General features: G+C 46.1%; 4 protein-coding genes across 7 annotated transcripts; all 4 read left to right on the plus strand.

Moving 5' to 3' along the window:
* Positions 1-7427: 7427 nt before the first annotated feature.
* LOC147217417 (integrin beta-3-like) lies at positions 7428-20828 on the plus strand. Its single transcript, XM_086175387.1, has 15 exons — positions 7428-7578; positions 8282-8367; positions 8810-9014; positions 9873-10125; positions 10230-10392; positions 10493-10654; positions 10844-10939; positions 11025-11114; positions 11195-11329; positions 11412-11841; positions 16587-16809; positions 17875-17975; positions 18128-18247; positions 18583-18749; positions 18917-20828. The coding sequence occupies exons 1-15, from the start codon at positions 7521-7523 to the stop codon at positions 18980-18982; spliced, it is 2355 nt and encodes a 784-aa protein (XP_086031513.1). The 5' UTR covers positions 7428-7520; the 3' UTR covers positions 18983-20828.
* A 1732-nt stretch (positions 20829-22560) lies between these two features.
* On the plus strand, positions 22561-26389 carry mettl2a (methyltransferase 2A, methylcytidine). The gene is made up of 9 exons (XM_086175745.1): positions 22561-22737; positions 22939-23027; positions 23663-23886; positions 24122-24171; positions 24260-24320; positions 24419-24558; positions 24661-24767; positions 25800-25865; positions 25939-26389. The coding sequence occupies exons 1-9, from the start codon at positions 22583-22585 to the stop codon at positions 26100-26102; spliced, it is 1056 nt and encodes a 351-aa protein (XP_086031871.1). The 5' UTR covers positions 22561-22582; the 3' UTR covers positions 26103-26389.
* Positions 26390-26954: 565 nt separating this feature from the next.
* Positions 26955-41545, plus strand: tlk2 (tousled-like kinase 2). Of its 4 annotated transcripts, XM_086175885.1 has the most exons (21): positions 26955-27269; positions 28334-28416; positions 29798-29875; positions 29962-30031; positions 30114-30157; positions 30317-30415; positions 32404-32502; positions 32680-32772; positions 32990-33100; positions 33244-33380; positions 34008-34160; positions 34256-34322; positions 34437-34534; positions 34624-34705; positions 35628-35719; positions 35853-35942; positions 36027-36196; positions 36589-36727; positions 38641-38752; positions 39939-40046; positions 40152-41545. In XM_086175885.1, exons 1-21 carry the CDS (start codon positions 27167-27169, stop codon positions 40323-40325), a joined length of 2202 nt encoding a protein of 733 aa, XP_086032011.1. In that variant the 5' UTR covers positions 26955-27166; the 3' UTR covers positions 40326-41545. The 4 variants fall into 4 exon arrangements, with proteins under 4 accessions (XP_086032011.1, XP_086032013.1, XP_086032014.1 ...); XM_086175887.1 differs by lacking the exon at positions 32680-32772; XM_086175888.1 differs by lacking the exon at positions 30317-30415.
* Positions 41546-48791: 7246 nt separating this feature from the next.
* On the plus strand, positions 48792-73854 carry mrc2 (mannose receptor, C-type 2). The gene is made up of 29 exons (XM_086175622.1): positions 48792-48989; positions 56041-56439; positions 58254-58427; positions 58552-58716; positions 59455-59568; positions 59809-59952; positions 60031-60222; positions 60721-60875; positions 61001-61105; positions 64233-64348; positions 64443-64591; positions 65748-65965; positions 66378-66520; positions 66598-66694; positions 66781-66910; positions 67005-67037; positions 67138-67304; positions 68057-68225; positions 68346-68488; positions 68655-68763; positions 68982-69148; positions 69259-69367; positions 69473-69711; positions 69791-69953; positions 70107-70256; positions 70445-70558; positions 70668-70847; positions 71146-71169; positions 71245-73854. The coding sequence occupies exons 1-29, from the start codon at positions 48863-48865 to the stop codon at positions 71463-71465; spliced, it is 4416 nt and encodes a 1471-aa protein (XP_086031748.1). The 5' UTR covers positions 48792-48862; the 3' UTR covers positions 71466-73854.
* The last annotated feature ends 28183 nt before the right edge of the window (positions 73855-102037 follow it).

The following is a 102037-nucleotide window of genomic DNA, read 5'->3' on the forward strand; positions in this document are numbered from 1 at the left end:
TTCTATTTTTTTTTTCCAATTTCAAAGTTTCTGAAAATATCTGAAAACTGTTCCCCGGGAAACGGTATTGTGTGTGCGTGTTTGTGTGCCATGTGGATTAGGGGGATTAGGGGCCAGTCACCTCTCTAGTTCCTAATTGCACCTCAGTAATACTTCAACTGCGTACGCATTTTCATGCACTGACACAATATTTATACGACAGAAGCACTTTAACACACTCTCAGCTACAGTTTTGAGACTGAGCCCCGCCAGGTGGATGGGTTTGCAGATGAACCTGCAGAGCGTCTCAAAATAAAAGGCCCAAAATTCAATTTGGGGACCCCCGGATATCTGAGTAAGCCGCTTTCATCCGCTGCTGAATACGCATGTGTACAAACAAAGATAATGCAGCGTCTTCCTTAAACCCGACGGCAGTTTACGTTCACATCATTCACTCACGGCCAACGTTGAAATGAAAGAGACGCTTCGACGTCCGAAAAACACAAAATCCCCTCATTAATCCCCGGATTTGGCCGCCGCAAATTAATTAGAGCAACATGAGTCGGCGCCGTGCAATATGTTATATTATTCATTATTGAGAGATGATGGGATGGAGTGTTTGCTTGCACGCCGTTTCTCCGCGGTGCATTAATCCTGCCAGCGGGGTTGACTTTGAACGAATTCACTTCATAATATTCCACAAGTTGAGAGGGGAGCGCGGGCAGAGGCGAGGAGGGAAACGTGAAAGGACCGAGGTGCGTTTTCAAATCTTCATTGTCGTCTTTCTAGATGTTTTTCAGAAACCTATTGCAGATGTTTCAACCGACGGGCCGGAGCTTCGCGGAGAGGATCGGCTGCAAGGAGATAGAGTTCCATCGCCGCTCTGGTCAGTGAGGAAAGTCTAATGAGTGGATATTGTGAGCTGGACTGTATATATGAAGATCTATTCATATACGGATGAGTATGGATGTGGATGTGAGTGTCTGACTTGTTTCTAAGCAACAGTGGACCTGTGAGCCCAGTGACAGATGGTTGGTGAAGTTATTTTGGTTTTCGAGAAGAGGGGGAGGGAGGGAGGGAGGGAGCAATGAGGTGCCTGAATGGTGGTGGTGGTGGTGGTGGTGGTGGGGGCATTTCCACATAACATGAGGGAATTGGCAGCCTAGCAACACAAACTAAGTGAAGACATCCTTAGCAACAAGAAGAAGGTGTTTGACCCCACCCACCTCCCTCTTGCTACTCGCCCCGGCACCAGCCTCCGAGCGCAGGTGCCACCGTCGGACTTGATGCGAAACCCTGGGCTCAAAGAGGAGGCAGCCCTGTGACCCCGGAGGGAGCAGATGCTCCTCGCAACCCCCCCACCGTCGCACCACCTCCCCCCGATTCAATTAACAGATTCCTCCTAAGATGCCCCTTTATTAGCTGATCAAAGCAGACGTGAGAGCTGCTCTGTTCCCGTGTGTGTTTGGGAAAGAATGTGTGCGTGTGTGTGTGCGCGTGCCATCAGATGCCCGGAAACACCATAAGAGGTAGAACAGACATTAGAGATTTGTTTTTGGAAAACTAAATGAAGAGCCGGAGTTGAGCCCAATGAACTTAGAGGTATTATTTGGTGTGAGGTTTTGTAAATATTTACATTAAAATAAATGAATATGATCACGATAGGAGTGCTGCCCATCACGCCCACGCTGAATTAACTTCCATCAATCGTCACACAGTTTACATCAGCACTTAAGATGCTAAGCTAAAGGAGGTTAATAATGTTCGAACCTGTCTACAGGATTCGGTCCTCTTGATCGTGCAGTGGGAAATGTAACCAGGGGAACGGTTGCCTGGTTGACTTGCCTTCAGGCTACCACAGATGATGAACCGCTGCTAGCTCCTTTGGTTCGCATGACCTCTCCGGATCCTTCTCCCGAGTCCCCTCAGCCCAGTGGGACGTTCAGATCCGTGGCTCATGGGCCGGCTCATCCAGACGTGTTATTTTCTAAAGCCTGGCCTTTGAGGGGAAGCTGACATCGCCCACGTGTGATTTCCTGGCATCACAACCGCCATCACCCCAGTCAGCCCCCGGCCTCCCTCGGGAACGTCACCTTTTGGTCTTTTCCCTCCCACTGTTCTGTCTCTGATTTCCCTCGTTTGTTCATTTATGTCTGCTTTCGCCACCTGTACGCGGTCTCGTCCATTGAGAGGGAAATAAGCGACAGATCCAGGAGGGAGAGAGAAACAGGGCACGTTATAGGCTGAAACATCAGCACACAAAACACATCGTCCAACATCAGCAACTTTAAGCCGCACGCTGGAGAAAAACTCAAATCCCACAGCTTGACCCTCCTCCCCGCCCATTAAACCCAACAAAGCGTAAAGATAAGCTCCGTGTTTAGCCGAACGCTGATTTTCGTCTCGGAGCGATCGGATATTGGTTCCGTGCGACAGCATTCACAGACTCAGTGAAAAGCTTAAAGGGCTCCAGATAGATCTATAACACGGGTCAGGACCCCTTCCATCCTGCGTCCCTCCCCCAGTCTCCCACCCCTTGCCTTGTTCGGTCTTAATTGGCTGCCATCTGACCCAGACGTTGGCTTTTTACTCAGGACAACCGGTGCTGTGCTCTTCCCCAAATGCCATTCATCTGTAGGGGTGGCGGCCACAAAAGGTTCAGCGCCGGCAGACTCAAATTGGTCAATACGGGAGGGTTGGGGGGTTTCGGTGGCCGGCGTGTCTCCTGCGTCGTCCGCCTACACTGAGAGCTTAATGCCAGCAGAAGCGGTTGACTGTTGTAGCTTTTCGACTTATTCCTCCATTTCTGTCATTTCTTCTGGTGGCAATACTTAGACACGGATGGCAGTATCTTAGCAACCAGCTGGAGAATAAGAGCAGGGCACAGGGATAAAGATTCAATAAATGGACAAGTGGAGAGATAAAATGCATTGAATGCTCCATTGGGCCCCGACGCTCACGCACGCGCGCACACACACACGGGCAAAGCGGCAGTATCCCCCCCTTCACCGAGTCCATTTCTTGAGGGCATCCTTCGCTTTTATCCCATTTTCTGGCTCATTTTATCTTAATTTGTTGTGTGTTTTCCCATTTCATCATCGGCTAAATTGCAGCGCCATTATTCACCGGGACGGGAGGAGGCTTCCCGCCGCAGACACGTATCAGATTATAAAAAAAAATTGCCTCACTTTCCTGGAAATAGATGTATATCACACATCCAGAGGTCGGTCCGACAACGATCTTCTGATTTACATACAGTTTCTCTGTGTTTTTTTATTTTAATAGTTCTGAATGCAAAGTCTGTGACTTGTGTGTTTGTGTGTGTAGATTGTCATTTTAATTATCTTATTTACTCAGGAGTCCTTACACCACTGTCTGGGGCAGCACAAATTGTTATGTTTAAAAGTGAATATATAAATTGATGCGTTGAATTAGTGAGTGTTTTATCTTTCAAAGATACCCACACACACACACACACACAGACACACACACATACATGATGAATGTCAATACAAAGGCAGTGTCAGGACTAGAACTATGATCAGGTTTTCCTTATTCTGGGTTGAATTATAGGTGTGTCACCGGCTACAGGATGTGTGACATGATAATTCCACAGGTATCACAGCTCAGCGCAAACTCAGCTGACCCCAGGATGTAGAATCCACAGCCTGCACTGAGTCATCGTCTGGATCAGACTGTGAGGAGCAGTTACTCACACAGGGGATGGCGTGTGTTTGCAGCTCAAACATCTGGCCACCTCACGGACGTGAGCGGCATCCAGGAAGCGTGAACTCTTGATTGACATCGAAATGAACGCCGTTCGGTGACAGGAGAAAGTTGTCATCCATCCAGATGCATCCAGGCGCATCTCTGAGGTGATGCTGAGCATCAGGTCCTGATTGTCCATGAGTCTGCTTGGATGTTGGAAAAACCCTTGTCAGTGATGTCGCTATTATCTAGGAAAGAACTGCAAGGCCCAAGTAATTTGCACACACGCACACACGCACACACACACGCACACACGCACACACACACAGACTTGAAAAGGAAGCTGGTCTATCATTCACCGACACGTCATTCGTATTTTTGGTATACTTTCATAATCTCTTGTGAGTATGTGAACATTATCTTGCATACAGTTAATTAAATGATTCTAAGATAATCATTCTAAGAGAATAGTAAACAAAACCCTATTTAAGACTTTAAGACTCCAAAATAGAAACCTAATGTCCAATATAAGTATAGTGAGTTTGTGTGTGTGTGTGTGTGTGTGTGTGTGTGTGTGTGGGAGGGTGACAGAATGAGCTGGTCAAAGGTTACAGTCATTACCTGTCATCAATATCCACAACTCCAACACCCCCCCCAAGTGAGGCTTTGAATACCAAAAATGCGAATGACGTGTCGGTGAACGTTGACCAGCTTCCCTTTTAAGTGTGTGTATGAAATGAGCGCCTTCCTGGTTCATTTTTTACTTAAATGTTTGAAAAAACTATACATCTTTATTAACAGCTTAAACAAGTTTTTTGATAAATCAAAGAATATAGTTCAGATTTCTATACATGTATTGATGAAATATATCAGACATCATTTATGTATGCTGTTATCAAAATATGGATTGCCCCAACTTTACTGATTTTACTCACTCACTGCACGGGTGCGTTGATTTCTAATATTTTTGCATGACCTGCAGCAATTATTATACAGTTTTACCATAACAGTGGAAGCCGGACACACTGGATGTGCGCAGCAAACTTATTTAGTCATTGTTCTGTTTTAACCAGCTCATGTCTTACCAGCCTGGGAAAGGTCAATCACAATATTTTATACATTTACTTCCTAGATATTGTGTTGCCTTCAAGGCACCTCATACTGGGCTCTCTGGGTGTATCAAGGGTTCATTTCCCAGGGTCAAGACAACAATATTGTAGTGTTTAGTCAAGGGAACAGCCGTGTGACGATGAAACATCTGTTTAATGAGCGATAGCTGCTGTTAGCGACAGCCACGCCACACAAGCCTGTGACACAACTGGCATGGGCGAGGATATCAGCCAGGAACACCAGACACTCAGAGCGAGGCACACCTGCTAACACCCTCTCCATAAGGTGCTCAAAGGTGGCTGGAGCACTGCAGAGTCCAAAGCAAAGAACCTTAAACTGCTACAGTTTTTCTTGTGCAGAATGCTGTCTTGGCCCGGGCCTCGGCAGAGAGTGGAACCCACCAGTAGCCACTCCTTAGATCAAGGGAGGAGAGCCAGGAGGATCCTGGCACCAGATCCAGGCACTCATCGACGCGTGGGAGCAGATAAGAGTCTTTTCTGGTGACCTCATTGAGCTGTTGATAATCGACGCAGAAGCGCAACTCGCCCCTCTTCTTTGGCACCATAACCACTGGGGACCGCTAAATGATGCCCACATGCTGCAGCTTGGCCAGTGCCTGCTCTGCTGCTTCCTGTCGGCCCAAGGGGAGGCCATGCGGACGTTGTCGTATAGGGGCAGCTGTTACTGTATCTATGGAGTATAACGCCAGGGGTGTCTGACCCAACTCCGCCTTGTCACAGGAGAAGCAGTCGTGGAACTCTGTCAATAGCTGCTCCTGCTGTTGTGCGCTACGGTTCTATGCACTCCTTTTCCATACCTCACGCAGTGCGTTTGTTTTTTTCTCCTCCCTGCCTGGTATACTTCCACAGCTTCGGCGCTGGAGGCGCCGGGGTGCCCGCAGGAACGGCAGGGAGGCATGCGGCACGCTCTGGCCATTGCTGAATGTCCGGGAGGGTCGCATCACGTTCCCGCAGCCCGAGCCACAGCGGGGCACTTTCTTTTCAGGTGTCCGTGCCGACCACAGCCCCAGCAGGAGCCTGCCTGGCCCTCCGGGTGTGTCTGCTGTACTGCTGCCGGTGTTCGCTGGTGACGCTCCACAGCCACAGTGAGGCTCGTGATCATTTCAGCCACCTCATCCACCCATGGTGGCCGCTGGGCAGTCTTATCACACTCCTCTGCTGCTCTAACCAGGCGAGTAGCACCCTGTAGGGCAGTGCCCATCACTATCTCTCTCTTCAGCGTATATTACATTGCATTTGGCAGACATTACATTACATTGCATTTGGCAGACGCTTTTATCCAAAGCGACTTACAATAGAGGACAATTTATATTGTGGGGCATCAGCCAGGGTGTAGGGGCGAGCCACCTGGGCATGAGGAGGGGAAAGTACTCTGATAAACTGCTCCCATGCCAATACACTGTGTTGGGCATGTGCACATATGCACGCCGTGTCAGCCCGTCAATATTGTTTGCCAAGGCCTTCAGTGACTCCCCTCTGCGTCTCTGACGTATTTCTTTCCAGCTAATTTAGGAGTCTTTATCTCCACCAGTGCTTTCAGTCCATGGGTGCCACGATCTTTGTTTACATCCTTGCCAAACGCGTTGCCTGACGTCATCTGTGCTCTTCGCTAACCTTTCCTACCCCACCAGCAGCTGCTGAGCAGGGCTCCTCATAGAGCGCGGATTCACCCTTCACTTTGGCATGTTTCTGACGACGAGTGTCAAACTGTCCTCTCCCCACTCAACCGTACTCTTCCTCCTCCTCCTCCTCCATCATGATTCCTACCACACAATCCATCACACTGTCAGAAAACATCTGTTTAATGAGCAATAGCTGTTGTTGGCCACAGCCACGCCACACAAGCCTATAATGCAACTAACTTTTCCTGCTCATTTCCAGGTAAACACCCCCTGAATTCATTGCACCCCAAACCATACCAACTAAATTTCCGGGAACCCCAAAATCACACAGAAAACAAGCACCAATATAAACTCCAATATCCGTGACTCGCTTGGTATGATGGTGCTTCATAGAGTGATGATTTACATTATTTGTCATGAATAATACAGAAAATAAATTAGATAAACTAAAACATTGCTGTTTTTAACAGGATGGGTGGACATTCACCATTGGAAGTTCTTATATTTTGTTTATTTTTGAGAGGGAGCATTCATCGTTTACTTATTCATTTGTTGTTAGTATTTTGTGATCATTTTGCCCATGAAATTCTATGTTTACATTCAAAATAAGATTTAAAGAAAAAAAAAGAAAATAAAGAAAAATCATAAAACACAGCAAAGCTTTCACGGGGAGGCGCCATCCACCCGACCAGGCGGGAAACGAGCTCATGATTCAGGTTGGTAAATAAAAGGATTTCCTCCCCCAGAAATGTTCCTTAAATGTCAAGAACTCTGCAAAAGACAAAAATAGAAAGGGAAGCTAGAAGCGAGAAAATAATTTACTATTTCTATTTATTTATTTTGTCCTTTACAGTCGCAATTGTTGTTGCTGCAAACTTAGTCCAACGCGGATGAAAGTTGGGCGTTGCAGCCTCAGACGCTGGGTTGACGGGTGGGAGGCGAGATGACGAACACACACACACACACACACACACACACACACACACGCACGCTCACCGTGGCCGAGCAGAGGCGGCGTTACTGAGCCGCTCCGGAGGGACGACGGTCGGACGTACGGCAGCTCGGCGGCTCCTCTGCAGCCATGGCAACTTTTCCCGCATTCCTACAGGCGCTCTTTCTCTTTCTGGCGACCACCTCAGGTGAGTTTATTAAAAAAAATGTTTTCAAAGTGTTATGAATGTTTTTTTTCTTTAAAGATAAATTAATAAATGACTCAGAGGGTTGGGGTTCTGCGCTGATTCACGGGCGACGGAAGCTGCAGAGAACTCAGCCCCGGACTGTTTCCCTTAAAAGGGAGTGAAAAGTCGTTGTTTCTCCTAGAAGTGACCGAGAGGGGGCCCGCACGGCCCGCACGGCCCGCACGGCCCGGGGCCCCGAGGACGAAACATCTCAGACTATCCTTTACACCTTTGATACATTATGTCAAACAAACCCAACCCTTGCTCGCATTGCTGGTGTCCATGACAGTGACAGCTTACCTGCTGGTGACATTCTTGTATTTTTATGTGGATTTTCTTTTATGCTTTATAGACTTTTATGTTTTATGGGGGACATGATATTTGGTGACCGGTGTTGTGTACTACCAAACCACACCCATGGATACATGACACACAGGATGAGAATTCTAGTTGATTTGCTTTATCAATATTGCCAATATTGTCTTTTGCTGTCAGATATGTGTCATTATCAGAGTAAATACTACTTCCTGTATTAATCTGTATTAGACCTTATAAAACATTCTAGTGTTAAGAGTCAGTGCATTTTATTGCAGATTATCTAAAATAAGTATTGCTCCACAGGTTTTTATCATTTTCCATTTCATTCTTATTTCAATCGTCACAGGTTCAAATATTTGCACGTCCAAAGGAGTGACAACTTGTCAGCAGTGTTTGGCAATTCATCCCAGCTGCGCCTGGTGTTCTCAGGAGGTAAAAAAAATGACAAGAAAAAGACAGTAAAGAAAACATGTAGAATCATGCTCCTCATGTGAATTGCTTCACCTGTTTTCCGTCGGTAGGTGTTTGTGCAATGTCAATCTTTCCCACAAGATGTTACGTCTTGGTCTTGTGCAATAAAAATAAGCCCATATTTACAAGTAAATGCAAAATCAGAAGCATTTAAAGAATTTTATTGAGCATATAATTATATGGCCCTAAATTGGCAGATTGAGTTTGAGATCTTTTGTTTTTGAATGAAGCTGAGTTACTAAATAAGTTAGTCGTTTCAAAGTTATGGACGACAGATTAATTTTTATTTCATGTTCAAGTAACTTCAGACTTTCAGTGTAAAAACTTAAGCCGAATCTTATCCCGAAATCTCTTACTGTTGGAGTGCCTAACACTCAGTCGGGGGGGTCGGGGATTGTTTCAGAAATTCGGGAAGGGCGGGTCCAGTGTGTCCCGCTGCGACCTGAAGCAGAACCTGCTGGACGGAGAGTGCAGCGAGGACGCCATAGAGTTCCCCTCCAGCACCTTGAACATCGAGAAGAGCGACCCCCTCAGCGACAAGGCCTCCGGGACGGCCGGCGATGTCACCCAGATAACGCCTCAGAAAATCCACATGACGCTGAGACCGGGTAAGAACGATGTGACAACAACACAAAAGAAGGCCAATGAGTTAGTCATTACACGCAAGCAAAACTACTTTTTGTGAGAATTTCCCAGTGTGGATTCTCTACTCAGGACATAATGCAAAATGACTTGTGTGATGAGATGGATGACTTAACCAGGAAAATTTGCTGAATTATTATCTATATATATTATATTTAAATAAGCAACCTTATTGGAAAAGTGGTAAAGGTTATGATGATGGCAGAAAGAAGATGCAGCTGTCGTATAATCTTTTGATTGATACGAAGGTGTGAAGGTATACCTGTAGTTTTGGCACCTGTCCCTCGTTCTCGTATTTCTTGGTGCTGGGCCCGCTGCAAGTGAAGGAATTGCTTACCACATCCAAAAGTCCATTTTCAAGAAATGTCAACATTCATTCATTCATTCATTCATACGCCAGTTTTCCTGCAGTCAGGGTCATTGCGGGGCTGAAACCAATCTCAGCTGTCATTGAGTGAGAGGCAGCATACACCCTGGACAACTCAACTGTCAATCATAGGCTTCTCATACAGAGTCATCCAAGCATTCACTGGCTCATTCCCACCTCTTCAATGAACATTTTTTGGACTGTTGTGGGAAGAGAGAGCACCTGTAGAGAACCCAGGCTGGAGAACACGGAGAGAACCCAGGCAGAACATGAACCAAGTGGAAACAATTCGCGCAACAGAATCACACATTGGGAAAAAGATCTGGGACTTTAAGAGACGCGAGTAGATGATTAGTACAACATCGGCATCGTCCTTTCTTGACCCCCTCTATATGTCTTCTGCACTTATCGAATGTGTGACCCCGATCCACCCCCACCCCTCGCGCCCTCCCTGCAGGTGACTCCAAGCGTTTCACGGTATCGGTGAAGCAGGTGGAGGACTACCCAGTGGACCTGTACTACCTGATGGACCTGTCGTTTTCAATGAAGGACGACTTGGCTCGTCTGCGCACCTTGGGCAACGAGCTGGCCGACACCATGGGAAGGACCACGAGCAACCTCCGCATGGGTTTTGGGGCCTTTGTTGACAAGACCGTGTCCCCGTACATGTACATGCACCCCCATGAGGCAATCAATAACCCCTGTGTTGGGTAGGTAGGGAAGACGACATTGACGTCGGCAACGCTTTTTTAATGACTAACTGTTCAGTCGCGTTTCATAAGAGTTTCCCTTACGTAACTTATTGGATATTTAGGATCAACGAGAGATGCCTGGCTCAGTTCGGGTTTAAGCATGTGCTGCCGCTGACGGATGAGGTGTGGCGCTTCACCGAGGAGGTGGCGAAGCAGCAGGTGTCTCGAAATAGAGATGCGCCAGAAGGTGGATTCGACGCCATCATGCAGGCGGTGGTGTGCAAGGTAAAGCACATCAACAGACAGGCAGGCATTAGCACACGTCAAACACTTGCACGGGAAATAATCTCTCCTGTCGTGTTACTCAAATAACCGCCGAATCTAGGAAAGGATCGGCTGGCGTCCAGATGCCTCCCACCTGCTTGTCTTCACCACCGATGCCAAAACACACATCGCTCTCGATGGACGTATTGCCGGCATCGTCCAGCCGAATGACGGGGAGTGTCATCTGGACAGTAACAACATTTACAACAAAACCACTATTTTGGTAAAGAACTGAAATGTTAAAAACCAAGAGGCCTCCAGCACTAAGATAAATTAAATTTAGCCTGACGTTTTGGGACACATTTGGCTTTTCTTCAGATGCCTAACAAAAATGTTACCTTGGCGCCATTCTTAAAAGGTACGAACATGTGGGGATTTATGACAAACTTTACCTGATCTCTATAATTTGCAGGACTACCCTTCCTTGGCCCTAATGACTGATAAAATGGCAGAAAATAACATCAATTTGATATTCGCAGTGACCAACTACGTGGTGCCGCTGTACAAGGTAATTGAACCGGGTTGTGTTGTAGTTACCGGTATATAAACACACGAATCGCTGCGTCACCTTCCTTCCGTGTCGCTCTTTTCAGGAGTACAGTCAGCTCATTCCAGGCACGACTGTGGGAACACTGTCCGGTGACTCCGGGAACGTTATTGAGCTGATTGAGGAGGCCTATGCTGTAAGACGGTATTTGTCGTTTGTCCGTGGCCGTCGATCAACAGCCGGCGTGTTTGACCTGTGATCAATCCCTGCGGGCAGAAAATTCGCTCAAAAGTGGAACTGGAGGTGCTCGGAGTCCCGGAGGAGTTGCTCCTCCACTTCAACGCCTCCTGCCTGAATGGAGAAATCATCCCCGGGCTCAAGTCGTGCACCGGCTTAAAGATTGGAGACACGGTACGTAGACGCCGTGCAGGCAGAGCCCGAATCCTCACGCATCCTGCGACCGCCCAATGGTGTCACCCGTCCTCCTCTGCAGGTGTCCTTTAGTGTGGAGGCTCAGCTGCGCAGCTGCCCAAAGGAGAAGACCCACAAACTCACCATCAAACCTCTGGGCTTCAGGGACGCGCTGGAGGTCACCATGGATTTCGCTTGCAGCTGCGACTGCGAGGCAGAGGCCGTAGAAAACAGTACCCTGTGCAGCGGAGGCAACGGCACCTATGAGTGCGGCGTGTGTCGGTGTCACCAGGGGCGGCTGGGCCCGAACTGCCAGTGCTCATTGGAGGACTACAGCCCCTCCGACGATGCCAACTGCATTTCCAAACCGGGGGCCGCCGTCTGCAACGGGCGTGGGGATTGTCTGTGCGGACAGTGCGCCTGCTACTCCAATGAGTTCGGTCAGGTGTGGGGAAAACTCTGCGAGTGCGATGACTTCAACTGTCTACGCTTCAGGGGCGCCCTGTGCTCCAGTGAGTAGACACGCTTCTTCCTATTTGCACTCGCCGTTTTTGCGCCGTCTCTTATCAGATCACATGGCTTTTGCTAAAACAAACATAATGTTATTCAACGTGAGATCGAAAGACGTGGGCTGAATGCGGTCGGCTCACCTCGCGATACAACAAATACTACATTTTCATCTGTGCCACATCGCCGGGCTAATAGCTGTGGCTTTATGCGACCAGAGTTGAAATTTCTGCTCCCATCTATGCGGCTTGAATTAATAGGCTGCATGCTTTCCAGAAACAATGTCCTGGTTTCACTGGAACATTCCACACGCCATCTGTGGAACAGCGTTCTTTTGAACTACCTCGCAACATCTCAAGTCATATATTTCATTGTTATAAGTGTCTCACCGTCTCACAAATGAACAGGGTGTTGGGAGGAACCGAATAAAGATTTCAGTTCTAGTGCAGGTCAGCCATAGCTTGACTCCACTGGAGGTTATTACAAAATATGTTTTCTCATAATAACAAGGAAAAGTTAGCAGGAAAGACTGGCATGCCCTTCCTTTCCCTTTTCCCCGCGGAGGCCTCAGCAGACCAGAGAATGTTCTGTCTGTTTCCAGACCCTTTCAGACTGTAAACACATCTTAACAGGATAGTTTTCTCTTTTTTTGTTGATTGTGTATAATTAATAAGAAAAGGACACCCGCCCCCCACCTCATACACATACACACCAAAGTCGGAAGTCAATATTTGTAAAAGATATACAACTATATCCTTTAGCAGTTTAACAACAACAGTAATGCTTACAAATGGCAAATCCTTCTCTCTGGCCTGTAAACAAAGCGTGTGTGTATGTGTGTGTGTGTGTGTGTGTGTGTGTGTGTGTGCGTGTGTGTGTGTGTGTGTGTGTGTGTGTGTGTGTGTGTGTGTGTGTGTGTGTGTGTGTGAGTGCGTGCTGGGTGTGTGCGTGTCTGTGTTGGTACGTGCACTCGGGCTTGATGAAGAACACAAGCAATTGGCACGAATCACCCAGTGTGATTCGTGCTCCTTCTACGCGCAACACAACAGGACATGCTGTCCCTCCCCATTAGCAGCCTGTACAAGGCCGCACATCGAAACTCAGTTAGGCTAATAAAACATTGATAAGATTTGTCGTCGGGTTCTTTAATGTAACAGCAGTCAGCAGCAGAGATTTAAATGAGTGGAGCTGGTGGGGAAATATTGGTGAAAATCTTTTTCTGCCCCCACTTGCATTAAGAAGAGTAAACTTTTGGATTTTTTTTATTTGAATTTTGGTGGCGGAGTGGTTTTCACTCCTACGTCACAGCAAGAGGGTCCCCGGTTCGATTCTGACAGGGAGCCCTTCTGTGCGGGTTCTCCGGTTTCCTCCCAAAGTCCAAAAACATGCAGTGGGCTCATTGGAGACCCTGAATTGCCCAGACACGCAAACGAGATTGTGAATAGTTGTGTGTCTTTATATGAGGCTCTGTGATTGACAGATAGCCGGTCCAAGATTAGCTTCAGCCCTTGGCGATCCTGAGTGTAGGATAAGCCATGAATGAATAAATGAATTTTCAATCCTCGAACCCCGGTGGCTGCTATTTCAGTGGACAAATACACACAACTGGGTTTGATCACAGAGTAGTGCTCCTTGATGATTCCCATTTTCCATGTGTGAGCAGAGGCACCTGGTTCCCTGTCACAGAAAGAAACTCCATATACGGCTCGGCAGGCCGAAACATGCATTGCCGTCCGGGTAGAAAATTCTAATACGTTCACCTTATCAGGACAAGATAAGATAAAGCAAGATGATCTGACATAATCTGGATTATTGGGGCAGTGGCAGGAAACAGCAGTCCAGCACAGCTCAGTACAGCTTGGTACAAAAAATGAACGCAGCAATTAAAATTAATGCGACCAAAATTATACAGTGTGCTATGAACAGCTATTTACAGTCAGGACCCGTGTGAGCAAATGCCTGTCATCGATCCCTGTAAGTAAAGCGTGTTGAAAAACGCAGTGAATTGTGAAACTGCATGTAAGCCGAGACAGAGAGGACCAGCGCCCCGGTGTTGCAACACACTGTCATGCAAGTCGCTGGCTGCCACCAGCTTAAGGTACCCGCATAATCTTGCTGTTGTTTTTGAACATTAAAAGAGGGGTCATGGCGGGGGGACCCAAGCAAATAGGAGCCAACCGTGTGTTTGCAAACTGAAATCGTCTTGGAATATGACTTACTTTTGTCAACACGGGGTTGTCCAGAGGGACTCTCAACAGGGGCTGTCTTACGGAGAACAAGGTATTAAGGCAGTTGCTGACGACATACGGGACCTCACACACTCACCTCGCCCGAAGGCCAACGCATACACACCAGGATATCGTGAGGTTTAAATTGGGCCAGGAAAGGCGGCGAGCCTCAGTAAATCGTGTGGCTATTGGCTTTTCGGAGAATGAGTGTCCCTCGGCCTCAGCTCAATTGAGGCTTCCGCGACCTGTGGCTCCTCCAAAGCCTCCGTGTCATTCCCCGTGGCGGTATATTTCTTTCTCTGCCAAGGGGCTGCGGCGCAGAGCGGAGGAGCAGGAGTCAGCAAGCCCAGCCTCAGGGTCCATAAATACTATTGGAAGGGGGAGCAGGAAAGTTTGCATTCCTCTTGCAGGCTTTTGCTCAAACTGTTCTCTAGCAATCTCCCTGTCTGTTTAACTTATCCGTGTCTTTTTTTTTTTTTTTTTTTTTTTGTACTTTAACTCTCATCCGCCCTCCCGCCTTGTTAACCTTTCCCAAAGCCTGTGCATGTGATGAATGGGCTGGATTAGCCCCCCGTCTCACAGCACACTGGGATGATGTAAACTCTTGCGGGTGAGTCGTCTCTCCCTCCCACCGGGTGGAGGTGAATTTTCAATCCCGCGGTTCCGCTGAGCGACGCACTGCGAGAATCCTTTCTCAATCAGTAAAGACATTTCAAGGGGGAGATTAATTCTGTGCAAATTGTTTCTTTAAGAACACTCATGGAGGTGTGGTTCCCGCTGTAAATGGCGCTCGACATATTTTTTTTTTGGATTGTAAATAGCTCTCAGGGAACTCACAGGCCAAAAACACCTCTAAATTCAAAGTGGAACCAAACTGAAAATGCTTAAGAACGTTACATGTTGTAACACTATAATACACACTCATTGATAACCCTATTGTGGAGAACATGGACTTCCCAGATCAGCCGTGTCTCAACAGTTAGAACAGGACCTGGCGCCATCTGTGACAAGAAGAAAGTAGAGTCAGGAACAACATTCAGTCAGAAAAACATCTGAAGCTTTAAGGAATTACCTGAAGAACCTTGATGGTTCGCCGCGCAGAGACAGCTCTTTGAATCTAAATGAGGCCTTGTGATTGACGGGGAACCCTGAGTGCAGGATAAGTGATACAGATAATGAATGACTGACTGAATGAATGGATGAATTTTCAATCCTCAAGCCTCGGTAGCTACTATTAGCATGTGCAAATACCTACAACAAGGTTTTATCATGGAGATATGCTCCACATGGGTGACTGAACCAGGAGTTTTTGAAGAGGTTTATTTTTTTTTCAACCAATACTATCCGGCCCTTCGTCTTCAGAAAGTTCTCTCTTAGTCCGTCATGATCTCATCTGACTCAACAGGAAGTACGTGCGGCTTAAAAACACAAAACGTCATATTTTAAGCTTTTGAATTAGGGGCTGTGATATTTCATGTTCAGAACCCCTTCCCCCCACCCCCACGACAGACACACATGCACCTCACCCCGGCCGAGTCCAGCGGGGGGCTGTGACTCACTCACTTAGTCATCCTTTGTCAAAATAAATTTGGTTCCCCGCTAAGAACCCTGTCAGCTCTGGGACGCCACTTTGGTCCCAGCGGTGCCTGGATGTGCCGATGCATTGTTCTGTAGCCTCCAGACTCCGCCGCTAAACGGACATGTCATTTTAACGCAGTCGCGAGAAAGACCGGGTGAATATGAGCCTCAGGAAGTGGTGTGAGTTGTTACCCGCCTGCCTGCGGGGACATTGGGTTTCATTAATGCTGCTCTCCCACAGTGGCTCGTTTCCTGTCTTTTCTGACCTAGATCGAAATTACAAAGAAACTGATGCCACATCATTTGCCAGGAAATGCTTCAAACACTCAGCTGTTACATCATCAGAAGATTTAAATGGCAAATTAAAACATAATTAAAAAAAAAAAAAACATGACAACTAACTCTTGGATTGGCACTTGCGGCTGAAAAAACAAATAAAATAAATCCCATATCTTCAATTAAAGGGTGGAGATATGACGCTTGATAATACAGAACTAAGAATGAAAAAACTTGCGGGTGAAGCGAGTGTGTCTGAGCATACAGGTGTTTTCAAAACATGTCAATTTTCCTTTCCATGTCCAAGACATTAAAAGTAAAAAAAAAAAAAAAAAAAAAAAAAAAGACTCACTGGTGTTCGGCATGACAACCTTTGTGTAATTGTGTAATTAGCTCCGTGTCATTTTGTTTTGAAGACTGTTGCGTAGACTTGACTCGAAAAAGTTTAATTTAAACTTGCATTTATATGATATAAGCTTCATCAAGATGATGATCTTAATGTAAGTTCACCGTGAACATGCTGCGTTTGAAAACGCAAGATGTTTCCTGTTTTTTTGTCAGATTCACGGCTACCCCGCAGCCCCGTCAGACCAGGTTGATGTTATTGTTTTGACTAAGAGCTCTAATGAGACCTGCCTCTCACACCCTTTTCCTTTAACCTCTTTCAGACCACGGGAAGTGTAGCTGTGGCTCCTGCCAGTGTGCTCAAGGATGGAAGGGAGAGAACTGCAACTGCTCCACCATCATAGACACCTGCATGTCCAGCATGGGCATGCTGTGCAGCGGCCGGGGCTTCTGTGAGTGCGGCGTGTGTCAGTGCACTCAGCCCGGGGCCTACGGAGCCACCTGTGAGAAATGTCCCACTTGTCCTGATTCCTGCACCATTAAAAAGTAATTGCATCATTTTGAAACGGAGCAGATAGGTTAAAAACAGCACTCTTTGAAAAAAAATCCAACTTTCTACATGTCTTGTGTAGTCGCTCCTACACTTTGAGTGGGTTTTGCGGTCATCTTGGCAGCAGTTGTCAGCGAACATGACATCTTAGACCTACATCCTTTGTTGATTTCGACCATTCCTGCACTGGAGATTAGCGAGTATGCAGCTGGAAGACGATAGCTGGCGCATCCGTCGGCTAATCTGAATGCGTAGGTCTGAATGTGTCACACGGACGCCTGCAGGAAAAGGATTGTGGTGCCCACTGTCAGAGGAGTCCATCGGGCGCAAATCATCTGCTTCCGTATCGGGAGGGTGGTTTCGTCACTGGAAGTTGGAATAGGACAAGCAAAGCTCAGTGACTTTTCCTACAACAAACTGGTAGAATTTTTCCCCCTCTTCAAAAGATGCAGGGGTGGCGCCGTGGCGTTCATTGAAATGCAGCTGATCAGTCACAAGTTTACGACTTCCTAAAACACATGATCGTTTCACTGGCTGTTTTAAACTCGAGCCTGTTGTCACGAACTAATCCTTGTCGAAGGGGACCATCGGCAGCCAAATGAGTTACCGAGATACAGATAACTTGGTATCTTGTTGCTAAAGGTACTGAGCGTCGTGGGGATTTATCAGATGGAATATTTCCTTGTTGCAGTCATCCATCCAGCTGAATTTGCAGTTTTGTCGAGGACAAAAGTCAAAACCAAAAGAAATGAATGCAGCGAATCTAAAGAATACTCTTCTGAATACTTACCAGTCCAAATTCTCCAGGACAACCAATGTATTGACTGTTTTCTAAAATCTTCGCAAAAAACTGCAGCGAAGCATTTCGAAGCGCGGAAACTTTTCTCTATTGTGATTACCCCAACAAGATCAGATGTGGTCTCACGCACACCAGGGAAGGTTCGCAAAACCGCACTTATGTTTGCCTCCTGCAAATCAAGTCGAATCCAAACAGCATCCAGGGAAAAAAAAAAATAACCATGAGACCGTGTGACGCCAACTGACGGCACCTTGTGTTGCAGGGAGTGCGTGGAATGCCAGCACTTCAAGCGGGGCCAGTACATCGAAGACAACAGCTGCAACAGAATCTGCAAAGATGAAATCAGAGTAGTGGATGAACTGGGTGAGAACACCTCCGCCGCTCTCTCTGCCACATAAATACAGCCAATTACGTGAGAGGAATGTTCTCGAATGCAACTCCGACCGTGTTCGCTCATTCTGACGGTGTATCCTCATCGCTCCTTCCTCTCCTTTCCCGTCTCTTTGACCCGACAGTGTTCCACGATAAGAATGCGGTGAACTGCTCGTACAAAGATGAGAACGACTGCGTGGAGCACTTCCAGTATTATGAGGATGAAAGTGGAAAGTCCATACTGTTCGTGCAGAGCGAGCCAGGTACCGTTTGGGGTGTTTCTTACTTTTTTAAGGCTCTGGATTTAGGGCAGATTATTAGGACAGAGTTGAGCGTTCGCCCCCCCCGAAAGCCACACAGTCAGTCTGGCAGCTTGTGCGTCCAATAATATGTACTTTTCTGCAGCGCAGCACATCATCCGCCAGTTAACCACAGCTACACTCTTCCACACACACTGCAGTGCTCCGCTAGATATTTAGGGGAAGTGTATCGTATGACGAGGCCACCGCCACCGATGACTGAATCGCAACTTCTCCATCAAGTACATGAAAATGCGAATCCCCGACAAGAAAATGTCTCCCTGTCTGTCGGCCATCAGAGTGTCCCGAGGGTCCTGACATCCTGACGGTGTTGCTGCCGGTGACTGGAGCCATCCTGCTCCTGGGCCTCGTCGGGCTTCTCATCTGGAAACTGCTGGTCACCATCCACGACCGCAAAGAATTTGCCAGGTTCGAGGAGGAGCGCGCCAAAGCCAAGTGGGATACGGTGAGAACCCGCACTGACTGGGGATCACGGTTGTGGGTTTCTTAAAAGCATAATAAAATGCAGGGGTAGGATATGGCTGCCCTCTGTTGGAAGGAAGTCTTGAAAATCCCTTAAAAAACAAACAAACAAATGAAATTAAGCAACGCTTTGCCATTTACATTTTTCAGGCAAACAACCCGCTGTATAAAGGAGCCACGTCCACCTTCACCAACATCGCGTACAGGGGCACCTAAACGTGGACGCAACAAAAACCACAACTCAGGGGTCAACGACAGAGATGGAATGTAGTATCCGAAAAAAAAAAGAGAAAAATAGAAATTGGAGAGGAAAATTATTTACACTGTCACTGTGTCTGGCTACTGTAGCTCACAACTATTTATTTCTGTCACCAGCGTGATTCCATCACGCATCTTGTGCATTTTGAAGAGGAAGTGCAGCTTTTAATGTGAGTAGGCAATTTGACTTTTTTTTATAGGACTTTGAGATACATTCTGTTGTGTGTGTGTGTTTTTTTTTTGTTGTTTTTTTATTCTCTATTCTTTATTCTTTATTCTTTCTTTTTTGTTTTCCATCCCATTCAATTTGAAAGAATAAAAGGAAGAGCGTTCGGTAGTTTCAAAGCCTCTGTCAAAACAGAAGAAGACTTCTTATTATAACAAGTGGAAATGCAATAGGATTTTTTTTCCAATAGGACTTTTTTATAGAATTGTAAAAAAATGTTGAACTTTTTATAGAATTAAATTATTGTCATTAGTTATTTCTTCTGAATCTGAAGCTCAAAAGCGTTTTCCTGACAAAAATCGGTCAGATAGGTCAAAACCAATCAGATAAATGATCATGTGTAATAAGGATGCTCAAGAGCCTCCATGGCACAGAATTCTCGATGTTTCTGGTCTGTGTCGTTTTTTTATATGCAGCGTTGTGGAATTTGCTAACCGCTATGACTTCCCTATTATCTTTGCATCATCCTGGTGTTTGGGTTTGTGGAGTATATTTTTAATTATATGAAAAGATAATGATCTGTTGTGCCTTTGCAATGTTCTTGCAATGCGTAATTACAAAGTGCCAAAAAGCCTTAAAGCCATTTTTTGTGGACATTAGAATTGTTTGTTGTGGGGGGGGCAAGTCAATGGTAATGGAGGGAAATGTCTAACTTTCCTCCTGGCCCGTACAGCAGATAAGAGAACTCTGCTGGTTCTACTATTGATCCTAAAATGTGGTCTGCTATTGCACTGCCCTGACTTCACCCTGACTACTCCATGATGGCTTTCATTAAACAAAGGTCAAAGCTATTTTTGGCCGATGTCCGATCGGCTAATTCATTATTTAAGATGAGCTGTAAGTTAGCAGTGTGAAATAAAGATCCGGATGCAGTCAGTTGCTGGGGTACAGATGCTTACAGATCACCGTGCACTTCAACAGAACATTCTACCGAAGTTTAAAAGTCTCCGTCCTTTGGTCTCAAGCTAAAATCTGACAACCACTCAGAGCACAATCAAAGCACAAACGCAGAAAAATCATTGAAAACAAAGAGCAGCAACCCAATTTCATCCCGGCAGGTAAATTGGGAGATGTGTCACGTAACAGTGAACAAATCTATTTCCTCTCACGCACACACAAAATATAGGCTAAAACTGCACATCACTTTAATACAAAAGCCTTACAATTATGAATCAAGTTGCCTTCTAGCCTTTTATTTCATTAAGTGTGAGTTTCATAAGACTGAGTATTTTTTTATGAACTTTTCTGTGATGGGGTGGGGAAAAAGGCTGGTAAACATGTCAGCCCTCCGTCGATGCTCATTGCGCACATAAAGCCCTCAGATGTTTCTTCTCCTATTGCTTGTGTGTTCAAACTATGTTTTTTTAAACCATTTTGCTTAACTGCACATCAGCAACATCTAGGCTTCTGCAAAATGTTATTTATTACCTTTGCACGTCCCCTTACATCCCGCGGTGTGTTTCACAGCATCCACGTCACATTAATGCCACGGTCCATCCTGTGTGTGCTGTCCTAAGCTGATTTTTATACTGTTTATCTGAATGTCATTTGCACTTGAATAAAGAAACTGAACCAAAAGAACACAAAGTACTATTATCACAGTTTTGTCCATAGTGGTTTTATTTTGTATCAAAACACTTCCAATAAATTCACTTTTTATAAATATGAGGCATGTTTAATCAAGGGGTTGGCCATGTCTTCTGTCGTCTGGTCAACATTCCAGTGCATAAGCAGCCCATTCTCCACTTTTGGACTAATAAAAGGTCATCCCATCCATGTTAAAAACAAATATATGAAAAGAGAATCCAAATTGGCAGGATGGGGGGGGAGGGGGGTTGATATGCAACAGTACAGTCTGGCTCTTTGGTTTTGCTTATTAATTGTTCAGATAAATTTAAAAAAAGTAAGTAATCACATGCAAATGTTAGACAGTCAGCTGTAAAACCAGCTTATATATTGCATAGAAATGTGTGCCCATCTTTAACTGGATACACTTAACCAGACACACTTGATAATGTGCATTCTTTCACTTGTAAATACAGTAGTTAAAAACAGTTTAACAGCTGTCAACTCACTAATATCTATCAAAATCAGCTCTATTGACCAGGTATTCTCACAGAGGAACAGCACATGTTCGATGTTTTGGAGAGAAGGTCAGAGAAGCCAGACGGAGATGGCTGGGTCATGTACAGAGGAAGGAGAGTGAATATATTGGTAGACGGATGCTGGAATTGGAGTTGCCGGGCAGGAGGTCTAGAGGAAGACCAAAGAGAAGATTTACTGACGTTGTGAGAGAGGATATGAAAGTAGTTGGTGTGAGGGAGGAGGATACAGAGAGTAGGGTTAGATGGAGAAGGTTGATTCACTGTGGCGACCCCTGAAGGGAAAAGCCGAAAGGAGAAGAAGGAGAAAGACTTTGATTCTGGTCGCCAGTTACACAAAATACCAACATTGAGGTAAACTGGACAAGGTACATTACACACAATACAACATACAAAGTACAGCGTGATTATCGGAAGTAGCAGATGTTATTATTAGTGCGTGACACAACAGTTAAGGTGCTGTTTGCATTTCTGCTTTTGACATAGCTTGTGGGCGCCACTGTTGCAACTGCTGCTGCTAATAACAGCAAGAACAAGGAGAGCAAAAAGTAATATAAAAAAAGCCCAATATCTTTGCACATGTCCAGGATGTTACTGACGACCTGTGGAATTCAGTTTGCGAGCCTTTGCATTTAACGGCTCAGCCTCAAAAGGTCGATTTAGTCTTGTGATATGTCGCCCTCTAGTGCTCAAGAACGACACGGAGCTGCGGATTATACCCGTGTTTGGGTTAAAAAATATAAAAAACAAAAAAAAAACAAACACAAACTCTCAAGACACTCGAAATCGAAAACACTAGTTATCACAGTTACCTCAACCGCAATTATTTCTCAAGCACAGAGAAAGACCATGTCTGTACAGAACCATAAACGGAAGAGTGACACTTTCAGGTTTCGGGTGAGGAGTAATGTGGATTTTATTGTTCAAGCTCTCAATTTACTTTACTTTTAATGATAATAATTGTTTTCAAAAAGCACCCTTAAAGCAGTCGGGGCATGCAATAACAGAGAAACGACACACTCAGGCAGAATATTTCATAAACAACTATGGTGGAACTTTAATGTAAAGTTAGTTCCTCGATGCAACCAAAACCGATGAATAGTTTTTCACGTTTAAGACCAATAAGAAATCCTGGTTGGCCCGCGAAGGTGGTTATGCAATTTTTCCAATGTTACCTGAACGCAACGCGGTGACGCGCCGCCGCCCCTCTTCCGTTGCGTCAGCGCGAACATGGCGGCGCCCGGTGCCGCTGCAGACGGAGTGGAAGGAGGCAGCGGGGAACCGCCGTTAATACTAACGGATTCCCCCGCCGGTGACGTGAAGAGGCCTCAGTTCGGGACGCGGTTCCTCACCGACCCGCGGCAGATCTTTCAGCATAACGCGTGGTTGGTATCAACGGCCAGACCCCTTCACAGCTCCGCCTCAGGGCTGGGAAATAAGCGTTACGGTCTGATGGTGGTGTTTGGAAATAATACACTTATTTTAAACCCACCACCGTATGTGTGTTCGTTATTAACTGCTTTTCAGAGGAGTTTGGGTTACGTGAGGTTCATAATAATCATCATCTTCAATCCTCTTGTAACCAGGGACAACGTGGAGTGGACTGAAGAACAAGAAGCAGCTGCTAGAAGTAAAGTCCAAGAGAACAGCCAGCCTCTGCCCCCAGACAAACAAGGTTGTCGTCGTTTGTTTTCTATCCCATTCAATTTGATTTATTTATGTTTTTAACTGAAGCTCATATCTGTAACATCAGTTGTCCAAAGAGCTGCACGAAAACTATTACAAGGTAAAACGTTTAAACACAACGCTGGTATATCAAGCCATAGGGCCTCATATACAGTGACAGATTACAAAAAAATTCCCATGACGACAAGATTTAGGAGTAATAACAAAATATAGGTGTTCCGAAAAAAGCCAGAGATCAAAAAAGTGACTTTGGTAATAATTAAAATCCCCATATAACATCATGATATCATATGTAGAAGCTATATGATTGTTTTAACGTATGTGCTATGTTAGGTATACCTTGGGGGGCAGTGTGGCGCAGGAGGTCTTTAGAACCGAACATTCCTGGTGTGTCGAAGTGTTGTTGAGCGAGACGCTGAACCCCCAACTGCTCCCCTGGCACTGGTGGACGGCAGCCTACTGCTCGTGGTTCATCCACGATGGGTTTATTTCAGATAACGAATTTCCCCACGGGGATGAAATAAATATTTATACCTAAAGCTGATGGGTTTTAAACAGGCTGGGGTGAAGATAGACTTGATTATCACTCTGATATCATTTGCTCTCCCCCTTCCTGTCTTGCAGAGGACTACGACGTGCGGGCCAATGAGTACTGGAACGATTTTTACACGATACACGAGAACCGCTTCTTCAAAGATCGCCACTGGCTCTTCACCGAGTTCCCGGAGCTGGCTCCGCAGCAGAGACACACCGAGGCCTCGGACCCAGGCCACAGTGGAAAAGTGTCCCCTTTGCCACTTCCAGATGGTGACTATCCAGGCTCCTCTGCCACGTACCGCATTCTAGAGGTGAGGGATGAATTCTACTAGATTCTTAATTCTACTTGTGCCATAGGACTCATTTTGTCACCTCCGTGGATAATTCCGCAACACGAAACACAATAAGTTTTCAGGCTTGGGCTAAAGTTGGTTTCTTGATTGTCAGGATTTTTGTATTATTTTGAAATGTCTGCTGATGTGTTTTATTTTTTTTAACCCTTTACAAGCTAAACAAGTGTTGTTTGGACTGCTGCTCTCTGGACAGGTCGGCTGCGGCGTGGGCAACACCGTGTTCCCGATCCTGAAGACCAACAAGTAAGTGGGGGTCAGATATTTACCCGTCAAGCTGCTCAGGCCGTGTCTGACCGGCGTTGTCGCTCGCTTCTGTCTTGACACGCGGCAGTGACCCGGGGCTCTTCGTTTACGGCTGCGACTTCTCCAGCACGGCTGTGGAGTTGGTCAAGGTGAGGTGCTTTTGCTAGAGGAACACGGGAGTGTTCACGGGGACTATTCATGAGCGAAGCGGCGAGCTAATGGATGAGATAACGCTGTGTTTCATCAGACCAATCCAGAGTATGACCCGGATCGCTGCTTCGCCTTCGTTCACGACTCCAGTGACGAGAATGCCTCTTATCCGGTCCCGGACGGAAGCCTCGACGTTATCGTGCTAATATTTGTCCTATCGGCGCTGCATCCAGACAAGTATGAACGTTATTTCTCTTGTCTTTGCCGTCTTTACGCTGTTTTGACCCGCTCGTCATCTTTCCTCGACTCTTTGTCCTGAAGTCTGACCTCTTTTCTCAGGATGCAGTCGTCCATCAGTAGGCTGGCACGGCTGCTGAAACCCGGGGGGATGATGCTGCTCAGGGACTACGGACGCTACGACATGGCACAGCTCCGATTCAAGAAAGGTCAGTCGGACGTAGACACCCCTCCATTGTGATCTGAATGATGATGAAAACCTTCCTGTTTGGTCGCGTTTATTCTATGGAATTATTTTACAACAAACAATCGACCTGTAACTGTCCTTAATACATTTAGTTTCCTGTAAAAGTGCTGTGTTGAAGATGGTACTAAATGGCAATGATGACTTGCAAGACACACTTGCTGCAACAAAAAGAGCCCATCCTGCATTTTCTAGAAACCCAGTATTTTCCCAAAATAATGACAGTCATGATAAATGTATTTATGGAGCACTCTCCATCAAAGCGTTCCACAATTGAGAAGGGTCAAGAGTAGGACACAAATGAATAATGATATATTCCATTCATTTATTCTGCATGTCCTGCAGAGAGGGACGCGGTGGGGTTAGATGCTTCCAATTAACCTACTGTATGTTTTTGGACTGGACTCTTCATTTCCAGAGCTGAGAAAGTGGAGCCTCCTTATTTAGGCCACAGGGCTATTGCTTTTTTTTCTATTAATACACCAGCGTGCAGAAATAAAGTCATTTCCAGCCACCCCACTGACAGTTTTATTACCTGATAATCTGCCTGATATTTGCTGAAGGTTACGAGGGTGGGAGTACTTAGAGCATAGATGTTATGCCAAAAATTGCAATTTCTTACACCTCTATGCCAAAAAACTGCCATTAAATGATTAATGTAAGGCGACCATTACATTTGGTACACGGCCACATGATTTGAACCAACCGAAACCTCTGAATTTTACAAATGTCCAAATCGTGACCTCGATACAAAGTCCCAAAGCCGTCTGAGGTAAATACTGCTTGACAGTGTCATGAATATCATTTATATGTAATTACCTTTTACAGTTTGCTCCTTTTTGCATACAGTTCCTTGTGATTAATATTTAGAAATAATTAGCCAACTGTGTAAAAACCAGTGGCTTCACTCCATCCCTGTTGTCACTAAAAATCCAATTGGGCAGAATTGTCACTTGCTTCATTGTTGAATAACGTCAAATCAACACATCTCTCTCAGGAAGGTGTCTATCGGAAAACTTCTATGTCCGTGGCGACGGAACGAGGGTGTATTTCTTTACTCAAGGTGAGAATGGCCCCGTGTTTACATTGAATTTCCACGTATCAGAGCATAATCCTTCATGTCTGTTTTACGTCAGACGAGATCCACGCTTTGTTCACCGGGGCTGGACTAGAGAAAGTGCAAAACCTGGTGGATCGGAGGCTGCAGGTGAACCGCGGAAAACAGCTCACCATGTACAGGGTGTGGATCCAGTGCAAGTACCGCAGGGCCCGCGCCCAGCCACCCGAGACGCAGGGCTGAGCCAGGCCGGGAAGTTAAATCCACCTGGCTTGACCTTTTAGCCGCAGCCGGAAACAATAGCCCTGGAATCAAGGCGTCGCTCACTTTCTTTCCGGAGAAGAGGATGTGACTGGACGGGGACTGTGGTCCCGTCCACCGTCAAGGACCTGAAAGACGCAAATCTGTCCAGCTCTGCTCTGTAATCTGAGAAAGATCCCCCATTCAACCCAGGGGTGATTTTAAGATATATATTTAAAAACAAAACAACTTTTTTTATACATGCAATGAATAAAAAATGCAATTATAAATCAATTTGAGTGTTTTGTGCAACAAAGGAATGTTTTATTTGTGTGTTGAAAAAAATGTGTTACTCTTATCAGTATTTCGGACAAAACTGCGAGTGCCCAAAAGATTATAAAGGGATTGCCAACTTTTGAAATAAGCGCTATTTTTGTCTTGCGTGTGCATGTGCGCGCGCCGTGTCATTGTGTTGTGCACGCGGAGATCCTGTACAGGCGCGGACGGAGCGGACGGCCGAAAAAAAAAAAAAAACACTTGAACAATCTCACGAGAAAATATGAGATTTTACCGATTATTGTTTACATTGCAAAAACATGAGAACCGAATCGATCCGGATTAAACTGAGCCGGCCGCGGCGGCAACAGCAGCAGCACAACTTCCGAAACGGATCGATTTCTCCCCTGCGGTGAGGAGAGGCGACTGGAGCCCAACTTTGTTTTGATCGTGCCGAGAGCCAGGACCCGAAAATCTTTTTCACTGCGGGGGGAGAAGGGGAAAAAAGAGAGATAGAAGGGGGCAACTGACGCCCGTTTAAAGGCATCATTTATGCCCGCTGACAAATCCCGAGATTCTGCCATTGTGTGTGGAAACCGACGCCCGATATAAGGCACGGTATGGTCCTTGGGTAGCGGGGTGTGATGGGGATCCCCGCTTAAGGAGCTCAGAAAGGCGGGTTCGGGAGAGCCGGGGCGGCCGAGGCCTCCGAGGGAACCCTCCGCCGTCCGCCTCGACCTCGCCGAGCGTCTCGCTCGTCAACGTTCGATACGCGAGGGTCGCGGCTGTGGATGCGGCCTAGCCTGGGAGGGTCTGACAAGCACCGGGGACACAACGACGACGACGACGGCTGGATTAACGGCAGGCCCTCCGGCGGACCGGGAGGACGTTCAGGTACGGTGCCGTGTCCCACGGGGAGGGTGGAGGGGTTATTCGTCGGACAAAAGAAGTCGTCGGAACCGGACCGGGGTTTTTGTTTGGTATTTTCGTTCAGGCGTCGTGGCATCAACACCTGACTACACGGCAATCGAGAGGATGCTTCTTTTTTTGACAGTCAAAATTAAAAGCTAGCTTTATTGAATGTGTTGGCAACCCGCCTTATGAGCTTAAGAAAATAAAAGTATGGTTATAATCGGCGGATGAGCGTCTAGCTAAATCATATTTTTGCCCAATTTCTTTATTCATAACCAGAGGAAAATCAAACGTGATGTTGCTGGTTACCGTTAGCTAATGCTATGCTAACACCGAGTGATGGGGAGCAGCACGTTAGCTCCTCTGCCCAGCCTAGGCTAACTCATTTGCAGATCAATCACATTTTTTCTCCTGGACACCCCAATGTTTGGTCCCGGATCATCGCCACAAGCGCTCGATTATAGCCTGAAAAAGACACGCTGTGGGCTCTTTAAATCGTTTAATGTTTGCATGTCACAGGTTGCAAAGATATAGCTCTGAGTGTTGGGCGTGTAACTTAAACGTTAACCTTTGCATAAGCAAACTGGCCACTTATTGTCCATTGTGCCGTCTCTGCATTACTGATAGTTTACTTGGCAGACCCTCTGTCAGTGACCTTTCAGAACTCCAACGCCAAGTAACTTGGGGCCTATAATGCCCAGGCGTTATCACATGATGCTACAATCAGTGATTACACATCTGGCCCGTGTCTTTGATGCACATTTAATATGCCTTATTTGCTGCACTTTAGGCCCAACTCTTAATTCATTCTGGTGGGTATGTTCGGCTAGCGCTTGATAACATACATCCCTTTGGAAACCATAATTGTCAGGCTTAGTGATGACTCAGTAAAGGATATTTATTTCCCCCTTGTCCTTTTTCCATACAGCTAAAAACTGCAATGACTCATCACAACCATTGCCTTTCAAAAGGATGATCCATCACTGCCACTTGAATATATCAGACCCCAACTACACTTCCTGTAATCTGCGCTCTTGTCTCCGCAGCTATGATGGAAGAACTGCATAGCCTGGATCCCCGAAGGCAGGAACTGTTGGAGGCTCGCTTCACGGGGGTTGGCGTGGCCAAGGTTGGTGTTCAGATTCTACCGAACCATCTTGTCAAAGTACTTTATTTCACATTTTGTCTCGACGACATGTTTTTGTGAAAGTCTTCCTGTCTTCGTCTCAGTCTGCGTTGGTATCACTCATCTGTGAGGCCAGTCTGGCCTAGCTCCTCCTCTTTGTCTTTGAAAAAAGGTTGAACTCTGTGTGTTTTGGCTGGCGTGATACGGCGTTGCTCTGTAGCCCATGTTGTAGGGGTTGCATATGCAAGTGCAGCTGCCTGCCAAAAAGGCCACTGATGAGACTTGGTAGGGGGAGGAGGAATGAAGGCACAGGAGGAATGCAGAAATAGTTCTTGACCAGGTGTGAGTAGAGGCAGCGTTTAGCCTTCCACCCTTTTGCTTCCTACATGGATGGAGCTGTCTTTGCGGAAGGTGATCTTGGAACAGTTAGGGAGAGGGAGTCAGTGCCAGGAGTGGGCTCTGTGCCAGCCATAGGCAGAGCTGAGCCCAGAGCATGGCATGGCTGCTGCCGCAGAGAAAATGGCGGCATCATGCCACAGTCATCCCGAACGACAGTAGACGGTGCACGGGGGTGGGGGATGTTTCCCGAAAGGCATGTAAAGAAATATGGGTTGATCATCTATAAACCTCCCTGCGATTGAGTGAAGCATACTTTTTTCTTGATCTTGATAAGCCTTCTGCCACTTTTGCTCAGTTTGTCAAGAGCTTTTCGAAAAATGCAATAGTATCTATTGTAGCACGGGTACCCTTTTTTTTTCCAATAGAGCACAGACAGCCCAAAAATCTGGCAAGTATCCTTCCATTTGACCAAACCCTATGAAACAGCCAAGACATTTCTGGGAGTTAATCTGAACTTACATTCATTGTTTCAAGTAAAACATCTCTGGCTCGCTCTCTTCCTGGGAGAACCCAAAGAGCAGTTGAGACTATGGGGAAAATTTGAATGACGTGATCTAAAGGTGACAGGCAGGAGGAAGAGTACGTTCCCGGCAGTATGCCTAATGTTCAGCCATTTTAGGAGAGTTCAGTGAGAGAGCTCTGGTGTGCTCTGAATGACAAAGTATCTCTCCCTGATTGGACAGTGGCTGCTGAATTCTGATGTGACTCATTTGACTGACAAGCATCACCTAGGGAACCGACATTAGGACTGAGGCAGGTCTAGATTAAGTGGGCTGCTAACAGTATTGGTATTTTACCCTCTGTATCCCTTCCTAATTGGCCTACCCAGGGTTATCACTTACAAATGCACACATGCAGGACATGAAACTACAACCTTTTGAAGGGGTGATTTCCAGAATGCTTCCCTCCTGCAATATTTAATGTTACATTTTCATATTACATTTACCCCGCTAATGTAATTGTTTCTTTTTTTTCTCCACAACAGGGTTCAGGTCAGAATCAAAATGAGTCATCCAATCAGAGTTTATGCAGTGTTGGCTCGCTCAGTGACAAAGAACTAGAGGTCAGTCCTTCATTGGTTTACGCTGACAATATTTCCCTGTGTCGCCTTATTACTCTCATTGCTGACTTTTCCTGCTCTTCTGACAGACTCCTGAGAAAAAGGCAAATGACCTGCGAATAAGGAAGCGCAAAGCAGACCACTTTGACAGCAGCCAAGGTGAGACCGTCCTTCAGGCCGCCGTCCCCTTGTCGTTTATCTCAAATCACATATCTCCTTATACGCTGCCTCCTTTTTCTAGGCAAAGCCGGAACAAGGGGACATAAAATCAGTGATTATTTCGAGGTGAGCGAGAGAAATGTATCGTTTTTGTTGAAGATCCACTCGAGACTGGCGCTCTGATTCATAACGTTTTCCCACTTTCTTTCTCTCTAACCCACGTATTAGCCTCAGTCGTAGTCTGTCAATTGAACTGTATTCTTCCTCTCTCATCGTGTCTGTCAGTTTGCGGGAGGTAGTGGTCCTGGTACCAGCCCTGCAAGGGGGATCCCACCAGTGGTCCGCTCTTCCCCGCAACACTCCCTCTCCAACCCCCCTGTCACGGTGAGCATGTTTGCTCTGCGGTGTGTTTGTGCGTCTTAACACCTTTCCTACCATTCTTTCTTCCAAGCTTGTTATTAACAGCATGAGATAAAAGTGTTCACAGGTGGGGAAGGTCAGTGCTGTTTGCACAAACAGTTAAACCCCACAAAAGTTACAAGAAGTACACTGTAAGCTGAATACGCTGATCTAATACTGCTGCCTTACACCATGGAACGTCAAAAGTATTGTCGCATAGGATGGGATCTTTCTGTGTCCCAGAGAAAGTTGCTGTTCTTTGGTGTATTTCGGCATTAGCAAATGGCCAATAAATAGATGTAATTAATCATAGAGAATTTCCATTTTATAACAGTGATTATATGTTGTCCTCATTGCTGCGTCTGAACCTGAGACCAACAATGTTCCACGGCCTGGTATCTAAGTAAGGACTGTTGGCAGTGACATCATTGTGTAGCGGCATACAGTGACTTCCATTCCTGCAGCTTTCTTGATGTCATAAAGGCAAAGCTGCACCAGGCAGGCCCTCTGACCTATGATGACGCTGTTTATCGGAACGGGGCTGGTGGAAGATTATGTAAAACTTTTCTCTTGATTACGATCAGTGAGCGATTTATTACTCCGAAAGCTGTATAGAAGCAGTTGGGCCTCTTACTTCATTCTGTCATCCGGACTGAAAGCAAACAGAGGGCACGACACTCTTTATTAAGTCAAAGCTGCTCTGTTAGGGGCCTGTTTGTTCTCTGTGTCATGTCTAAATCCTCTGGGCTGCTTCATTTCAATCAAGCAGAGGAGGGTTTGCTGAGAAAATGGGAGACTGAGTATGATTAAGCTACATCAGGAAGACTTGGTCAGTTAGATTTCATGATGCCTGTTTTGATTCATATTCACTTATTTGGCAGGTCCTAGTGAGCATGTCAGGATGTGAAGCCAGTGCTGAAAGGATGAAAGGTTCATTGTGTTTTTAGAAGGGTAAAACCGTGTTCTCACGTGTCCTGAAATACCTGGAAAACGAGAGAGGGGGAAGTCAAATGCCCTTGAAAATGATTTCTTTCTTTGCTTGATTGCCTTGTGAGTGAACGCAAACGGGTTGAAAGTTATGCGGATGCGTGTCTTTGGTCATGCTGTCTTCAATGGGCAACATTGAGACAAAGTGCTACTTTGCTTCTAGCCGGCGCAGCGTCCCATGTGACACTAACAGCCAATCAAATATGCATGTCCCCTCAGTGCAGTGTTTCCATTTGACTTTGTCACTAGATTTAGCAACTTTTCAGAACTTCGTGTTGGGCATGGGTGTAGAGTTTTTTTGTTTGTTTTTTTCCCCAAAGGAGCATCTAGAGACTAAACTTGTGATTTTCAGATGAGGGGTGTTGCCAGTGTTGGTTGCAAGTGATACATTTGTCATAATTTCTAAAACTGTAAGAGATTACATCATAGATAAGTTGAAGCCATAGACTGTACAACATTAAGTCTGACCTCGGGGGAGTGAAAGACGGATAAACATTGAAGCTGGGTAAATGTACAAAGTGTAAGGTACAACAGCGGAAAAGAACACTTCTGCAACAAATGTGGGGGTGGGGTAGCATATTAGTGTATAACATGATAACTTGCCTGTCCTACTGTCGCAGCAGAAAATGTTCTGGAAATTATTTTCAGGAAAAGACTGGGGTCTCTATGAAAGGATGAGTGATAGCATGGATTGCTAAAGAGGGACCGGTACTTAGAGGTGGCAGAAAAGCAAGAATATGAACACCTGCTGCCATCAAAGCTGACAGAGGAAGAAAAAGAAAAGTAATTGAACCTTTGTTTGTGAAGCGTCAACCTTGCCAGTGTGAAATGAACAACCTGAAAGTCTTGCTGTAAATGCACCGAGCACCTCTCCAATTTACAAGGAGCGATGGGTTCTCTGTGTTACGTCTTAATGTAATGACTCGATGAATCACTCCATGGTGTCTGAATGCCTTTTTAATGGTATACATCTTCCTGGCCTCCAGGTGCAGCAGGGAAGCCCGTCCTCCGTCAACTCGGCCAACGCAGAGCTCTCGTGTTCCTTGAAGCCCGTCTGTCTTCACCTGCTGCACAAAGCCACCCAGGTACTTGGCTCACTGCGAGGATCAACTCCTTACCTCCTTTTATCATTCAAAAAGGCAGTCAAAGGAAGCAGAGAGTATCATTTACTTGAAAAACAAATTGACATTGAATCGCCATTAACAAAAGCACTGTTTTTTTTTGTTTGTTTTTGTTTTGTTTTTTCTCACTGTACTCCATAGTCTGACCTTACTATAGAAAAACTAACTGCAATGGAGAACAACAAGAACTCCGACCTGGAGAAGAAGGAAGGCCGAATAGATGATTTGCTGCGGGTACTAATCTCATTACATTTCATCCCTGCAACTGCCTCTGCCACTTTGATTTGTTATTATTATTTTCTTTTCAAAGACATATCCACTGTTTTGTTTTCCTCCACCCGGTGTTGACAGATACTCTCTGTCTGCACATTTAAAAACCTAAAAACGTCAGGGGATTATTATTTTTTTTTTTTGTCTCTTCCCCTCTGCTTGCTTGTATGTTCCGCCTCAGGCAAACTGCGATCTGAGGAGACAGATTGATGAACAGCAGAAGATGCTGGAGCGATACAAGGAGCGCTTGAATAAATGTGTGACCATGTCAAAGAAGCTGCTGATTGAGAAAGTATGTTCAGCAAAAAGCTCCAACTATATCCCAATTGATTTTTTTTTTTTTTTTTTTTTTCTCAGAGCGAGTGTGTCACTCTGCCTGTTTTTTTTAGTACACAAGAAATTAACAGCTACTCTCTGCACTTTGCTTCTCTGAAGTCTAAACAGGAGAAGATGGCGTGTCGGGACAAAAGCATGCAGGACCGGCTACGACTGGGCCACTTCACCACAGTGAGGCACGGGGCGTCTTTCACTGAGCAGTGGACCGACGGCTACGCCTTCCAGAACCTCATCAAGTAGGGATCACAGTTCATTGTTCCTGTTTTGGTTTGGTATTCCCCTACCCAAACTGTGATGGTTCAAGAGTCAAACTCAGAATTTTTGTTGGCCTGGCAGTATTAATAAATCATTTGTTGTGGCCTCTTATTATGGGCATAGAAATTGAATAGAAAGCAGATCTGAGTAGTTTTGATCTACAGACTCCTCGCTCCATTATGAAAGGAGCCTGTCAGTATCCAAATCAGGAGTTACTGTTAAGTCGGCAATTGGCTGGAATTCCGGCATATGTTAATGCTGTGACGTGTCTAGAGTTGTGTTCGCACATAACCCGTTTTTGTGAGCAAAGCAAAGTTTTGTTAGCTGAGAGAAGAGGCACAGCTTCTAATCCAGTTTATGAAGAGGCCTGAGTTTTCCTGCCTTTCTGTTTAGAAGGGGAGTAAGTCTCTTCTTTTAAGGGACTACTATGATGTTATGGCCTCTCTTCCCCACCCGTCATGCACTAAGATACAGTGATTGACCTTGACACACAGACGCTCATTAAAATGTGTTTTTTCAACTATGATGGGGGTAGAAAAGCACAGCTCATGCGGGACCAGCTGATGGATGACGTCTTTATACAATTTTGCTGTCTCTTCTAATTCCAGGCAGCAAGAGAGGATCAACTCCCAGCGTGAAGAAATTGAGAGGCAGAGGAAACTATTAGCCAAACGCAAGCCGCCCTCGATGGCCCAGACTCCGCCCCCAAGTCTGGAGCAAAACAAACGAAAAAGCAAGACCAACGGAGCTGAGAGTGAAGCGTACAACACCTTTATCTTTTGTTTTGCAGTGGACTGGGACCTCTGGTATGCAGAGGCAAAGTTGTCTACAAATTTTTTGTTGTCGTTTTCTGCAGGCTATCGCAGGCAGAGTACCACGAACAAGAGGAAATCTTTAAGCTAAGACTAGGCCACCTCAAGAAGGTAAGTTCTTTTGACTGTCCTTCGCTATTGTTCTCATAAAACACCCAGATTCTGTCCATTTCTCTTTAACTCCTTTGCTAGTTGGCATTTTTTGACGTTGATGTTGTTTTGCAGGAGGAGGCTGAGATCCAGGCAGAGCTGGAGAGGCTGGAGAGAGTTCGGAACCTGCACATCCGCGAGCTGAAAAGAATCCACAATGAGGATAATTCCCAGTAGGCTCTCTCTTTATGTGGCGGCGGAGCATCCCTGTGCGTCCTCCTCCCCCACTCTGTAGCAAATACAATGTTTCTTTTTCATGCAGATTCAAAGATCATCCTACGCTAAATGACCGATACCTGTTACTGCATTTACTTGGGCGAGGGGGTTTCAGTGAAGTTTACAAGGTGAGCACTTTATTTACACATGATACACTCACCTCCACCCCACGGTGTTTGGTTTCCTGCTTGTTCGAGTGGGCTAATGTCAGAGTGGGGGTGCCTTTTGGGCTGTGGTCATGATACGGGGTTTGGTCTGTTTTGAGTTGATTCTCTCTTTCTCTCTCCTGCATTAAGGCTTTTGTCTCCAGCTTTATGCAAATGGGTGTTTAATTGTGAATTTTACATTACCTTTTAAATTTCTATTTTTGAAAATGCACTGTCCCTGCTTAATATTATTTTCAAATGTAAAAACAACGGAGATCATTTTGAAAACACTTTTTCCCCTTAAAATGTGATGAAATAGTTCCTTCTTTCACATGCCATTTTCTTAGATCTCTTAACATTCAAGACATCTATCAGTTGTTCGGTATTCAATATTCTGTTTTATAAATCCACTTGGATTGACTTATTTCAAGTTCATTCTTAACAAACCACTGACAATTTATTTTAGCCACATGTGGTTTCACCTGAGTTTACACGAAGAACATGTAAAACAAAAAAAGCAGAAAAATTATCTAAGACCTCAAAGACAAATGAATGTTCCTCTCAGAGTTGGTATATTTGACCGACACTCACTTAGATATCTGACCGCTTGCGGTCCACAAAGTGAAAGTGTTAAATTGGGAAATGAGTCACGATGTAATGAACAAATTATAGGTTTGGATCCGTTTCAGGCAGATAGACTAGGACCCTGAGGAGTCTTTCACACAGTCCAATCTTATCTGTCTGCCATCTTGTTTCCAAGGTAAATGGTTCATCAGCTAGTGTCAGTGGCCTGCAGCTGCTACAGAGATAGATGAACACAGGTGTTTGTTGTTTGGCAGCGCAGACAATGCGGGTTGTTTCCGATTGCAGTGCCAACACTTACAGGAAACCTCTCGTTTTCCAGGCCTTTGACCTAACAGAGCAGAGGTATGTGGCGGTCAAAATCCACCAGTTGAACAAGAACTGGAGGGATGAAAAGAAAGAAAACTATCACAAGTGAGTGCTGTGCAGTCTAAATGCTTAGCACGCTGAACTGTCACTATTAACAGTCACCCGTTGCGGACAAACTAACCATGTTAAACGTAATCTCTGCTTTCAAAATCAAGTGTGTCACCGGTCTTTGTTTCAGACATGCATGCAGAGAATATAGAATCCATAAAGAGTTGGACCACCCGCGGATAGTTAAACTCTATGACTACTTTTCGCTTGACACAGACTCGTAAGTAATTTGAAATTCATATATGCAATTTTTAAATCACACGTACACAGCACTCTGCCGATTGACGCCTCGTCTTGTCTGCAGGTTCTGCACGGTCCTGGAGTACTGCGAGGGCAACGACTTGGACTTTTACCTGAAGCAGCACAAGCTGATGTCGGAGAAGGAGGGCCGCTCCATCATCATGCAGATTGTCAACGCCCTGAAGTACCTCAACGAGATTAGACCTCCTATTATTCACTACGACCTGAAACCTGGTGGGCCTCCCCGCACCAATGCCAACACTAAGGCTATAGTTTCTGCTATGCTGTAGTTTCTGTTTGCGTTAATCCTATTATTTGGATGTAGCACTCGGCTCACTACTCCACTTTTTATCCTGGTTCTTAATGGTGGAAGATTGAACACCGTAAAAGCTGTGAGATCATTCCCTTAGCTTGACATTTGACATAAAAAAGATTTAATCAAACGTACCGTCGACCACATGGTAACTGACAACATGTCGTGGACATGTTGATTTGGTCTGACCGTCTTCTAATCAAGCTGCTGTCCATTGTTTAATTTAAGACTCGTTTGAATACGCCACAAATGACAGCTGAGTGGTCAAGACTCAAACCACGCATGTTCCTATTTTTATCCTGAATCTGTTCAGGTAACATCCTCCTAGTGAACGGCACTGCTTGCGGGGAGATCAAGATCACGGATTTCGGCCTGTCGAAGATAATGGACGACGACAGCTACAACTCTGTGGATGGGATGGAACTCACGTCACAGGGAGCCGGGACATATTGGTAAGATGTCCACTGGAACAGGACTCACTGTGCTGGGGGGGATGTTTAATAATGAATTATGCTTGTTTCTGCTGTGAGCCTTGGGGCTTGAACTCATGTCTCCCAGTTAAATTCCATAGGTTGACACATTTAGTTGTTTCACTATGAGAAGTAATTTAGATATTTGATCTTGAAGGTGGAAAAGTAAATGACTATGTATGAAAAAGTTCATTATGCAGTGTCAGAATCCAAAACACATTGGCTCCATTGAACTTAATATAATTTTCATCATTTTGTTTGTTTGTGCAATAGATCGCTACCAAGAGAGAAAACCTCAGATACATCAGTGACTATTTGTCATTCATTCAGCATCGGTTGTAATTCAGAGCACCTAAGATAAAGGAGGCGGCAGCATTCAGGCTGGTCGCAACGTTCGATTTGCAAGACACACTCCAGGGTGTCTGGGTTGAGCTTAGTTCCTCTCACATCAGCTTTTAGTGCATGAGGCCATAGAAATTGGATTGGAATCATTTGAGTGAAGCTGCAGGAGCTCTGAACCCCCACTTTCAGTCATCCGACATGTCAAACAGAAAACACAAAGCCACCTTAGTTTTAGTCCTGTGGCATTATGACAAAGACGGGGAAAAGTTGGTAAACAAAATGGCGATTGTTGGCAAACAACGTGCAACGCTGTTTGCTCATGGCTGGCGGCAGTTCTTCTAGTTTGGAGCCCCGTTTAGGAAGATATCATCCTGGTGCCAGTGACAGTGAGAGGAGAGACTAGCTGCCTCTCCATGCGCTATATTTATTTGAAATAAAAAAATCCATCCTGTAGATGTATTTTTATACAACTGCAAAACTACAAGTTATATAACTTTATATAACTGCATCGGGTCAATAGTAATGTCCTCCTTCTCAGACACTAAAGCAACGGAGCGACTGAAACTGACCTTTTAAATTGACAGTTTAATCAAAGTGAAGTTATATCTTCAATAAAAGTTAAGTGCGCTAGTCTGTAATGACTCGGACTGTTATTGTCCCAGCGTTTGTATTGAAGCGGTGCTCATCGTCTCAATAGTCCCAAGTTAATAAGAGCAAACGGTTAATTTTCTCACAAAATAAAGTTGAAGCATATTTAAAATACCAGTTTGTTTGGACGGTCTCCTTGGATTATTAGCCGCTGATTATCTTGTTTTGTTTTCTTATTCTTAATGAGAGTCTCCTCACTGCACTGTCCTTCAGATTTAATGAGCTTGTTTCCACACAGCCATGCAGCCGTGCTGCCTGCACGTGCTCAGTAGAAATCAAAGTCTGGGTCTATTTCCTGATCTGTCCAGGGCAGAAAAAATGAAGTACTTCTATCTACAAGGCAAACTTTCTGTAAACTGTGATAATAACCTGCTGTCACCAAGAGGGGAATCCATATGTACTGACACTGAGAATTGACCTGGCTCATGTTCGGTGCGATGGCTCTCTAAGACTGTCGTCCCACGTGGCCCTGACCAACCACGGGTGTCAGTCTGCTACCCAGTGTACGAGACTGCAACATGTCTTGCATGTGTTCACACCCTACCTTTAAGTCGTGCACATGCAATGGATTCCCTGCGGGTGTGTTGACACCAGTTCTAGACAGGGCAGACCATCGAGACATAAACCCCAGCGTCGAGGACAGCCTTTTTGTTTGTTTATTTGTTTTTAGCTGTTTACTGTTCTCTTCTGTAGCATTGAAGTGTCAATTGTTTGTGTAACATAGAAAGTACAGCAGAAGGAAACAGATATGTTTTCAGTCATTTGACAATTTAAAATGAATTTAATGCCTGAATTTGGCCAGATTAGAATAATTTCTAACGGATTACCTCTCTGCTTGCCTGCTGGAAGGCACAGTATTGTAAACATTTTTGATTTAAAACGGCTGCCATTCCCCCCCTCCGCAGGTACCTGCCCCCGGAGTGCTTCGTGGTCGGCAAGGAGCCACCTAAGATCTCCAACAAGGTGGACGTTTGGTCCGTTGGAGTCATTTTCTACCAGTGTTTATACGGCCGCAAGGTAGGACGCACCTGCCCATGTAATGAAATACTTCAGATTTAGCTGTTTAAATAAAAAAACAAAACCAAAAAAAAAAACAGCCCGGATCCATCAGTTGCCATTGGCTCTTTGCTCAAATCAGACACATATGAGGCGCGTGGGGCGAGCCAACGCAGCGCTTCTTAAACGGCTGCAGACAAACAGCCAGGTTCAGAGGAAGAGCCTGAGGCAGGGGTCATAATCAATGCACTGCGATAAGTGGAGACGTGGGAACCGTGAAATATATATTTCAAATGTATGACGTCGGATCCTCCTTAATCAACACGGCAGGAGAGAGAGACTTTTAAAATCAGTTGAGCTTTGGTGGAGCTGCAAATCCTCCTCCATATGAAATGCCACTGCGGGGGAAGCGATCCAGTATAAGCACAATTTACAGCACCCGTGCCATAAACTAGAGAACTGTTAGCTCAGAGGGTTAGCAAGAAAAGTGTGTGTGTGTGTGTGTGTGTGTGTGTGTGTCACAGAGGAAATGCCTCAGTGGGTGCTCTATAATGTCATGCGGCCCGCAGCCTTTCGCTAATCCCGTGTCCCTGAATGTAGCCATTCTGTCTGCATGGAGAAGCAGTCAGGAATTTTATTTTATTTTTTTTCCTCCTCCAATTTCACATCTTGTTAGGCTTTCGAAACTCGCAGCGTTGCCCCGCAAAGACGTTACTTGCCCACGTGTCGCCTCACCAGACTGGTGGTAGTCCTGGATCCGCTTACCTTTGTTCCCTTAGCGCTGAAACTCAAGTTGTTTTGAACAAAGTCTCTTTTTTTCAGGTTTCTGTTGAGCAGCAGGACCTCATTAGAAATGATGATATCAATGTTTTGAGGCGCAAAATTCAACTTGGCTTTTATTTGCATTGGTTTAGCATGTGGTCCAGGGCAATTCTCATATTTCTTGGAAGTATGCAAAAGATGAACTGAGGAATTACCTTAAATTACTCTCAAAGCGAAGGTTAGACACATGCATATGCACAAATGCTGCACAGGCTCCTTTGTATTAACTTTTACTGTGAGTAGTCGGTGTCGGTGCTGAGGAACATTTGTTTGATGATCCAAGAAAAAGAAAAACTCAAAATGGAGTAACACAGTTATTATTTGTCATGTCTGTCGCCCACGGGCTGCTGGGCTCAGCTCACTCCTCCTCACCTCTCCTTTTCAGCCCTTCGGCCATAACCAGTCTCAGCAGGACATCTTGCAGGAGAACACTATATTGAAGGCGACAGACGTGCAGTTCCCCCCCAAGCCAGTAGTCACACCTGAAGCAAAGGTACAGCATTCCCTTCGCTGACATCATGGACCCGCTGCCCCCGCATTAGTACGTGAGCTTAACACAGGAGTACATTATCTTAACACGTTACAAATCTTTTTCCAGGCCTTTATAAGGCGCTGCTTGGTCTATCGTAAGGAGGACCGCATCGACGTGCACCAGCTGGCCAACGACCCCTTCCTAATGCCCCACATCCGCAAATCCGTCGCCTCCTCGGGCACCTCGGCTATGGCCGTGGCCTCCACGTCTAGCTCCTCCAACAGCAGCGCCTCCAACTGAGCCCGAGCCCCTTTCAACAGACTTCTTGAAATACAGGGGTGGGGGCAGCGATGCCAAAAATTGCAACCTCCCCCCGCCTCCCAACAGCATCCCGCCTTGCCACGAGCAGCCCCAGAGAATTCGGTCCAGCATTGGCAAGGAGTGGGTGGGATGTCGTGGACGGGTGGGGGGAGGGAGAGCAGTGTCACCCATCATCCCTCACGGGTCCGCACACACATACAAACAGACACAAACGGGCCTACCTGTCCTTCCTCGGAAGGGCGGCATGGATGCAGGGAGTCGGAACCCCTGGACGGCTCATTGAAACGTTCAAGGTTGGAACTGAGTCACTGAAAAAAGAACTTCAGTTTTGGGGGTTTTGTTTATTCCAACTTAAAAAGACAGAAAACACACAGGAGTGTAAGAACTGCTTCAGCTCACCCAGGTGGAAAAGACTTCCTACCCATGTGTCCTCACACAAACACACACACACACATTCACACATTCACACGCCCTGCATGAGCCACTGGTTGAAGTCAGTCCAAACTCCCCAATGCTTGAACATTTTTTTTTTCTCATCTCCCTGAACCTTAACTGAGAGAAACCAGCCTGGCCTGTTCATCGCATCGGACACCCGGGGCTGTGACGCTCTGGGATTCCCCCCCCCCCCCCCCCCCTAACCCAAACCGCTCCCAACGCCTCTCAAAATCCAAGAACCTGGCGGCGTTTGACGAGGTGGGACTGAAGCTATGATCCACCCCCACCCCACTTTCCACCCCCTCCCTGCCATCCCCTCATCAAACTCCTGTGACCAAAGCTTGTAACTTCCAGCTGGTGGCAGTGTTCCACCTCAGTTTTTATAAGGAATGGTTTTAGAGCCGTGTTACTTGAGATGGAGTGGAATATGTGACCGAAGGACCCCTTTTACATTTAAAAAAAAAAAAAAAAAAAAAAAAAGAGAAATCTTTTTAATTTAACCAGTTTTACGGAGAAAACTGTTCTTTTTTGTTCGTTTTTCAAGTTGCCTTTAATTAGAATTGTTGTTTTTATTGCCACCCTCCCCCACACACACACACACATGTGCCCCTCACACCCCCATAAACACATATTTATTTAGGTATGTTTGAATTTTTTTTTTTTGGCCAATCAAATGCCAGTGACTGGTTTACCTTCTAGTACTTTTGGGGGGAGAGGGGTTGAGCCTTAGCAGAACGTTGCATTAAACCATTAAATACTGTTGGTTCAAATATGTGTTTTTGTGGTCTTGTGTGTCACCACGACCGCCACCACACATGATTGACAGGAGTATTGATCAGACATTTCCGATCAAGGACAACTGACTTTTCAGATTTAACCTAAATGCCTTTCTCGAGAGGACTCATCTCCAGGGCCTGTGGTGTAAACCCTTTCCAGGCGAGCCAAGAGTTAAAAAGACAAAAACAACACAACCTGCTTGCGGCTGAGCAGAGGACGCTGCATCGAGGAGGCTGATCATGAGAAGGTACTCCTTGGACCCGTTTCTTTTTCACTGGTCAAACTCATCAGCTTTGGCCCTCAACATTTCTCCAGGATATGTAATATTTACAAATTTACTTCTGTAATTCTCCCTTCAACTGAAAGTATCAGAATATTTCATGCCACTGGTACTTGGACCCTGAGTACTAGAAGTCTAACATGAGTGTTACTGTTCAGTGCAAATTTTTCTTGCCAATAGATGACAGGCCTCTGTCACATCATAGGTCTTCATCCATGCTGGCTTCGCCTCATCTTCACCAACAGAGGAACGATCAGATGAAGGAGGTGGAACCAGGAAGCTGGTTCCGCCTGGATCTCTGGAGTGTTAAGACAGAATGTCATCATTTGTGTTTTGGAATCTGCTGCCCTTAGGCCACCCTCCTGGGTCAAGTTATTAGGGTGAGTCACAAAAAAGGGAGAAACAAATGACTAAATGATTTGACAAAAAGAAGCTTTTGGTTTTTCAGTTGGTATAATTATGTCATAAATGTTTCACAATATATCCCTAATATGTTAATGTTGTTAATTTGCATTCAGACATTATCCAAACAATATTTCCTCCACCATTCACAAATTGCAGTTTCTCTTATTAACACTGACAACTCCTCCCAACTCCTTCCCCCGCTCAGGTTTAGAGTCTGGGTGGCATCCAAGGTTGTGGATCATCTTTTTAGTCCAATAATAATAATATCTTCCGGTCTGCCTGTTTCTATCAATGTGATATCCATAGACTCCCCCCTTGTCTTAGAGTAGCTATTATCCTCCATAGCCTTTTCACCTCCAGGATAGATTACAGTATCAATTCTTTCCAGTCTGTCTAAAAAAATCTCTCCAAAAACTCCAGCAGGGACTCTCAGAGAACACATCAACCTAATCCTTCAGCAGTGCTTATCCATAGAATCCAGGATTATCCTCAAAATATTGCCACTCACCTATAAATGCATCGGCATCCTGGCCCCCCCCCATATACATCTGACCTGGTTCACATTGCCACTCCCTTCCGCTCTCTCAGGTCTTTGTCCACAACCAGACATGTTCCCCCGGCCACATCAGCACCAGGGGATGCAGGGCATCGAGTTTCTGCTCCCCAGCTCTGGAACCATCTCCCCCCTCCGACATCAGAAATGCCAACCCTATCTCTCAGTTTAAGTCAAAACCAAAAACCCCACCTATTTAAACAAGCCTCCTCTCTTTAATCTGGACTGTTATAAATCTTTTCAGTCTTTTATTTTTGTAATGTGACAGTGGGTTTAGAAAGGCGCCTGCAAACAAAATGTTGTTTTTTTTTTCCCCCCAAAATTACATTTTTGGTTGCTTGCATACTTTTCTTTTGGAAAATGATTTTTGATAGTGTTATTTTCTGGTAAATCACACAGTTTTGTTTTTTTTTTAATCACATTTGGTTTACAAACTTGCACTTTTGAACCACAACATTTATTGATGAATTAACCTTATCCCCTCTGTTGAATTGACTCAGCAATGGGGCAGTTGAATTGTAGACAGAAAAATGGGGTTAAAACTCTGAAATTGAATTAAATTTCAGATCCCACAGTCAGAATGGATTCTGATTCTTAAAAGTAAACAGTTGAAAATTGAAAATCATCGTGATATGTGATATTTTTATAGCCTTTCGTGAAAAAAAAAAAAAAAAAAAAGCAGATGGCGGCCATTTTTGGCCACGAACACAAAGAGTGGGTGTTTCCTGCACAAAAGCTACGGTGTTGTTGAGAATAACTTCTACATCTCAGCCTGTGCTATTGAGTCACACTGAGGATATTGAAAATTGTCTTCTTTGAGGCTCACCAACAAACAGAAAAGTAATTACAAAGAAATGGATATTTCATATTTGAGTCCAGAACTGGTCTCAATTAAAAACTAAGCTGTAAATTCAGCGAAAAAAAACATGAAAAATTACTGAGTGTAAAGTGATTTTGAACAGTGCCAGAGGATGAAATTAATTAGCACAGTGTAATTACACAATCTTGGCACAAATACATACTCAATCCAAAGCCTGCCTCCAATTTCTCAATGTGAGAAAAATGGCTAAATTAATGGGTTGCCATAAAGCTCCAAGTCAAGTAATATTGTGCAAAAAGTTGAGCTTCATTAAACGTCATGCCTTGAATATTTGCCCTCATTGGGTCTGTTTGGTCTCATCACAGGAGCTCACAAATCCAATCAATCTCAAATCAATGTGTCATCTGGGTTGCTCCGCCCGATCCATATCAGTTTAATTAAAAGGTTCTGCTTGTTTTAATTAAATCATGATTTGATGTACTCGATCCAGCAGTGCGCGGCGGGGTCAACAGTTTTGCCGTCCGTAAGACAATGGGCCGCCATTTTAACTGAAAGGGCCTTGTTTTGTGCTGCCCAGTTTCAACACTTTACACTTGAGAATTTTCAAAATACATTTCAAATCATCCCCAGCCAAGCCTTGTGATAGAAAAATCTCTGTACACAGTAGTCAACCATGTCAAGTCCAATTTAAAATCGTTCATTCTTATAGGAATGGAGCAACACAGCAAAGGGGTTACAAGGCAAATGTTCAAGGAACAGAGATACACAGAGCCTTTTAAAACCTCCTCCAAGCACTGTTCTCTCCAACAGTGTTTTAATAGATAGATAGAGTAAACAAAATATGCCAGACAAAATGGGAGTCATCCTGGCCTGATAATACTCTCTACAACTGCATACAGAGGTCACAAAGGTCACGGTTCTCAGCTGCAATACCAATAGTTTCAAGACACCCAAAGAGGAGTCGTCTTTGTATTTTTCTATAATAACCCTCCTGTTTGTACAAGGTATTATACAAAATCGCAAAAAAATGATAGATGGTCGGGCCATGTAAGACTTTAATATGGTGCAATCTGGAGCAATATTGTTGGGTATGAAGGTGCAACAAGCTGAGCCAGGAACTTTGCAAACTCTTCCTTCTCAGCCAGCGACATGTCCGGAGCAATTTTTCTGTGCTCGTTATGCAGCCTAAACAGTTTTGTTGTGAGTAATTTGTAAATCCATTTGTTGTAAAGACCCTTTTTTTTATTCTAGATATCATCCCTCGTATTGAGAAATGATCAACACCGTGACGATTTGATAAAATCAGGTTATCATCATGCCAGGTCTAAATATTTTTTCCTATCCTGTTTTGCTCCATGTCTCATCCGAAATTCTTTTCTGTTACAGGAGCATTGTTTTGCGAATCTCTTAGAATGTCATGATTAAAGTGATGATTTAACTTCTTGTTGTGCATTGCGCTCAACTTTCCTGGAACTGTGCAACCTTTCTGGCTACCTTATCGGCTTTGCAGTTACCATTAGTAACTGGACCGATTCCACAAACGTGTGTTGCGGTGGTTGAGATAACAGTACAGCCATGCACGCAAAATGTTTGATGGTGACAAATAAGAAAAAGTATCTTGAGCAATATCCCCGATACTACATGCAGCACCTCAAGTGAAAAGCACCATGATGCACCGTATGGCAGCCATAACCAATTCTACAGCCTTGAGCTACGCTGTCTAACATTGATAAGTAATGAGCTATTGGTCTCTGCTTACCTAATAGAATAGAATAGAACTTTATTTATTCCAAAGGGATTTTTTTTTGCTGGAAGGCTCCAAAATTACATATATTCACTCAAATAAAAAGTAAAGAAATGTATGGGAGCGATCTGGCAGGCTGGTGCCCGTGACGGCGCTGGAAGTAAAGTCCCTGTTCTGCTGAGAACGCCAATAAAGTTAGCATCAAGCATAATAAACTGTCATCAACATATAATAGTATTTGACTTCCACATGGCAGTTCTTGGCTTAATTGGCTGACATGGCCCGTGACAACATTGTGGAGTATTCACTAAACTCTTGCGGGATGCAAGTGTATCTTCTCTCTGAATGTAATTACAAAGCAATTTTGGTCTCCTTTTGGGAACGGCACAGAAAAAACGCAATTGCCCGATCTATCGCAGAAAACTTCTTAGGTTTTAAGTCATTTGACGATACACATGGATCGATGCCATAGGTGCTGAGGGTATTTCAGTTTATAAATCTATCCATTCCCCACCATGTAGATGGTTCAGCTTTTGTTGCTTTTCTTACGGTAAAAAGTGGACTATTACAGGATGAGTCTGTGTAATCTACTCCAACTCCAGCTTTATACAGTGAGTCAATTACTGGTCGTATGCCATTTTCTACCTCTGGTATTAAGGGATATCATGTTTGATCAAGAATCAAGATTTATTTTAATTGTCATTGTTCAGGCACAGTGAAATTTTTTGAAACAATTTTGATATGGTCTGAACAAAGATTTGGAAATAATTGTAACTGTCTCCATGCCCTTCCTTTTCTCATCTAAAGGTCCTGCGGGCCATAGTTTTGTCAGAATATTATTCAAGGATTTTTCCTCATTAGGTGTATCACGTTCTTACTTCTGGAGCATCAACATGTACACTTTTATTTTCGTTATATCAGTTAATTTCATGCCGTATGGTTTTAGGCTTAGGGAATAATATATCCCTGGAGACCCTCTAATGGGCTCCCATGCTTCAGCGCTTTCTTCTGCTCTTGTCACGAAAACAGCCAACATCTTTCTACTTGTCTCCTGTAAGTTTTGTTAAGGAAACACATGATACAGTTCCGTTATAGGACCGTTTCGATTCCTCCTTTAGCAAGCTACGTGACGCTCCTACACTGCCCTCTCTTTCCCAACAGATATTTACAATTCTGACCTTGACCTGTGATATTTAAAAGAGTCATGCTCTTGCTACATGTCTGGTCCTACCTGGTGTCAGAAGTGCATGACACAGTGCATATGACTCAACTCTTGTTTTTGAACTGTCGTTGGGCAACCCACATCTACTTGACTTGTTAAAGCGTTTGTGACTGACCACGGTCCTGTAGCGGTTAAATCGAGACTGTAACAATACTCAGGTGGGCTCTTGCGCTTCCTAACCATTCGGGGTTGGAATTACTCCACCAGTATATGTCGGCCGAAAAAGTTTATTGGGCATTTTTGCACTAACACAAAGGACCGCTGTGCCACTTTCCCAGTTTCAGGATCCTTCTATGTTATAGGGCACAACATGTTTTTTCGCTATCAAGTTTACCATTTTCTGATTTGAACCTTATGTACTGATTTGTTTTAAGACAATCAAACCTTCCATTTAGGACAGTTATTACAGAGCATCCTCCTCCTATAGCACATAAGAAGGTTATCTCTTCTTCATTCGTGGTAAGTTTCATAAGAGTTTTTCTTCTGAACTGAGTGAAACTTCCGCTATTTAAACATTTAACAATTGCGATTCACTCGCCTTTCCTGCTGTCCTCGTGTGTGTGCGCACCATTCAACATGACGTGATAAGAAATTATCTAGCCATGCTGTCTCCTCCCCATCCTTTCTCCCCGGTGCAATGTAGATCAGGCAGTTTCGAGCCCATTGTCCATATTGGCCACAATTGTAGTTTCCTCCATCCTCTTGTTACTCCAGGACCTCCTCACGTCTGCCCCCTCGGCCATTTTCCCAGGAGAAGATTTCATAAGCGTTAATTTCTGACATTGCACATACTGAGGTAGGGTGAGATTTTTTTTTATCTTTAATGTCAAAACGTTTTTCAGCATGACATGCGTATGGTAGCAGCAACTGGGCAAGTCTGGTAATGCATTTGATGTTTCTTTGCAAACTCAATGAATCTCTCATGTAGATGAACAAGAATTCATCTTTTAACTGTTAGGCATAGGGCCCGTCATCTACACATTGCTGCTATTTGTATCAAAAGTAGTCTAAAGTCATCTAAAATTCCTATCTGCTTCTTCTCTTGACTCTTGTACAGATTCATTCATTTTCATCCAATCAGTTGTAGACGGCCACTGTGCTCTAATAGCCCCATGAGGGCAATTATTCTCACTTCCAGGTCTGCATTATGTCACAACAACGGGCTGCCACCTGCCAGCAGGGGATGCATGACTGAATTCCACATCATTTTATCTGCATATCCTAATCTCCCCATGTTTAGAACAAACACTGCCATATTAGCAGAAAGGTGAGGTAAGTGCGCATCACTTATTTTCCATATTTTGTATACATTGACGGTTGATGGCTGATCTTGGCTGATGTATTTGTTTTGATTTAAAAAAATCCATGTTATTCCCGGCATGGTTTATATTACATAACAATGGGAAGCAGGTTTTACCTATTAATCTATTTATTATTACTATCGCATTTTAGTCAGGGAAACACCCGAGTGACGGCAAAACGTCTGTTTGATGAGCAATAGCTGTTGTTGGGCACAACCATGCCACTCAAGCCTGCAATAGAAATTAACTGTTCCCGCTGAATTCCAGGTAAAAAAACAAATACAATTCATTTCACCCCAAACCACACCCACATCATTCCCAGCAACCCCAAAATCACATTGAAAACAAGCATCAACATAAAAGTGACTTGCTACATTAATTTATAATAATTAATAATAGTAAATAAATAAATATTAAAATATATATTTTTTGAATGTCTTCAATGGGGATCGATAATAGTATTAAGGCACTATATAACCTAAGTGGTATATTTATGTATGTCCTTTTTTTTTCTCTTCAAAACGCAAAACTGGCTGACTTTATTTTTTGTTTTGTTTTCTCCCCGCGTCAGCGCAGCTCGGACCCGGGCGCCGCCGCGCTGCGGGCCGCGGCGGGGTCCGCGCCCGTCGGCTTGGGAACCGGCGCGCAGGGACACCAGTTGACGGCGCTCCACTGATCCCAGTGCGGTGGGGCCGAGCGGCGGACGGGTCTCCGACGGACAAAACTCCAGCCGCCAACTCCGAAGCATCCGTCCCCCGGAGCGGAGTCACCGGCCGGGTTCCCGCTGCACCGGATACACTTTTCATTCCTCCTCCTCTTCTTTTTTTTGCCACCCCCACCCCCCCCCCCCCCTCCTCCTCCTCCTCCTCCTCCTCCTCCTACTCATCCCTTTCTTTCGTGCGTGTATATGAGAGAGGGAGAGCGTGTGTGCATGTGTGCGTGTGTGTCCGTGTCCGTCCGGAGCGCGTAGCAGCGAGCGATGCAGGGCAACGGCCGTCACCGACGCGCGGAGCCGGGAGGCACATGGACGAGACGGCGCCCCGCGCTCCACCGATGCACTTTATATTTATTCTTCCTCGGTCTGGGACTGAAGAGGAGCGCGGCGGGTAAGAGAAACAAACAAACAACAACAAAAAAAACAAACAAATAGGCAGAACAAAACACCATAGGATGAAACCTCGCGGGATTTTCTGTGGCGGAAAAAAAAGTCCCCCCTCCCGGACTAGACAGACGCCGGGGCCCGCCGCGCATGGCTTTGTGTTTGGTTTGGGGGAGTGTGTGTGTGTGTGTGGGGGGGGGGGGGGGGGGGGGGGGGGGGTCTTGTCTGATTTAGAAAAATAGACTCAGTGAACAAACACAGACAGATTTTATTTATATTTTTATTTGAAAAAAATTGAGGAGGGGGATGGGGGTGTTTTCGTGGCTGTCGTGCACGGCGCGTTCGGTGCTCCGGTTTGCCACGAACCAGAAGTCAGAGCCGAGAGTGGAACCAGATGTGGAGGAGAGAAAGAGGGAGAAAAACTGGGGTGGAGGGGGAGAAGCGGGGGGGGCAGCCTCAGACTGAAGGTTATGTTTACTCTTAAATTTATAGAAAGTGAAGGGGGTGGGATTTTTTTTTTATTTTTGGTCGTGTTTTTCTATTTTGGTACCGGATGGGGTTTGCTGTTGTTGTTATGTGCGTTTTTTTTTTTTTTTTTTTTTTTAAAGTTCATGTTTAAAGTGTGACGTGGAGAGACGCTCTATTGCCCCCCAACACCAACACCAACACCAACACCAACCCCCCTCCCTTTCACCCCCGTGGGCAGATGTGACCTTTACATCCGGTTACAGGCTGTCATTAACACATTGAGTGTGGTTGGCCGGGCAGCTGCGCGTTATTGACGCGGCGGACAATGAACGCACCAAGCACGCCCGCTTTTGCACTAGTTGCCGTTATTTCTGTTCAACAAGTTAATGAATTTATTTACTTATTTATTTATGTATTTATTTAGAATCTAATTTTTTCCCGGAAGTCAGGGTTCATGCTGGCTGCCACCGGTCACTTGTGTTTTTGAAGGCGATGTGAAGTCTGATTTGTGTTTTTCCCATGAAGGCCACAGAAGCAGAGAACAATCATAACCCAGAGAATATCAGATGACATATTTTTTATGTCTACGTATCCAATCAGATTGGCTGGTTTTGTCATGACATCACAAATCGTGAAAGCAGTTTTCAACCATCGGATATTCTAGATGGTGGTGAAGGTGGTTGGGGGGTTCTTTAGAAACAAACCTTTTACATGCATGTTGTTAAACTTGCGACAGGCCCTCACATAAAAGTGGGCGTGGTTGTCAGATTGAGTGCCATCCCTATTGGTTAATCCCATGTTATACAAATTACAGTTGACAAATTATTCCAAACACTCCTCAGCCTCAGCAAGCATGCACTGTAAATGACAGCCTCCGAAATGGCCTTAATAAACCTTGCATACAGATTAAAACAAAAATGTGCATCGTAATTCTGAAGGCGAGATTATTCCGATGCTATTACAGTGTAATATCTGGGCTCGATGTGCCCGACATATCGGGGAAATTTACTGTATATTTAAACACCCTGCCTCATTAGGGTTAAAGCCTCCAGATTTTTTTCCAAAGGATTATCCTTTTTCCTGTCATAGGCAGAGACGTGTTGGGGAAATCAACACTGAAACGTCTGCAGTTTTGTTTTTTTTTTTTAAAGCCCCCCCATCCCCAGTGAAAGTTTTTTTGGGAGCTGCGCCATCGGCCATAATTATCCCGATTGTTTAAAACTGACTTGATTTCCAGTCTGCTCAGTTCCAGGTCTGGCAATGTCAGGTCCCCCGGTACCTGATTCCGGGAAGAGTCATGCCGGGGTCGTGGGGTTCAGCAGCTTTTAATCCTAATTCCAGCTTCTATAAAACACATTTCGGCCACGTGGATTTTTTTTCGTCCAAAGAGGGAGCTCTGCAGGAAACTGAAACTTGAGTTGAAATGTCCGGGGGCATTCAAGGTAAAATATTGTAGGGGTTTGTACTCCCAGTCTTCATAGTTTCATCCCAGGGATTAAACGTTGCCAAAGCAACCCTCCGCTGAGGTTTGCTTCTTCATATCCAAATAACCTTCGCCCGTCCGCTGAATGATGTAATGTTGTCAACTTTTAAGAGTCGCTTTTAAAGCCGGACGGAAGCGACGCAGTGGGATATGAGGTAATCTGCTATGTCATATTCCATTTTTCCAGCTCCCAGCAGATTCGCTGTTAGATTTTGGATTTTAACCGGTTGTTCCTTTTAATTTCCCGGCAACGAAACCAAACCATAATGAGCAAGAACCCCAGTGAAAATTGTTAATTTCACCCGCTCTTATCTGGCATGGGATCTCAATTTTATCCCATCGCTGGTTGCTAATCTGTAGCTTTTTCGCAGCAAGCTTCCACGATGTGGTCGGAGCTGTCAGCTTCGGGACGCAGGCCTCGCTCCTGGAGTTAGAAGCAGTCGGTGTGACGATCCAGACAAACTCTTTTTTTTTTTTTTTTTTCCTCCTAGAATCGTATCCCGTCTTTCCCATCGGCGGGACCAAGCCCCCGATTCTGAGTGTGGTTGCAAAATGCAAATATGCTCTTCTCTCTGAGAGGCCCCCCACCAACCCCTCCGCCCCACCCTTCCCCCAGCTCCCCCTTTACCTCCCCTCCCATCCCCTCCCGTGCTTCTGGGATGAGGTAAAACCTATCCGCAGTTTGGGCCGCCTTGGAGGCCAGGCCACCATAAAACACCAAAGAAACAACACAGCAGGCTGGAATTTCCTGTCTGTTTGTTGGTTGCCATTTAATCACGCCGGTCAGTCCGAGGCCCTGGCTCTTTATCTCCTACATCTGTCAAAATAAGAAGGGGTTGTGGGAAAATGGCCCCGTGACTCCCCCTTTTTTCAGCCTGGATCTTTTGCGCTAAAAACGTGAATGTTAATGAAACGACGGTCTACTGATAGAAAAAACAAATTTTGTATATTTTCCTCTCATCTTCGTTGCACAGCTCACCAATCGGGAGCTGAATTGAGATGCATTGCGTGTCCCAATTAAAGCATTCTTGCCTTGATTGCCGACTTCGTGCACGGACGAGTATTTGGACAGTTTCCTGTTGGGGAGTTGACTTAGTCATACATATGCATGCAACCCTAGCGCGTCTGGCTTCTATCTCTCCGTGTTTTGGAAAAAAATCATTCACCTCGCTTATCGTTAAGCACGAAAAAACATATCGCCTTCTCTTCTCCCGTGTTCTAGTCGCCTCCGATTTGCTAGTTAGCTTAGCATAGTGAGCCACGACCATTGCTTGTGATTATTTTCCTGGAGCCTTCCACCTCTCTCCCGCTGCATTGACGTAATTACTAAAAACTACGATGAGATGAGCCACTAGGGGCTGGTAGTGAGCTACTGGTAAAAAATCCAACTCAGACTTGACACTTATTTTATCGTCCTTCCTTTTGTTTCCTGTTATACAGCTCAGATGCTAAATGTTCATTATTTAGCCTCAAATGCCTCAATATTTAGCATCGGAGCAAATAAGAATAGAACTGCAGCCTCTTGTTTTGTAACTTGTTTAGCAACTTGGTTAAAAATAAGAAAACAAAATCCCCATGAAACTGCTCTGGCCGGGGGTTCATCTGGAGTAGCTGCCCCACCCCCGCACCCGGCTCCCTGGAATAACACTTGGAGTTTCTCAAATGATATCTTGGGGAACTTAAAAGGCCACAAGGCAATTGCAACCCAGTCCTCATTGTCTGGAGAAGAAGGGAACATCCAGGAGAGTAAATACGTTTTCTTGATTCTGTGGCGGTGGGTTTGAGGTGGAGGGTGGATGACGGAGGGGTCGCACCTGGAAGCCGCGCCGAGTCATAGCGCTTCACCAGACGGGTCGATACAGAGACACTTTTCGAATCACAACATCTCAGGCCATAATTTAGCGTCAACTGGACGTCCAAGACTTAGAGTTTCGCCAAAGTTCTGCGGAAAGCTGTCCAACATATGACTGTGCTGAGGAGGCGGCGGTTCTGGGAATAGCTCCCCCCCTCCTTGTCTTGGCGGGCGCTACCGGCTGTTCTTGGCCCCCACGGCTCTCGCCCTCTCGCTGCAGCGGGAAATTATCTCCGGGGTTGCGAGGCAGCAGCGGGGCAAAGGGAGGAGGCCGGGATCGCGACGGGAGAGCTGTCCTGGCTTCGTTTTCACAGGGCTCAATGGCTTAAAGTTAATCTGGAATTCTGCACCCTCTCTGATTGCCCCGGAGGTTTTTCTCACATCAAACATCCAGCCATAGCCCCGTCGCCACCCCCAACCCCACCCCTCCGGAGCGGAATAAAACCCTCCGTTTGAATTAGCCCCTCGCTTTCTAGATCTTCAGCTTAAGGTCGTCGAACGCCTCCCGAGGTTCCATCTGACATTGTCGCCATTTTAATACCGAGTTTATATTCACTGGATCCGGCAGACAGTGGCATGCCGACCGGTGTGAAAATCCTTGCCCCCCTTCCCCTCCTCTCCGGGGAGCGGCTGAGGCGGAAGCTGCTCCATTTAACAAAAACACTGTCTCGTGTTCCTATCTAGTTTTTTTTTTCCTACCGGAGCCACACATCCCGGCTCACCTGTCAGGTGACGGCCCCGTCGATGTGGCCATTTTGGAACGCGGATGAAGTAGATGCAGTCTGATTGAGCTGAAGTGCAGATGCAGCACACGCAAGGTTTGCGGCGACAGCGAAATGTGACGAACGATAAAACACTAGTTTCACCCATTTCCAAGTTGGTGCCTTTGAGTTGTTTTAGTTTTTCCCTTTCTGCCATCCTTTGTTTTGTGTTTCTTTGTCGGTGTTTATTTTCTTTCCTTTGCTTTCGATTATCCATTCCCATTGTCTTTCTTGCCTCGCCATTGTCCTAAACGCCATTTTAAGCTGGGGGTGATTTCGTCGCCGGAATTGCACTGAAATGCAAAAAATAGGCCGCCTCTGCAACTGAAATAAAAAAAAAATGGAGAAGTGAGATGTTGATCAGACTGAAGCCATCTTTTTTCTCTTTTTTTTTTTTTAATCACTTGATAATCAGACTGTAATTTTCCGCAGCTTCTCTTTTCTTTTTTCCCTCCTCGCATTTCAGCCAGTTCTGGCTTTTGTTGCGCTAATAGAGGTGACTGGAAACGGGGCTGACGGAAAGACAGTTTGGCATCAGGAGTGGCCGAGATGCTTTTTGCGGTTGGGGAGGCACTCTTCTTTTTACTCTCCTAACTCCTTGATAAAGATGTGAAGTGTCGGCTGCCACGTCAGGCAACAGGCTTCCCGCTCCGATGCAGATCTCCCAACCCATGAAAAAACAGACATGAAAACAACCGGTGGACAGCGGTAGAGTTAAAGAAGAAAATGAGCTTTATAATGTGTTTATTTCTTCATCGCCTCTGATAAATATTTTGTAGCTGAGGCCGGTGTGAGGCTGCAGGGTCAAGCTGCAGGTAAGCTGAGTTTCAGCCCCAGGAACCTTCTGGTACCTTGGTGTGTGGGTGGAGGTGCATCGCCCTCCGAGCTGCTCCCACCTGCTCGCTGCAGGCCTTAGCGTGCTTTGAGTCATTTTAAAAATGGATTGTAGGGGGAAAAAAAAAATAGGTCAGTGAACACATCTGAATACGCTCCGCCACGTTCAGTCGTTCGCCCAAAACACACAGACACACACACACACACACACACAAAGTGTGTCTTGTTCAACCAGCTTGCACTGTTTCTGGGAATCACACCCGCCAATATGCGTCAGCCGTCCTTTCCAGATTACAGAGATTTTTTTTGTTGTGGATATTTGGATCCAGACTCTTTTGTGTCTGTGTATGTATGTGTGTGTGTGTGTGTGTGTGTGTAAAGCGGCGCAGGAGGCTTTGAGTGTTTTAGCTGAGTGGCGGAAAAACAAGGGGCGGCCGCGCTCTGAGTGGATCGGAGCGGCCGGCGTCGGACGGCAATGTTTTTCAACCCAAAGCCCGGTGATCTTTCCCACCTTCCCCACTTCCTGGCCTCTGGCGGCAGCCTGCTGAGCAGGAATGCTGAAGGTCTCACTTTCTCATGTCTCCACTCTGAGCCAGAAGCACTTTCTGTATATTTGGGGAATTATTGTATTATTCTAAAGCTTTATTCCCAACCCCCAACCCCTCTGTCCTTTTAGGATCTTAATTTGGAGTCTCTCCGAAAGATCTTGTGTTTCAAACACTCACACACACACACACACACACACACACACACACACACAGTCTTTACACACCAAAGTGTTGCTGGCTTCAGCTTTAGCAGTCTCTAAATCTAAGGGAAAAAGAAAAGAAGAGACAGCTAAGAGGGGAAAAAACCACATCGGTTTTTCTTCTTCTTTTTTTCTTCTTTTCAGAAAGGTTACTGGGTTTTTGTTCTTAGTTAGTATAAAACAATGGATCGGGTTCCAGGATCGGAATCCATGATCTGGATTCTTTCAAATGGACCCTACGTTTCCCCCCGGCTGGTCTTGGGTCTCATTTTACAATCAGGTCGTCTCAGGTGCAGTGTGATGCAAAAAATGGGTCAGCTTTGGATGAAAACCGATAAGAATGCAGGTTTGAAGTCATCCCGAGGTGACGGGATCCCGACGCGGTCAAAGGGGCGGTTAGATATCTTTTTTATCTTTGCACCTCCATTGTGCAGCGGTACGATGACACAGTGGGTCACACTCTCGCCCTGCAGCAAGAGGGCTCCTTAGTCAGCTGCCAGGTTCTGTCCAGGTTCTCCGTCTTCCTTCCACAGTCCAAAAACAGCCAGCAGGTTGATTGAAGATGCTAAAACTGTCCAAAGGAGTGAATGAGGGTTCGGTTGTCTCTGCCTGTGGCCTTCTGATAGATTGACAGGTGACCGGTGCAGGTTAAGCCCCGCCTCTCAGCTGTGATTGGCTCCACGTTCTCAAGATAAAATGTGTTGATAACGAATGAATCAATTATTTTATCTTTAGCGGGTCTTTTCTTCAAATTAAGGGATTCTTTTATTTGTATGTATTTTCTCTGTCTCTGAAACACTGACTGGATTTAAACCGCAAAGCGGAATTATTGACTGATGGCGTTACCTGCTATGGAAAGCCTGTTTGTCACCAGTGTTATTGACCCGTGCTGTCGTTCCCCTCTCTGCACAGAACCGCTGGGCTCTGACGACTTTGCTTTTTTCCATGAGGGCAGCCAGGGTTGCCTGGGGGTGCGGGATCACTCCCTCGTCCTGTCAACCGCCTGCCAGTCTGACAACCAGCGCTGGAAATGGGTGACGCGGGGTCGCCTGTTCAACCTGGGCTCCTCGCTGTGCCTCGGACTGACCACCGGCAACTTCAGCGTCAGACTGGACAAGTCCCCCCTAAACGTGTACACGTGTGACCGCGAGCCCCCCAGGGTGCGCTGGACCTGGAACTGCGGTAAAGTGCTGGACAACCTCAACAACTATCTTTCCTCGCCTTCCTTCTGGAACTCCTCCGTTGCCTCTGCGCCGTCGAAATGGAAACTACTGGGTGACGTGCAGGACCTGTGCGCGAAAACCTATCAGGGTAAGACATCTTCATCTTCGGCCTGTAGGTATGCTCCGCCAGCTGTTGGGATGGGTTGGGATGAACATCTGATGCTAACACTTGGACGGGTTGACATGTTGCTACTGTTGTTAGCACACCACCATCACTGCGAGAACGTTTTCTGGTCTGTGTTCTGGCTGGGTTCTCTCTATGTGGCCTTGTGAATGACAGGTCCAGGTTAAACCCCGTCTTCCATCCCCATTGGTGGTCGGGATCAGTTCCACCCTCCCACCACGTGTCCGGGATAAGTGGGTATAGAGGAGGACTTCCGCTTCACAAGAGGGTCCCTGGTTTGACTCCAGCAAGGGGTCTTTGCACGTCCTCCCAGTGTCTATGTGGGTTCTCCAGCTTCCCCCCAAATTTGAGACCCTAAATTGCCCAAACGTGTGAGAGTGTCAGTGGTGACTGGTCCGCAGGATAAGTGGTATAGATATTGAATATTGAATGTATGGAGATATTGAATGAATATATATATATATATATATATATATATATATATGTGTGTGAGTGTGTGTGTGTCTGTGTGTGTGTCTATATATACATATATAAGTGGTAAGTGGATAAGTGGGATAGACATTGAATATTGAATTTATGGAGATATTGAATGACTGTATATATATATATGTGTGTATATATATATATATATATATATATATATATATATATATATATATATATATATATATATATATATATATATACACACACACACACACACATATATATATGAATGTGTATCTGAAGTCTGACTATGATGTGAGACCAATGTTGGGTTTTTTTTGTGTCCCTGATTTTCAATTTTACCTGAAACCTGCCGTGTCATTGCCTCCTGGCAGTGGCGCCGGCCCGCCATTGTGGCTTACACGTCTGACAGAATCCGTCGAACGCTGAAACGCTCACTGAGCCAATGAGGAAAAATTTTGCCTCCTGCCACCCGGAGAGGCAAGGGGAAAAAAAAAAAAAAGGCCGTGTTTGTAAACGTTGGCAAAACAGACCGGTCCTTGTCCCGAGGTGTATTTCTGCCCGTGTCGTTTTCCTTTCAGCGGCCAGGCTTCACCTCTGTGCTTGTGATATGTAATGCCACTGTTATTCATGTTGTTCGACATCCTCCTCGCCGCTGCTTTTTACAGACATTCCAGTTGCCACGACAAGCTTTTTTGTTTTTTACACGACTGAGAGGTCGATTCGATTTAATTTTTTGTGAAGTGAAGCGGCTGCCGAGGTGGAATGCTTGAGCTGGCCGGCCCACTGCTGCCGGAGCGGAGAGCGGAGATGGGAAAGAAAGCTGGAGAAATCTTTCCTCTCCTTTAACATGTCCGTCCTGCTTTCCATTGCCTCTCTCTCTCTCCCTCTTGCCCTTTTCACACACCATACTGTACTCGTACAATGAGGGCTAGCGTGATAGCCTCCTCCTATACAGATCTGTACTTCTTTAAACAAATTATGTTCATCTGCCGGTGACCTTTTTAAGGGTTTTCTGCTTCGGCTCAAATATAGAAATTTCATATGTAATTCTTGTATCTCTTCTCAAGGATTTATTGCTGCCGGGGGTAAAATACACCCAGTGTTATTTTCTTTCATTTATTTACACCCTGTCCTTCCGCCCGACCGCTACCGGAACCAGTTTATTGTGGAAGCTGTAACATTATCCCCCCCCCGAACCCCTGGATGTTTGGTTTTTTTAAAGTTGCTGTGAAAACACATTGCATCTTGCAGCTCTGGGGGCGGCCGTTTTTTTAGGACAGGACGATATTCAAAGCCCCTACCGCTGTCTGCCCCCTCCCTCCCCCCAGAGATCTACACCATCCAGGGGAACTCCCATGGCCGCCCCTGCTACCTGCCCTTCCTGTATGACGGCCACTGGTTTCATAACTGCACCAGCATCGGGCGACAGGACAACCACCTGTGGTGTGCCACCACGTACGACTACGGCAAAGACGAGCGCTGGGGCTTCTGTCCAGTGAAGAGTGAGTCTTCCTCTCCGCGGGCTGTATTTCTCATAAAGGTCACCCCCGGAGAACGTCTTCCGTCATCGCTTTTGTTTCTGTCTGCTCGCCGTGACCCGATTTCTCCCCCTCCCCACCTCGTCAGGCAGCGGCTGCGAGACATTCTGGGATACCGACCCGCTGACAGACAGCTGTTACCAGTTTAATTTCCAGGCCACGCTGTCGTGGAGCGAGGCCCGGATCAGCTGCCAGCAGCAGGGGGCGGACCTGCTGAGCATCACGAAGCTGCACGAGCAGACCTACATCAACGGTAGAGTGAGAACGCTTCGCACATAATAAAAGATAAAGGGTCTTGGACAAAGGCTCTGCAAACCGCATCTCTTTGAGAAAAGATTCCCACTTTGGTTATCTTGGAGCTCATTTGAGGAAGTTAAAGTCCATGAAATGTGATGTTGGGATGGGACATCGGCCGCTATTTGATTTAAAAAAGAAGAAAACCACCACACCACACATTTTCTGATATTAAATAGATAGTCTTGGTGGGCTGCTCGGGCTCTGTTTTTGCCTTTCCGTTATGTTTTGCCTTTTTGAGCAAATGGAAAAAAAAATCACAGGAAATAAACGAGAAAAAAAAAGAAATCTCAAACGTCCGCAGGATTTGGGGTGTTTGGCTTCGTTGTTCGGGGGGTTTTTCACGCAGATCCGTCCTTGGGAGAGAAATAAAGACGATTAACTTTGATGCCTCGCCGCGCTTCTCCCACTCAGCCGTTGGCACCGTGTCATATTTTACATATGAACACGTATTTTTTTCCTGTGCGAGTTTCCGTCTCCCATCAGGAATAATTGATTTTCTGGATGTTGTTTGCGGCGCCGCCAATATCATGCCACTCATGCGTTATCTAACCCTCAGGCCTGGCACCCGGTTAAAACAACATTGTCAACAAAAAGTAGCCTTGCTGCGTCCCGTCCTCCTTTAGAAATTAAAAACAGAGAAAGCATTGTCTCTCCTGTGTTTTGTCTGAAAACAAGTGTTTTGCTGCCGTTCTAGGTTTGCTAACCGGCTACAGTGCCGCTCTGTGGATTGGCCTCAACGACCTGGACGTCAATGGAGGCTGGCAGTGGGCTGACGCCTCGCCGCTCAAATATCTGAACTGGGAGTCAGGTCGGCCTGTGAAAATAACCCAACCCTCTGTGCCTTTTTTCAGGGGTTGAAATATCTATTCCCTTTTTTTTTTTCTCTTGCATATTTGTTTCTCGCTGAACGAGCTCAAATACACACCTGGCGTTTGTCCAGCGCAACCGCAGTCTTTTCCCGCCGACCGCCGAAAGTATTTAGGGGTTAAGTACCTCCAACGGGGCCACCTTGGCGTCAGTCTTGTTCTCTTTGCTCCCGAAACTGCAGACCAGCCAAACCACGCCGAGGAGGAGAACTGCGCCGTGATTAGAACCGAGTCATCGGGTCGCTGGCAAAACCGCGACTGTTCGGTGGCCCTTCCGTACGTCTGCAAGAAGAGGCCCAACGCCACCCTGGACCCTTTCACCACCGGTGAGAGAACTGGCGGTCCCTCGAACTTTTTACGCCCGACGCCAAACCTGACCGGGATCTATCTCTCCCACCTCGCAGACTCCTGGGCCGACAACGAGAAATACGAGTGCGATGTGGGCTGGCAGGCTTTCCAGGCCGGCTGCTACAAGCTGACCTCAGAGAAGACCGACTGGGACTCGGCTCAGAAAACCTGCCAGAAGATGGAGGCCAACCTGGTCAGCATCCACACCCTCCCCGAGCTGGAGTTCATCTTACGCAGCCTAAAGAAAGGTAACTCATTTCATCTTTCCATCTGGATCTCGGCCATCGGTGGGGTTCATATCACCCGTTTGATGAATATTTATTCGAACATCGTGAATATTCACAATCTTCGTATTCACAGACCAACAAAAATAAAACATGCTGAAAGAGACCTGAATGAGGAGCCGGAGTGTGTTTGTGTGTAAGTGATGTTGAAAAATCGCGGGTTCAAGAAAAGGTCACACATGTCGGAACGCTCCTTTTTTCCTCCGGTTTCCTTTTTTTTTCTTCCTCTTTTCAAGCAAAACCAGGCAAAGAGGTGGCGGAGAGCGTTTCTAGTGTGACTGTTAAAAAAATTAAAGATTCTCTGTATCTTCGGCGCACCGGCTCGATGCGTCTCTGCTGACCTGTGTGTTTATGCTCGTGTGAACCCGAGGCTGTGCAGCGAGCTCTGACACGGCGGGGGCGCTGATGGCGTTAAGACAAAAAAAACAATCCGTCTCAGTGTCGGCGCTTGTCTCCTCTCAGACGTCGAGCAGCTGTGGATCGGCCTCCACGACACCAACATGCAAATGGACTTTCAGTGGACGGACCACACGCCGGTCATCTTCACGTTCTGGCATCCGTACGAGCCCAACAACTTCCGCAACACCCAGGAAGACTGCGTGTCCATCTGGGGACCCGTGAGTGACGCCTCCCGAACCCTTCCCCCCCTTTTTTTTTTATCAAGCGCCGCGAACCCTCGCCCCGTCCTCCTGGGTTTGTACACGTCGTAGCAGCTGCGTTCTCCATCTCCGTCTGCGTGCAGGAGGGACGCTGGGACGACAGCCCCTGTAATCTGACGCTGCCCTCCATCTGCAAGAAGCCGGGAACAAAGAGCGACGGGAAGCCGCAGCACCAGGACTGCAAGCAAGTAGGGCCTTCCTCCCCTCGCACCCCCACATCACTCCCCAGAAAACCGATCGTGGCAATAAAGCAGTTTATTTCACTTATAAACTGCTTTATTGCCACGATCACTTTGAAATGAACTGCTTTGAGTGAGTTTTGATAGACCTACCAGTGTATTTGTGTGCGGGTGGGTGTCAGGCGTCTGTGTGTGTGTGTGTGTGTGTGTGTGTGTTTGTTTTTATTTCCACCCCCCCTGGAGACATTTGGGATCATTAGGAAGTACAACAAAAAGACGGTAAAACAAAATGCTCTTGTTTTCTGAGCTAGCAAGTTAATTATCCCCAAATTATGAGGGTAAAAAGGAATTTTTCTTTCACATTGATAACGCTTTGGAACCCCCGCTTCAGATATGGGATCGATTACAGCCCGTTTAAAGTTCAAAGTAAACTAAGTGTTGCATTGTTTAGACGGGTCAGCCTGGTTTATGAGTTTACTTGGGTCGGCCCATTCTGGAGAGACCGGGGGGATGTGGTAAATCCTAGAATCCTTACTTTGAGGTTCCTCTCCCCTCTGTACTAATTTAGTGGTGTCCCCCCTTTTTCTGTTTCACCCCACAAAGAAAGTAATCACTGTCTCCAGCTGCCTGTAACGTTGCTGGAAGCGTAATTACACTGTCATAAATATTTCAGCCGCTTCTTTCATCTTTGACCCAATTTCCCACAGTCATGCTCCGCTCTAAGCCCCTCCGCTGCACTGCCGCTCGCCCGTCTGTAACCGCGCCGTTCAAAGAAAACGCTCCCTCGAGACGGCGAAGATTACCAGACGCCCCCCAGACACACTCGACCCCGGACCTGCTCACCCCTCGGGGCTTAACACGTCGTTTTCCACAGGGCAAAACCGAAAAAACATGTGTTTGCATCCTCCCCTGACAAATTAAATACACCCCGCCATTGCTGCCAGCTCGACCCGCGCGGTGATTCTGCAGAATCCGTCGACATCTGGGTCTGATTTCCGCATCTGTAATTGTCTCCGTGTGCGTTCGCGGGACCTTCCTGTCGCTGAGAATGTTTCCTCACCGACAAGTTGCGCGTAGTTTTTTTTTTTTTTTTGTCACCGAGGTGCCACCCAAGACCGGGTCGTAACCACGGCGAGCCTGCACACGTGTGTGTGTGTCTTTTTTGTTTTGGCTTTTACTCACTTGTTTTTCTAGTCGCCCGTGTGTTCAGGATGCAGCTCATAGGCGGTGGGTTCCTACAGTGGTCTCTCTGTTTGGTGGTCGGGGGGAGAATGGGGGGGGGGGGGTCATCTGGAGAAATGAACCTTCGCCTCCGTCCCTGGAGGAGCGAGGCATCATGGGTGGTAAGGTGACAGCCGCCGTCGTCTGGCGTGTCTCCAGAGAGGGCGAGGGGCGCAGGAGCTCTCACGTGGACCGCAACCAGGGGGGTCCCTTAACCAGAACCCCCCTCCCACCTCCACCCTCCCCCATCATCGCCGCAATCACTGAGGCGAGCTTTCCCAAACAATTGTCAACAAGCCATCTATTTGTGTTAAACTAAGCAGGAGTCATGTCATTTCTCCTAAGTGGGTGCAGCAGCTGCTGCTCAGGGCCCCTCGACCCTCCGCAGATCTGGACCCTCTGGGTTCCTGTGTGTGTTTTCAAAGATGCGGTCACTGTTTTTTTTATCTCCGGGCCGTTAGAACCCACTGGCACGACGGTGGAAACAAACCGGGCGAGGAGGAGGAGGAGGAGGAGGAGGAGGAGGCCCCAGTTGGGGCCCTCTCAGCTTCTTGGCGAGCAAACTCGTCGCTTTCAACTTGCCCCGACGGCCGGAGAGGGCAAACTGCGAGGTTTAAACTCCGAAAAAGGTTCTTGTGCTCGGTGGTGAAATAGCAGCTCAGGTGAGCAGGAGGAGGAGGAGGCACAAGACCCAGGAAGCAATCTAAAGGTCAGGATCAGGAAACACAGGGCGAGCTCCTGCCAGAAGGGAGATAAAAGCTAGAGTGAAGCCACTAGGGAAAATGAAGGATAAACCTGGTTGTCATGGTGATGCCTTTGGTCCCATGTCCATGTATTATTATAAAAAACAATGAATCAACAGTGTTGATAAAGTGATAGACGTTGGGTCCGTGCAGCTCCTCATTGGATACTGGCTATAAATGTGTTACTTATAGATAAAACACTTTTACCACATTTTCATTGCAGTTCAGGTCAAAACACCGACTCATTTGTCCAGTTCTGTTTGACGGTCCAAAAACAATCTCTTCTAAATTCAGCCCAAAACAGAAGACACCTGGTGCATCATGGGAAAAATATGCTTCGGCCTCGGGATGTTTTAGTACGACTTAAAAGCTTCCAGACATTCTTGGATGAGGTCACTGTCGGGGTGAAGCGCTTCCACTTCCAAGCTCGGTTCAAGAGATGTATTAGTATTATGGCGTCGGGCTGAAAACACGCCCCCATCCAGTGCATGACCTTGAGATGGTGATTCGGGACAGAGGACAGTTGCCTCTCCAGCAGCTGCGGCTTCTCACTCTTTCTCTGGATTGTGGCCGAGCGCGAAGGCCAGAGTTTGGGTGAGTGAGGATGAATTTGTATAGACTCCATCTAAGCTCTAGAAGCTAATCCCTGGAAAACAACCGAGGATGCGGCGCAGGAAGAGAAAAAGGCTTGCGTGTTTATAAGCCCTCTTTGTTTTCTCGCATTTGTCATTGTTTATGGAGAGATGGGATTTTCCACCAACGTTCGTCTCTGCGGGGTCTGCCGAAAGACAGAGGTCATGGGTGTTAGCGGATGGCTGAAGGGTCACCGTGGCGATTTATACATAGCCTTCAACGACTGGAGCAGGGATGAATCTGTCTCCTTTTTTATTTTTTTAGATTTTCACTCAAAAACATTGCATATCCATCCCATGAGTTGTATGAGTCCTGGTTGCCTTGTTTTTGTGTTTTCCTGAGACTCTTGCCAGATAAGCGGCTATTGATCTATTTTTCCAGTGCGGGGGCTGCAGCAACTAAATTCATCTTCGCTCTGACTTTGCACCATCCCTCGGCGTGGAAATAAGCAGTCTCGATGGCGAACTTCGCGCAAATCTTATTGAAATTATCATTTACGACTCCCCTCGCCACAGCTTGTAAATCTTCTCTCCCATCAGGGCTGGAAGTGGCACAGTCCTTCCTGCTACTGGGTTGGAGAGGATCTTCTGACGTTTGATGAGGCCAGGAAATCCTGTGAGGAAAACGGAGCTGCCCTGGTGACCATCACAAATAGGTAGTAACCCGCACAAACACACACACACATGCTCCTGATCCAACTATATGTGTTTAGTGTGACTTTTCCCTAAAGCTCCTTTGCATCCCCAAAGGTTCGAGCAAGCCTTCGCTAACAGCCTGGTGTTCGGTCGCTCCGGAGACTTCTTCTGGATCGGCCTCCATGACCAGGTCAGCCCCGGCTTCTTCCACTGGCTCAGCGGGGATGAAGTTTCCTACACCAACTGGAATCGAGACCAGCCAGGTTGGTGCTGAGTGGCAGCTTAGCCCCCCAGATGAAGCCTGTAAATTGCCTGTAGGTGTGAATGAGAGAATGAATGTCGATTTTATCCACATGCCGCCCTGCGACTGACAGATGAAGCCCTGCCTCTTGACCAATGGCGGCTAAGAATGGCTCCGGCGTGTGCACGATCAACCATCTGACCAATGAATGAATGAATGACCCGATAAACTACACAAAAAAATTTCCAGCACCGGAGCATGTGATCAAACCACCAGGGTTATAAGAAAGCAGTAATTAACATACAATAAGGCGACATTTGAAAATGGAGATGTGCAGCTGTACCAACACCAAGGGGATCGCCTTCAGCCATGAAAATGTTGGAACCACAGAAATGGAATTTTATTTTTTTTTTCCACCTGAAGCGTGCTTATCCCTGCGCTGCTGGCGAGGAGGCTCGGATCTTTTTCTAGCGACCGCAGTGTTTGCATCATGTTCTTCTGTTTAACATTTTGTCGCAACAACCCCCCCTCCCTCCACCGCATCCTTCGCTTCTTGTTACAAAAACTTTATCCCTACTGCCGTGACGACTTTGCTTCCATAGGAGGGTTATTGTGCGTGTGTGTGTTTGTGTGCGTGTGTGTGTGTGTGTCTGTGCTGGGTTTTTGGGGGCTCGTCTATAGCGGGAGATTTTCAGCCGTGCCAAACACAAGTTCCATTCTGGAAAGGGGGGCGCAGACAATGTTGGATTTAATTTGCCGAGAAGAAATCCCCCTGGTGTTTTTCTCTTCAGTCAACATAAAAGCCAGCAGATATGTTTTGGCTGATGTTCCTTTATTTCTTTTGCCCAAAACAAAAGCTTCAACACTAGCCTGTACTTCGTCTATATTATTGGGATTAACCATATATATGTGTGTCTGTGTGTGTGTGCGTGTGAGTACACAATCTTCCTAAAGTGACATTTTATAAAACAAGTTGTGCGTGATGTTACAGAAAGGCAGTGCTAGTGCACCTACTGTTCACCAGAACGCCGTGAGCGATGAAAAGGTGGAAAACTTGCTGGAAATGTAACTGTTATTGTATGTTTTTAGCGACTTTAGCCGTCAGTTTTCACACCTTTTAGCTTCCCATAACTTTAGCCTCTAGCCTCTCTCTCCCCCCCTCCCCCGGTCTTTTTTAGTGAGTGTCCACGGCGGTTGTGTTTCTATGGCGACGGGCATCGCCACCGGCCTGTGGGAGGTGAGGGAATGCGCCTCGTCCAAGGCGAAATTCATCTGCCGGCAGAACCAGGACGCGTCGCTGAGCCCGGAGCCCCCGGCCCCCCAGCCCACCCCCAGCCTCAGCGGCTCCTGTCCTAGCGGCTGGAAGAGCAACAGCAACCTGCGCTACTGCTACAAGGTCAGTCACTGTGGTAAAAGGAATGAACCAGTTTGTGTAATCATATGCGAGTTCAAAAATGAAATAAAATCAATAGTATAGATATTCGAGGAATAAGAAGGCTCGTACCCGCTGCTTCAAACCCGCCGTGCGACGCAATGATCTAGTTTGGTACTACAGAATGATTCCTGCATTGTTTACGATCATTTGATAACAAATGAGTAATAAAACTAACCAGACAATCAGCTCCCGTCTTTTACATTTTGATGTGTTAACAATAGCAGGCATTGAAAAAAACAAAGCTCATCTGATTAGCTCAAAATCAACTTTTTAATATCAGTGCCTCAAGAGTGTGTATATATATATATGTATATATATATATATATGTGTGTGTGTGTGTGTGTATATATATGTATTTACATTCCGTCTGCAGGTGTTCCACTCCTCCCGGATGGAGCAGAAGCGGAGTTGGCTGCAGGCTCACCTTTTCTGCCAGAGACACGGCGCCAACCTGTTGAGCGTCAGCGGCCCGGAGGAGGAGGTCTTCGTCATGCAGATCCTGCACGAGGCCTTCGGGTGAGCGGGATCATCTGTGAGGATGATGATGTCCACGATGGTGCGGATGATGACGGTGGCGATGGTGTTGGTCACAGGGAGTCGGAAGATCACGAGCAGCAATGGTTTTGGATCGGCCTGAGCCGCAGGAACCCCATGGACAACGGCAGCTGGAAGTGGAGCGACGGCCTGCCGGTGAGTAGCAGCGGCCGCTCGCAGCCTGGAACCCGGTGACAGACGCTGAAAACACCCCCTGTCTGCTCCTAACCCCCCCTTCCCAGTTTACGTACCAGAACTTTGGCCGTTACTTAAACAGCATCCGTCAGTGCGCGGCGGCGGACCTCGGCTCGATGACCTGGCTGGCCATACAATGCGACACCGAGTTGGACTGGATCTGCAAGATCCCCAGGGGTACGTCCATGACAGAAAGTCTTTTTGGAATACTCGATTTGTCCTCCAGAGGCTGGCTGCCGGCGCTCAACTTTACACTTTTCTTCAATTTCAGGTACCATCGAGAAAGAACCAGAAGCATCCGAAGGTCAGCGTTTTTACAGCTTCAGTATAAAATCTGCATTTCGTAGCCCCCCCCCCCCCCCGCGTTGTGTATGTGACTGTTTGCGTCACCTGTCCGTGCGCAGGCACCATTTCGCCGGGGTGGATAAGCTTTCATGAGGCTGAGTACAAGTTCTTTGACCACCGCACCATCTGGGACCAGGCCCAACGAATCTGTACCTGGTTCGGCTCCTCGCTGGCTTCGGTGCACTCGTCCCAGGAGGAGGCTTTTTTGGCCGGCACTTTGCAAAAGGTGGGTCACCTCTCACGGAAAAAAAATCCATCAGATACCTCGCAGAAGTGATTAAGATATAAAAATGCAGGTTGCTACTCGTCCTCAGTGAGGGGACCAGCCAGACTGCAAAACTCCCAGAAACAGGCACGGACCTGTCCGAAGGCCGCGCTTTGCCTACGATAAAATATTTCGCCATCGCCGACCGTAACTTTGTCAAATACGATATTGCAACCAAAAAGTCACCTGAAGTACGTCTGGGCTGAAAATACATGAAAATGATAGCGGAATAGCGCTATCTCACAGTTGTTGTTTTATCTGCCGTCAACCAGCCACCAGGGGACACTTTCATTTAATTGTGAGAAGGGAAATAGAGTTAAATGCAGTCTACTTCCTGGATGTAATCTGGACAGTTGGGGTTATGCCTGGATAATTCTTCCGTGATCAGAAGTTCTGTGTTTTTCCACAGGGTTTCACAGGAATAAACACAACACCCGCCCACCACTCGGTGGCAGCGTGAAACATATACAATAGCCTAGCATTAACATTCAGTCCTGAGTCTAATCTCTATTTTTCAATTTCAACCTGACAAGTTTTCGGTTGCTTTGTGAAAACACTGCATATACTTACTTTTTAGCCTTATTTGCCTTAATCACTGTTATTTGTCTATATTTCATTTTCCAGCTAGCGTCTTTTAATTTTTGCGGGACACAGGCCCGACGTGCTTTTCTTTTTTTAACATTTTTCACAGCTTTTCCTCCTCTCCCCTGCAGATGGGGAAGGTAGAGGGTGACAACTGGTGGCTGGGGCTCAACACCTACGACACTGATGGCCGCCTACGCTGGTCTGACAACTCCGTGCTCAACTACGTGGCCTGGACCGCAGGGAGGCCGCGGCCCCTCAGCCGCGATCGCAAGTGTGTCCACATGATCGCCAGTAAAGGTGACAGGAGCTAAAAAAAAAAAAAAAAAACAACCAAAAAATGGGATCTCAAGAGACTTAAGAGAACGTGTTACACACTCACACATGCGTGTGTGTATGTTCTTTTCCCGCTTCAAACAGCGGAGTGGTCCGATCAAAAGTGCCAATTTGACCTGCCGTACATTTGCAAGAGAGTGAATGTAACCGGCACCATTCCCCCGACCCCATCATCCCCCCACCCCCCCGCCGGCTGCCCCAAAGGATGGGCATCCTTTCAGCACAAGGTACTTCAGTATTATCTTAACCTCTGCTGCAGTAATGGACAGTCGTAATTTTATTCCACTCACAAGGGGAATATTTCTCGCAGAAATACCTGACGTGACCAGAACCTCTTAACACGATGCGTTCAGGTTCCGTTTCAGCAATCTGACCTTCCCCGCGTCTCCGCAGTGTTTCCGGGTTTTCGACCAGTCGAACCGGGTCACGTGGTCGGCGGCCAAACTGAAATGCGAGACGCAAGGCGGCGCGCTGGCGCTGGTGTCCAGTCACCTGGAGCAAGGTGATCATTGAAATCTGGTTAAAAAAAGAGAATTGCGCATCGCAGATGTGTCATCGGGATTGGTTCGTATCATCTGCCTGTTTTTAGCATCGAGTGTATCATTTTTTCTTTACTGTACATTTTTAAACGTCAGTTGTCGCTTTAACCCGGCAATCTTGAGAGTCCTTGAGACTCTCCTCTTAAACTTCACGCCCCCCGATCCATTCTGCTCCCCGCAGCCTTCATCACCACCCTGCTGACCAACGCCAGCGTCAACCTTTGGGTGGGTCTGACCTCGGACGCCAAAGGTCACTTCCAGTGGCACCAGGCCAGCCTGCTCAGCTACACCAACTGGGCCCCGGGGGAGCCCGTGGATAACAGCGCCCCGCACCACAACAGGACGCCGGTACTTCCCGTACTCGAACGATCGACCTCCCCCTCCTCCCCCCGGGCCTGTCGGCCATTTTTTTTTTTTTTTTTTTAAATAACGGTGTCACTATCCCCCACTCCCCTCAGGGAAACTGTGTTGTGATGATTCATGGCAACCCGCAGAAGAGGACGGGCATGTGGGCATCCCGAGCCTGCGAGGCGGAGAATAATGGCTTCATTTGTCAGCGGGGCCAAGGTCTGCCGCGCCGTCGCTTCCGATGGAGAGTTCTCTTCGAGTCTGTTAGTTTGCAGCACACTTCCCCACGACAGCCTTTTAAACTCACTCCCTTGCTGCATTCAGATCCAGACATCCCCCCGGCGCCACCCCTGATTCCCAGCCCGCTGTCAAAGCCCATGACGCTGGGCGGTGTGACGTACCGGGTGGTGGAGAAGCACCTGGACTGGACCGGCGCGTTGCACCTCTGTCAGTCCCTGAACGGGACGCTGGCGGTGGTGAGGACCCCCTTCCAGCAGGCGTACCTCACGCTGCTGATGAGCAGTCTGCGCCGGCCCGCCTGGATCGCCCTCCACAACTACGGGGTCAGACTTTGACTTTCTCAAGCCGCCTCCCTCTCTCCGAAATGCGAATTTGGATCCCTCATACTATAACGTACTTTAGGGGCGGAGCTACACGTGGTTGGAACAGGAAGACCTCTCGTACTCGGACTGGAAAGACGGGGACCTCCATCAGCTGGCCGGATGCGGTCACATGACCACCAGCGGCAAATGGACCATAGCTTCCTGCAACGCTAAGCTGGATGCTGCTGTCTGTCAAATTGGTGGTAAAACAGAATCTGATCATTTATTAATCGTTAGTCGTCCATGTAGTTGTACTTGGTATGAGCTACCACCAAGTACTAGCTAGTACTCTTGTATTTGCTATCAGTGCTTATTTCTTAATTTCATTTTGATGGTCATTTTTTCTTCCGACCCAGATCCGGGTATATCTCACCAGTGGAGGTATCCGGGCGTGTGCCCTCGCTCCCTGGGCGAGTGGCCGTGGGTGTCATTCAGGAACCACTGCTACGCCTTCAACCTGCAGACTCTGAAGATGCAGCAGGACGCGCGCATGTCCTGCAAGAAAGGTGCACACGTCCGCCACCATGCTGCGTGTGCCCGGCTCCTGTCTTTTGAAAGTCAATGAGCGGCGACCGCTGTGACCCGCCAGATCGCCGTGAAGCATCGATGTGTCTAAATTTAGCGGCGCGCCATTGAGCCGCCCGTCTGTTTTACCGCTCCCTCTGTTATTTCTTTTTTTTTTCCCGCTTGCCAGTGGGAGCCGAACTCCTCTCCATCTTGGACGAGTCGGAGAACGCCTTCGTGTGGGAGCACATTCAGAGCTACGCGGAGCAGGCCCACGGCGCCTGGCTGGGCATCAGCGTCAAAGGTCAGCCAAGCCCCCCCCCCCTTCCATTTCTCCCCAAAAGAAACCATCTCCGCTATCTGAGAAACATCGGAGAGACCGAATGAGCCTGTTTTTCCCGGTTACCCGGCAGGTCAAGGTCTGGTGTGGAGCGAGGAGACGGAGATGACCTACACTAACTGGGAGACGCAAGATGTGGCCTACTCCGTCCTGTCTCCCAAGTCCTGCTTCTGGATCCAGAGCAACAGCGGGCTGTGGAAGCCGGGCTCCTGTCGAAATCGCACCCACGGCGTCATCTGCAAACAGCCCCGCAGTGAGTCTGAGCCTCTTCTTCTCAGTGGGTCCATTCAAATAAGTTACTGACAGAAAGTGTGACACAAACTGTGCCTGATATTTTTTATTTCCCTCTGTTTTTGAGACAAAATCCATGACTTGTAATTGTTAAGAATAACTTCCATCGACAGACTGCATTTTTTAAATTTTCCTGTTGATTTCTGAGTTCTTTGTTTGTATGCTAAATCTTCTCGGGGGTTATTTTTGCTTATTACAACAAGTCAGCGGCTGTAATGAACATGTTATAATCGTTCTTTTTTTTCTTGTCTTTGTCATAGTTATCGAAGTCCCAAGCGTAACCAGTAAGTATCTTGTCAGTTGTGTTTAATGCGAGTAGCACGGCGTGCTCATCTTTACCCCCACCCTCTTTGCCCCAGCGGACACCAACCACCTTCCCACCATGATAGTTGTCATGGTGACGGTGGTGGTGCTGATCGGGCTCATCGCCGGCGTGATCTACTTGTACCGCCGACGGGCCGTGGGGTCGAGGGGCTCCTACGAGGGGGCCCGCTACAGCCGCACCAGCTCCAGCATGGCGGAGCAGGTGGAGAAGAACATCCTGGTGTCCGACATGGAGCTGAACGAGCAGCCGGAGTAGCAGAAGCCAAGCGTCCCTACCTGGGATGGGACTGGATTAACTTTTTTTTTTTTTTTTTTTCCCAAACTTGTCTCGAATGAAAAATCACACACAAAAAAAAAACAAAACAAGAAAATAAAAAACAGGGTGGGGTTTGGGGTGGGGGTGGAGGGGGTCGAAGGCCTGTGCAGAGCACAGCGGGCTTCAGTCTGAGGTCTAGAATGAAGCCGGGTGTGACAAATCCAATCCATCTAGACCCGACAGGCCCGGAACGCCGCCTCCGCAGACAGCGGGCGTCCTTCTGAGACAGGAAGGAGCTCCTCCGCAAGTTCCAGCCCATCGGGGAAAAAAGGTTGCACATTCATTTAGTTTTTAAAGGAAAAAAGACTCTCCGCTGCCCTCCGCCGTGCCAAAATGGGTTTTTGCACATTGAGTGTTTCCTGTGTTACTCTCAATTTGACTGAAAAGACTTTTTTTTTAATGGAAAGAAAAGAAGAAGGAAAAGAAGAAGAGCACATTTAACTCTTATGCAAATCTTGTCTACGTCGTGTCCGGTCCGCTGAGAAAGAACGCTCTCGAGGGGAAATATAAAGTGCCAGGAAACTCCCTGGACACACTGCAGGGACTGTGCACACATTTCTACTTTTTTTTTTTTTTTTTTTAAAGACCAGAAATATGTATTTAAATGACGAATCTGACTGGTATTCTAGTTAAAAAAAAATCCCCCATACACTTTTTAGAGAGAGATTTGCTCTTTATAATTTGGACTTTTTATCCTTTCTTTTCTTTTTTTCCTTTTTTTTTGAATGAATGAATGCGCCCAATAATATTTTCCATGCAAGGCTGATCAGGCATATTCACCTGAAGGTGGAAGGTGGAGATTCTGCCCCTCCAGGACCGAATCCACGTCCCTCCTTCTGCGTGTCAGTATTCATTTCCCGCCGATCTGCGCAACCGCAGAAAAGAAACTGACAGACGCATCTGGGTCTCCTTTGGTGAAACAGCCTCCTCTTCCTCCTCCTCCTCTTCATCCTCCTCCTCCTCCTCCTCCTCTCCCAGGACCGGACACGTCAGCACCGCTGGAGGAGTCCAAATGTGAAAGTGTCGTGCACATAAATATGAAGAAGAACAAGAGGAGGATGAGGAAGAAAAAGAAGAAGCGATCACGTTTTCAACTTTTGCCGCACTTTTGACATTTTTTTTTAATTTATTTCGAAACCAGTTCAGTGTTCTTCTCCGGTCCCCTTCCTGACTCATCATCATGACTCCTGACCGGGTCGTTTGCTCCGAGTCCCCCCTCCCAACTAACAAAAAACAACTTGAGTCAGCACCTTTAATTCGTCAACAAAGAAAGAAAAAAAAAGAAAGGGAACGTGAAAAAGAAAGTATTCTCATTTTTTACATTTTGTTTTCACTTCTTCGTGTGTTTCTTGTCTTCTTCTTCGCCTTTTCGTGCCCGGAAAAAAAACATCCGGGAGCTTCCCCGCGTTTTACGCACCAAGGAGAAAAAATTAAAAAAACAAAAAAACAGGATAAATGGAAGGATAAATAAAATTAAAAAAAACAAACAAACTCGAAGAATAAAAATGAAACGAAAACACGTAAGAGGGCGCTGTAAATAGATGAAACGCTTCTTTTCTTTCTTTCTTTTTTGTGAGTGAATCCCTCCTCTCCGTTTCAAAATATCACATTTGGCAGCCTCTCCTTTCTCCTTTCATTCTTTCTTTTTTTTGTCCCGAGTTTCTCATCAGTCGTCTTTTGTTCCCTCGGTTCTCTCCCTCTCTCTCCACCCTTCTCAACTCTTTCACTTTTTTTTTCTTGGTGTTTCACTGAGCTGCTGTGAAGTTTTTTTTTTTTGCTCCATGAATTGAACAAAGATGGGGGTAAGAAGAAGAGGTTGTGTGCGAGTGTGCGTGCTTGCGTGTGTGTGGGGTGTGTGTGTGTGTGTGTGTATGTATGTGTGTGTGTGTTTGTGTGTGTGTGTTCGCTCTCCAGCTGTGGAATGTTGAGTCGGCAAGAAGAGCTCAGTGGCGCGTCTGGAACCAATCAGAGAGGGAAGGGAGGGGGTGGTGTGTATGTGTGTGTGTGTGTGTGTGTGTGTGTGTGTGTTAGTGAGAGAGAGGGGTGTCAGGGACATGAAGGGTCGGAAGAGAATATTGAAAAAGGAAAAAGAGGGGAAAAAAAACTCGACGGACGAGAGAGGAAAGGGGAGGAGGGTGTGGAGGTGCAGCATGAGGGGGCGAGGCGGCTCATTCCTGCCTTCGCCTGACCTCTGGTGGTCGGAAAGACCCCCAGCCCACCTCCCACTCCCCTCACCGTGCTTGTTGTCCCTGTGAATATAAACCTGAAGCACCTGTTTCTGTTTCTGTGTCATTTTTATATGAAATAAAATAAAATCTATCTTCTCAGAGCTCCTGGTGTCAGAGCGTCGCGTCCAATCTCCAAGCGGTTTGACAGTCAAAGTCTCTTTTCTTTTTACCTCTTCCTTTCTTTTCTCTTTTCTTTCTCCTTTTTTTTTTACTTACTTTAAACAGCTTGTTTTCCAGACTCAACGTCCAGCACTGTTCTGACTGTAGTGTTGCTATTTCACCACAAGAGGGCAGAGTTCGACCGCCCAAAAAATGATCTTCTGCTTACATCTTCATTTGATTACTGACATGTTTGTTTACATATCGATCTGCTTATTTATTCATTTTATTTATCATCTCATCCGGTCACACATCCCCACACTTTATAATCTAATGTTGCACTTTCTCTTGAAAGAGAACCCGCAATTACTCCAACCTGAACTCCAACTAGAACTACCACTACTACTGCAACTGGACCTGCTGGACGTGGTTTCAGTTGCAAAATGTGTAGCTTAAAGTCTTGTGCAGTCAGTGGTGAAGTTCTCATCAATCAAAGGCAGTGAATCAGGATGCGCAATTAGCACAAGTGCTAATTGTGCATTTTCCAATTGTAAACACACCAAGAAACAGTGTTCCGCATCAAAAAATGAAACTGAAACACCGTCAACACATGAGATGAAGTTGGTCCGAACTAGAAATACAGCACACGAGGAAGATGGGATGAAGCAGTTGCAGTTTTCTCCAGCATGTTCTCTGGATGGATGTCTTTCCGGATTGATTTTGGGGAATGCAGGGGGACCCTCAGGAAAATGATTGACGGCTCCGGAATCGAGCGTCTGACAACGCACCTGTCACTCATCATGGTATCTATGGCAACTCGGAGCCTCATCAGCGACCAAAAGAGCAGGTGAACCTTGGCTGCCATACTGCCGGGAAACTGGTTGACATTTAAATCATATGAATCAAGCTGTGTGTGTGTGTGTGTGTGTGTGTGTGTGTGTGTGTGTGTGTGTGTGTGTGTGTGTGTGTGTGTGTGTGTGTGTGTGTGTGTGTGTGTGTGTGTGGTGGGGGTGGGGGTTACGCATGCAAATGTGCAAATGTGTGTTTTAAGCATTGTGGCATTGTGACATTTCCTGTATTTTGATGTTTAGACTGCATAAAATACCCCTATCTGAATATTTTTTTAAACGATTATTTTTGATTTTAAAACTTCTTGTTATTGTTGTTGTAGTATAGTATATAATAAGTATACTAAATATTGTTTATATAAGTACTGAAAAACAAAATCACACAGGGACAGCAGAGGGTCACCAGTTCACTTCCTCCAGGTTTTTGTTCTGCACGGGGAAGATGGTCAACCCTGAATTATCACCAGAACCCTCTCACTGGGAGTGGGATCACTCACAAACACCACCCTGCTAATCCAGGGATTAAACCCTCAATGTCCTGGTCCCAATCCCACCTCTCCCACCTCCAGGCCACAGCCTGTCAGCCCCGATTTATTTATACACTTGCACTGCGTACTTCACGCTACCAGAGCCGACGCCTAACCTTTGAGTACGGCTTCTGCTTTTACTGCAGACCTGCTGAAAGTACTACAAACACTAATATATAGTTATTTGCAGTCTCAGCTCAGAGAAACCAATTCATTAATCCTCCCATTCACCCCCAGCTAAAACACTTCATGACCAATCAACCAACCAGAGGAGGTTTCGAGAAGGAGGCGGGGCTTCCCGTCAATGTTAAGGCAGATCTGATCAGATCTTCTCTTGACTGAACGGCTGTATGTTCCTGGAGGTGGTGGTAGTGGTGGTGGTGGTGATGGGGGGGTTGGAGGGGTTTGGGGGAGGGGGGGTACTGTGTTAACAAGTGAAATTAAAAACCCATTCAATCTCCTCACTCATCCATTTGGAGGCCGGCCAAACGAGAGAAGCAGCTGTTGGGCTGGCGTTTGCGGCGGGGGTTCAGGGAACTAGCTAAAAGGGATGTGGGGGCCAGCGGGGGTGAGGCTGGGGGTGGAGGGGGATAAGAGGATGTTTGAAAGAGAAAGGGTCGTGACCTTTCCTTCTTAAAAACTGGCAGAGATAGAGGTCCTTATGGCAAAAGGGAGCCCAGCTAATAAAGTGTCCTTTCCTCATGGAGCCCCGACGACAAAGCGCCCCTCACCCGGGGAGGCACCCTGAGCGCCTTTCCCTGACACGCCGTAACCGCGTGCACGTGGATCTTCCTGTCACAGAGGCCATATGTATTAAAACAATTCAAATATTTACACCATTAATGATATTATTACATCACAAATCAGGTCACAGGTAAATTCAGACAGTACGCAGGAGGCGAGAAAACTCACAGCAACCTGTTGAACTGTTGTAATATCAATGAAACAGCCCCCCCGCCCATCCCTCATCCCCCACCAGAAGCTATAAGTGAAATTACCGGTGCCAGGATGGCTTTGCAAGGTCCCCCCTCCTGCACTTGTCTGATGACTCCTTACTGTACTGAAAAAAACGAAAAAATGAAAGGTAGAGTTATCACCTCTAACCAGGGCTGGGATTAGAAACATCCTCATTTGCATGGATTTTCACCCAAAATAATAATAAGGTAGAAATAAAGACAAAAGGTGAAGTTAATTTATGGAAAGCTCAGCTACTCCGACGCCGGCCGCTTTGATGCCTAATCCGTTATTAACCCTCTGAAACATCGGGCCCACGTGAACGTGCACGTGCGAGGAAACGCTCCGATTAGCCGGCAGCTTCTGGAGCCGGAGGAACCAAACACTCAAGCCAACATTAACCCCCGTGGGAAGAGCAGATCGGACTCTTGCTGAAGACCAGGGAGGGGTGCGTGCATGTGTGTGTGTGTGTGTGTGTGCGTGCGTGCATGCAAAAAATAAAAACCTCTACAGGGGAAAGCAGTCCAGTCCCAATTGTGTTTACTTTCACCGGTTTCCATGGTAATGGTGGGAGGCTCTGGCTCTCCTGTCGAGCCAAACCCATTTAGAGGAGGGCATTCTGGGGGGGTTCCATTACCAATGTTTTGTGATGCATTACTGTTTATGTGCGTGCATGTCTGTGTGTGTGTGTGTGCTTGTTATTTCTTTTTAATTTATGCTAAAAAACACACATAAGAAAAGAAATCCAAAAGCTACTTGGTCTCGTGTAAATATTGCCAAGTCTTTAATGGAAGTTTACTTGGAAAAAAAAAACACAACCAAAAACCGTTCATGGTCGACTTGCTGCAACATTAGGAGTGAAAATTAATGTGGATATGTGATTGTGTCTGCTCCTGCGTGCGAGCGTGCGTGTGTGTTCCCCTCAGGGGCCTGCTACCGAGTGGTTTCAGTCTGGATATACACAGATGAGCTCCATTGTTGGCATAAATTGCTCTCCGCCGGGCATCTCTCGCCTCACAGTGATCGATCTAATCCCCAGCCGTAATGAGTTTCTCCTTCTGAGAGTCGGTGGAGAGGGGAGCAGGCGGGAGGAGCCGCAGAGGCGGACACCGCAGCCGGAGCCGCCGGAGCCACCGGAGCCGCCGGGCCCCCGAGAGAGGGGGACTTTGAGAAGAAGTGGGAGCAGAATTATCGCGGAGGGTTATCTGCATGCCTTTACACATCACAGGAGTCAAGGAAAATGTATTATCGGGAATAACTTATCACATCGCCATTGATTTGACAAATGGAAGAAAAGTCAGATGATTTGAAAATAGCGGGATATTTTTTTGCTTTTTTTTTTTTTTTTTTTTAATCACGAAAGAAGCTAAACAAATAAATAAAACTTTTTCCTTCTCCCGAATTGGCAAATTTTTCGATTTATAAATGACTCCAGGCGTTTCTGTTTGGGCTTTAGCTTCTCTGTAAATGTACTAAATTGTCATAATGGAAGGGGGAAATGGAAAGCATCAAAAGGTTCAAAATGAAAGAAAAAAAGTTAAAAATCTTATGAGAGTTTGTAAAAACTTGTTTTTTCTTTAATCGTAGTCTTCCTTGACCTCTGAAGCGGTACATAGTGTGATTAACAAGTAATAACATATATCTTTGCAAGAGTATATAATATTGCAAAATATAAGGCACAATTATATATTATGTGATTGGACCTTGAGAGAACATTTTCAAAGATCCCCATGAACTTTTATCACATGAAATGAAGGGGAACATCAGCTTCACTGCAAGTCCTGGCTCTCATCCATCTCCGTCAAAGGGGGGAATATTAAGTTTGACACCTATTATTGATTGCTGTGACTGTTTTTATTTTACAAAATGCCAGCGACATATGAACTGTCCGTCAGGAGCGGTCCAATTTATCGGCAGCTCGCGATGAAGAATGGCCAGTCATTCAAAGCGACTCGAGGTAATAACTCTCTTCACCGAAAGACGGTATTTTTTGGAAACTTATGACAGAGACGCTGAAATTTCCTTCTGCTCGAGGAGTCACCGGGATGATTTCCCTCCGGAGCCATATTTTGCATTCTTTAAAAACTCAAGATAAAAGAATAATATCTGCATCACCTCCATCGATGATAACCCAACTGCAAATCAGTGGCGTGTTAGGGAGCTTCCACTCTTAACACCAACTGAGTTTTCAGCTCAGTCCAGGGCAGACAGCATTTCCACAAACTTTGAAACACACCAAAGTATCTTGGATGAGAGGAGGGAAAAAAAAAAAAACATGTCCGGGGAAAACAGCAATGTCAGGTTCATATCTAAAATCCTTTTCATACATTAATATTTGGAAAAAATACTATGGTACTCTGGTACTTTGATTGGATAGAAACAGGAAGCAGATGGTCTAAACGTGTCTTCCAGTTATTTGGACTACTGTGTTATTAAATCAGTCGTGTAATAACTCCATTATTACGGTCATGTTAAAGGTGTTCAGTTTTATGAATGAACTGTTACAGGGCATGAAGAGTTTCTGGTGAAAAGACTCGAAGTAGTTAGACTAGGAGCAAAATCATCTTACGTGCATCCATACATTTTAGTTTCACAATGATTTTATCATTATTATGAATTAGATTATTGAATGTTCTGTCTGATGCAGTCTTCTTTCTCAGGTGCGCAAACATTGAGCAACTGAGAGTCAAAGAACCAAAAACAAACCCAACAAAAACACATAACTAAACCTGGTTTAACCGCTAAGCAAAAATAAAAGATAAAATTCTTAATTTCAATTGTTTCCAATGTTACTTTTTATCTCAGTTTCAGTTACCATGGCGACCGGTCCTCACTCCTCCATTCCATACAATTCCCATGCTGGACACTAAAGAATTAATCACTAATCACTATCCTAGGTTTTGCCTGTCATAGAGTTTGTCTATTAAGAAAAAAGTTTACAAAATTTGAATTATTATTCTTTGTATTTTCCAACATTTACCTGTCATTTATTTATTTATTTATCCATTTGTTTGTTTGTTAATTAATTAATTAATTTATTTATGTTATCAGTCATTATGACGTCTTACAAGGCAATGTAATTTTAACAAATGCGGTTCTGAATATTCTGATTGTTAGAGGAGCAGTCGGGTTAAAGGTGACTGGATGAGATTCCCATTGCATTGCTGTCATTTTTTTAGCTGAGTGAGCGGGAAGTGGTAAAAATTCTGTTCTAATCTGTTCAAATTTTTGAACAGAATTGATGTTGTGGTAATGCTAATGTAGCTGTTATAAGTCGACACCTGCGACTGTTTAAGACACCTGGATCCCATCATTGCAGGATGAGATCGGGCTTTTAATCCTATCCCTGTGTCCGCGGCTCCTATGTGACGCTCAGACCTTAAACTCTGTTTTCATGTTCACTGGCAGCTGTACTGCACGTGTGCCATTAAAATATCCCGCCTTCTCAGCCAGAATCAGCAGCTTTTTCATCTAACAGATGAAAGCGTGGAGATGGTGAATAAGAGGATAATCCTCAATAAATGTTTATTCAACATTTTCTCCACTGCAACTCAGATTCCTTTTCTTTAGGTCACCAGTAGTTCACACACACACTGTACATCACAATCTCCATTCGTCCAACTGATTCGAATGAAGCCTTTTCATCTGTTGCCATGGTGAACCCTGGTGCTGAAGCTGCATCAACGCCGGCTTGTGGTTGAGCTGTAGGCGAGCTCAGGGCTGGATGGACACGCTCGCGGCTGTTCTCAGCTTTACTCGAGCTTTTAATTTGAAAGGCCGCTCTGGTCCACTGTACAGCTGTTTAGTTCACACGAGAAAAGACGAGTGCAACTTATTCTTATCCCGGCTGATCGAAGCGGTCGAGGGAACATCTGCGGGCGTTTCACAGCGAGGATCATTTAAAAGTTTTGAGGCGGCGACGCGTCATTGTTCCCTCTTCTTCGTCACACACTGGAGCAGAATCAATGAGGAGGCATCGATTCATTTCTCCCTCTCCTCACTTCGGCCCAAAAACAGACAGGCTCAATATCAAAAAGGCTGCCCGATTATTTAGACGATTATGTAGAAGACTTCGAAAGGCCGATATTAACGTATGCCGTTGTTCTCCCTCGGACAAGGGCGGAATTATATCATACATCCCCTCGTCTGGCAGGGTCACAGATGGGATAATAGCCCCGCCTGATCAATGTGGGCACATTTCACATTGATCCGACTCCACCTTCATCGAGCAGGAGAATAGAAAGATCAGTCTCACCGATGACAACAAACCCGGCCATTAGGGAAACAATGCATCGGATATTCGCGCAGAAAAAGTCCTATAATTGACCGTTTTACATTTCAGATATCCTGATAGAAGTTTTTCAACAAGTCAAGTTAGTGAAAAACAAATAAGAGTGTTTTTTACATTTGTTCCTTTGCTCATTCATTCAGTCATTCACTCATTCTTTCATATTTGGTGACTTTCCACAGCACAGTTCAAGCACAGTTTGTCTTGGTTCTTGTTTTTACGCGTCCATTTGCAATAGTACTTTTTAAAAATCCGCCCTGGTGAGGTTCCAAGCTGAGACCATAATTTGACATCAACATACCGATGGCCACCAGTTGGCCGGAGAAAATCCAAACGACATGATCGATGCGAGAATAAAACTCGCCGTTCAAAAGCAAAACCTGTTACAAAACTGGCTACTGTTGCAACTCGCCATCTGAAGGCATCTTGATGCCCGTAACCCTCTCTGGCTCTTGCCTTGTTGAGTGCGACAAGAAGCCAAAGCCCCATCAGGGAATGCGCTATCGCCTCCATCGTTTGTGTGTTTATTGTCATGTATAAAACGCCATCTGAACAGTTCCACTCTGGCTAGACCCTGCTCACATCGAGGAGGTACACTGGAGTAATGGAAATAACCGAATCGAGCTGAGTCGTACTGGAACTGTGTGGCGATTAGCCCCATAGCGATGGGGCTGGAGCCAATCACAGCTGATATTGGGCACGGGAGGCGGGGTTTACCCCTTTCAATCACCCCTGTGGAAATTTACCCGCTGACTGTTTTTGGACTGTTTGGAGGGAGCCGGAGAAACCTGGAGAGAACTCAGGCAGGAAGAGGGGAGAGCATGCAAACGCCAAACTTTAAAATTCAGCTCTGGAAAAAAGGTTGGCTCAGAAAATATTTTAAGATTAAGGCTGGTTTCCGGCTGGTGCTCCATTAAGATGTTCCCCTGGATTAGAATCCCTCCAAAGTGGGGTGTAAGTCTCTTTCTTCCTTTTCAGCAGACACAGCTGTCAGATGGGATTACAGTGTTCTGCCAAGGTGTGCGCCGATCAAACACACACACACCTTCACACCTCACGCTGAGCTTTTTCCAAAGTCCGATCCTGCAGGTGCAGGAAACAATAAATATTCAGTTCCTGTTTTATAACAGACACACACATACACACACACATACACACACACACTCACTGACACACATGCATACACATTCAAGTACAAAATGGCTTGCAAATATTCACATAGAAAAACACACACACAGGCGCACACATAACCATACACACGTGCACAAAGGCATGCACTTACATATACCGATCGACAATCACACATGTGCATAGGTAACGTTATGTAGACATAGATGTCATAGATAATGTGTACATAGATGTCTATGTACATGTGTACACATGTTCATAGACACGCATGCAATTACACAGATGCATGCACACGTGTATCTGGAAAACACACAAGCACACATACAATATAGACAAGCCCACCCATATGCACGGATCTAAACACATGCACACATGTATACATATACAAGCAGGTGCAAATATATCCACATACACGCATACACACAGACATGCATGTTATATGGTCACAGCATGTAACCATACACAGAAAAGCATAAACACACACATGGCTAACAACACGTGTACATAGACACACACATACACGTATACCTGGACAAATACACACACATACACACACACACACACACACACACACATCTGTCAATATATAAGCATGCCCACATGTATACATATACTCTCAGGCATGAATATTTCCATATACACACAGACAAGCATACACACCCTTCAAAAAAATACATACACATGCACATTTATGTGTAGCCACATAAATATTTGCACCCAGACACACACAAGTAACCATATAAACAAGTACTCACACGCAGGTAGACATACACAGAAGCACACTGATACACAGTCACGCACACATATACATAGAAAACACACAGGCATACACACACATACACACACACACTTAAGTAGCCCAGAAATCATGCAGCTTTTTGAAAACATTAGAATGTCAAAACCTTAGAATGTCAATATTAGAAATGGATTTAAAAAAAAATATGTTACATCATTGTATCAACTGAAAGAAAGAACGTTTGACTCTGACACACACATACACATGAACACACACACTCTCACGCACACACTCGCACACTCACATACTCACAGAGGAATGAGCGAAGCTGTGTTTCCTCAACTCAGATCGATGAGCCTGAACCAAAGGGTGACCTGTCAGTTCCATCATGACCTCCCTGGAGAACGGGACTGAACAGTCCGACACTCCGTTGCAGACCTCGGGCGAGCCGTGTTGACCATGGAAATGGTGAAGCTGCTCTGGCCCGCGGCTCCTCGTCCAGGGTTGTCAGCCCAAGGCCAACACCATTGACCGTCTCCCGTCTGCCCGCCACTGCGAAACAACCCGACGCCTTTAGATTTAAAAAGGTACCACTGAAGATATTAATTTCCGCCTGCTTCCCTGGAAATTTCAAATCCTGAGAATTAGACTGATTTCAGTATGCTCTCACAGCGCATATATTTGGTGGCGTCGACTAAAAGTGAGGAGTTTGCTGAATTATTTAACATAACACAGCAGAGCCAAAAAAAGGGGTGAGGGTGATTCTAAGTATTAGCATTAACATAGTAGCCAGCAAGACCCAGAAGAGGTAACAGTGAAGTCATTCCAATGTGTCTTGTAGTTAAAATACACAGCTCAGGGTCACGGGGTTGAAATCATGCAAATGTTGTCTGGCCAGGATTTTGTGAAATCCTCTGAATTTCAGAAATGGCGGTGCTGTATCAATATTTTCATTTAACATTTATCTTAAATGTTATATTGAAATGTAGCATGCAGCCCGGCTCCGTCCATGCCGTCGTGCACGCTGCTCCCATTCTCCATCTCTTGGAATCTCACACCCATACACACACACAAACTACATTTTGACCATATGATTATCATAACCAAAAAAGCATTTATCACACACATGTATATTTCTTTTTGTTTTAAAAAATGTGGCTGTATAGCCAAGGGGACTTTCACAAATGGGAGTCCTCTCTCCTCCCCGCCGATTCGACTTTCTCAGCCCTTTACCACTCTCTATTTCCAGCTTTCCGTGAGCGTCACAGAACACGGCCATTAACACTATGAGGCGTTTACTGTTTGCACTTCCCGTCCCGTGAAACGATCCGCTCGTACGGTCAAGGCTCGAGTCAAACAAGCGAGCGGGATTTTTGTGGTTCCGCCTTGTCCGTATGTAAATATCTTCACGTGGTTGAGTGCACCATGAGCGTCTCGCTCAACAGGACGGGTTATAATGAGATCCCCGGGGCTGAACGCACGACGCCTGTAAAACAACAGCTGTGGCTGAAACCTCCTCCGCTACCTGTCACTCAGCGGAAAAAGGAGAGGGGCGCGGTGACTGGCAGGTGAGGGCAGAGGATGGGCAAGGAGAGGGGAGGCAGTCACCTGGGCTGACACTCGACGCCACGTCTCGACGCTCTCCAAGCAAAATAGTCTGGCAGCACAGACCTCCCAAATGTCAACAGCTCTATCACGGCGGGGATGCGACAATGACGGCGAGACCTTGTGATGCCGCCGCTCAAACGCAAGAGGAATAATCTGACATTTAAAAAGGCATTTGGAGAATTTCGGATAAGGCGCCATCTGTAATCGTGCCCGAAATGACCGTCGGCTGAAGTCCTCCACGTCGGAGCCTTGTAAGCTACAAATGGCGGAGGAAAAGGTGATTTCACTTTGATGAACCGTGAGACATTTTTGCTGTCTTCTTCTGCAAACATCATACCCTCCTAGAAAATACCACACTGATTTCAACATTCGTGACGCAACTTTTCACCTGTCTTTCTTCTCCAGGTCCCCGGAGGATCACGGGCGGGGGAAGGCAAGGGAGGGGAGGGGCGGCTGGCAGAAACCAACGCTGGAACGTTACCGCAGACTGCCAGAGACATCACAATGGCGGTTCTGTGTGAGGGAAACAAACGGGCGCACACACGCACGCACACATGCCTGCACCGCTGGGCAGATGGCCACCGGCCCGCTGGAGCCTCCTCAGTCCGCTGACATCAACTGAGCTTTGTCCAACAGGAATCTGCTGCGGAAAACCTGTTAGCGCGGCTCGGCAGCCGGAGAGGCACATCAAAGCTCCACTCTGGAAAATAAAACGCTTATTTTTCGGTTTTGGTTTTGTTGCCACCGTTAAATATTAGCAACTGGGGGATGAAAGTGTCACATCAATGGTTATCGAAGAAAATCCTATGTGAACATTATGAAAAAAAACAAGAGATGCAAAGAAGGAAAGGATAAGAAAGATAAGAAACGTAAAGCCTCCAGAGAGGAGACAATAAGGGGTTCAATCAAGGCTAAATGGGATCTGCCACTTCCAATCCGTTAACTTGCAAAATGTTTTTTCAGCAAACCTGCCCCGTTTCTGTCTGTATCGCTAATAGATACTAACAGATCGGCACTGTTTGGAGCACATGAACAAACACGTGAACACATGGTCTCAAAACATCTCCGGTGTGTGTCAAGAATTTCAGCCCTTTCTTTTTTACTCCCCGCGGCGAAAGGAGACTCGAAGACGGGTTCAGTCGGGGTAATTCTGTGGGCGGCGTGGCGCAGGAGGTAGAGCAATCGTCTTTGGAACCGAACTATTCCCAGCTCCTCCTGGTGTGTCGAAGTGTTGTTGGGCAAGACACTGAACCCCTAACTGCTCCCCTGGCGCTGGTCATACGTGAACAAATTCAGAGGCAAAGGATTGAGAGAGGTGAGAGACACGGTGGGCTCAAAGGTGAAGAGTTGTATCAGAGGTGAAGGATGGGGACGGAGGCAAAGGACGGCGTTCAAAGCGAAGGATGAGAGGCGTTTGATGGGATCAGAGGCAAGGGAAAAACAAAAGTAAAAGGGGGGGGTTGAAGGCAAAGATCGGGGTTGTTGGCCAAGGATGGGGTCAAAGGTGAAGGATGGTGGTAGAGGATGGTGTTGGTGGTGTAGGGTGTGGTCTAAGGCAAAAGGATGGGTCCGTTGCCTCCTAAATACAAGAGTGTATCTCCTATTTGCTATTGGTTCAATTGCGAGCTCCTTACTTTACAAATCCCCCAAATTTACAAGGGCACCCCTGTTGCAGCCCCTGGGGTAGCAGCCCCCGATCTGCTGCAGAGGAGATACACGCTGTTGTCAATATCCGAAGGCGATCCGCCACAAGGCAGCGCTCTGGGCTGAACTTCAGAAACCAAAAGTGGACAGTGTAGAATGATAACTAGGAGCTGCAGTTTCAAAATGCAGGTTAGTATCTTATTGTTGTTTTTCTACTTCTACAAAATGTCAAAAACACATTAAAGTGTTTGTTTGAAATTTATCTCTAAGGTTTGTTTTTTTTTTTTTATCTCCGATGGCTGAGTCACTGGGATGTTAGAGTGAAATGTGATTTGATTTTCGGAATTAAAAAATCCATTCCATCCATCTTCAGCCGCTTATCCGCAGAGAAATACATCTACTACTTGTAACAGTAATGATACGAATTATCATAATAATTACATGAAGAGGGGGAAGAGAAAGTAAAAAGTCAGACTTCTCTCAATTGCAGACAAATATCCTGTGAATAATTAAATCCTTTTTTAAAAAAAAAAAATCAAATAGATCATTATCTCTTCAATTCTCATCCAAACGAACTTGCGTACCGTGCCTTTAAAAGACAAACCCCTCTTAAAAACACACACATATGAGTGTTTCTTGTTTTTTTATCACGCATCCAGAGAGCTATCCAGGTATCGGATCTGGTGGGAATCTCTTCCTGCCCTTATATCCGAGGACCGCTTCTGATCAACCCTCCTCTTTGAAATGTTGATAGGTAGCATACTTGTTTTGGTCATTTGCCTTCAGTACAGCAATTAGGATCTGACGGCAGATCCTCACTATTCTGGGCCGTGGGGCGTTGTATGCCAGTTAATCCCCCCCGGCGGTGCGGCTCCCCGCTTTCTTTATGGGACAACATGTCATTAGCTAGATAACAAAGCTTGTTCCCATTATCACCGCTCATTTTAATGAGCTGTGAACATCGGCGCCGCGGCCTCCAGAGAGCGGCTATCACAATGCTGGGGCCCAATTTTCTCTGGCATATTCTAATGCTCTGTAATGTGTTTAAATAAAACCATTTCAGTAAATCTGCTATCTTGAGGGGATAGTATTTAATGCCCGTTTTTTTAGGCAGGTTTTAGAGCCTCTGATGCTGAACACGCACACACACACACACACACACACACACACACACACACTGGCTGAATGCTTCTCAGGTGAACTACGCGGCGTCTCCATCATCAGAGAAAGCTATGATGCACGACCCGCTTGACTGGGCTGATAAATGATTTATCACAAGCGCGCACACAGACACACTCACATAAACACCAGCGATATGAGCAGGCGCTGAATCTGAGAGCAGAATCCAGATGGTGTCAGTGACAGGAGTAATCATGGCTTGCATTTTTTTTATTTTCTATTGTTTTGTTTCATTCTTGATCGGCCTAGTCTGGTGTGATGTTTCAGCTCTTATCGCGGCTACAAGTTGCAGCTCAGAGGACCCTCCCGAAACAAGCGTGGCTTTCAAAACTGCAGAGGAGAAGAAAATTAATAAAAGAAAAATAGAATGAACAGTCGCACCTCTGGCAGAATGTACTAAAAACGAGAGATTAGCGAGAGACATCATGGATAACCCCAATGTTTTGTCCCAAGGCATGATGTGTCCTGCAGGGGCGCCACTGCTGGACATCTAGCGCATATTAAGGGGCTTGCTACCCAAAAAAGATGAATGGTTAAGTTACATACACAAGTACGTCTTCAGGCAGGTAATATGCCGTCAAAAGTGGACAGGAGGTATTTTACAGAGATTCTTGATAAGTGTTGCTATGGCTATCATCACCGTGGAGATGCAGATGGATAAACATTGTGCGTGGACCATTCATTCTCGGATAAAAACGGCGATCTGCCTGAACGGACGATGGATGAGTAATAAATGAATTATGTGCATGGAATTTTATTTCCCCTCTTTTTTAAGAATCTGTGATTCTGTATCATAGATCTTTGTACACTGCGGTTACAAAAAAAAAAAAAAATCAAATTAAATCTCTGTGAGACTTTTAGCCCCAGTGAAATAGCAAGTGATTTAGCAACCATGGCTACATGAGTTTTAATCCCCCTGTGAGTGTCTCCTCATTAATTCACTCAATGTCACTCCTCTCTCCCACCCTCTCATGCAAGTAAAGGCACACGGCCATGATTTTTATTTTTATTTTTTAACCAGCTGTCATTTCAAAAACAGAATTCAACCATGATCTTCTGTTACCAGGCACAGAACGGAGTCTTGCCCGCTACTTAAAACTGTCAGGAAAAAAAAAACAGCAGGGGTTTCTCTGGTGTTCCAGGGGGTTCGAGGGTGAGGAAAATGTTTTAAAAATAAAATACTCAGGATTCAGACACAAAGTTTCTGTCTCTGTGCATCGGCAATATTCGATAAATATTGGGCACAAAAGCATCCTCAAGCAAATTAGATGGTGATGACACTTCTCACATTTTCATCGATCTACACACATACAAGTGGCAAATACGTCAAGTAAGTTTGTTACAAATTCAGTCAGTCACAAATTTCTTAAAACACATGGATAACACAGAACCTGTGAAACTACAGAGGCTGTGCATTATGATAAACTCTCATACAGTATGCATATAAATGCATATATATATATGCATATATGCATATAAATGTATGCAGTATGCATAATCATCGATGGATTGATGATTGATGGAAAATCATATATATCTGCATACTCGGTGTCAATTTACCATTTTTCAAAGGTTCTATAGTTCCAAGTGTTAGGTGATATATTAAACATATGTTACATCTTTCTGTGATGTGACTGTTATAGCTGTCACCCAACACTTACGTTGAAAAACAACTGATTTTAATGTTTTGCGGAATTCGTATAAATGTCGAGGAGAACCCACTGCTGAAGAGCACCTGTGAGATAAAACGCACCATTGAGAAGAATGTGGAGCAGCTGTCGTAATGAGCCTTCATTCGGCATTAGGAATCTGTAAAGACGGGCTCCCGGTCCAGGGGCTCGGCCGGGGATCCCGGCTTACGCGCCGAATCACGTGACCCGGCGGCAACGGTGGTGGAATCAAAGAAAATGAGGGTGGTTATTCGGAGGCCAAGGCAGGGGAGCCACGTGGAGGTGTGCAGGTGATTGGCTTGATTTCCCCAGAGTGTGTGTGTGTGTGTGTGTGTGTGTGTGTGTGTGTGTGATCAGTAGGCAGCCTGTCTGGCTCCATCAGCCGACCCAGCAGTGGGCCGCAGTCCCTCATTCGGCTCCTGCTGAAAGCGCGGGGCTATTTGCGGGAAGGCTGTGTTTTGATGGTCAGACATATTGGTCATCATGGCCCTTTTCACAGAAAAGGAAGGAGCGGCGAGGAAGGGCGGCTTCTCAACGGGACTTTTCTCTGCTCTTTATCCGCGCACAAACGCGGCCGAGGGTTTCGCCCTTTGTATGCATTCATGCTGATAATCTTCCATCATGCCTCTGCCAGGTTTCTTCACTTTTCTGTGGATTTTTTTGTCGTTGTTGTTGTTGTTGTTGTTGTCGTCTGCAGCGCCTCATTAATTTCCAGCGTGTGTGTGTGTCAGCTGCTTTTACATGGTTGTGTCTTTTTTTTCTCGCGGGATTCATTGTGGTTATTGTTTGGTTCCTCCCTGAACCACTTGGCTCGGGGCACGAGTCCATGCGACAGTTGGACGTCTGTCAAGTCTCCTTGCCGCAAACTGGGCAACGCTGGCACATCTTGCCGTTTGCGAGACAGCGGGCATGTGTTCAGTACCACCTGGCGTCGGGAGATAGAAGGCATAAAAAGAGGAGGGGGGCTTCGACGGGGAGTGTGAAAGAGGGGCCTGTTGTGACGCGGCGGGGAGCGGGTGGGCATATTGAAGAGCAGCAGGTGCTCGGCCGATCCGGGGAGACGCCCTTCGCCCCCAAAAAATGGACTTGCAAGACAAGGGGGAGGGGGCATCCTGATTGGCTGCGCACGGGGACGGGGGTGGTGGTGACCGCACCGCTCTGCCAAGGCCCGAGTGCACCTGGTCTCTGGGTCACATGAGCGGAGATGTCCCAGACGGACCCTGTGTATGCCCGTTTGTGTGCGAACCCCCTTTGAAGTCCATGGTTGGAGCTCCTTTTTTGCGGCAGGGCGAGGAAGCGTCAGGTTGGGCATGGCTTCGTCTGTTTCGCTGCTGGAGGTTGTGGGGGGGGGGTCTTCGTTCTTCATCTAATTTGACTTTCCTCTCATCTCTCCGTGGGTTAAGCCCTTGAATATCAATCCAAACACCCACCAGCAGTGACTAAACACTCCGCCTCCTCATCTTGCGACAGTATGTACTTATGGTACTCACGGGCCGCCGGAACTCTGCAACAGTAGCTGCTGCATATTTTCCACGTACCGGTTTTTTTTTTTTTTTTTTGGGGGGGGGGGGGAGCAGAAGAAAATAAAGCTTAAGGATATCGCCACGAAGATAGCAATGTCAAAACACAGAGCCAAGCCTCATTTGTCACGCGGCAGTTAGAGGAGCGCGAAGCTAATGCATATTTAGCAGTCGTAGCTCCTGAGTCATCTCAAGACGCTTCGGCCCTTGGTTTGTGTCTCTATCAGAGTTTTTCCCGTCAAACACTCATGACCGCTGGAAAGCAGAGGGCGATAGGACCCGCTCGACTCTGCTTGCAGCTCACAAAAAGGGGGCAAGGGGGCAGTGGTGGGGGCAAAACTGTTATCATTAAAAACTTGGCGATAAAAGTCATCAGGGAAGAAAGAACAAAGTGAAGGTAAAGAACCACATCAACTGTTGTGAGATTCTTCTGTGCCGGAACAAAAGAGAAATCAATAAGAAATATTGATGTCCATCCGGAGGTTTCGCTCATACAGCTCCCCATTGTCATTTTCTTGTCTTCCCTCCTGCCTCTCCTTGCAACATATCTTAATTTTTGAAACAAGATAAACTGCCAGGCCTTCCAACATTTTTCTTCAAAATCTCCAAAATGAAAATATATAGATATTTAAATTAAAATGAATTACAATTAAAAAGTAAAATAAATCATTAGATATTTCTATGAATATTTATCTCCCTTTACAATATTATAGGACACTTTCACTTCCATAAACACTCAGTTTGAGGACTTATTCTGCTCTGGGTTTCAACAAACAAGCTAATTTTCAAGGCTGTGATATTTAGGCAGGAAGTGGAAGGAGCCTGGCAGACTCTCCAGTGGTGAGACATCAGGTTGGAACTCAGGGAAGGAAGAAGACTTTGTGATAAATGGTGAGGTGGTGCTTACAGTGTTAGAGAAACCTGTGAAGGGTCTTGGTAGGTGGTTTGATGCAAGACTTAGTGGTAAGGGACAATTTGAGCAGTTGAGGCAGGAAATGATTCAAGGCATTTCAAGTAAAGATATGTCAGGCTTCCAATGGAAACTGAAGTTGTGGTGCGGTTGATGTGGCCTCTAACAGTGTTTGAGGTTCATCTGTCCAAGGTAGAGAAGCTAGAAAGGATGTTGAACACAGTTATTAGGAAATGGAGTCCCGTGCTGCCGAAGCAGTGCAGCCTTGTATGGGAGAGGCATATTGGAGTTGCCAGCTTCTAGTCTGTCAGAGGAGTTCAAGTGTGCTCACATTAAATTGGAAATGACTCATCCAGTCAAAGGACTTAGTGGTTAGGAGTGTGGCACCCATAGAAGAGGGAAGAAGTGGAACCCAAAGGAAGCAGTGCAGCAAGCACAGGCGGCCCTTAGTCATGGGGGTATTATGGGCTGGGTGCAGCATGGGCATGGAGGCTTAGTGATGAGTGGAAGAAAAGCGGTGTGGAGCAAGGCAACCCAATCCTTGGGGTCTCAGGCCCTTCAGCCATAAGGTTTGTGTGTGTGTGTGTGTGTGTGTGTGTGTGTGTGTGTGTGTGTGTGTGTGTGTGTGGGTAAGGGTGTGGGTGTGTCCTCAGCTTCACAGCCATCGCTCATCACTATCGCCTCTAGGAGGCAGCACTGCCAGGCGTTGGGCTGGTGTCTGTCAAGAGGGTTCAGTTTTTCAAAAGGTTCTCTCATGAAAATCCAGATCAGGCGTTGCTGGAGGGAAATTAACATTTTATTTTTTTATCCATGTTTAAACAACTGTCATCTTTCTTTTTGATTAATTACTTAATTTATTTTTTTGATCTAGCTGGCTAATCAGAAGCATCAAATGCATGTTTTTTGGATAAACCACACGCCTACCCAGCAGGATAGTGATCAAGGGACTAGAGGGACCAGAACTGTTTTTTTTTGTATTAATTTGATTCCATTTAAAAAATTGCGTGAGTAAAGCACAAGAGCAACACTCAGCAGCCAAGAAACCAAATTACCCCGCAAAGTGCATTAATTTTATCGATATGTGGCCTCTAAAACAACCATACAAGCTGTTAAGTGGGAAACCGAATAAAATGCCACCTGTTGACAGTGACTGCTTTCCTTCGTTATGCTCGGCCCCAGATTCAGCCTCGAGCATTCGGAAGTCTCCTTTTCAAGCTGGAACATCTTATTTAAGGGATCTTTTTCATGTACTCATTAATAATTCAGTGGGTATTTGTATCACTTTTACAAACAGGGTTTCCAAACAACACCGGGGCTTATCGGAATTGTGTTATCTACAAACCAGTCCCTCGCGAATGAGCCTTTAATAGGCATCTTACAGTGGGCTGGGAGTCAGGTGTAGAGAGGATGGGGGAAATTGTTGAGCCTCCCGGACTTGAGGCAGACTTATGAGGTCCAACCTGTGCTTTTTATTCCAACCTCTCACCCAGCCTCAGCCTTGGGTATTTGGCTCTTATCTCAAACCAACATTGTTCTGATACCGGCACACATTTATTCTGGGAACTGAAAAGCTCTCAGCCCTGGTATCCAGGAGACAAACCCGTGTCAAACTTAGATTACCTTCTGTGCCGTTTCTATGCCGCTCAACCCACATTTGTATTTTTTTTTCCTATGCAGATATTATTGATAGGGATCTGGAGGTGCACGCATGCCAGTAATTAAGAAGGAAAATCTAAAATTAAATCACCCACACGAGCTAATTCTCCCAGCAATGAACACGTCTGCTCATAAATGGACATTTAGAGCCGATGTCATTGTCTTAGCGTAGGTAATCAGAACGAGAGCGATAACGACTGAATTACACAAGAGCCGATAAAAAGGGGAGGAAAAAAATCAGAGTTTAGTTGACGGCTTATAACGGAGACCATGAGTTGGGGGGCTGTCGTCCCTGTGAGGTGGAGCTGAAACCTTTACGTCCGTTATCTAATTAATTTTACATGCTGTTCAAACTAGCAATCACTTTTTATATACTTCCATTTTCCAAGGTAAGCACTTCCTCTGCCAAAGCAAGAGAGGAAGCTCTGTTGTGACGTTGGCTGGCTTGGACCCCGAGTGATGACACGATCCAATGGTACGTGGCGTGGATGGTGAGGAAAGCAGAGGGGACTATAGATGATAATAAAGTAGAAAAGTACAAATACCATTGCACATTGACGTCAGGTGATGGCTGAACTGCAACATACAGGCTAATAAGGGGTTGGATTGTTGACACTGGGGTGGGGTGGGGGGCACGAGGGGTTCCTTACTTGCTACCTTATCGTATGCTTTTTAAATATCAACAAAGCGACAGTGCAGTTTGTCTGCACTTCACTATCTCTATGAACATTCTCAAAGCAAATACTGTATCTATTGTACTCTTTCCAAGCATGAAACCGTTTTTAGACAAAGTCAAACCAATTATATGGGCTGGTAAATAAACTGCATCACAGTCTAATCATATCTATTATGGTAAAAACCAAGTTATTTTCATTTGTATTTTTATTTGTATTCAATTCACTCATTGATCTATTGTACTATCCTTTTCTAAGCAGTTATTTCAAATATTTATGATCATGAATCTCATTAATTGGTATCAGCATCATTGGAAATGTCCCATCCCCGGGCAAACATCTCTATGTTTGGCACTGTACTGTGCACCCGCTGGGATTGACACCCCCTAACTCTCTGCACCAAACCCCCAAACCCTGGTGAAAAAAATTGATGAAAAATGAATGAATAGCTGGCGCTCAATACGAACTGTTCCACTTAGCTAACTAGCCTCTTATTAAAGGGCATTAAACTATTCCGATGGCTGTGGTTTAGGTGCCTTTTCACATTGTTTTCAGATTGCATGAGAATGTCCTGCTCTGGTGAAGCAGCTGACAGAACAATGAAGCCAGCATCCGTATGCCAAGCAGCTGAAGTCAACAACAAAACATGCTAAATAATGCTACCAGCCTGATTTATTTATTCATGGTTTCTGGCAGCACCGGATGACCTGCTGGATTCTAGCTTTACCGTGGCCCTGACCACGGGACCGCCGTATTGATGCAGTGCTGGATGGGCCCCTTTTTGGCCCGGAGTTACCGTGACCAGGGAATAGGGCGAGTCTACAGAGGACTGCAGAGCTTATGGAGCAGATGGTTAAATATCAGCTGATAAACAGAAGTGTGAGCAGCCAGCGGAGGGAACGTCGGGTCAAGAAGGGAAACGCTCCGCCCGTTAAAAACCACGGACATCCCCATGACAACGTGGGCCACGAGAGATTAGGCTAAAAAAAAAAGAAAAAAAATCCCAGAGAAGGCAGCGCTGGCACACGCTGCAGCTGATGGGCAGGGAATGAATCCAGCACTGAATTAGAGGCAGAAACGGGAAAGGTGAGGACTATTTTCCTGGAAAATATGGACCCCCTTCCCCATATTAGGGCATTTCATTCTAACATGTCAGAGCTGTTTTAGAGAAAATTTGTGGACCAGAAGGACCAGAAACTCAACTGTTGTCCGAAGGGATGACGTCTGGGCCGGCGGGTCGAAAGCACAACGCCGTTGTGTCAAAGAAGTGATGCTTCCTTTAATGGCCTCATTAAAGACTTTGAATGTAGAGCGGGAGTGAGCAGAGAAGTGTGGCGGTTAGTGTGAAAGCACACTCCTCTTTTGAACCGATGAGCAAATTAGTGAGTTTGCCGGAAGCCGGGCTTTTCTTGCAACTTGTACCCGGAGAAAGCGGGCATCGTCGGCTCGTCACCTCAGCGCATTCATCAGACACAGGGGCGTTTTCGACGCCAGGAGACTTTTCGGTCTGGTATCAGCAATGCTTTTTCAGGTCCGTCGGATGTACCCGGCCGTGACAATCGCTCGCTCCGGGGGAAGGATGGAAAGCATGCAATGACGTGTTGAAAGGAATGTTTGGAAATGTCGCTAAGGAATAAATGGCATCGTAAAAGATTGATATTTCTTTTCTTCCTCAACAGTGCATGGATACACACTCTCTGAGTGAACAAAACACCAAGCTGACATGAGGGCCGTCATCTAGATGAAAGTCTGTGAGGTGGGTTTCAGACCTTTTTGACAGATGACTAACTGCTATTTGAATTTTTCCTTTTTTTTCCCCCAGCGCTGAAACCGTAGGCCGTGAGACAGTTGCTATACCAACATACTGGACGGATACCTAATGAGGGTCAGTCCAAAGCAGACGGTCACAACTATGGCAGGACAACCATTGCACGAAATACTGCAGCAAGTCTTCTGAACGGGGAGGAGATACGCACAAGAGATGATCTAAGTCGACGGATAGGGGGAGAATTAAAGCGCTGGCATGTGTGCGCTGCGGAGACGAGTGGCGTACTTATATGGACAACGTTTTAATATGACAACACATCATCTGTTTGCCTCTGGAGGAGGGGGACGGCTCATTAGAAACTCCAGATGGTTTAGATCTGTGTGCCAGTTTTTACACCAGACAGACTCTCGACAAGTAAAGAAAGCCAAACGGCTCTTGTGCCGGCCTGTTTTCACAACGGCGAAAAAGTCAAGAGTCCCTGCCGCAATCGATGTCACTACAGCGGTGGTGATGAAAGGACTTTCAGATCGGTTCAGGTAATAGACCCGGCACAGAGGGCCGCTGACAGATAGCCGCTCTGGGACCCCAACTATCCTAACACACCACTTGTGTTGGAAGGAGACCACCCAGCACAAGGTTGAAGTGTTGTCTTAAGAAAAAACGCCAGAAGGGCATGTGTGACAGGGTCAGTCCAGTTACACGCACATATCAGAAGTATGAAGTTGTCCAATGAAAAGCATGTAAACACCAGTAATGGAAATTGCTGTGAAAGTATCTGTCAAAAGGCCAGTTTGAAGAAAAAAAAAAAAGTTGTGCGGAATGTGCATTTATACCCCAAAATATTTCAGATATTGATATAGATTTGATTAGGTTTTATTATCGTATCATTTTGAAATAACTCGTGTGTCTACTTAAGACCAGATCTAGTAAGGTGGTCTTTTTATCTGGCTTCATTTCAGCTGTATTTTTAAATAATTGTGAAGTGACTCTGAGATAAGGAACTATACAAATGTGCCCTTTTGCAAACATCCTACTTCCTGATCAAATCAGGAACAAAAAGGTTAAATAAAATATGCCTTTGTGCACCAACGAACCAGCTGCTAACAGCCTACTAACAGCTAGCTGCGGTGGGCAGACAGGCGCCAGGCTGCAGCACCCGTCGTGTGAAACTCCTGCCGACTTCCACATTGGCTCTTGGCACTTTATTTTGGGGGTTTATTTGTTTTTCTGCCAAGCGTGTGCAAGGTGTTCGTGTTTGGATCTTGCTTCGCAGTACAGTTTGGCGAGATTGTTGCCCTGTTCTATTACGAACACCAAAGAGGCGTAAAAGGAGCTGACGTTCTAGAATACATAGCAGAGCCACTCGGCAGATGTGAGGTTCTCTGGACCAATCTGATCATAGAATGACTTGAAAAGGATGGTTTTATTTTGGTGGGTAGGGAACAGATTAATCCAATATCCACTGTTTTCCATGGGAAAATGTGATTTGATTTACAAACGCTTGTTTGGATTCTCCTGACTTAAATTCTCAGATGAATCTGTTTTGTTTTTTATTTGGCCCAACTCCTCCAGAGGTCACTTTGTTGTCGAGCAATCAGTGCAACCAAATATTGGAAATTTGTCATATTCTCCATCCTGCCGAACGGATCGTCACTCCCTCCACCGAGGAAACTTTAGATTGATTTTTTTTTTATTAATTTTTCTACCTCCTGTGTGGACGGAATATGAAAATGAACCACATTTTAGCAACTCTGCTCCTTGCATCAGGATAACTCGCTTGGCCATTTTCAGGTTTTGCAGCTTCTGTATGACCTCCGCCTTGTCATTGTCTGTCTGGGGATTTGGGGGATCTTTATTTTCTCTTCCCAGGCAGCGGCGATTTCCACAGCTGTATAAAACATACCGCATTTTCGATACAGCCCGAGATGGCGCTCTACCTCAGAGAATGTCAGAATGTCCGAGGATTATGGCGTTTCGCGGATAAAACACCTACAGAATTAACTGTATGTTTATGTGTCTGGAGGGGTTTCTTCACGGCAGCCCGGTCTCTGGTGAGATGGCTCTCTGTTACGTGAAGTAACTCGGCGGGGGAGATTTATGCGTCACGCCACATGAAGGACACACATCTCGCCTCCACAGACCGCCCACCGTGTTTGTGAGAAAACCCCAGAGGTGGGCCAAACCAGGACATAAAGTAAGCTTTGGTTATTACCCTTCGCTCTCACTCTGAAGCACCCCCCCGCCCTGCTTGGCCAGATCCCCATCACTGGCTGTTTGTTCATCTGCGACTCTCGGTAGATACACTGCCGAAGAGACTAAACAAACAGGGAAGCAAGCAAAGACATTCGGATGAAGGGAAATAATGACATGCATATATCAGATCACGCTCTAAATAGACAAATTTAAACCCCAACACATGGGCAAACATATTAACCCCCCTTCCCTCCCCAGTTTGTAATAATAAGGCAGCGAGTGTATTTGCTAGTCGCTGGAATGAAACATACTAATTACTTTTTATTTATTCTGAGATTTGTTTCTCAAGAATAGATCGCTCTTAAATTAATGAGTTCTTATCTTATCAGGAAGACACAGACCGATGGACGCAATTATTCTTAACAAATCGGGGCAGAACCCCGAGAAAACAACTGGGTTCTCGGTGATAATGTGGAAAACAACGCGCTTAGATGTGCTGTCCCGGGCTTGAAGTGTCAATCTCTCCCTCATTGCCGTCTTGCGGATTTGCATTTCCAAGCCGGAGCCAGCCGGGCCGGCTCAGCACGGCTGCCATTTCACTGCAAAGGCAACACACAATGGCCGAGTCTGCCGCAGCAGCTCACCTTAAAAAAAAGAAAAAATAATTGTCGCCATTCTGTTTCTCGATCCGGCCTCTGAGTCTGAAAAGCCAACTTGGTGACACGGCGTCCAAATTTGGCAATGGTTGCAGGCATTGGACCGCTGCCACCCTCTTTCTCCCCCTATGAATTACACATGCTCTCAGAATAATACACAGCTGTACTAGCAAAGCCAACGCAAAGTTCAGTATTCTACACAGAATCAAGTGGAGGATTAGCATGCAGCCACAGCACTCATTCAAAAGTCCGTAAACACAAACAGAGACGCCTGTTAGAGCTTTGAAGCGTCGCGGTTCGAAGCGGACGAGTTGCCGGTACGATCACAGCAAGAGAGAGGGGCGGGCCGAGTCAACGTTGGTCTAACAAGCTAGCTTACATAAAAACAAACCGTTATGGGCATTAGTGCATATTTTGAGCTTCGGTTCATGTCTCATCCATCCGTTCATTCGACCATCATTCTGCCTCCTTACAAGGAGGGGTGACGGTTCGGCCCTTGCATTGCAGTGAGCCACCTGGGGGCGACAGAGGCCTTTACGGGATCAGAACCTACAGGCTGTTCTGTCAGTGAGCAGACAAGGCTAAAAGTGTCAGGACAGCGTCATGTAGAATACACGCGTGCACTTTACCCAAGTTAATTTGGTGTTGTCTTGTGTTGCTCAGTCATGGGCATTTCCTGTGACGTTAGCTGTTGGGTCGCTAGCCGTCATTGGATGGTGTGTTCCGTTTACATCAGCAGGATGGAAATACGTCTCAGGTCGCATCCGTCGGTTCTGTTCGAGCTAACCCTAACCTGTAAAATCTCTTGCTGGTGCTGTGAATGAATATGCAGATATTAATAACATAACCTTTTCTACCCGTTTGTTTGTGTTCCGTGTGTGTGTGAGATTCCCAAGTCTTTCTATTAGCCTTTGCTCCCCTGTTTTTTTGTTTTTTTTGAGGGGGTTGGCGATCTTTGCCTTGTTTTTCCCCCGGATCTTGTTTTCCCCTGTCCAGCCATGTTGTCTTCCTCTCACCGGATTGCCTATCTGCTCACCAATCGATGTTTTTGATTGCGATTCTGTCTCCCGAGTTGTGCACTTGATTACTTAGCCTGCCGCGGCGGTTGTTAGGGAGACCTGAGATGAGGCGAAGCGGAGACCATCAAGCCGGCGAAACACACACTTCAGCCTCTGCGTCACACTGGAGTGTGTGCTCGCGGCTACACAGGTCTGATTAGGGACGGCTCAGTGCCTTTTTCCATATCAATACACCCGTATCCACGGCCCCCCCCCTTTCTTGGCTTTCCTTCTGATAAAAAAAGAAAATATGCTCTCTCCCCTCTCAACATGCTGTGCTTTTGGATTTTGAGTGAGCCACTCCATGCAGGTAACATGCCTCGGACATCAGTGAGCTCATTAGCATTCTGAAGCATCTCCACCTCAGTTACCATGACGTCAGCATCTCTTTGGAGACTAATTTGGGATGAGTGCGAGGTCTACGTTGTATCATTATTCATCCTCTGAGATTACAGAGTGCACTTTGCAGTTTTATTTTATGCATATCTGTTCTCCCTTACGTTTTCCGCTACGCCACGATTTACAGTCACCATCTTTCTTTCGGGAAATAATCTGAAGTGCACGCAGGAGCGCGTCAGCTGACGGAGTGGGGTGGATACATTTTAGCGTCAGATTAGTTTGCCTGACCGGCCCGGACAATACCGCCACGCTGCAATCGCCTGGGCCGAGCCGTCGAGAGGGAGGCCGAGGCGTCCTCCCTTCAGGGAGGGAGACGGGGCGTGATGAGTTTCCTGGCGCCTGTCGTTACGTCTTTGTCTGTGCTGCTCATTCACTTCCCCAAACAAGGTGCAAGGTGGTAATTATGTGGAGTGTCCATGGAATCACACATAGGAGCAGTTACACACTCCAAAGCAAAAAATGAGAGGCAATTGACATGACGGCACGATCCCTTATCTTGAGTCCTTTTCAGGAAAAAAAAAAAAAAAAAAAAGAGGCCAATTGGAAGTAATTTGCGCTGCTTTGCAAAAAAAGCCAGCGCACCGAGTCTTGTTTCTTTCGCAGTCCCGATCAGGGTTTTAAGATGGGAGGGATGTCACTCCTCCATCACGCTTATTGTTAAGAAGAAACAGTTTTCTGCAGTTTCAGAAAACATGTCAGCGTGGCAAATCATGATCATGGAAGATACAGGTATTTGTGTTCTGCTCTGACTAACACCCCGCAAACTACTTTAACAGACACTGAAGAAAAACTGCTCAGAAAGATTTTCCCTTTTGAATATTTCCCCCCTGACTCTACGTGCAGACCAACTTGGTCCTTCACAAACCCACTTATCAACTCGTATCCACATCCCGTGAACATTCTAGGCTTGTAAGGGAAGAACCGTCTCACTTGGGTGACGCGCTCGCGTCCTGTTAAGCCTGACGCCCGAAAGCTACATTGTGCACGAACTTTTGCCAGAAAGGAAAAGCTTCAGAGTCATTTTGACGCTACGTCAACTCCTAATTCGGCACCCCCCCCCCTCCGGTGCTCACGCAGCCGAAGCCACGCTCTCCCGGGGGGAAGCCGCTCCTTCATGCACCATTAAAAACGGACTCTCCAGATTGTTAGGTGACCATTACTTTGGTGCAAAGTGTAAAAGCCTGTAGAAACAGTAATCACCGGCTCAGCCGTCGCTCTCTCACATCACCACTACTTCGGGAAGTGGGGAGCTCCTGTGAGAGATGACGCAATGATATACGTCAGCGGTCCCCGATCGTTTTTGTACCAGGGACCGGTTTTATGCGTGAAAATTTTTCCGTTAGAGGCGCGGGGGTTCAAATGGTAAAAACTTTTGTCAATTCACAGTATTTAATCTGAATACAACGATTACACTTTATATTAGGCAATTGCAATATTCATTTTTCAAAATGAGATCCGGAAGGCCGAATGAAAAAACTATATATTTTAACCAAGAAAGATGTTCTATGCGGACCAGTGCCAACCGCGTTTAGGTGGTTGGTCAGCCAGTGATCATAACAAAAAATAACCAGTGATGATGAGGCTTGGACTTACCTAGAAATCTTTCGCGGCCTTTGAGTCCCAGAGCACCGAACATCGCCTCATCCACTGGCCTTTCCACCTGCGACAGAAAAACTCTATACCTGCACCTGGTTCGTACAGGGGTCAGCCATCTTGACCAGCTGCCTTTATTTTTAACAGCAGGTAAAGGACTGAGTCTGCATTGAATAAAAATGATCCACTAAGTTCTTTACGAAGAGCAGCTTCATCGGAATTCAGCGGGTTGTTGCCAAAGACTATGAACGGTTAAGGGGAAATCTTTCTGGAGCGTTAGCGTGCCAAAAAGCAGGGTTTGGGAAAAAAGAAAGAAAACTTGGCAGAAAGAAAACTTTTGGACGTTTGCCTCTTTCACCTACTTTATTCTCAATAAGGGACAAACACAGCGGCCCCAGCATCGGCCTCATTGGCAGGCAGACACACCCTCCACAATCCCGTTATCAGTACGCTGGAGAGATACCTTGTCATTATAAAAACCCAAGAAGAAAAAGATGGGAAAACCCACATAGTCATTCTCCGCAGCAAGCCTCGACCTTGAAGCCAATAGAGGCTTTTCAATCTGAAGGCTCCTGATGAAGGAAGATCCCTCTCAGAGAGAACTGGCCTGGACAAACAAGAGCCTTTGCAGCATGTGGAGAAGCAAAGCCCAAAGATCTCCTCCCAGGCATTTTTTTGGCGTTCAGCGAACCAGAGCTGCCGCCGCTGACAACCTACCTCCGGCTATGACGCCGCCGCTGGCTGAGCATCACACACACGCTTAGGCCAGACATCCTTGCAACATACTGGAGAATTCTGGAGTGACAACAGGAGGAGGAACAGACGAGACATTACCAGACGAATGGCTCCGCTGCAATTGTCACTGGACGGAGAGCCATCAGGGAGAGAGGGAGCAACTCCTCATCGTTATGGGAAAACGTGATCTGAGAATGTCCAATGCCAGGGCACGATGACGTAGGCTGTCCTCCTCGCAGGCCGTGACCTCAGCAGCTCCCTATGGGATGGTTTGATGAAGTTCTCCCAGGAACACGTCCCCGCCCGCTCAACTCGTAGGTGTTCTTGTGTCCTCTCCCTGGAACTCCTGTCATGTGGCGCAAACAATTTCGTTAAAAAACTGACAGCCCAGATTTATCACGGCCGCCACTCTCCAGCCATCGCTATCTGCGGGGACAAGTA

This window comes from Fistularia commersonii, chromosome 28 (genome assembly GCF_037954325.1).
Source record: "Fistularia commersonii isolate RoL2024-O1a breed Wild chromosome 28, RoL_Fcom_v1.0, whole genome shotgun sequence".
Lineage (NCBI taxonomy): Eukaryota > Metazoa > Chordata > Actinopteri > Syngnathiformes > Fistulariidae > Fistularia > Fistularia commersonii.

Excerpts from the sequence above, each read along its gene's own strand:
- LOC147217417 (XM_086175387.1), top strand. The coding sequence starts at position 7,521 with ATGGCAACTTTTCCCGCATTCCTACAGGCGCTCTTTCTCTTTCTGGCG. Across the intron at positions 10,655-10,843 it reads ACAACAAAACCACTATTTTG|GACTACCCTTCCTTGGCCCT; the intron begins GTAAAGAACTGA and ends TATAATTTGCAG. Across the intron at positions 17,976-18,127 it reads CAGAGTAGTGGATGAACTGG|TGTTCCACGATAAGAATGCG; the intron begins GTGAGAACACCT and ends TTGACCCGACAG.
- mettl2a (XM_086175745.1), top strand. The coding sequence starts at position 22,583 with ATGGCGGCGCCCGGTGCCGCTGCAGACGGAGTGGAAGGAGGCAGCGGG. Across the intron at positions 23,887-24,121 it reads CCACGTACCGCATTCTAGAG|GTCGGCTGCGGCGTGGGCAA; the intron begins GTGAGGGATGAA and ends CTCTCTGGACAG. Across the intron at positions 24,321-24,418 it reads CGGCTGTGGAGTTGGTCAAG|ACCAATCCAGAGTATGACCC; the intron begins GTGAGGTGCTTT and ends GTGTTTCATCAG.
- tlk2 (XM_086175885.1), top strand. The coding sequence starts at position 27,167 with ATGCGGCCTAGCCTGGGAGGGTCTGACAAGCACCGGGGACACAACGAC. Across the intron at positions 30,158-30,316 it reads AAATCAGTGATTATTTCGAG|TTTGCGGGAGGTAGTGGTCC; the intron begins GTGAGCGAGAGA and ends CGTGTCTGTCAG. Across the intron at positions 34,706-35,627 it reads GTTTCAGTGAAGTTTACAAG|GCCTTTGACCTAACAGAGCA; the intron begins GTGAGCACTTTA and ends CTCGTTTTCCAG.
- mrc2 (XM_086175622.1), top strand. The coding sequence starts at position 48,863 with ATGCAGGGCAACGGCCGTCACCGACGCGCGGAGCCGGGAGGCACATGG. Across the intron at positions 66,911-67,004 it reads GATCTGCAAGATCCCCAGGG|GTACCATCGAGAAAGAACCA; the intron begins GTACGTCCATGA and ends CTTCAATTTCAG. Across the intron at positions 69,712-69,790 it reads TCGCCCTCCACAACTACGGG|GGGCGGAGCTACACGTGGTT; the intron begins GTCAGACTTTGA and ends AACGTACTTTAG.